At 44.2% G+C, this 144179-nt stretch overlaps 1 pseudogene; it reads left to right on the forward strand.

The window, feature by feature from the left end:
• The first annotated feature begins 33122 nt into the window (after nucleotides 1-33122).
• Nucleotides 33123-33911, forward strand: LOC143799525 (general transcription factor II-I repeat domain-containing protein 2A pseudogene; annotated as a pseudogene).
• Nucleotides 33912-144179: the final 110268 nt, after the last annotated feature.

Below are 144179 nucleotides of genomic sequence, written 5' to 3' on the forward strand. Positions count from 1 at the left end.
TTTATTTTAAGATTCTGTCTCTCACAGTTTAAGTATACCTACGATAAAAATTACAGATCTCTCCATTCTTTGTAGGTGGGACAACTTGCAAAACCGGCAGTGTATCAAATGCTTTTCCCTACTGTATGTGAAACTGGGTTAATGACTGGCTCAGTGAAAAGAAGCAAAGGCTTGGTTATTAATAGAACACACTCAGATCTGATTGCAGTAAACAATGGGGTGCCCAAGGGGTCAGTATTAGACCCTCTTCTTTTTAAATATTTGTTAATGACCTTGTAGAGGATATACGCAGTAAAATGTCAATAATTGCAGATGATTCTAAACTCTGCACGTTAATCAATAAGGATAGTAATAATGTAATATCACAGAGGGATTTATGTCAACTGGAGGTTTGGACTGAGGAATGGTAAGTTCAATGTAGATAAATGAAAGGTCATGCACTTAAGTCGAGAAAAAAATATATAATTATGTAGAACATGGTTAGATACTGTGGGAAAACTGTCAATGAAAATGACTTGGGTGTATGGGTGGGTGACAAACTCAACTTTAGTAACCAGAGCCAGACAGCTGCTATCTAAGCAAATAATATCAAGAGTTGCATTAAGAGGTATGAATGCTCATGACAAGAATATAGTTTTTCCTCTATACAGTACAAGTCACTACTAGTGCAGCAACAGCTTGAATATTGTGTAAAATTATAAGAGACCTGGGATCAGATTTTGGTGGAGGCATGCTTGAACCTGAGCAAAAGCATGCCCAGAAGGATACAGAGAATGTTAAAAGCCAAAGGTGGATATACAAAACACAGACTAAATACGGTAATCAAAATTACAATTTAGGAGCAAAACAGTAAACAGTGGCATGACAAGAATCTGCATAACTAGCTATATGCTAAATAGTTGCAAGTTAATTTGTGTATGAAATAGCCAAGATAATTGTCTATAAAAAGATGGTAGTCTCGCGATCAAAGCAGTAGTGGATGGTGAGATATGGAGCATGAAAGCCAAAAGTTCAGAACAAGAAGGTTTAATCATCATTTCAGATGGTGATTCTTTACTGCAAGAGAAGCGAGATTATGAAACACTTCGGCCACATGATATTCCTATGGTTGTTTACTACAAAAGTTCAAGGAGGGCCTGGATGCCTTGCTTCAAAAAAATATACTATCACTAAATTTTGTGATGAGCAGTTAATCAAAGGAACTAGTCTGTTTTCAGTATGTGGAGTATGGAAGTAATTTTTCCCGTAATATGGGGCACTTAGTATCTGCCTCATGGGGTCTTTGCCTTCCTCTGGATCAATATGTTAGGTTATGGTTAGAACATGATGGACTTGAGTCTTCTTTCATCTTTAAAACTATGAAATTACAAGCCAGGCTTGTCAAACTGATGGATCTGTAGCACTATAGCTACTGGCACATGGAAGTTTGACATGCATGTATTTTTCAGTATAGCTGTGGGTAGGTCAAGTAGTTTAAGCTTTTAATGTTTTCTTATTATCATAACTTCCCTGGAATATAATTACTTTCAGGAAAAAAATAGACATTCTTATCATACCATAAAAACAGAGAAAACCATTATGTGATGTATAAGTAAGACTATGTCGAGAACTGAGATGCAGAATGCACAGATTCTCTCGGGTCATTTAGCCTAAGTGGTCCGTTTTACTTTATGTTTAATCTAGTTTTTCATCCATGTCAGGGAGTGGTCTTTTCTAAATTGTAAGTAAAGGAGACATTGATAAATCGACAAGGCAGTCTAAAGAAAAATGTACAGAGCTTAAGAACTTAAATTGTGGGCTCACTGGAATCTGCTAGTAAAATATACCAATGAGATCGTTAAATACATTTATGTAGAAAAAAAGGACAAAAGCATTATAGAAATAAAAATAAATGATACTATTATTCGTTAACCAGGAAAATTGTATTTACATTATTATATAATATTTTTGACTAACCAATAAATTAAAAATGACTATACATTTCTCATACATACTCACCTAACAGGAGCATTCTATTAGCCTTCCATTGCCTCCTCGAGTCATATCAAGATTCTGCTATTCCTCTTCTAAGAAGGCCACTACAATGACATGGGGAATGCCATGCTAAGCATAGACCAGGCCCTCCGCTGCCTTTCCTGTGCGGTGGAAAATCAGAGGAGGCACAGTTTAGACTTACCAGAGTCATGGAAGTAGGAGGACCGTAACACCGATCAGAGGAAAGGAGGCAGTGGGAGGAAAACGGAAGGCACCAGGTGGAATAATTATATATAAGAAATGTGCCGTCACTTTTCCGGTCCTGGGTGGAGTGTTGCTTTGATCCTTATATACTGTATAATACATTTTGTTTGATAAGTGTTTTTTTTTATACCAAAATTTAGTCTACGCTCAATTATTTACCGTATTTTTCGGACTATAAGACGCACCGGACTATAAGGCGCACCGAGGTTTTAGAGGTGGAAAATAGGGAAAAAAATATTTGAAGCAAAAAAAATGTGGTAAAATATTTAATAACATAAATAACATACTATTATATGTGGTGTTATTATATATAATAGTATGTTATTATGTTGGAAGCTGTGGGACCAGTGTGGTGTCTGTGAAGTACGATATGAAGACGCTGGAGGGTGAGTATAAGGGCTTATTTCCACATGCGAGGCACACGTCCGTATCTCACATGTGGAAACCAAGCTCTGGCGCCGGCACTTTGGAGTGGAGCTGTGCAGCTCCATGTGTTCCTATGCGGCCGCACGCTCCGCTCTGGAGTGCCGGCTCCACAGCTTGGTTTCCACATGCGAGATACGGACGTGTGCCTCGCATGTGGAAATGAGCCCTAAGAATGGGGGCACAGGGCTTATAGTGAAAGCACCACTCCAGCACTGCAAAATAACACTGGAGTGCTGCTTTAAAATCCCATGGGAGAACTATAACTCCCAGCATGTCCTGCAGATCCTATGACATGCTGGGATTTATAGTTCACCAAAGGAGTGGCAGAGTGCTTTATTGTGTTTTGTAAAGACTGACCTCTTAATTGTGGCAGCCAGCCACACTGTGGTGAGGTAAAAGCTGGAGCATCCCATGGCTGCACACACACAGAGCCCTCCCTGTTGTTGTTGCCTTTCCGCAGCGCAGGACATAAGAGGAAGCTGCAGATTCTAGGTGGGAGTCTGAAGGACCTATGTGTTGTGGATTCTGTTGGTGGGCTCCCTCTGGTGGTTACTGCTGGTACTGGGTGACTTTGGTGGGTTGCGGCCTTTGGTTTCCACCTGTCCATCAGAGGCTGGGTGTTTCCTATTTTACCTGGCCTTTCTGTCATTTCCCTTGCCGGCTATCAATGTGTTCAGATGTGCTCTGTTTGGTTCCTGCCTACCTGCTCCCAGATCTTTCAGGATAAGCTAAGTGCTGATTTTCAGTTGTTTGGTTTTTGGTCCAGCTTGCTTAGAATGTCTCTATGCTAGCTGGTTGCTCTAGTGGACTGAGGTTCTCCCCATGTGCCATGAGTTGGCACATGGGTTCTTGTAATCTCAGGATGGTTTTTTTGATTAGGGTTTTTTGCTGACCGCTCAGTCCCCTTTTGTGTCATTCTGCTTTCTAGTTTTTAGCGGGCCTCTATTTGCTAAAGCTATATACATCATCTCTATGTGTGTGCCTTCCTCTCATTTCACCGTCAATACATGTAGGGGGCAACTATACCTTTGGGGTTAATTCCTCTGGAGGCAAGTGAGGTCTTGTTTTCTCTGCAGTACTAGTTAGCTCTTAGGCTGGTGCGTGGCGTCTAGAACCAACGTAGGCACGCTCCCTGGCTATCTCTAGTTGCGTTTGTCAGGCGTAGGGCAGCGGTCAGCCCAGGTTCCATCACCCTAGAGCTCGTCCGATATTTTGTTATACTTTGCTTGTCCTGTGCTATCCCTAGCCATTGGGGATTCATGACTGTATAGCCGGCCCACAAAGTGTTAATTGTTTGGGCTGAAGCAGGAGGAAAAGAAGTGTTCAAGGAAAAATTGTTTTTTTTTTTTTCCTTCAGAGTTTTGCTGCCTAGCCCTTAATTGCTGTCTAGCTGCTTCTTACCTCCTCTTAACCCTTGAATGGCTCTGATCTTAGCTGTTTATCATGGATGTCCAGAGTTTGGCTTCCAGCCTGAGTAATCTCGCGGCAAAGGTTCAAAACATACAGGATTTCGTTGTTCACACTCCCATGTCTGAACCTAGAATTCCTATTCCAGAGTTTTTTTCTGGAGATAGATCTACCTTCCTGAATTTCAGGAACAATTGTAAATTGTTTCTCTCTTTGAAATCTCGCTCCTCTGGAGACCCTGCTCAACAGGTCAAGATTGTTATATCGTTCCTACGGGGCGACCCTCAGAATTGGGCATTTGCATTGGCACCAGGGGATCCTGCGTTGCTCAGTGTGGATGCGTTTTTTCTTGCATGGGATTCCGGAGAATATCGTTTCTGACAGGGGATCCCAGTTTGTGTCTAGATTTTGGCGGACGTTTTGTGCCAAGATGGGCATTGATTTGTCTTTCTCGTCTGCATTCCATCCTCAGACGAATGGCCAGACGGAGCGAACTAATCAGACCTTGGAAACTTATTTGAGGTGTTTTGTTTCTGCTGATCAGGATGACTGGGTTGCTTTTTTGCCACTGGCCGAATTTGCTCTTAATAATCGGGCTAGTTCTGCCACGTTGGTCTCTCCTTTTTTTTGTAATTCGGGGTTTCATCCTCGTTTTTCCTCTGGTCAGGGGGAATCTTCGGATTGTCATGGAGTAGACGTGGTGGTGGACAGGCTACATCAGATTTGGAATCAGGTGGTGGACAATTTGAAGTTATCTCAGGAGAAGACTCAGCAGTTTGCTAATCGCCGTCGCCGCGTGGGTCCCCGACTTCTTGTTGGGGACTTGGTGTGGTTGTCTTCTCGTTTTGTCCCTATGAAGGTCTCTTCTCCTAAGTTCAAGCCTCGGTTCATCGGTCCTTATAGGATCTCGGAGATTCTTAACCCTGTATCTTTTCGTTTGGATCTCCCAGCATCGTTTGCTATTCATAATGTGTTCCATCGGTCGTTGTTGCGGAGGTATGAGGTGCCCGTTGTTCCTTCGGTCGAGCCTCCTGCTCCGGTGCTGGTGGAGGGAGAATTGGAGTATGTTGTTGAAAAGATCTTGGATTCTCGTGTTTCCAGATGCAAACTCCAGTATTTGGTTAAGTGGAAGGGTTATGGTCAGGAGGATAATTCCTGGGTGGTCGCCTCCGATGTTCACGCGACTGATTTGGTCCGCGCCTTCCATAGAGCTCACCCTGATCGCCCTGGGGGTTCTCGTGAGGGTTCGGTGACCCCTCCTCAAGGGGGGGGTACTGTTGTGGATTCTGTTGGTGGGCTCCCTCTGGTGGTTACTGCTGGTACTGGGTGACTTTGGTGGGTTGCGGCCTTTGGTTTCCACCTGTCCATCAGAGGCTGGGTGTTTCCTATTTTACCTGGCCTTTCTGTCATTTCCCTTGCCGGCTATCAATGTGTTCAGATGTGCTCTGTTTGGTTCCTGCCTACCTGCTCCCAGATCTTTCAGGATAAGCTAAGTGCTGATTTTCAGTTGTTTGGTTTTTGGTCCAGCTTGCTTAGAATGTCTCTATGCTAGCTGGTTGCTCTAGTGGACTGAGGTTCTCCCCATGTGCCATGAGTTGGCACATGGGTTCTTGTAATCTCAGGATGGTTTTTTTGATTAGGGTTTTTTGCTGACCGCTCAGTCCCCTTTTGTGTCATTCTGCTTTCTAGTTTTTAGCGGGCCTCTATTTGCTAAAGCTATATACATCATCTCTATGTGTGTGCCTTCCTCTCATTTCACCGTCAATACATGTGGGGGGCAACTATACCTTTGGGGTTAATTCCTCTGGAGGCAAGTGAGGTCTTGTTTTCTCTGCAGTACTAGTTAGCTCTTAGGCTGGTGCGTGGCGTCTAGAACCAACGTAGGCACGCTCCCTGGCTATCTCTAGTTGCGTTTGTCAGGCGTAGGGCAGCGGTCAGCCCAGGTTCCATCACCCTAGAGCTCGTCCGATATTTTGTTATACTTTGCTTGTCCTGTGCTATCCCTAGCCATTGGGGATTCATGACACCTATGATGATATCAGAAGAGGGAGGGCTCTGAGCTGCCATGTGATGCTCCAGCCCGCCCACTTCTGACATCACACAGGTCCTCCTGCACAGCACTCGTCCAGCACAGGCAGGTATGCAGCGATCTCCTGGCCCCTGCTGCTGCCTCCTCCTCCCCCCGGACACACAGATTCTCCCCGGAATCAGTGCTGGGGAAACTGTGTGTCGCTGCTTAAGTGCAGCATTCATTTGCTGCTCCCGGCTCACGGCTCAGCTGATCGGTGGGCGGGGAGCAGCTAATAAATATTCACTGCACTTAATCAGCGGGGCCATGTGCTTTCCCCAGCAGCTGATTCCGGGCAGCGGGGACATCCTGAAGTGGGATAACAGTGCGATCCCACTCGCTGCTGCCCCCCTCCCCACATGCTATATCCGTACTATAAGACGCACCCACACTTTCCTCCCAAATTTGGAGGAAAAAAGTGCGTCTTATAGTCCGAAAAATACGGTACATTTTAATTTGCAAACAGGTAAGCTAATTTAATTTTTCTGTAGTAGATGGAATCAAATATTTTCATATATTTTAATGTACAGCAAAACAATTGTGTGATTCAGTGTTAGCCAGAAAAATCTATGTCATCATAGTACTAATATATTAGAAAATAATTGTTTAAAGTTTTAAAAATACATCACAAAATCGGTTCTTTTCTTCTAGGAACAATGCCACAATTGTTTATGGGCCGAGTTTGGCATTGCAATCCAGCTTCATTTACTTGGATGATGCAGAACTGTAATAGCAGACCCAGCATATGGAAAATAGTGGTATATTTTTTTCCATGTTCTGCTTTTTTACACACAGATGAATGGAAACAGAGAATGAAAATCAAATGAATATTATATAGCACTCTCACTAGAATCCACTGAAATCAATTTTTGCATTGACCCTTCTGAATTTACTCACCTGCATGAGTGTGTTTTTCATAGCTACAAAGCTTTGTTCGCTTGCAGCATTTTTTAAGCAGACAAAACCTGGTCTCTTGGAAGTAAAAACACTACATTTTTAGTGTTATTTTTGGAGCATTTTTAAGCTGCATTTGTTTGTTGCGGAATACAAGTGTGATTTGGATATAGTACATGTTTAATAGCATTAGTTTTATTCACCAAAAAACACATAAAAAATGCTGGGTTTTAAATAAAGGGGTTTTAAATAAAGTTTATGTTCTTGACGCCACCTGTGGTATTCGGTCAGTGGGGACTGACGCTGCTTAAAGGGGTCCTCTGGGGTGATGTTATGGCAGCTAAAATAGTATAACTTCCCACAGGTGAATGTTGTGAATTTGCTTTTTGCTCCCTCTAGTGGTTACTAGTTTTTTGACTCTGGTTTTTCTGTCATTCCTTTTATCCGCACCTGGGTCGTTAGTTAGGGGTGTTGCTATATAAGCTCCCTGGACCTTCAGTTCTAGGCCTGGCAACGTAGTTATCAGAGCTAGTCTGCTGTGCTCTTGTCTACTGATCCTGGTTCCAGTTATATCAGCTAAGTCTGCCTTTTGCTTTTTGCTATTTGTTTTGGTTTGGTATTTTTGTCCAGCTTGTTCCAAATCTATATCCTGACCTTTGCTGGAAGCTCTAGGGGGCTGGTGTTCTCCCCCCGGACCGTTAGACGGTTCGGGGGTTCTTGAATTTCCAGTGTGGATTTTGATAGGGTTTTTGTTGACCATATAAGTTACCTTTCTTTATTCTGCTATCAGTAAGCGGGCCTCTCTGTGCTAAACCTGATTCATTTCTGTGTTTGTCATTTCCTCTTACCTCACCGTCATTATTTGTGGGGGGCTTCTATCCAGCTTTGGGGTCCCCTTCTCTGGAGGCAAGAAAGGTCTTTGTTTTCCTCTACTAGGGGTAGCTAGATTCTCCGGCTGGCGCGTGTCATCTAGAATCAACGTAGGAATGATCCCCGGCTACTTCTAGTGTTGGCGTTAGGAGTAGATATATGGTCAACCCAGTTACCACTGCCCTATGAGCTGGATTTTTGTATTCTGCAGACTTCCACGTTCCTCTGAGACCCTCGCCATTGGGGTCATAACAGTTTGCCAGGCCAGTATTAAATGTTTAATGCATTGCAGAAGAGGGATTATAAGAAAGAAGATTCTGAGTTTTTTTTTTCTTTTTCCCCTTTACCTCAGAGTGGCTATGCTTGCTGCAGACATGAATGTCCAGACCTTGATTACAAGTGTGGACCAGCTGGCTACTCGTGTGCAGGGCATACAAGACTATGTTATCAGAAATCCTAGGTCAGAACCTAAAATACCGATTCCTGAACTGTTTTCCGGAGACAGGTTTAAGTTTAGGAATTTCGTGAATAATTGTAAATTGTTTTTGTCCCTGAGACCCTGTTCATCTGGAGATTCTGCTCAGCAAGTAAAAATTGTTATTTCGTTCTTACGGGGCGACCCTCAGGATTGGGCTTTTTCGCTGGCGCCAGGAGATCCGGCATTGGCTGATCTTGATGCGTTTTTTCTGGCGCTCGGTTTACTTTATGAGGAACCCAATCTTGAGATTCAGGCAGAAAAGGCCTTGCTGGCTATGTCTCAGGGGCAGGACGAGGCTGAAGTGTATTGCCAAAAATTTCGGAAATGGTCCGTGCTGACACATTGGAACGAGTGTGCACTGGCCGCTAATTTTAGAAATGGCCTTTCTGAAGCCATTAAGAATGTTATGGTGGGTTTTCCCATTCCCACAGGTCTGAATGATACTATGGCACTGGCTATTCAAATTGACCGGCGGTTGCGGGAGCGCAAAACCGCAAATTCCCTCATGGTGTTGTCTGAACAGACACCTAATTCGGTGCAATGTGATAGAAAAACCGCAAATTCCCTCATGGTGTTGTCTGAACAGACACCTGATTTAATGCAATGTGATAGAATCCTGACTAGAAATGAGCGGAAAATTCATAGACGCCGGAATGGCTTGTGCTACTACTGTGGTGATTCTACACATATTATCTCAGCATGCTCTAAACGTATAGCTAAGGTTGTTAGTCCTGTCACCGTTGGTAATTTGCAACCTAAATTTATTCTGTCTGTAACTTTGATTTGCTCACTGTCATCTTATCCTGTCATGGCGTTTGTAGATTCAGGTGCTGCCCTGAGTCTCATGGATCTCTCATTTGCTAAGCGCTGTGGTTTTACTCTTGAACCATTAGAAAATCCTATTCCTCTTAGGGGTATTGATGCTACACCATTGGCAGCAAATAAACCACAGTATTGGACACAGGTTACCATGTGCATGACTCCAGAACACCGCGAGGTGATACGTTTCCTGGTTTTACATAAAATGCATGATTTGGTTGTTTTAGGGCTGCCATGGTTACAGACCCATAATCCAGTCCTGGACTGGAAGGCTATGTCAGTCTCAAGTTGGGGCTGTCGTGGTATTCATGGGGATTCCCTGCCTGTGTCTATTGCTTCTTCTACGCCTTCGGAAGTTCCGGAGTATTTGTCTGATTATCAGGATGTCTTCAGTGAGTCTGAGTCCAGTGCACTGCCTCCTCATAGGGACTGTGACTGTGCTATAGATTTGATCCCAGGCAGTAAATTTCCTAAGGGAAGACTGTTTAATCTGTCGGTACCTGAACATACCGCTATGCGTTCATATATCAAGGAGTCTCTGGAGAAAGGACATATTCGTCCGTCTTCTTCCCCTCTTGGTGCGGGATTCTTTTTTGTGGCAAAAAAGGACGGATCTTTGAGACCTTGTATTGATTATCGGCTTTTAAATAAGATCACTGTCAAATTTCAGTATCCTTTACCGCTGTTGTCTGACTTGTTTGCCCGGATTAAGGGTGCCAAGTGGTTCACCAAGATAGACCTTCGTGGTGCGTACAACCTTGTGCGCATTAAGCAAGGTGATGAATGGAAAACCGCATTCAATACGCCCGAAGGTCATTTTGAGTACTTGGTGATGCCTTTTGGGCTCTCCAATGCGCCTTCAGTTTTTCAGTCCTTTATGCATGACATTTTCCGGAAGTATCTGGATAAATTTTTGATTGTTTATCTGGATGATATTTTGGTTTTTTCTGATAATTGGGATTCGCATGTGGAGCAGGTCAGGTTGGTCTTTAAAATTTTGCGTGAAAATTCTTTGTTTGTCAAGGGCTCAAAGTGTCTCTTTGGTGTACAGAAGGTTCCCTTTTTGGGGTTCATTTTTTCCCCTTCTGCTGTGGAGATGGACCCAGTCAAGGTCCGAGCTATTCTTGATTGGACTCAGCCCTCGTCAGTTAAGAGTCTTCAGAAGTTCTTGGGCTTCGCTAACTTCTACCGTCGTTTTATCGCTAATTTTTCTAGCATTGTGAAACCTTTGACGGATATGACCAAGAAGGGCTCCGATGTAGCTAACTGGGCTCCTGCTGCCGTGGAGGCTTTCCAGGAGTTGAAACGCCGGTTTACTTCGGCGCCTGTTTTGTGCCAGCCTGACGTCTCACTTCCCTTTCAGGTTGAGGTGGATGCTTCGGAGATTGGGGCGGGGGCCGTTTTGTCGCAGAGAGGCCCTGGTTGCTCTGTTATGAAACCTTGTGCCTTTTTCTCTAGGAAGTTTTCGCCTGCCGAGCGAAATTATGATGTGGGCAATCGGGAGTTGTTGGCCATGAAATGGGCATTTGAGGAGTGGCGTCATTGGCTCGAGGGTGCTAAGCATCGTGTGGTGGTCTTGACTGATCACAAAAATCTGATGTATCTCGAGTCTGCTAAACGCCTTAATCCGAGACAGGCCCGCTGGTCATTGTTTTTCTCCCGCTTTGATTTTGTTGTCTCGTATTTACCAGGTTCAAAGAATGTGAAGGCCGATGCTCTTTCTAGGAGCTTTGTGCCTGATGCTCCTGGAGTCGCGGATCCTGTTGGTATTCTTAAAGATGGAGTTATCTTGTCAGCTATTTCTCCCGATCTGCGACGTGTGTTGCAGAGATTTCAGGCTGATAGGCCTGAGTCTTGTCCACCTGACAGACTGTTTGTCCCGGATAAGTGGACCAGCAGAGTCATTTCCGAGGTTCATTCCTCGGTGTTGGCAGGTCACCCGGGAATCTTTGGCACCAGAGATCTGGTGGCCAGGTCCTTTTGGTGGCCTTCCTTGTCAAGGGATGTGCGGTCATTTGTGCAGTCCTGTGGGACTTGTGCTCGAGCTAAGCCTTGCTGTTCTCGTGCCAGCGGTTTGCTCTTGCCCTTGCCTGTCCCGAAGAGACCTTGGACACATATCTCCATGGATTTCATTTCTGATCTTCCGCTATCTCAGGGCATGTCCGTTATCTGGGTGATATGTGATCGCTTCTCCAAGATGGTCCATTTGGTTCCTTTGCCTAAGCTGCCTTCCTCTTCCGATCTGGTTCCTGTGTTTTTCCAGAACGTGGTTCGTTTGCACGGCATCCCTGAGAATATTGTGTCAGACAGAGGATCCCAGTTCGTTTCCAGGTTCTGGCGATCCTTTTGTAGTAGGATGGGCATTGATTTGTCGTTTTCGTCTGCTTTCCATCCTCAGACTAATGGACAGACGGAGCGAACCAATCAGACTTTGGAGGCTTATTTGAGGTGTTTTGTCTCTGCTGATCAGGACGATTGGGTGACATTCTTGCCGTTGGCTGAGTTTGCCCTTAATAATCGGGCTAGTTCCGCCACCTTGGTTTCGCCTTTTTTCTGCAACTCTGGTTTCCATCCTCGCTTTTCTTCGGGTCATGTGGAGCCTTCTGACTGTCCTGGGGTGGATTCTGTGGTGGATAGGTTGCAGCAGATCTGGAATCATGTGGTGGACAACTTGAAGTTGTCACAGGAGAAGGCTCAGCGCTTTGCCAACCGCCGCCGCGGTGTGGGTCCCCGACTACGCGTTGGGGATTTGGTATGGCTTTCTTCCCGCTTTGTTCCTATGAAGGTCTCCTCTCCCAAATTTAAACCTCGTTTTATTGGGCCTTACAAGATATTGGAAATCCTTAATCCTGTATCTTTTCGTCTGGATCTTCCTGTGTCGTTTGCTATTCACAATGTATTTCATAGGTCCTTGTTGCGGCGGTACATTGTGCCTGTAGTTCCTTCTGCTGAGCCTCCTGCTCCGGTGTTGGTTGAGGGCGAGTTGGAGTACGTGGTGGAGAAGATCTTGGATTCTCGCCTCTCCAGGCGGAGGCTTCAGTACCTGGTCAAGTGGAAGGGCTATGGTCAGGAGGATAATTCCTGGGTGGTCGCCTCTGATGTTCATGCGGCCGATTTAGTTCGTGCCTTTCATGCCGCTCGTCCTGATCGCCCTGGTGGTCGTGGTGAGGGTTCGGTGACCCCTCACTAAGGGGGGGGTACTGTTGTGAATTTGCTTTTTGCTCCCTCTAGTGGTTACTAGTTTTTTGACTCTGGTTTTTCTGTCATTCCTTTTATCCGCACCTGGGTCGTTAGTTAGGGGTGTTGCTATATAAGCTCCCTGGACCTTCAGTTCTAGGCCTGGCAACGTAGTTATCAGAGCTAGTCTGCTGTGCTCTTGTCTACTGATCCTGGTTCCAGTTATATCAGCTAAGTCTGCCTTTTGCTTTTTGCTATTTGTTTTGGTTTAGTATTTTTGTCCAGCTTGTTCCAAATCTATATCCTGACCTTTGCTGGAAGCTCTAGGGGGCTGGTGTTCTCCCCCCGGACCGTTAGACGGTTCGGGGGTTCTTGAATTTCCAGTGTGGATTTTGATAGGGTTTTTGTTGACCATATAAGTTACCTTTCTTTATTCTGCTATCAGTAAGCGGGCCTCTCTGTGCTAAACCTGATTCATTTCTGTGTTTGTCATTTCCTCTTACCTCACCGTCATTATTTGTGGGGGGCTTCTATCCAGCTTTGGGGTCCCCTTCTCTGGAGGCAAGAAAGGTCTTTGTTTTCCTCTACTAGGGGTAGCTAGATTCTCCGGCTGGCGCGTGTCATCTAGAATCAACGTAGGAATGATCCCCGGCTACTTCTAGTGTTGGCGTTAGGAGTAGATATATGGTCAACCCAGTTACCACTGCCCTATGAGCTGGATTTTTGTATTCTGCAGACTTCCACGTTCCTCTGAGACCCTCGCCATTGGGGTCATAACAGGTGAAGTTGGCTCCCCAGGGCTCCCTTTGTGTAGCTGGAGATGGTGGGTAGTGTATAAAGAAACGGAGGACACAGGTTTGCAGTCTCTTTATCTGGTTTACTGAAGACTTCAGGCAGCCACATTCCAGGGTCCTGGATTACAGGTACAGGCAGGGTCTGGATAGCTTGGAAGCGAGTTCAGAGTCCCCTTTACCAGGTGGAGTTGAAAGCCTTCCTACTAGCGCTGTGGTGTAGTCCCTTGTTGCCTGTGGCTTCTATCAAGGTCCTCACAGTTCTTTCTGTCCTCCATAAAGGTGGGACACTAACCCGTATGACAGGTGGCTTGAGCCCTTTTACAGGGTCTCTATCACGACCCAGGCTCTATGCACCACTGTGTCTCCTGGGTATTAGGGCAGACAGGTGAAATGTAGTTCAAGCTGTCCTTCCGTTTTCTGCTGTGCCTCCTAGAGTCCGACACAACCTTGGTCTTCCGGCTACCGGACTCTGCGCTCTGCAGGGAGGTAGCCCAATCGCAGCTGTCCTCCCCAGTTGTCACTCCCCTGTGCGCTCACTACAAGCTGTTATTCCTTCTGTGTTATCTCTGTCCAGGAGCTGCAGCACCTTCTTGGCTGCACGGCCCCTTCAGTCATTCCTTCTTCTCTGTCTCTCTGACAGGAACTCATCAGCTTTCCCTCCAGACCAGAATATATATATATATATATATATATATATATATATATATATATATATATATATAGGAGCCACCCATAAGCTGGATCTGAGCTCTCCCTTCTGTCCTGGAGTGTGATCATGTTGTATGCTTATGGTTACCTGATAAAGAAGATCTTCCCTCGCTTCCAAGCTCTCTCCCAGTGAGGAAAGCAATGCCACTGTAACAACCAGGACCCTGGGGTGTTACACCTTCATTGAGCAGGGGGTTGGACACGATGACCCTGGAGGTCCCTTGAAACTCTAACATTCTATGATTCTATGATTTCATAGCCTTTGCTGGTACTGTAAAAAGCTTCCTGTTTGCATAAAAAAAAGTTGCCAAAAAATGGTGTAAAAACGCCGCAAGTGAATAAACCCTGAGAGTAAACAGTGAGGAATTATTATACTTGGTGCCTCCCAAAAAGCTTAATTGACAATTGATAACATGCAAAAGTGGGCACTTGCGGTCATATTAAAAATTAATTTTTTTTATGGGCAAAATATATTGCGGCCTTACACATTTTTTATCAATGACTTTTTGAAAATACATTTAATATTTGTATCTATTTATTATGCAGTGGGTAAGTATTTAGACCCCTTTAAATTTTTCACTCTTTGTTTCTTTGTAGCCATTTGGTAAATTCAAAAAAGTTAATTTTTTTCCTCATTAATTTACACTCTGCACCTCATCTTGACTGAAAAAATAGTAGAAATTTTTGCAAATTTATTAAAAAAGAAAAACTGAAATATCACATGGTCATAAGTATTCATACCCTTTGCTCAGACACTCATATTTAAGTAACGTGCTGTCCATTTCCTTGTGATCCTCCTTGAGATGGTTCTAGTCCTTCATTGGAGTCCAGCTATGTTTAATTAAACTGATAGGACTTGATTTGGAAAAGCACACACCTGCCTATATAAGACCTCACAGTGCATGTCAGACCAAATGAGAATCATGAGGTGAAAAAAACTGGTCAAAACAGCTCAGAGACAGAAATGTGGCATGGCATAGATCTGGCCAAGATGGAGTGCAGAGTGTACATTAATGAGAACAAAAAATGAACTTTTTTGAATTTACCAAATGGCTGCAATGAAACAAAGAATGAAACATTTAAAGGGGTCTGAATACTTTCTGTACCCACTGTATGTGCCTATCTATTTTGTCTCAGCACAGCAATTTTAGTAGAACTATATGAAGAAGTCCAGAACAGCAAGTTTTAGTCTAAGGCCGGCATCACACTACCATAGAATATGAGCCAGTGCTATGTGAGATAACATCGCATAACACTCAGACCAGTGTTAAACTATGGGGCAGCTCACATCACCGTTTATTTTCTCGGGAGTATTCAGCGTGTGTATAAATTCACAGCATGATGCGATTGTCACCGAGACTCGGCTAAGACTCGCCAATGTACAGGCATTTTCCCACGCTCCAGAGTTCAGCGCGGGTCAGGCCGGCAGGGAGGACAGCATCAATGACAGTACTGCTAGTCACTGATGCTGCGCCGGCAGCATCTCATTCATTCACCAGTAGTTTGCAGCCAGGGCGGTCGCATCTTAGTGCCGTCCCGGTTGCAAACTGTATTTTCCCCAGATATGGATTACTGCGTGGGGCACAACACTGGACAGCTACGGTATATTGTTGTTTTATTATTTTATGTTTATTACAGGAGAACAAGGGCGTCGCATGGATTAGCTGAATAATAAAGATGGGAAACTGTTTAATATTTTCATTAAAATAATTTATTCTGGCTGTGTCTTTATTTAAACCTGTAACAACTATAGGATTAGCAATGAATAGGTGTCTTATTGAATTAATGAAAATTAAGAGACCACTACAACATTTTCAGTTTGTCTGATATTTCTCTTTATAGGTATATTTTTTGAGTAAAATGTAAATTGTTCTTTTATTCTATAAACTTCTGACAACATGTCTCTGAATTTCCAAGCAATATTTTTTTTTTTTCCTGAAAAGGAGAAATGGTAAATTTTTTTTTTAAAAAAAAACAGTGCTTTCAGACCTCAAATATTGCAAAGAAAACAAGTTCATAATAATTTAGAAACAACAATACTAATGATTTAACTCAGGAAGAGTTCAGAAATCAATATTTTGTGGAATAACCATGATTTGTAATCATAGCTTTCATGCGTCTTGGCATGCTTTCTATTACGAGCAGGAACGAAACAAGAGTGGACCCTCTGGACCGTGGGGGAACTACCCCTGGGCGAGCGGACCTAGATAGGAAACCAACCCCTATACAGGGATCGTTTAGGAGCAAGCCCAGAGGTCTCTTACCCACGGTGGAGTACCAAGAGGGACGGCTCCAGGAAGGAAGACGGGAGAGGCTGGAGGAGAACAAGGCTGAAGGTGTTTTGAAAGGCTGGAAACCGGAGCAGGGAGACGGATGGAAAGAAACAAAGGAACAAAGACAAGGGAAGGAAGGAGCGGGTACTGGAAGGGAAAGGAGGGCAATGGTGAGACTAGACGAGGAACCAAACGGAGTAGGTACACAGCACAGTAGCGGAAGGGGCCAGACGCACAAGCAAAAGCTAATGACAATCAGGCACAGAGGAACAGGTGAAGCAGCCTTTTGTAGCAGGAGCAAGAACAGGATAGGATGAGAGAGACCCCATGACCTCAGGGGGCGGTGGCCGAGAGGCTGTACCTGCGTCCAGGAGGGAAGCTAGAGCGCCTGCATTGAGACAGGACACCAGCCGAGGACCTGGAGACCGGAAGTGCCGGGAAGGCAGAGGAGCGTGCAAACCGGGACGCAGCAGAGGTGGAATGAGAACGCAGGAGAGTGGCGGTTGTACCAGGCGCAACGCTGGAGAGGTGAGAACCGCGCCGCAGGAGAGTGGCGGTTGTAACACTTTCCACTAGTCTTTCACACTGCTTCTAGCACAAAAATGTAAGCAGTTCTTCTTTGTTTGATGGCTTGTGACTATCCATCATCCTTCTTGATTACATTCCAGAGGTTTTCAATATGGTTCAGGTCTGGAGATTGGGCTGCCCATGACAGGGTTTTGATCTAGTGGTTTCTTAATTTTTGCCAGAGCTGTATATGTGTGTGTGCGTTTTGATGAATATTTTGAAAATGTGTAAATGACATAGAGAACTGCTCATGTTAAAATCACATTGCAATCACACTGCATTCAAATGTAAATTGGATGCTAGGTGTGAAAAAAGGGATTGCACTCGCATGACACTCGGACCGATTTATCATATGTTTGGTGTGACTCCGGCCTAAGGGTATGTGCACACGTTGTGGAAAGGTGTGCAGATTTTTCCGCACTGATTTTGGTAAATCCGCGGATTTACTGAGGATTTTTCGCATTTTTTGTGCGGATTCCACCTGCAGTTTTACACCTGCGGATTCCTATTATGGAGCAGGTGTAAACCGCTGCGGAATCCGCACAAAGAATTGACATGCTGCAGAATAAACAACGGAGCGTTTCCGCGTGTTTTTTTTCGCAACATGTGCACTGCGGATTTTGTTTTCCATAGTTTTACATAGTACTGTAAACTCATGGAAAACTGCTGCAAATGCACATCGGCCAATCCGCTGCGGATCCGCAAGGTGTGCACATACCCTTAGTCTAACAGCAGATTAGTTATTGAATGTCCTACTTTGGCCACATGCACACATTCAGTATTTGGTGAGTTTTGTACCCCAGTATTTGTAAGCCAACACCAGGAGTGGGTGAAAAATGCAGAAGTGGTGCAAATGTTTCTATTATGCTTTCCTCTGACCGTTCCACTCCTGGTTTTGGCTTACAAATACTGGGGTAAAAACTCACCAAATAGTCAATGTGTGCATGAGGCCTTTAAGAGATAGTCATGGTAAGTTAATTTAGAAATATAAAAAAGGTCTTGTTTAGTGTTGAGCGATACCGTCCGATACTTGAAAGTATCGGTATCGGAAAGTATCGGCCGATACCGGCAAAGTATCGGATCTAATCCGATACCGATACCCGATACCAATACAAGTCAATGGGACTCAAGTATCGGACGGTATTCCTGATGGTTCCCAGGGTCTGAAGGAGAGGAAACTCTCCTTCAGGCCCTGGGAACCATATAAATGTGTAAAAGAAAGAATTAAAATAAAAAATATCGCTATACTCACCTGTCCGACGCAGCCGGGACTTCAGCGAGGGAACCGGCAGCGTTGTTTGTTTAAAATTCGCGCTATTACTTGGTTACGTGAATTCCCGGCTTGTGATTGGTCAGGTCGGCCATGTTGCCGGGACGCGGACCAATCACAGCAAGCCGTGACGAAATTACGTCACGGCTTGCTGTGATTGGTCCGCGTCCCGGCAACATGGCCGCCCTGACCAATCACAAGCCGTGACGTCACGGGAGGCTGGACACGCGCTCACTTTAAAATTGGCGCGTGTCCAGCCTCCCGTAACGTCACGGCTTGTGATTGGTTGCGCCGCGGTCAACCAATCACAAGCCGGGAGGCTGGACGCGCTCATTTTAAAATGGGCGCGTGTCCAGCCTCCCGTGACGTCACGGCTTGTGATTGGTTGCGCCGCGGTCAACCAATCACAAGCCGGGAGGCTGGACGCGCTCATTTTAAAATGGGCGCGTGTCCAGCCTCCCGTGACGTCACGGCTTGTGATTGGTTGCGCCGCGGTCAACCAATCACAAGCCGGGAGGCTGGACGCGCTCATTTTAAAATGGGCGCGTGTCCAGCCTCCCGTGACGTCACGGCTTGTGATTGGTCAGGGCGGCCATATTGCCGGGACGCGGACCAATCACAGCAAGCCGTGACGTAATTTCGTCACGGCTTGCTGTGATTGGTCCGCGTCCCGGCAACGTGGCCGACCTGACCAATCACAAGCCGGGAATTCACGTAACCAAGTAATAGTGCGAATTTTAAACAAACAACGCTGCCGGTTCCCTCGCTGAAGTCCCGGCTGCGTCGGACAGGTGAGTATAGCGATATTTTTTATTTTAATTCTCTCTTTTACACATTTTAACATTAATGTTGTTGCGATACCCGATACCCGATACCACAAGAGTATCGGAATCCCGGTATCGGAATTCCGATACAGCAAGTATCGGCCGATACCCGATACTTGCAGCATCGGAATGCTCAACACTAGTCTTGTTGCTTATCACTAATGGTATCCACAGTTGTAATAACTAAAAGAATGTATGGAGATTATTAGATCCAAAAAAGTTATCCAGTTGCCCTGGAGAGGTCAGACACGAATTTCATTCCCTCTTTGCAAGTAAAAATTGTCCACAGTTACCTTCCTCTGGACTAAATATGCCATTCCTAGAGAGGTTAATCTTGATGGACATGTCGTTTTACATCTATGTATTGGACCTATGTATTAGACAGCTGTTTATTAAACCAATTCACTTTGATGACAATCGAATCAGGATGTTGTTTAAAAAAGATACACATATCAGCCATGTGATAATGTGTTCTTCAGCCTCAAAGGCCATTGTTTTGTGAACATATATTGGCACTAATACAAAGATGGCGACTTCAATACTTTTTTTTTATAACTTTATAATCATGCTTGCAGTCAACACTCCTGCTTGTATGCACATATAAACATGCAGAAAAATAAACACATATGTCTGAACACAATAGATAAGTGTTAGAGGACACTCCTACTTGTTAATGGGTCAAAGTGTCCTATGTCTGATACATCACAAGCATGCACGAATAGCACTATTTGTGTCCAAGTCTTGCAAACTGAAATTTTATTTCTATGGCTACACCACATAAACCCTAAGCTATGTTTTCTGAAATTGTTTTCATCTAAAAACAATAATCAGCTTGTGAATACCTTTCAGATAAAATTTGTCCTAATATAGACATACAACTTCGCAATAGCTTTCTGAAATATATCCCTCCCTAAAGAATTCTTCTAGCTATTTCCATGGTTCAAGCTTCATCTACGCAACTGGCAGCCAATTTTCTTGCTTTATTTTGTTTATTGGGAATTATGTTTTTTATTAGATAGGACAATTTGGAAGTATGATAGTTAAGTTTTGTTTTGTGTATTTCAGGGTCTCATGATGACTAGCCAGAAGACACCAAGGCAGAAAGCTAAGCCAAGACATTATTATAAGCCAATGTGCACAGATATCATTTTAAGTACTATATGCTGATTACCAACAGATTGTATTGTGCCCAGAGTACATTTTCTATCATGGAAGTAATGATATTGATATGTCATGCAAAATCAGTAAATCCATATACCTTCTGAGCAAATACCATTCTTTTGTACACTTCATTATTTGCTGATATTTATGGTGCCAAAAAACGTTGTGCCGATTTCTTATTAATCAAATGAGTTGAAAACTTTTACGGGGGTGTCTTAATAAACATGTCAAGCTATGATAAATTGTAACAGTTGTTTCTCATAAGAGTAGCTACCTCAGCTAGGGGCTGCCAAAAGATCAAACATCACAGATCATATATTTTTCTTTTCAGCATTTTCTGCTAATAATATTTGCATCATCAGTGATAATGAAAAGCAATTGTGCCCAAGTGTGAATAAAAAGCTACATCACGACTCCGAAAGAACTAGATTTTGTAAAAAGGCTCATTTATGATAGTCTGTCATGATTCTCAATGGCGAGAGAACATAGCCCAGCATATATGAGAACTAGCTCTTGGAAGATGGAAACTATACTGACCATGAACTAAAACCTGCCGCACAACTAGAAGTAGCCGGGTAGCATGCCTACGTTTTTTTTATCCCTAGATGCCCAGCGCCAGCCGGAGAACTAACTAATCCTGGCAGAGGAAAATACAGTCCTGGCTCACCTCTAGAGAAATTTCCCCAAAAGGCAGACAGAGGCCCCCACATATATTGGCGGTGATTTAAGACGAAATGACAAACGTAGTATGAAAATAGGTTTAGCAAAATCGAGGTCCGCTTACTAGATAGCAGAAAGACAGAAAGGGCACTTTCATGGTCAGCTGAAAACCCTATCAAAACACCATCCAGAAATTACTTTAAGACTCTAGCATTAACTCATAACACCAGAGTGGCAATTTCCGATCACAAAAGCTTTCCAGACACAGTAACGAAACAGCGGCTGTGAACTAGAACAAAAAGCAAAAACAAACAAGGACAAAAGTCCAACTTAGCTGAGAGTTGTCTGGTAGCAGGAACATGCACAGAAAGGCTTCTGATTACATTGTTGACCGGCATGAAACTGACAGAGGAGCAAGGTTATATAGCGACTCCCACATCCTGATGGGAGCAGGTGAACAGAGGGGATGATGCACACAAGTTCAATTCCACCAGTGGCCACCGGGGGAGCCCAGAATCCAATTTCACAACAGTACCCCCCCCTCAAGGAGGGGGCACCGAACCCTCACCAGAACCACCAGGGCGATCAGAATGAGCCCTATGAAAGGCACGGACAAGATCGGAGGCATGAACATCAGAGGCAGTGACCCAAGAATTATCCTCCTGACCGTATCCCTTCCATTTGACCAGATACTGGAGTTTCCGTCTGGAAACACGAGAGTCTAAGATCTTTTCCACAACGTACTCCAACTCACCCTCAACCAACACCGGAGCAGGAGGCTCAACGGAAGGCACAACCGGTACCTCATACCTGCGCAATAATGACCGATGAAAAACATTATGAATAGAAAAGGATGCAGGGAGGTCCAAACGGAAGGACACAGGGTTAAGAATCTCCAATATCTTGTACGGGCCGATGAACCGAGGCTTAAACTTAGGAGAAGAGACCCTCATAGGGACAAAACGAGAAGACAACCACACCAAGTCCCCAACACAGAGCCGAGGACCAACACGACGACGGCGGTTGGCAAAAAGCTGAGTCTTCTCCTGGGACAACTTCAAATTGTCCACCACCTGCCCCCAAATCTGATGCAACCTCTCCACCACAGCATCCACTCCAGGACAATCCGAAGATTCCACTTGACCGGAGGAAAATCGAGGATGAAACCCCGAATTACAGAAAAACGGGGACACCAAGGTGGCAGAGCTGGCCCGATTATTGAGGGCGAACTCCGCCAAAGGCAAAAAAGCAACCCAATCATCCTGATCCGCAGACACAAAACACCTCAAATATGTCTCCAAGGTCTGATTAGTCCGCTCGGTCTGGCCATTAGTCTGAGGATGGAAAGCAGACGAAAAAGACAAATCTATGCCCATCCTAGCACAGAATGCCCGCCAAAATCTAGACACGAATTGGGTCCCTCTGTCAGAAACGATATTCTCCGGAATACCATGCAAACGAACAACATTTTGAAAAAACAGAGGAACCAACTCGGAAGAAGAAGGCAACTTAGGCAAGGGAACCAGATGGACCATCTTAGAGAAACGGTCACACACCACCCAGATGACAGACATCTTCTGAGAAACAGGCAGATCCGAAATAAAATCCATCGAGATGTGCATCCAAGGTCTCTTCGGGATAGGCAAGGGTAACAACAATCCACTAGCCCGAGAACAACAAGGCTTGGCCCGAGCACAAACGTCACAAGACTGCACAAAGCCTCGCACATCTCGTGACAGGGAAGGCCACCAGAAGGACCTTGCCACCAAATCCCTGGTACCAAAAATTCCAGGATGACCTGCCAACGCAGAAGAATGAACCTCAGAGATGACTCTACTGGTCCAATCATCAGGAACAAACAGTCTACCAGGTGGGCAATGATCAGGTCTATCCGCCTGAAACTCCTGCAAGGCCCGCCGCAGGTCTGGAGAAATGGCAGACAATATCACTCCATCCTTAAGGATACCTGTGGGCTCAGAATTACCAGGGGAGTCAGGCTCAAAACTCCTAGAAAGGGCATCCGCCTTAACATTCTTAGAACCCGGTAGGTATGACACCACAAAATTAAACCGAGAGAAAAACAACGACCAGCGCGCCTGTCTAGGATTCAGGCGCCTGGCAGACTCAAGGTAAATTAAATTTTTGTGGTCAGTCAATACCACCACCTGATGTCTGGCCCCCTCAAGCCAGTGACGCCACTCCTCAAAAGCCCACTTCATGGCCAAAAGCTCCCGATTCCCAATATCATAATTCCGCTCGGCGGGCGAAAATTTACGGGAAAAAAAAGCACAAGGTCTCATCACGGAGCAGTCGGAACTTCTCTGCGACAACACCGCCCCAGCTCCGATTTCAGAAGCGTCGACCTCAACCTGAAAAGGAAGAGCAACATCAGGCTGACGTAACACTGGGGCGGAAGAAAAGCGGCGCTTAAGCTCCCGAAAGGCCTCCACAGCATCAGGGGACCAATCAGCAACATCAGCACCCTTCTTAGTCAAATCAGTCAATGGTTTAACAACATCAGAAAAACCAGCAATAAATCGGCGATAAAAGTTAGCAAAGCCCAAAAATTTCTGCAGACTCTTAAGAGAAGAGGGTTGCGTCCAATCACAAATAGCCTGAACCTTGACAGGATCCATCTCGATGGAAGAGGGGGAAAAAATGTATCCCAAGAAGGAAATCTTTTGAACCCCAAAAACGCATTTAGAACCCTTCACACACAAGGAATTAGACCGCAAAACCTGAAAAACCCTCCTGACCTGCTGGACATGAGAGTCCCAGTCATCCGAAAAAATCAGAATATCATCCAGATACACAATCATAAATTTATCCAAATAATCGCGGAAAATGTCATGCATAAAGGACTGGAAGACTGAAGGGGCATTTGAAAGACCAAAAGGCATCACCAAATACTCAAAATGGCCCTCGGGCGTATTAAATGCGGTTTTCCACTCATCCCCTTGCTTGATTCGCACCAAATTATACGCCCCACGGAGATCAATCTTAGAGAACCACTTGGCCCCCTTTATACGAGCAAACAAATCAGTAAGCAGTGGTAACGGATATTGATATTTAACCGTGATTTTATTCAAAAGTCGATAATCAATACACGGCCTCAAAGAGCCGTCTTTCTTAGACACAAAGAAAAAACCGGCTCCTAAGGGAGATGACGAAGGACGAATATGTCCCTTTTCCAAGGACTCCTTTATATATTCTCGCATAGCAGCGTGTTCAGGCACAGACAGATTAAATAAACGACCCTTAGGGTATTTACTACCCGGAATCAAGTCTATGGCACAATCGCACTCCCGGTGCGGAGGTAGTGAACCAAGCTTGGGTTCTTCAAAAACGTCACGAAAGTCAGACAAGAATTCAGGAATCTCAGAGGGAATAGATGATGAAATGGAAACCAAAGGTACGTCCCCATGAGTCCCTTTACATCCCCAGCTTAACACAGACATAGCTTTCCAGTCGAGGACTGGGTTATGAGATTGCAGCCATGGCAATCCTAGCACCAAAACATCATGTAGATTATACAGCACCAGAAAGCGAATAATCTCCTGGTGATCCGGATTAACACGCATAGTCACTTGTGTCCAGTATTGTGGTTTATTACTAGCCAATGGGGTGGAGTCAATCCCTTTCAGAGGTATCGGAGCCTCCAATGGCTCCAAATCATACCCACAGCGTTTGGCAAAGGACCAATCCATAAGACTCAAAGCGGCGCCAGAGTCGACATAGGCGTCCGCGGTAATAGATGATAAAGAACAAATCAGGGTCACAGATAGAATAAACTTAGACTGTAAAGTGCTAATTGAAACAGACTTGTCAGGCTTCTTAGTACGCTTAGAGCATGCTGATATAACATGAGTTGAATCACCACAATAGAAGCACAACCCATTTTTTCGTCTAAAATTCTGCCGCTCGCTTCTGGACACAATTCTATCACATTGCATATTTTCTGGCGTTTTCTCAGTAGACACCGCCAAATGGTGCACAGGTTTGCGCTCCCGCAGACGCCTATCGATCTGAATAGCCATCGTCATGGACTCATTCAGACCCGCAGGCACAGGGAACCCCACCATAACATCCTTAATGGCATCAGAGAGACCTTCTCTGAAAATCGCCGCCAGGGCGCACTCATTCCACTGAGTAAGCACAGACCATTTGCGGAATTTTTGGCAGTATATTTCAGCTTCATCTTGCCCCTGAGATAGGGACATCAAGGCCTTTTCCGCCTGGAGCTCTAAATGAGGTTCCTCATAAAGCAACCCCAAGGCCAGAAAAAACGCATCCACATTGAGCAACGCAGGATCCCCTGGTGCCAATGCAAAAGCCCAGTCTTGAGGGTCGCCCCGGAGCAAGGAAATTACAATCCTGACCTGCTGTGCAGGGTCTCCGGCAGAGCGAGACCTCAGGGACAAAAACAATTTGCAATTATTTTTAAAATTTTGAAAGTGAGATCTATTCCCTGAGAAGAATTCGGGCAAAGGAATTCTAGGCTCAGACATAGGTGCATAAACAACAAAATCTTGCAAATTTTGTACTTTCGTGGCAAGATTATTCAAACCTGTAGCTACACTCTGAAGATCCATTTCAAACAGGTGAACACAGAGCCATTCAAGGATTAGAAGGAGAGAAAGAGAGGGAGGCTGCAGTATAGGCAGACTAGCAAGTGATTCAATTATGAGCACACTCAGAACTAGAGGGAAAAAAAAAAAAAAATTGTAGCAGACTTCTTTTTTCTCTCCTTTCTCAGCAGTAATTTAACCCTTTTTGGGCCGGTCAAACTGTCATGATTCTCAATGGCGAGAGAACATAGCCCAGCATATATGAGAACTAGCTCTTGGAAGATGGAAACTATACTGACCATGAACTAAAACCTGCCGCACAACTAGAAGTAGCCGGGTAGCATGCCTACGTTTTTTTTATCCCTAGATGCCCAGCGCCAGCCGGAGAACTAACTAATCCTGGCAGAGGAAAATACAGTCCTGGCTCACCTCTAGAGAAATTTCCCCAAAAGGCAGACAGAGGCCCCCACATATATTGGCGGTGATTTAAGACGAAATGACAAACGTAGTATGAAAATAGGTTTAGCAAAATCGAGGTCCGCTTACTAGATAGCAGAAAGACAGAAAGGGCACTTTCATGGTCAGCTGAAAACCCTATCAAAACACCATCCAGAAATTACTTTAAGACTCTAGCATTAACTCATAACACCAGAGTGGCAATTTCCGATCACAAAAGCTTTCCAGACACAGTAACGAAACAGCAGCTGTGAACTGGAACAAAAAGCAAAAACAAACAAGGACAAAAGTCCAACTTAGCTGAGAGTTGTCTGGTAGCAGGAACATGCACAGAAAGGCTTCTGATTACATTGTTGACCGGCATGAAACTGACAGAGGAGCAAGGTTATATAGCGACTCCCACATCCTGATGGGAGCAGGTGAACAGAGGGGATGATGCACACAAGTTCAATTCCACCAGTGGCCACCGGGGGAGCCCAGAATCCAATTTCACAAAAATAGTCCCAACATAAACTCTCTCTGACCCTGCAGTCTGTTGCTGGGCAGACTTAATCTTTCACCTACATTCTATGCAAATGACGCCAGGGCCGTGGGATACCCAGAATCAGACTGGACAGTTCTATGGGGGAGGTCACGGGGCCATGATCCGTTTCCGTGGCCCTGGCTGTGTAATAAAAAGGAGGATAATTATGTAGTGTTTGGTTGTGACGGCACCCGTGGTTTAGGTCCACTGGGGCTGATGGTGACACAGCAAAGATGGTTCAGCTCCCCATGGGTAGAGCTGGGCCCCAGGTCAAATATATTTGACTGATCAGATGGTGGTGAGCGTTGGGGTGCAGAGAATAAGTGAAGGACACAGATAGGTGCAGTTTTCTTTACCTTTTACTTGAAACTAGATGCAGTCTGGGGTACCAATTACAGATGATGGATTGAGTCCGGCTTGCCTGGAGACTTTCAGGGGATCCACCCTGCCAGGTGCGGTTGCAGACTTTCCTTCTCTGCTCTCTTTTAGGGTCCCCCTGCTGCTTGTAGCTAAGCTGCGGCCCTCTCCTGCCTGACGATTTCTAACCTGCATGGCCGACAGCATGAGCCTATTTCATGGGCACTGTCCTTTTCACTGTCAGCCCCAGGCTCTTGGTCATGCCTTCAGGTGTTCGGTGTGGCCAGGGAACTTGCAGTCCCCTGCCCTCCAGATTCGACCCAGCCAAGGACTCTGCTGTCCCTTTTTATCAGTGCTTTGCTCTGGGGTCAGCTATACACAATATTTATTCCCTTGAGCTCTTGTCTCTGCTCCTGTCACTTCCCTCTCAACAAACGAGCTGCCAAATCTCCTCTCTCACTGTCCTGTCATGGGCTCCGGCTGGCTCCCGTTTCCATGACAACTGCCCCATTTACTCTCTCACCTGACTTCTTTCTGACTCACTAACCCCACCTGCTGGCCAGAATTTATAAGGAAGCTCCCCTTTCTGGCCTAGAGCAGGAATTAACATGTGCGCTGTGTTACCTGGCATTGAGACCTTCCTTCTTGCCTCCAGACTCTGGGGTGCCACATATCTACCTCCTCTTCTGCATATGGTACTCCCCTATTGTGTGTGCTTTTGTCCCTGTCTAGATTTCTTCATTTCTGATCACTGACACTTATAACCGTGGCAGTTATTAGCCAACAAATGACCAAACTGATGAAATCCTTTGTACGGTCTCAAAAAAGTTTATATGTAAACATGATATATATTGATAACAATGTGCAAACTGCAAGTTGTCAGAACTACTGTAATTAAATGGGTGGTCTATCTATATCTAATATCTATCCTTCTACCCTATCCACTTTTGTTATTTTGCTTTTACACAATACCCTATACTTTTTTTATCTAGCTAATCTCTAAATGTGTTTTTTTTCTTTACTTCCTGTGGCAATTCATTTGAGAGTAGCCTCAAACGTGATGTCACAGGAACCGGGGGTTGCGCTCTCTGCAGTGTCCATTGCTCCTCCTGGAATAGGACATCATTTGGGTTTGGCAGCACTGCAGTTACTTACTGGTTTCTTGCATTGCTGACCTCTGAAAACACATTGGATCCTGGGTGACACATGCTTCAGGAGAGATAAGTGCAGCACCGGCACTCTGCTTCTATCTCCTCTGCCACTGTAGCTTCAAACTGAAAGAACAGCTTCTAGCACCGCCCTCAAATGAATAGCCATAAGGAGAAAATAATAGAATCAGTGAGTGACTCTAGTGCCACCCCCTAATTACTATTTGTAAACGGGCTAGAAGCAAGGAGCCGATGCTGCACTCACCACTCCCACATTGTCCATCACCATGGATCCACGATCTTCAGAGAGGACTGCTATCATGATCCGGGTCGGAGTTTGCTATGTTTCTCCTGCTCCGGCCTGGTCATGGTGGGGCTAACTATTTCTGCCTCTCTTTGACTTGGGAGTGGCTATTTCTTGGTGCTCTTGCTGGCAGCTTGTATCAGTGATAGTTTGGGGCTTGCTGGGACTCCTACCTGTGAAACCCCTGTGTTCCTTTTGCCTATGACCTCCCTTACCTGTACCTGACCTGTCTCCGGTACCTGACCTAGATTGACTCTGGTGTGTATCCCCTCCATTTGTGACTCGGCTAAAACTCTGACTTCACCTCCTGTTTTCCGTCTTTGTTACCACACGTCTGTCTGGCTTTTAGACCTTTTGGCTTACTCTGACTTTGTTCTCTGTCTCACGTCTCTGGTACCTTTGCTCCTGGCTGGTTCGGACCCTCGGCTTGTATTTTGACCACGAGTTCTGTTTTCCCCTTTAAACTATACGCTTACCGACTGTTACTGACTTGGCTCATTTTGACCACTCTCTGTCACCACCTGGTGGCGCAGTGCAGCGTGCACTGGGCTGCGGTGCGGCAAGTGTGACCTCTTTTTCTGTCACCCACTCTCCCTCGTGGAGTCTGCACATACCTGCATTGCTGCAGCGTGACAACTGCAATGCAAGATACTAGACAGTAGCCGCAGCACAATATACGCTGCGGGTAGTGAGTGTAGTCCCAGCCACCTGTGACGTCACATTTGAGACTCCTCTCAAATGAAATATCACAGGAAGTACAGAAAAAAAAACACATTTCGGGATTTGATATATATTGAAACATGTACATTATTGTGTAATACAGCAAATTACAAAATTGGTTAGGGTATAAGGATACATATTTAGAAAATTCATTTTAGGTGCTGGACCAACACTTCAACTAGAGTGGACCCAATAAAGTGTGCATCTTTCAACTAGCATCAATCAACTTCATATATTGTTGATCGGTGATCAATATGAGCAGAAACCTGACTGTGTAAGTGTGCCTTTAAAAACATCCAATAAGAAGTTGGAAAAAGACGGATGGAGGTATGATCTGGCAGGACACAGAGTACTATCTTAGGCCTCTTTCAGACGTCAGTGTGTCTGGTACTTGTGGTGACAGTTTTAACGCGAAGAGACACTTACACACGTAGACCCATTCAAGTGATTGGGTCAGTACACATGTCAGTGTGCTTCCACGGACCACGTGTCTGTTGGCAAAATACGCTGACATGTCCATTGTTTAACAGCAGCACAGGCTGCAAAACGTCCAGCACAGGTGCACTTGGATGGCACACGGATGACATCTATGTGTCATCAGTGTGACACAAACCGGCACCTCGGAAGCAGCGGAACAGTTAGCGATATGCTCTATTTATTTATAGCACAGGCTCATGAATACTCCCCTGCTCTCACTGTTATTATCGGCAGCAGGTGTAGGCTCATGGGAGTAGTGTACTCCCATGAATACAGCTGTTTAACAGTCACAACACATGCATGGAGAACCCAACAAACAGGCTCTCCATTTATGTGTTGTGACTATGATACAGCTGCGACACGTGCAGCTGTGGCACCAGACAGCTCATCAGAAACAGCGATCCAGGTATCCGGGTTCCCTCTGCATCTTATTAGGTAAGTGCTTTAGCTTGCCAAATAAGGAGGAACCTGAACATATTCGCTCATCTCTAATCGTAAGGTGAACTCAGTGACTCTTTCTTACAGTCGATGAGGTCACCGCTGCTCATTGATGCTGCGCTCGCAGCAGCTCATTCATCAGTGATTCTCTGTTTATCACCAGACATGGATTACAGCATTGGACAGAATGTCTGACAGATGAGACATATTGTTTTTTTTTTTTTTTTTTGTATTATTACAGGAGACGAGGGCTTCCATGGACTGGGCATTAGTAGAGTATAACTGTGTTTGTTATTTTTAAATAGAAATGGAAACGTGTTTTATTTTTATTTCAAGCAAAAAACTATACTTGTTGTCTGTTTAGTTATACAACTATAGGATTAATAATGGATAGGTGTCTTATAGATGCTTCTCCATTACTAATTCATGGGCTTGATGTCACTAGACAATACAAGGTGACATCAAACCCACAAATATTACCCCATTTGCCACTGCCACACTGCAAATGGGAAGAGCTCGGCCAAGTACTAGAATTGGCGTATCTAATAGATGTGCCTTTTCTGGGTGGCTGCGGGCTGCTATTTTTAGACTGGGGGGCTCAAAATCCATGGCCCCTTACCAGCCTAAGAATACCAGCCCCCAGCTGTCTGCTTTAGCAAAGCTGGTTGTCAAAAATGGGGGGCCCCATGTCGTTTTTTTATTATAATTTATTTAAGTAATAAAAAAAAAACAGCATGGGGACCCCTGCATTCTTGATAACTAGCCTTGCTGAAGCTGACAGCTGAGGGTTGCAGTCTGTCATGTGTGGAGAAAATCAGGCACTGCTTATTACCTGCCCAATACAATCCCAACAGTGAAACATGGTGGTGGCAGCATCATGCTATGGGGGGTGGTTTCAGCTGCAGGAACATGACGAATGGTTGTCATTGAAGGAAACATGAATGCGGTCCAGTGCAGAGATATCCTGGATGAAAACCTCTTGCAGAGTGGACCTCAGACTTGGCCGAAGGTTCACCTTCCAACAAGACTATGACCCAAAGTACACAACTAAAATTATAAAGGAGTGGCTTCAGAACACCTATGTGACCATTCTTGACTGGCCCAGCCAGAGCCATGACCTAAACCCAATTGAGCATCTCTGGAGAGACCTGAAAATGGCTGTCCACCAACGTTCACCATCCAACCTGATGGAACTGGAGAGGATCTGCAAGGAAGAATGGCAGAAGATCTCCAAATCCAGGTGTGAAAAACTTGTTGCATCATTCCCAAGAAGACTTATGGCTGTACTAGCTCAAAAGGGTGCTGCTACTCCAGACCTGGGCAAGATGCAGCCCGTGGGCCGCATCCGGCCCGCTTGATGATTTTTAACGGCCGGCCAGCTAGCTGTTACTCCTGACAGCCGCCCCCGGCACCGCTCGGCCAGCCGCCAGCTGCTTATGAGGAGGGCCGCTGGCAGCTGGAGTGAAGGCCCCGAGCTCATCCACACACTGCGCATTGCAGTTCCTCCAGAGTCCTCCAGGGTCAGGATGTGATTGACACAGCATCAGGAGCCATTGGCTCTCTGCTGTGTCAATCATTCTTGTGACCGGAGGCAGCATTATGCCACCGGTCACAAGAGGCTGAGCTCCGCATCGGCCCTGTACGCCATGTGCATATGTCACGTGCGTACATCACGTGCGAACGTCACGTGCGTACATCACGTGCCTACGTCACTCCAGCGCCGCGCGGGATGTGCTGCGGTGAAGAAAGTTGCTGGCTGGTGGTCTCGTGAGGGTGAGTATCAGCGGTGGTCTCAGTAGTGGTGTATGATCCGGGGGGGGGCAGCCGGGCGCAGCTGACAGTGCAGCACTATATGGGGGCCATAACATTTGTGCAGCACTATATGGGGCCATAATGTTTGTGCAGGACTATATGGGGCCATAACGTTTGTGCAGCACTATATAGGGGCCATAATGTTTGTGCAGCACTATATGGGGGCCATAATGTTTGTGCAGCACTGTATGGGGGCCATAATGTTTGTGCAGCACTATATGGGGCCATAATGTTTGTGCAGCACTATATGGGGCCATAACATTTGTGCAGCACTATATGGGGCCATAACATTTGTGCAGCACTATATGGGGCCATAACGTTTGTGCAGCACTATATAGGGGCCATAATGTTTGTGCAGCACTATATGGGGGCCATAATGTTTGTGCAGCACTATATGGGACCATAATGTTTGTTCAGCACTATATGGGGCCATAATGTTTGTGCAGCACTATATGGGGGCCATAATGTTTGTGCAGCACTATATGGGGCCATAACGTTTGTGCAGCACTATATGGGGCCATAATGTTTGTGCAGCACTATATGGGGCCATAACGTTTGTGCAGCACTATATGGGGGCCATAATGTTTGTGCAGCACTATATGGGGCCATAATGTTTGTGCAGCACTATATGGGGGCCATAATGTTTGTGCAGCACTATATGGGGCCATAATGTTTGTGCAGCACTATATGGCGCAAATGTCTGTATGGGGCATTGCCCATCATATGTATCATGGAACCCGCCAGCTGTAATGCCCCATGCAGATGGCCTTATTATATATAGGGGTACAGCGCAGTCCATATGTCATTGTGTTGTAGGTAGCAAGAAGAGATGAGCTAGTGCTGCTCAGTAAGGGCACACAGAACAAGATGAATGTGATTATTATCTGGTATTGTCGCAATGTGTTTAGTAGTTTTTTAAACTCGCTTATACCTCTGTGGGTAATAATATTTTTAGTGCTGAGCATCCCCTTCTGAAAAAAAGAAACCTTGTAATATTTATTCTATAAATCTGCATTTTCTCCTTCTGCAGAGAATCGTGACTCCCATCAGAAGAATTAGCCAAGCTGTTGTCCCTTAAATATGTCTGCTAAAAAAAGAAAGATTGATGGAGAATGCAGTTTTTAACAAGGAATGGACTTCTAAATATTTATTTACTGAAACCAAAGGCAAAGCTGTGTGCTTAGTTTGTGGAGAGAAAATAGCTGTGTTTAAAGATTATAATTTAAATCGCCATTACGAAACAAAACATGCACACAAATACAAGAACTTGACAGAGGCAGAGCGGGCACGGGCATCTGAAGATTTGCTATCAAAACTGCAAACGCAGAAAGGATTTTTTACAAAGCACCACGCATCCAGGGATGCAGCCATCAGGACAAGCTTTGTAATATCCCACAAAATAGCAAGACACAGTAAGCCATTCTCTGATGGGGAGTTTGTGAAAGAATGTTTGGTGGACTCTGTAGCAATAATTTGTCCTGAGAAAAAAGAAGCGTTTTCAAATGTGCCCCACTCCAGGCGAACCGTAACAAGACGGGTAGAAGACATTGCGGGGAATTTGGAATTTCAGCTTACAAACAAAGTTGATCATTTTATTTTTTTCCCTGGCTCTGGACGAGAGCTGTGATGTCCGTGATACCGCCCAGTTACTTATCTTTGTACGCGGAATAACAAATAACTTTGAGATGACTGAAGAGCTGGTAGCTTTGCGATCATTGAAAGGTACCACGAAAGGGAGTGATTTGTTCACCGAAGTAAATGCATCCGTGGACAATCTGGGCCTAAAATGGAACAAATTAGTAAGTGTTATAACCGATGGATGTCCAAATATGACAGGGAAAAATGTTGGACTTTTGAAGCGGATGCAAGATAAAGTGAATGAAATAAACCCAGAACAGAAATTGATATTTTTGCATTGCATTATACATCAAGAAGTGCTGTGCAAGTCGGTGCTAAAAATCAGCCATGTTGTTGATGTTGTAACTAAGATAGTTAATTTCATCAGGGCAAGAGCACTTAATCACAGACAATTTGTTTGACTGTTGGAGGAGCAAGAAAGTGAACATAGTGACATAGGCTACCACACAGCTGTGAGATGGCTCAGCCTTGGAAAGGTACTTAAAAGAGTATGGGACCTGAGAGCTGAGATTCAGACATTTTGTAAAATGAAAGGCAAAGACATCCCAGAGTTCTCAGATAAGCACTGGATAGCAGATCTGGCCTTTGCCATTGATGTGACTACACTAATGAATGAGCTAAATACAAAGCTGCAAGGCAAAGGCCTCTTTGCACATGAAATGTTCTCCTTGGTGACAGCTTTCATGAGAAAATTGAAGTTTCTTTCAAGCCAATTGAAGATCAATATTCTCACTCACATACCAACACTGAAAGAAGTCACACCATCAGCTGATCACCTCGACAAGTATTCATCCATGTTTGCGGCTTTACATGATGAATTTTTTCAGAAGATTTGAAGACTTCAAAGCAGTTGAGAGTGAAATGCACATGATTTCTTCTCCTTTTACATGCTGTGTGGATAATGCACCCAGTGATATCCAGTTAGAACTCATTGATCTGCAGTCTGACAATCTACTGGCACAGCTTTTTAAATCAGTATCACTGCTGGAGTTTTATTCTTCTCTCAAAGAAGAAAACTTTCCACACATAAGGAGGCATGCTCAGAGAATGTTAGTTCTCTTTGGATCTACCTACGTATGTGAACAAACATTCTCACTGATGAAGTTCAACAAATCCAGATACAGATCCTCTCTCAGTGATGATCACTTGTGTGCTGTTCTTCGCATATCCACCTCAGATATTGGACCTAACTTCACTGAACTTGTTCGGGCCCAAAACAGGCTAGATTACTCTCATTGAAGATTCTCATGTTATTGAAATGTTTCATTTACTGTTCTTTACCAAGTTAAATGGATGTCGGTCTTTAAAAAAAAAAAACTTCTACAACAACAAGTTTTCTACAGTTTTCTACAGTTAACAAGCTCGTTGCAGTTCATCATCTCATCATTAAATAATGATGTAAGTATGTCGTCCATATTTTCTTTGTATTGTAAATCTTTGCATTGTTTAACATACTGTTTGTTTATGAAAAGATAGCATATTATGTATACTAAAGTATTGGGTAAAAATGAGTTAATTATATTAGTCCGGCCCTCTAAAACCATCCCAATTTCTCATGCGGCCCCATGGCTAAATTAATTGCCCACCACTGTGCTACTCAATACTGGCCAGGGTCTGAATACTTATGACCAAGTGATATTTCGGTTTTTCTTTTGTAATACATTTGCAAAAATGTCTACATTTCTGTTTTTTCCAGTCAAGATGAGGTGCAGAGTATACATTAATGAGAAAAAAATCTACTTTTTTTTAATTTACCGAATGGCTGCAATGAAACAAAGAGTGACAAATTTAGAGGAGTCTGAATACTTTCTGTGCCCACTGTATATATATATATATATATATATATATATATATATATATATATATAGCCCAGCTGGGAACGCAGCCTCAGTGACCAGACATAACCTCAATTATGTTCATTCCCCAGTGGTTCTCAACCTGGACAGTCGCATCTTTGCACTGTCCGGGTTGAAAACTATTAATCCCCAGATATGGATTACGGTGTGGGACAGAACGACAGACGGGTATGGTATATTGTTGTTTTTTATTTTAGTTTTATTACAGGAGAATGAGGGCTTCTGTGGAATTAGGCATTAGGTGAGTATAACTGTGTTTGTTATTTTTAAATAAAATGGAAAACTGTGTTTAGTCTTATTTCTAACAAAAAAGGACTTTATTCTGGCTGTGTCTTATTTACCATGTAACTATAGGATTAGTATTGGATAGGTGACTTATAGACATTACTAAGATGTGGGCTTCATGTCACCTGATAATACAAAGGTGACATCAACCCCACAAATATGAAACCCCACTTAACACCGCTACAGAGCAAGTAGGAAGAACTGGACAAAGTGCCAGAATTGGTGCGTCTAATAAATGTGCCTTTTCTGGGCAGCTGCAGGATGCTATTTTTAGGCTGAAGGGACAATATCCATGGCCACTTACCAGCCTGAGAATACCGGCCCCCAGCTGTCTGCTTTAGCAAGGCTGGTTGTCAAAAATGGGGGGCCCCATGCCGATTTTTAAAATTATTTAATAATTAAAAATGTGGCAAGTGGACCCTTCTATTCTTGATAACTAGCCTTGCTGAAGCTGACAGCTGAGGGTTGCAGCCCCCAGCTGTGAGTATTGCATGGCTGGTTATCAAAACTACAGGGGAACCCATGCAGGGTTTTTTTAAAATTATTTATTTAGAGCGCAGGTGCGCTTCGGATAGCGTGGGAACCGTGGCTCTCAGAAGCACTATGCACGTGTTTGCAACGCTGTCACACAGCTTGGGAAACACTGGCTTTTGTGGTGTGTGTGTTCAGCTATATTCGGCGATTTAATCGACAAATTGACAAATATTGCAAATTTGGCGATCGTGAGCCAATCCGAATATTGAAATTTTCGCTCATCTCTGTTTCATAACTACAAGATTATCTTGTTTTTCACAGTGAGAGCTGAGAGCATTATTTTTTCAACTGGCTAACACGGTACCTACCACCTTTTTTTCTTTTAACTATATATTGCAATAAAACAGCATTGAAGTATATCTATGAATTCATGACATGGCAACTATGAGGGACTTCAGCAGGCCCAAGGTAACTTGTCAGCAACCCTTGTTTAATTTTCAGGGTCTTATGTGCAGCAAGAACAGAGCATCCTTAGGACCGCACACCTTAAATGCTGCTGTCATACATTGACAGCGGCATTTAAGAGATTAACAAGTGATTGGAACTTAGCTTCAAATGCTGATGTTACATGCAGATGCTGGCTGTATAATTCAGCTGGGATAGAGAGATGGGAGAAAAAGTGTCTGATAAGTGGAGAAATAAATATTTATTTGATGATATACTTTTCATTTATGCAAAGTTTGTAGAAAGTACAGTTCTCTTTTGAACATATACAAGATTTTTTTATCCCCAAAAATGCTGCATACTCCTCATAATTATGCCGATTTTTATGATTTTTACTCTTTTTCTAGACACATTGCAAGTGGCTAGTAACCCCTTTCCAAGCTTAGACGTATAGGTATAGGTTGCCTCCCTATATGCTGCAGGCTCCGACGCTGAGCCCGCCACTTTTCTGGCTCATGCCAGCTGATTTAATTAGCTGACATGTGCCCTTAACAGCTGAGGGTGGAAGCGCGATCCACCCGTGGCTGTAACATTCTAAATGCCGCAGTCAATCTCCAACAGCGACATTTAACATATGCGTGCTGGAAGTGCATCACTAATCCTGCCCATTGGCACCCATGTCACATGATGGCGGGTCGCCAAAGGGTTGGCATGACAATCCGGGGTCTGCAGGAAACAAATGAAAAATGGAGACCTCCTCTGTGTAGCACAAGTGATGAGATGATCAAAGCTTCTAGTCTCCCATGGAGAGTATTGAAGCAAGTGTAAAGTAAACAAAAATGTTTTTAAAAATTTTAAAAAATATATATACAGCTCTGTCAAAAATTAAGAGACTACCACATCAAAGCTCTGTCATGGGCAGCCCAATCTCCAGACCTGAACTCCATTGAAAACCTCTGGAATGTAATCAAGAGGATGATGTATAGTTACAAGTTACTTTATCTAAAAAACTTTATCTAAAAAACTAATTAAAGCTGCCAAAAAGAAAACAGAGAAGCACATTGCTAAGGAGAGTAAAACTAATCCCAAACTGTTCTTCAACTATATCAATAGTAAAAGAATAAAAACTGAAAATGTAGGCCCCTTAAAAAATAGTGAGGAAAGAATGGTTGTAGATGACGAGGAATGGCTAACATATTAAACATCTTCTTCTCCATGGTATTCACGGTGGAAAATGAAATGCTAGGTGAAATCCCAAGAAACAATGAAAACCCTATATTAAGGGTCACCAATCTAACCCAAGAAGAGGTGCGAAACCGGCTAAATAAGATTAAAATAGATAAATCTCTGGGTCCAGATGGCATACACCCACGAGTACTAAGAGAACTAAGTAATGTAATAGATAAACCATTATTTCTTATTTTTAGGGACTCTATAGCGACGGGGTCTGTTCCGCAGGACTGGCGCATAGCAAATGTGGTGCCAATATTCAAAAAGGGCTCTAAAAGTGAACCTGGAAATTATAGGCCAGTAAGTCTAACCTCTACTGTTGGTCAAATATTTGAAGGGTTTCTGAAGGATGTTATTCTGGATTATCTCAATGAGAATAACTGTTTAACTCCATATCAGCATGGGTTTATGAGAAATCGCTCCTGTCAAACCAATCTAATCAGTTTTTATGAAGAGGTAAGCTATAGGCTGGACCACGGTGAGTCATTGGACGTGGTATATCTCGATTTTTCCAAAGCATTTGATACCGTGCCGCACAAGAGGTTGGTACACAAAATGAGAATGCTTGGTCTGGGGGAAAATGTGTGTAAATGGGTTAGTAACTGGCTTAGTGATAGAAAGCAGAGGGTGGTTATAAATGGTATAGTCTCTAACTGGGTCGCTGTGACCAGTGGGGTACCGCAGGGGTCGGTATTGGGACCTGTTCTCTTCAACATATTCATTAATGATCTGGTAGAAGGTTTACACAGTAAAATATTGATATTTGCACATGATATAAAACTATGTAAAGCAGTTAATACAGGAGAAGATAGTATTCTGCTACAGATGGATCTGGATAAGTTGGAAACTTGGGCTGAAAGGTGGCAGATGCGGTTTAACAATGATAAATGTAAGGTTATACACATGGGAAGAAGGAATCAATATCACCATTACACACTGAACGGGAAACCACTGGGTAAATCTGACAGGGAGAAGGACTTGGGGATCCTAGTTAATGATAAACTTACCTGGAGCAGTCAGTGCCAGGCAGCAGCTGCCAAGGCAAACAGGATCATGGGGTGCATTAAAAGAGGTCTGGATACACATGATGAGAGCATTATACTGCCTCTGTACAAATCCCTAGTTAGACCGCACATGGAGTACTGTGTCCAGTTTTGGGCACCGGTGCTCAGGAAGGATATAATGGAACTAGAGAGAGTACAAAGGAGGGCAACAAAATTAATAAAGGGGATGGGAGAACTACAATACCCAGATAGATTAGCGAAATTAGGATTATTTAGTCTAGAAAAAAGACGACTGAGGGGTGATCTAATAACCATGTATAACTATATAAGGGGACAATACAAATATCTCGCTGAGGATCTGTTTATACCAAGGAAGGTGACGGGCACAAGGGGGCATTCTTTGCGTCTGGAGGAGAGAAGGTTTTTCCACCAACATAGAAGAGGATTCTTTACTGTTAGGGCAGTGAGAATCTGGAATTGCTTGCCTGAGGAGGTGGTGATGGCGAACTCAGTCGAGGGGTTCAAGAGAGGCCTGGATGTCTTCCTGGAGCAGAACAATATTGTATCATACAATTATTAGGTTCTGTAGAAGGACGTAGATCTGGGGATTTATTATGATGGAATATAGGTTGAACTGGATGGACAAATGTCTTTTTTCGGCCTTACTAACTATGTTACTATTTTATTATGTTACTATGTTACAAGCCATAAAACAAAGAAGAACTGCATAAATTCTTGCACCAGGAGCAGTGTGAAGGACTGGTGGAAAGCATGCCAAGAAGCATGAAAGCTGTGATTAAAAATCATGGTTATTTCACAAAATATTGATTTCTGAACTCTTCCTGAGTTAAAACATTAGTATTGTTGTTTCTAAATGATTATGAACTTATTTCTTTGCATTATTTGAGGTCTGGAAGCACTGAGGTTTTTTTTTAATTTTGAAGATTTCTACTTTTCAGAAAAAAAAATACCAAATGTATTGCTTGGAAATTTGGAGACATGTTGTCAGTAGTTTATAGAATATATGAAAAATTTACATTTTACTCAAAAATATGCTTATAAAGAGAAAAATCAGACAAACTGAATATTTTGCAGAGGTGTCTTAATTTTTGCCAGAGCTGTATATATAAAAGTTTATATAAAATCACCCGCCATTCGTCCCATGCAAAATAAAACATTAAAAATAAAAAAAGACCCATGTTTGGTATCTCCTTGTTCAGAAACGCCAGATTTATCAATATATAAAAAGAATTAATCCGATCGGTAAACATCGTAACGAGAAAAAAAATCGAATTAAGAATTACATTCTTTTGGTCTCCGCAACATTGCATTAAAATGTAATCACAGGCAATCAAAAGATCGTATCTACACCAAAATGGTATCAGTAAAAACATCAGCTCGGTACTAACAACATAAGCCCTCACCCAGCCCCAGATCACGAAAAATGGAGACGCTACAGGTCTCCGAAAATGCCAACTTTTTTGGGGGGCAGAAACTTTGGATTTTTTTTTTCACCACATAAATAAAAAAGAACCTATACATGTTTGATATCTATGAACTCATAATGACCTGGAGAATCATAATGTCAGGCCAGTTTTAGCATTTAGTGAACATGGTAAAAGAAACAAAAAACAATTGTGGAATTGCACTTTTTTTTGCATAGTCACTGCTCTTTTAAAAAAAAATGTCCCATTTTCCAGTACACTATATGGCAAAACCAATGCTGTCATTCAAAAGTACAACTCGTCGATGGAAAAATAAAAAGTTATGGCTGGCTCTGAGAAGTAGGGGTCCAAAAAATGGAAACTGAAAAATGGAAAAACCCAAGGTGGTTGAAGGGGTTAATGAACAAGAAGTGTTTTAAACCATTAACAAGAAATTGTCACCATGAAAATACAGTCCAACATGCAGGCACCATGTTATAGAAGGGAGGGAGCAGTGTTTATGGATAGATTGTTTTGTGAGAAAAGATTCAGTGTAACTTGTGTTTCCTTAATTTAAACCACTTTCGGGGCTGTGCCCACGATGCGGGAAGTAAGCGGATCATGTGCAGATGGTACCCGGGGTGGAGAGGAGACTCTCCTCCAGGCCCTGGGAACCATATTTGTGTAAAAAAAAAGAAATAAAATAAAAATATAATGATATACTCACCTCTCAGTTCTGCACGCGGCCGTCCGGTCTCAGGGTTGCTGTGCGAGCGGGACCTGCGGTGACGTCGCGGTCACATGACCGTGACGTCGCGGTCACATGACCGTGACGTCACAAAGGTCCTTCTCGCACAGCATCTTTGGAACCAGACCGCCGCGTGCAGCGCCGAGGAGATCGCAACGTCAGATGGTGAGTATAAACCATTTTTTAAATTATTTTTAACATTACTATTGATGCTGCATATTGCTGCATATGCAGCATCAATAGTATAGGAGTAAAACCCGCAGCGGAAACCGCAAAACAAGCCGCGATAAATCTGCAGGGATAACCGCAGCGGTTTTGCCCTGCAGATTTATCAATTCCGCTGCGGGAGAACCCGCAGAGGACCCGACCTACGTGTGCACATAGCCTCAGGGTGACAGATTCCCTTTAACTATTGTGGTGCACTACATGTGCACTAAATTCCTAACTTAGTTTTGTTAGGACATCTGCCCCTATGTTTGTGAGCATCTGAGGTCATAGGTAATAATGCAGAATAATGCAGAATTGGGCATTTTGTACATTGCACATGGACTGCCCTAAGATCACTTACAGATTTTTGCCATTGTATTTTAGCTAGTGTTTTGATCATAAATTCTGAAACATCTGGTACATATTAACAAATGTGGCATGCATATTAATGAGCACTCAGGTTTATTACAAGTCATTGTGCACTTGGTTTAAATTTCAGGAAATTAGGTTTAATTGAGGAACAGTTTATCTTCATTTACATTCTATTTTCTTAATTTACAGTCTTGATTGGCAACAAGAACTCGGTATTACCTTACGTCTACTTGTTGGTCGGCTGCTGTAGACATCCTTTTGTGGTGGAATTATTCCATCTAATGATAACATAGAACTTCTTGCCTGCATAGTATTTTGCTTGGTAGAGCTGTAGCCGGTGCTCCACAGCTTTAAGGGTGGACAGGTCAAGGTTACCTTCATCTGACACGCAATAACATCCGTCAAATGACATAAGAATACAAAATATGGTATTTTTATTTTAAGCCAATGTACACTTCTAGTACCTTGAGAAATTCTGAATAAAGAGCTCAAAATGATATTGGGCTCAAATTATAAAAATGTGAAATACGAAAAGTACCCCATTACCTAATATTTGCATACTGTATAACAGTTTGTGGTATACAGAGGTAAAAGGTGAGATGCTGATGTAAAAATAGCACCCAGACACTGCAGTGCATGAAAATACCAGTATAAATGGCCAATCCTCTACACCAATATTTGTATCATGGGCATACATTGTGGTGGGAAAGATTTTGAGCCTGTGACGCCCACTACACCCATACTGGTATCCTGCTAATTTCCATGAATACTGAATTACATAGCATTTCCTCTGTAGCAGGAACAGACATACCATTGGTGCAACTGTGCAGTCATACAAGGCCCCCCAAATAAGGGGGTCCACATCCACCTCCAAAGCAGATGCAATTGTGCAGTATGATGAGCTATGGGACTGCAAAGGGTCCATGTGCTGTACGGTACTTGGACAGGGGCCCTCTTCTGTCTGTGTCTGCTTCTTCTCTGCAGCATCATTGCAAGGGAAATCTGCAGGTGCCAATAGCTAGCCCCAGAAAGAAAAGTCAGGGATTTCTAATTACAGAACACCTTACATACAATCACTTCACCATGGGAGAAACTCCAAAAAGGATTCACTACATGGAACAACCCCTTAGACTGCTGATAAGGTAAAGCAAGTTTTCCTGTAATATAATGTACAATAGCATTCTGGTTACAATGAAGTGCTGGAAAGTCTTAAGTTGCAAAGCAAGCCAGGATAACCTCCCTGCAGATGTAACAGCAGCAGTTATTTCCAGACATATGTCTCCACACAAGTCATTTATGCATTCAGGTAAATTAGGGAAAGTGGACTGTCAGTAATCAACATAGAATTTTAAGTCATATTGAAATTAGTTGTTCAATTTCTATGTTCTTTTGTTTTCTTCATTTATTCATTGTAACCGTTGAGCCTTGTTTGAGAGCGCGCACTTGTCTCTTCTACTAAAGTCCTCAAACTTTAACAGCATCCTGACAGCTATTTAATCAAAAGCAGTAAATGTAACTATCTACTAATGCTTTGTGTATTCTCAGACTTTCCAGTGCTATTAGACAGTCCTCAGAGGAGACGTTTTTGTGGCCAGGTCCAAAAAAAATCAGTGCAATGAGAGTTGGTTCTTGCTACTCTGGCTTAGTCACTCAGTGGTGAGCACTATTGGTCTGTAACACCGGGGTTCTGGGAGAAAATCCCACCAACATCAGCAAGGAGTCTGTATGTTCTTCCCGTGTTTGCGTGGGTTTCCTCCGGGTACTCCGTTTTCCTCCCACACTCCCAAGACATACTGAAAGGGAATTTAGATTGTGTACCGCAATGGGGACAGTGATCATAATGTCTGTAAAGCGCAGTGGAATTAATGGCGCTGTATAAGTAAGCTTAACCCCTTAACGACCAGGGGTATTTTTGGTTTTGCATTTTCATTTTTTGCTCTCCTTCTTTCCAGAGCCATAACTTTTTTGATTTTTTGTTCAAAATGGCCATGTGAGGGCTTGTTTTTTGCGGTACGAGTTGCACTTTTGAAGGACATCATTGTATTTTCCATGTTGTGTAATAGAAAACAGGAACAAAATTCCAAGTGCGGTGAAATTGCAAAAAAAAGTGCAATCCCACACTTGTTTTTTGTTTGGATTTTTTACTAGGTTCACTAAATGCTAAAACTGACCAGCCATTATGATTCTCCAGGTCATTACCAGTTCATAGACACCAAATATGTCTAGGTTCTTTTGTAAGTGGTGAAAAAAAATTCCAGAACTTGTAAAAGAAAAAAAAAAAGTTGCCATTTTCCGAGAGCCGTAGCGTCTTAATTTTTCAGGATTTGGGGCCGGGTGAGAGCTTATTTTTTGCATACTGATCTGACATTTTTATTGATACCATTTTAGTTGTAGATATGATCTTTTCATTGCCTGTTGCATTTTATTGCAATGTTGCAACGACCAAAAAACATAATTCTGGCGTTTTGATTTTTTTTTCTCGCTATGCCGTTTACCGATTTGATTAATTATTTTTTTACATTGATAGATTGGGAATTTTGAATGCGGCAATGCCAAATATGTGTAGATTTGATTTTTTTTTACTGTTTTATTTTGAATGGGACAAAAAGAAGGGTGATTGGAACTTAGATTTTTTACATTTTTTTTATATTTTTAAAAAAACATTTCTATAACTTTTTACTTGCTTCAATAGTCTGCATGGGAGACTAGAAGCTGCACTTGGTCAATTGCCTCTGCTACATAGGGCTGTAGTCCTGCTCTATTTAGCAGATATGCTCACTTGCTACTTGCTATGAGCGCCGACCACCAGGCGATGCTCATAGCAATCCAGCAATGACAACAACAGGGGTATCCTACTGACCCCAAGTTGTCATGCCAACCCATTGTCGACCCTCGGTCATGTGACATGGGTGCTGATGGGAGGAGGTAATGAAGCACTTGCTGGGTGTGCATGTTAAATGCCACTGTCAGCGTTTGACAGCATCATTTAACATGTTAACAGCCGCAGGTGAATCGCGATTCCACCCGCGGCTGTTACGGGCACATGTCAGCCGCCTGACCTTTCTGCTCCAAATCGGAGGATGAAACCTACTTTCCAGCTCAGCCTTTGGCCTGAGGACAGGCCGTACACCTCAGAGCTTTGTTGGCCAAGTGTCCTGTGAGTCCCCCACCCAGGCTGGACATTCCATCTCTGACCGCAAAGGTCTCCCCTCCAACATCAGAGACACCTTGCCCAAAATTGGAGGTAATACTCAGCCATCATGTCGCTAGAGGAATGGATTGTGAGAGTGACTCAGGCTAAAAAGGAGGGATCAGGGGGTCCTGTCCTGAAGGAGAGGAGCTTGCCTAACAGATTACTGAAGGCAGAGTGAGGCATTATGATGATGAACAGGGTGTCGGATTTGTCATTGAGGAATGGACCAGACACAAGGTCTACATCAATGCCAGCTCCCTCTAGTAGGGGCCAAGCCTACAGAAAGGAGAACGCCTTCAGTTCCTCCAAGAAGAAGAACAGAGGAGCTGATTCACAATTGCGGACTCCACGATATGGTCTCAGGCACAGGAGGTACCTGTGGATATTCCACCTCCTCGGGAGGCAGACATACCTAAGGCCACCCCATTCTTGGGAATTAGAGTATGGAATGACAAAGAGTAAACTGTTTCAAGTTCCTACAGGCCCTCAAGAGTATGGGACTGTCAGAAATGGTGACCAATCCAGCCATATTATATGTAGTCCAGAGAGCCCATTCGGCCATGTATGTAAAGAGGATGGAAGCCAAGGAAACCTAGGAGTGAACACAGTCTCCTGAGATAAAATAAAAGAGTCGAAGCCTCACCCACGGCTACTGTCCTGCACTGTGCTATTAGTACACAAAGCACTAAAGGTTGGGTTTGTACCCCAAATCAGTAGAGACCAATTGCTAAGGATGTCTATTACCAAATAATGATTGATATGTTTGATATCTTCATAAATTATAATACAATGCAGTTTGTTATGGGCTCACCAAGAAACGTGTAATAATTATAGGGGATAACTCAGGAGGCTCTTTGCATGGAACAAGACAACTACAGGACACAGTTTTATAAGTGGTAAAGTCTATATTATCACATGGTGATTCAAACAGGTGCAGAGAGAAACTCAAGTCCACAACACTTGGTGTAAATATTAAACGCAGCTTAGCAGTCTATAGGAAACTTCAGAGGAAAATGCAACCAAGCAGAAAGTCTATGAATCACAGTTATTCTTGAGGATACTTGACACGAATAAATCCTTGTCTTAGTCCAAACACAGATAGATAAGCTTATAAGGCAGTTCAAATAATATCTTAGCTCAACCAGGGAGGCCTGGTTAATAGTCTCTGGTTTTTGCAGAGCAGCAAATGCTTATGTGTCCAGCAAATGCAGATGGAAGTAAATACGAGCAGCAGATGAAGGAGGATTGCTGGAACTGGTGTATGCAGCAGGAACTCAGAGCAGAGTAGCAGGATCACCACGCAGGTTCACAGGAGCAGGTATATAGCCAGGGAGTAATCAGAGGTCAGGAGCTGGATTCAAGGCAGAATACTCCAGCACAGACTGAAGGCTGGGGTGGAGTTTTATAGCAGGAAGACACAGTTCAAATGAGACCAAAGACGCCATCTTTGAAAAGGTAAATACCCAAGAGAAAGAATAGGAGTACACGTCCAAAATTGTTTTTATAAAAAAGTATATCCATACAAAATTTTTATTGCATCATAAACATCATATACATAGACACAAAACATAATAAATTACACATTGTAGCAGTGAGGGAAAACTGAAGAACAACACTGATAGAAACCGGGGGCCACCCCTGAAAAAGTCCGCGTCTCAAATAAAGTGCCAATAGTGCATATCATGGGGCAGATCAGGCATATTTCTATAAAATATGTGTCAATATTAAGCTCTATATCCTACGTCCCACCATTCAGATCACATCCAATAAAGTGCGCATAGTGCCAAATCTACTTCCCCAAGATCTTACATCATATTGATATTTCCAGCAAAAAGATACCTCGGATTATAATACTATAGTCAAGTACACTAATCAGAAGGTGCTATAGTGGTATCTAAATTAGTACTAATGGGAAACAGGTTCAACGTGAAAACAGATATTAAAACATACAAAAAGACACGTATGCAAGAACAATGATAGAAAACTTTATTAGTACATATAAAAAGTCAGTAAAATATTGTAGCCAATAGTGCTTAGTGAGCCAAAAATAGCAACAAAAGGCGTCACCAACAGGAGGGCAAGATATTAACAAAAATAAATAAATAAACACATAGCAAGACCACAATGGGATGAATAGGAAAAAAGGGATCGTACACAAAGGGTTAGTATAAAATAGTTACCAGAGATAAATATAAATAAGTGTAAATATATACCCCAGTGTTAGGAACCAAAAAATCCTAAATATGTAAACAATGATGGAAATGGATTCTGGACCATGGGTAAGAATAACGGTGCATAGTGTAAAGACTTAGGGGGAAAAAAAAAAAAATAATAATAATTATAATATACCACAAGCCAAGTCCTAGCTACCCAGGTACATAAAACCCAAATGTACAACTAAATCAATCAATGTGGTCAGCATAAATAAGTATGAATGAATCTTACCAGCACATGTGTGGAGACGCCGCAACCCCTATGCGCATTTCGGCAGAGTGCCTTCCCCCTGAGGAAGGCACTCTGCCGAAATGCGCATAGGGGTTGCGGCGTCTCCACACATGTGCTGGTAAGATTCATTCATACTTATTTATGCTGACCACATTGATTGATTTAGTTGTACATTTGGGTTTTATGTACCTGGGTAGCTAGGACTTGGCTTGAGGTATATTATAATTATTATTATTATTTTTTTTATTTTTTTTTTTCCCCCTAAGTCTTTACACTATGCACCGTTATTCTTACCCATGGTCCAGAATCCATTTCCATCATTGTTTACATATTTAGGATTTTTTGGTTCCTAACACTGGGGTATATATTTACACTTATTTATATTTATCTCTGGTAACTATTTTATACTAACCCTTTGTGTACGATCCCTTTTTTCCTATTCATCCCATTGAGGTCTTGCTATGTGTTTATTTATTTATTTTTGTTAATATCTTGCCCTCCTGTTGGTGACGCCTTTTGTTGCTATTTTTGGCTCACTAAGCACTATTGGCTACAATATTTTACTGACTTTTTATATGTACTAATAAAGTTTTCTATCATTGTTCTTGCATACGTGTCTTTTTGTATGTTTTAATTTTCCCCAAGATCTTACCCATATTGCGGACCGCCAGGGGTTGCCACCGGAGCCCCAACGCGCGTTTCGCATCGGCTTCATCAGGGGGCAGTCAGCCCCTGACGAAGCCGACGCGAAATGCGTGTTGGGGCTCCGATGGCAACCCCTGGCGGTCCGCAATATGGGTAAGATCTTGGGGAAGTAGATTTGGCACTATGCGCACTTTATTGGATGTGATCTGAGTGGTGGGACGTAGGATATAGAGCTTAATATTGACACACCTTTTATAGAAATATCCCTGATCTGCCCCATGATATGCACTATTGGCACTTTATTTGAGACGCAGACTTTTTCAGGGGTGGCCCCCGGTTTCTATCAGTGTTGTTCTTCAGTTTTCCCTCACTGCTACAATGTGTAATTTATTATGCTTTGTGTCTATGTATATGATGTTTATGATGCAATAAAATTTGTATGGATATACTTTTTTATAAAAACAATTTTGGACTTGTACTCCTATTCTTTCTCTTGGGTATTTAGCTATGTCATGTGGAGTGTCCTTAGTATTGAAGGATATGCGATCTCTGATTCTGACTATTTGAACACATGGCTACATGCATGTGTATGAGATCGTTTTTTCTTTGGTCCATGCTGGGCTGTATTTATTACATCTTTGAAAAGGGCAGTAATGCACAAAAGGTAAAAAATGTTCAGAGTCCTGACATTACTCCCTCCTTAGAAGCAGCCTCAGGACGATCCTGGACCTGGTTTCTCAGGGAATCTCTGATGAAAACGAGAAATCTTCTGTTGGGAATTGATGTTTTCCACAGGTTCCAAAGAGTCTTCCTCAGGGGGATATCCCTGCCATCTTATAAGATATTGGAGCCGATTCCTGCGAATCCTGGAATCAATAATTTCCTCCACCACAAATTGTTCTTGCCCATCAATCACCACAGGCTGCGAAGGTGGCACAACAAGTCCCTGGAAGGTATTAGGAGATACAGGCTTTAGTAAAGATTCTTGAAAAACTGGGTGTACCTTCATAGTCCTAGGCAGCTTCAGCCGGCAGGCCACAGAGCTCACAATACCGTTGATCTTGAAAGGGCCAATGAATTTCTGTCCAAGTTTTTGTGAAGGAACGTTTAACTTCAGATTCTTAGTTGCTAACCACACGGAATCTCCTACCTTGAACATGGGTGCAGGTTTACGGAATCTATCAGCCGATCTCTTATAACGTTCTTGAGCTGTGGTCAGTAGGGTTGAGCGAAACGGGTCGATCATTTTCAAAAGTCGCCGACTTTTGGCTAAGTCGGCGTCTCATGAAACCCGATCCGACCCCTGTGCTTGTCGGCCATGCGGTACGCGACTTTCGCGCCAAAGTCGCGTTTCAATGACGCGAAAAGCGCCATTTCTCAGCCAATGAAGGTGAACGCAGAGTGTGGGCAGCGTGATGACATAGATCCTGGTCCCCACCATCTTAGAGAAGGGCATTGCAGTGATTGGCTTGCTGTCTGCGGCGTCACAGGGGCTATAAAGGGGCGTTCCCGCCGACCGCCATCTTACTGCTGCTGATCTGAGCTTAGGGAGAGGTTGCTGCCGCTTCGTCAGAAGCAGGGAGAGCGTTAGGCAGGGTCCACTAACCACCAAACCGCTTGTGCTGTAGCGATTTCCACTGTCCAACACCACCTTCGGTGTGCAGGGACTGTGGAAGCTATTTTTTTTTTTTTTCCTCAGCACTGTAGCTCATTGGGCTGCCCTAGAAGGCTCCGTGATAGCTGTATTGCTGTGTGTACGCCACTGTGGAAACCAACTGCTTTTTTCAAAGCACATATCCTCTTGTTCCTTTCTGCACAGCTATCTTTTTTGTTTGTCCACACTTTTTATTTAATTTGTGCATCAGTCCACTCCTATTGCTGCCTGCCATACCTGGCTTAGATTACTGCAGGGAGATAGTAATTGTAGGACAGTCCCTGGTTTTTTTTTTTGTTTTTTTTTTTGTGGGAGATTAAGATTGGCATTTCTGCTACAGTGCCATCCCTGTGTGTGCCATCTCTCACTGAGTGGGCCATAGAAAGCCTATTTATTTTTTCCGTGATTTGTGTTCTAAATTCTACCTCAACACAAAAACACTACATCAATCAGTGGTAGAAAAATATTGGCCTCAGTCAGGGCTTGTGTGCCACTGCTGTGTGTGCTATCTCTTATTCAGTGGGCTATAGAAAGCCTATTTATTTATTTATTTTTTTTCTTATTATTTGGTTTCTAAAGTCTCCCTAAAAAAAAAATTAATAAATAAAAAAACAGTGGGAGAGTAATATTGCCCTTTCAGCTTGTGTGCCAGTCTTGACTCCTGGGTGTGCCACCTCTCTCTCTCATTCAGTGGGCCATAGAAAGGCTATTTATTTTTTTGGTTTTTTTAATATTATTTGGTTTCTAAAGTCTCCCTGAAAATAAAAAAAAAAAAACTTAAAAAAACAGTGGGAGAGTAATATTGCCCTTTCAGCTTGTGCGCCAGTCTTGACTCCTGGGTGTGCCACCTCTCTCTCTCTAATTGTGGGCCATAGAAAGCCTTTTTTTTTGTTTTTTTAAATATTATTGGGTTTCTAAAGTCTCCCTTAAAAAACAAAAAATACATAAAAAAACAGTGGGAGAGTAATATTGCCCTTTCAGCTTGTGTGCCAGTCTTGACTCCTGGGTGTGCCACCTCTCTCTCTCTCTAATTGTGGGCCATAGAAAGTCTATTTATTTTTTTGGTTTTTTTAATATTATTTGGTTTCTAAAGTCTCCCTGAAAATAAAAAAAAAAAAACTTAAAAAAACAGTGGGAGAGTAATATTGCCCTTTCAGCTTGTGCGCCAGTCTTGACTCCTGGGTGTGCCACCTCTCTCTCTCTAATTGTGGGCCATAGAAAGCCTTTTTTTTTTTTTTTTTTTTTTTAATATTATTTGGTTTCTAAAGTCTCCCTTAAAAAACAAAAAATACATAAAAAAACAGTGGGAGAGTAATATTGCCCTTTCAGCTTGTGTGCCAGTCTTGACTCCTGGGTGTGCCACCTCTCTCTCTCTCATTCAGTGGGCCATAGAAAGGCTATTTATTTTTTTGGTTTTTTTAATATTATTTGGTTTCTAAAGTCTCCCTGAAAAAAAAAAAAAACTTAAAAAAACAGTGGGAGAGTAATATTGCCCTTTCAGCTTGTGCGCCAGTCTTGACTCCTGGGTGTGCCACCTCTCTCTCTCTAATTGTGGGCCATAGAAAGCCTTTTTTTTTTTTAATATTATTGGGTTTCTAAAGTCTCCCTTAAAAAACAAAAAATACATAAAAAAACAGTGGGAGAGTAATATTGCCCTTTCAGCTTGTGTGCCAGTCTTGACTCCTGGGTGTGCCACCTCTCTCTCTCTAATTGTGGGCCATAGAAAGGCTATTTATTTTTTTGGTTTTTTTAATATTATTTGGTTTCTAAAGTCTCCCTTAAAAAACAAAAAATACATAAAAAAACAGTGGGAGAGTAATATTGCCCTTTCAGCTTGTGTGCCAGTCTTGACTCCTGGGTGTGCCACCTCTCTCTCTCATTCAGTGGGCCATAGAAAGGCTATTTATTTTTTTGGTTTTTTTAATATTATTTGGTTTCTAAAGTCTCCCTGAAAATAAAAAAAAAAAACTTAAAAAAACAGTGGGAGAGTAATATTGCCCTTTCAGCTTGTGCGCCAGTCTTGACTCCTGGGTGTGCCACCTCTCTCTCTCTAATTGTGGGCCATAGAAAGCCTTTTTTTTTTTGTTTTTTTTTTAATATTATTTGGTTTCTAAAGTCTCCCTGAGAAAAAAAAATAAATAAATTAGGTGGGAGATTAATATTGACATTAGTGCTTGAGTGACAGTCCTGCGTGTGTGTCATCTCTGTGATTTTGTGCCACAGAAAACAGAGTGTGTAACATTGTGCCTGATTTTCCTTGTGGTCTCACCAACCTGTTAAGGGATATTGAAATCATACTGAAGTTATAGCTCACCGTGTAAGTTGTTTGACAGCAACAAATAAAGTTACTTTGGTTAAGATTTTAAAACAATGAGGAAGTCTGGTGCAAGAGGTCGTCGTGGGCGTTCATTGTCAGCTGGTAATGATGGTAGTGGTAGTGGAGCATCAGGTGGTCGTGGGGATAAAAATATTCCACCTAAGTCTGGAGCTGTGGAGCCAGTTTCGTCGTCAGGCTACACAAGGCCTCGAACGCTCTCTTTTCTGGGAGTAGGAAAACCGCTTTTAAAGGCGGAGCAGCAACAGCAAGTTTTGGCTTACATTGCAGACTCAGCCTCTAGCTCTTTTGCCTCCTCTTCCGAAACTGGTAAATGTAAAAGCAGCGCGTCGCTTGTGGATGTTCACGGTCAGGGACAAGTCGCTTCCTTGTCCTCTTCAGCAAAAACTACAACAAGAGAGAAGGATGCAGCAGGCGACACAACGGGTCACTCCATGGAGCTCTTTACACATACCGTCCCTGGCTTAGAAAGTGAAACATTTAACAGGCCATGCCCATTACAAGTATATTCTGACATGGAGTGCACTGATGCACAGCCACAGCCAGAGTACTATGCTGCTCCTTTGACTCAGACCACCACATTGCCCTCTCAGGGTACAGATCCACAATCAGACCCTGATGAGACTATGTTGCCCCGCCACGAACGCTATACCACCGACCGACACAGTGACACAGACGAAGTTGCACACGAGCTCGAAGAGGAGGTAATAGATGACCCAGTTATTGACCCCGATTGGCAGCCATTGGGGGAACAGGGTGCAGGCGGCAGTAGTTCAGAAGCGGAGGTGGAGGAGGGGCCGCAGCAGGCATCAACATCGCAACAGGTTCCATCTGCCGGGCCCGTATCTGGCCCAAAACGCGTGTCAAAGCCAAAACCTGTTGGAGGACAGCGTGGCCATCCGGTTAAAGCTCAGTCTGCAATCCCTGAAAAGGGATCCGAGTCTAGGAAGAGTGCAGTCTGGCATTTTTTTAAACAACATCCAACTGATCAGCGCAAAGTCATCTGTCAAAAATGTTCAACTAGCTTAAGCAGAGGTCAGAATCTGAAAAGTCTAAATACTAGTTGCATGCATAGACACTTAACCACCATGCATTTTCAAGCCTGGACTAACTACCAAACGTCCCTTAAGGTTGTAGCACCCTCGGCCAATGAAGCTAGTCAGCAACGCAACATCCCTTCCGTCACTGTAAGGCCATCATTTTCCGCACCACCGGCAGTATCTGTGCAGGTTTCTTTGCCAGCAAAAAGCAGTCAGGGTCAGGGAACCACCAGTTTTGTAGGAGGAAATATTGCATCTAGGGCACCGGCGGAAACAATACCGTCTCCAACCGTCTCTCAGTCTGCCATGTACACCGGCACACCCGAAAGTTCCACGATCTCCAGCTCTCCAGTCCAGCTCACCCTACATGAGACTCTGGTTAGAAAAAGGAAGTACTTATCCTCGCATCCGCGTACACAGGGTTTTAACGCCCACATAGCTAGACTAATCTCGTTAGAGATGATGCCCTACCGGTTAGTTGAAAGCGAAGCTTTCAAAGCCCTGATGGAGTACGCTGAACCACGATACGAGCTACCCAGTCGACACTTTTTTTCCAGAAAAGCCATCCCAGCCCTGCACCAGCATGTTAAACAGCGCATCGTCCATGCACTCAGGCAATCTGTGAGTACAAAGGTGCACCTGACTACAGATGCATGGACCAGTAGGTATGGCCAGGGACGTTATGTGTCCATCACGGCACACTGGGTGAATGTGGTGGATGCAGGGTCCACAGGCGACATCAATTTAGGGACAGTTGTGCCTAGCCCACGGTCTAGGAAACAGTTGGCTGTAGGCGTTCGCACCCCCTCCTCCTCCTCCTCCTCGTCCTCCTGCAGAAGCTACAGCTCTTCCACAGAACGCAGTCTGCCAACCACTCCATCGGCAGATGACACTGTTGCACACCAGTTGTCCCATTATGGGCCAGCTACTGCCAAGCGTCAGCAGGCTGTATTGGCTATGAAGTGTTTGGGCGACAACAGACACACCGCGGAAGTTCTGTCCGAGTTCTTGCAACAAGAAACGCAGTCGTGGCTGGGCACAGTAGATCTTGAGGCAGGCAAGGTAGTGAGTGATAACGGAAGGAATTTCATGGCTGCCATCTCCCTTTCCCAACTGAAACACATTCCTTGCCTGGCTCACACCTTAAACCTGGTGGTGCAGTGCTTATTGAAAACTTATCCTGGGTTCTCCGACCTGTTCCTCAAAGTGCGTGCACTTTGCTCACATATCCGACGTTCGCCTGTACACGCCAGCCGTATGCAGACCTATCAGCGGTCTTTGAACCTTCCCCAGCATCGCCTCATCATAGACGTTGCAACAAGGTGGAACTCAACACTGCACATGCTTCAGAGACTGTGCGAACAGAGGCGTGCTGTTATTTATTTGTGGGAGGATACACGGGCAGGCAGTAGGATGGCAGACATGGAGTTGTCAGGTGTGCAGTGGTCTAAGATACAAGACATGTGTCAAGTCCTTCAGTGTTTTGAGGAATGCACACGGCTGGTTAGTGCAGACAACGCCGTAATAAGCATGAGCATCCCCCTAATGCGTCTGCTGATGCAAAGTTTGACGCACATAAAGGAGCAGGCGTCTGCACCAGAGGAAGAGGAAAGCCTTGATGACAGTCAGCCATTGTCTGGTCAGGGCAGTGTACAGGACGAGGTAGCGGGCGAAGAGGAGGTGGAGGACGAGGAGGATGATGGGGATGAGTATATTTTTAATGCCGAACCTTTCCCGGGGGCACAGGAAATTGGTTGCGTGTCACGGCCAGGTTCTGGTTTTTTGAGGGACACAAGTGACGTAGATTTGCCTGCAACTGCCCCTCAACCAATCACAACCGGAGATTTGACAACTGGAACTTTGGCCCACATGGCGGATTATGCCTTACGTATCCTAAAAAGGGACACACGCATTACGAAAATGATGAACGATGACGATTACTGGTTGGCCTGCCTCCTTGATCCACGCTATAAAGGCAAATTGCAAAATATTATGCCACATGAGAACTTGGAACTAATATTAGCAACCAAACAATCAACTCTTGTTGACCGTTTGCTTCAGGCATTCCCAGCACACAGCGCACGTGATCGTTCTCACACGAGCTCCAGGGGGCAGCAGACTAGGAGTGTTAGGGGTGCACACATCAGAAGTGGCGTTGGACAGAGGGGTTTTCTGACCAGGTTGTGGAGTGATTTTGCTATGACCGCAGACAGGACAGGTACTGCTGCATCAATTGAAAGTGACAGGAGACAACATTTGTCCAGTATGGTTACTAACTATTTTTCATCCCTTATCGATGTTCTCCCTCAACCGTCATTCCCATTTGATTACTGGGCCTCCAAATTAGACACCTGGCCAGAATTGGCAGAATATGCATTGCAGGAGCTTGCTTGCCCGGCAGCAAGTGTCCTATCAGAAAGAGTATTCAGTGCTGCAGGTTCAATATTAACCGAAAAAAGGACTCGTCTGGCTACCCAAAATGTTGACGATCTAACATTCATTAAAATGAACCACAACTGGATTTCGAAATCTTTTGCCCCACCTTGCCCGGCCGACACCTAGCTTTCCTATGAAAAGCTCTTGCCTGTGAATTACTTTTCTAATGTCTAATTTGCTGCAGCTGATTGTACAGCATACGACATGTTTACACCTCCCTAAATGGCAAAACTCCCCACACGGGGCCGTGGTATCGCGACTTGGCGCAAGCACCCGTGAGACTGCTGTTTGTCTGAAGAGGTGGGTGTGCTCGCTTTTGGTTGACGGCATTGCTACTGGGTCCCTCATAGTACAATGTAGTGTCTCTGGCGGTGCGCACCCAACGTCAGACACACCGTTGTAACATGAGGGGCCCTGGGGCGGTCCCGCCGGCCTCAAGAGAGTTCCCCCCTACCCCAGCTCAAAATGTGCTCTACCACGTGCAAAATTATGTCGCACAGCTCCACCAATCTTTAGTCTATTCGCTGACATCATTCAATGTCTGGCACTGACAATACAAATTTGTAGACATCTATGATGCAATTTAAAGTAGTCTGTGTCTGTGTCCTATATTGGCACCATTAAATAGTTACTGCCAAATTACTATGTCAGAAACTCAGTAGATGAGCCCACCCCTGTACCTAAGTATGCCACCTTTTTTTTTGTTTTGGTTGTTTTGCGAGACATTAACATCTATTTATATTTTGGGAGTACTGGGACAGACACTCCTTGCACTACTCCTCCACTCACCACCAAGCTGCCTGTGTATCCATGTAACCGCTGTAAAACTGCCATGAGCCTATTGTTTGTTATTTTAGGCCTTTGATAGCCTGTCTGCGGTCCCTACTTTAAATACTCCTCCACTCATCACCAGCTGCCTGCCCGTGTATCCATGTAACCGCTGTAAAACTGCCATGAGCCTATTGTTTGTTATTTTAGGCCTTTGATAGCCTGTCTGCGGTCCCTACTTTAAATACTCCTCCACTCACCACCAAGCTGCCTGTGTATCCATGTAACCGCTGTAAAACTGCCATGAGCCTATTGTTTGTTATTTTAGGCCTTTGATAGCCTGTCTGCGGTCCCTACTTTAAATACTCCTCCACTCACCACCAAGCTGCCTGCCCGTGTATCCATGTAACCGCTGTAAAACTGCCATGAGCCTATTGTTTGTTATTTTAGGCCTTCGAAGCCTGTCTGCGGTCCCTCCTTCCACTAGGCCTCCACTGACCAGACCACTGCTGCCCGTGTACCCCTGGAACCAATTTTAAAGTGCCTACAGCCAGCCCATTTTATTGTGTTAGGCCTTCGAAGCCTGTCTGCGGTCCCTCCTTCCACTAGGCCTCCACTGACCAGACCACTGCTGCCCGTGTACCCCTGGAACCAATTTTAAAGTGCCTACAGCCAGCCCATTTTATTGTGTTAGGCCTTCGAAGCCTGTCTGCGGTCCCTCCTTCCACTAGGCCTCCACTGACCAGACCACTGCTGCCCGTGTACCCCTGGAACCAATTTTAAAGTGCCTACAGCCAGCCCATTTTATTGTGTTAGGCCTTCGAAGCCTGTCTGCGGTCCCTCCTTCCAATAGGCCTACACTGACAAAGGTACACCTGACAACAGACACATGGACCTGTAGGCATGGCCACGGAAGGTTACGTGTCCTTTGTGGCTCAATGGGTTAATGTATTGGATGCATGGTCCACACAGGGGACAGCCTGCTAAGTCTGTATGCAGTCCCTAATTCAAGTTGTCCTCAACTGAATAAAGCTGAGCTTCTACCTTCTGGCTCTCATTAAGTGTTTTTTAAAAAACAAAATGGTGGTTCCGGCCTACTAACGGTGTCTGCCCCTGCCTGGTGTTGCCCTCAACTGAATAAAGCTGAGCTTCAACCTTCTGGCTCTCATTAAGTGTTTTTTAAAAAACAAAATGGTGGTTCCGGCCTACTAACGGCTTCTGCCCCTCCCTGGTGTTGCCCTCAACTGAATAAAGCTGAGCTTCTACCTTCCGGCTCTGATTAACTGCTGTTTTTAAACACATTGCTGGTTCCGGCCTACTAACGGTGTCTGCCCCTGCCTGGTGTTGCCCTCAACTGAATAAAGCTGAGCTTCAACCTTCTGGCTCTCATTAAGTGTTTTTTAAAAAACAAAATGGTGGTTCCGGCCTACTAACGGCTTCTGCCCCTCCCTGGTGTTGCCCTCAACTGAATAAAGCTGAGCTTCTACCTTCCGGCTCTGATTAACTGCTGTTTTTAAACACATTGCTGGTTCCGGCCTACTAACGGTGTCTGCCCCTGCCTGGTGTTGCCCTCAACTGAATAAAGCTGAGCTTCAACCTTCTGGCTCTCATTAAGTGTTTTTTAAAAAACAAAATGGTGGTTAGGGCCTACTAACGGCTTCTGCCCCTCCCTGGTGTTGCCCTCAACTGAATAAAGCTGAGCTTCTACCTTCCGGCTCTGATTAACTGCTGTTTTTAAACACATTGCTGGTTCCGGCCTACTAACGGCTTCTGCCCCTCCCTGGTGTTGCCCTCAACTGAATAAAGCTGAGCTTCTACCTTCCGGCTCTGATTAACTGCTGTTTTTAAACACATTGCTGGTTCCGGCCTACTAACGGTGTCTGCCCCTGCCTGGTGTTGCCCTCAACTGAATAAAGCTGAGCTTCAACCTTCTGGCTCTCATTAAGTGTTTTTTAAAAAACAAAATGGTGGTTCCGGCCTACTAACGGTGTCTGCCCCTGCCTGGTGTTGCCCTCAACTGAATAAAGCTGAGCTTCAACCTTCTGGCTCTCATTAAGTGTTTTTTAAAAAACAAAATGGTGGTTAGGGCCTACTAACGGCTTCTGCCCCTCCCTGGTGTTGCCCTCAACTGAATAAAGCTGAGCTTCTACCTTCCGGCTCTGATTAACTGCTGTTTTTAAACACATTGCTGGTTCCGGCCTACTAACGGCTTCTGCCCCTCCCTGGTGTTGCCCTCAACTGAATAAAGCTGAGCTTCTACCTTCCGGCTCTGATTAACTGCTGTTTTTAAACACATTGCTGGTTCCGGCCTACTAACGGTGTCTGCCCCTGCCTGGTGTTGCCCTCAACTGAATAAAGCTGAGCTTCAACCTTCTGGCTCTCATTAAGTGTTTTTTAAAAAACAAAATGGTGGTTCCGGCCTACTAACGGTGTCTGCCCCTGCCTGGTGTTGCCCTCAACTGAATAAAGCTGAGCTTCAACCTTCTGGCTCTCATTAAGTGTTTTTTAAAAAACAAAATGGTGGTTAGGGCCTACTAACGGCTTCTGCCCCTCCCTGGTGTTGCCCTCAACTGAATAAAGCTGAGCTTCTACCTTCCGGCTCTGATTAACTGCTGTTTTTAAACACATTGCTGGTTCCGGCCTACTAACGGTGTCTGCCCCTGCCTGGTGTTGCCCTCAACTGAATAAAGCTGAGCTTCTACCTTCCGGCTCTGATTAACTGCTGTTTTTAAACACATTGCTGGTTCCGGCCTACTAACGGTGTCTGCCCCTGCCTGGTGTTGCCCTCAACTGAATAAAGCTGAGCTTCAACCTTCTGGCTCTCATTAAGTGTTTTTTAAAAAACAAAATGGTGGTTAGGGCCTACTAACGGCTTCTGCCCCTCCCTGGTGTTGCCCTCAACTGAATAAAGCTGAGCTTCTACCTTCCGGCTCTGATTAACTGCTGTTTTTAAACACATTGCTGGTTCCGGCCTACTAACGGCTTCTGCCCCTCCCTGGTGTTGCCCTCAACTGAATAAAGCTGAGCTTCTACCTTCTGGCTCTGATTAACTGCTGTTTTTAAACACATTGCTGGTTCCGGCCTACTAACGGTGTCTGCCCCTGCCTGGTGTTGCCCTCAACTGAATAAAGCTGAGCTTCAACCTTCTGGCTCTCATTAAGTGTTTTTTAAAAAACAAAATGGTGGTTCCGGCCTACTAACGGTGTCTGCCCCTGCCTGGTGTTGCCCTCAACTGAATAAAGCTGAGCTTCAACCTTCTGGCTCTCATTAAGTGTTTTTTAAAAAACAAAATGGTGGTTAGGGCCTACTAACGGCTTCTGCCCCTCCCTGGTGTTGCCCTCAACTGAATAAAGCTGAGCTTCTACCTTCCGGCTCTGATTAACTGCTGTTTTTAAACACATTGCTGGTTCCGGCCTACTAACGGTGTCTGCCCCTGCCTGGTGTTGCCCTCAACTGAATAAAGCTGAGCTTCAACCTTCTGGCTCTCATTAAGTGTTTTTTAAAAAACAAAATGGTGGTTCCGGCCTACTAACGGTGTCTGCCCCTGCCTGGTGTTGCCCTCAACTGAATAAAGCTGAGCTTCAACCTTCTGGCTCTCATTAAGTGTTTTTTAAAAAACAAAATGGTGTTTAGGGCCTACTAACGGTGTCTGCCCCTCCCTGGTGTTGCCCTCAACTGAATAAAGCTGAGCTTCAACCTTCTGGCTCTCATTAAGTGTTTTTTAAAAAACAAAATGGTGGTTAGGGCCTACTAACGGTGTCTGCCCCTCCCTGGTGTTGTCCTCAACTGAATAAAGCTGAGCTTCAACCTTCTGGCTCTCATTAAGTGTTTTTTAAAAAACAAAATGGTGGTTAGGGCCTACTAACGGTGTCTGCCCCTCCCTGGTGTTGCCCTCAACTGAATAAAGCTGAGCTTCAACCTTCTGGCTCTCATTAAGTGTTTTTTAAAAAACAAAATGGTGGTTAGGGCCTACTAACGGCTTCTGCCCCTCCCTGGTGTTGCCCTCAACTGAATAAAGCTGAGCTTCTACCTTCCGGCTCTGATTAACTGCTGTTTTTAAACACATTGCTGGTTCCGGCCTACTAACGGTGTCTGCCCCTGCCTGGTGTTGCCCTCAACTGAATAAAGCTGAGCTTCAACCTTCTGGCTCTCATTAAGTGTTTTTTAAAAAACAAAATGGTGGTTCCGGCCTACTAACGGTGTCTGCCCCTGCCTGGTGTTGCCCTCAACTGAATAAAGCTGAGCTTCAACCTTCTGGCTCTCATTAAGTGTTTTTTAAAAAACAAAATGGTGTTTAGGGCCTACTAACGGTGTCTGCCCCTCCCTGGTGTTGCCCTCAACTGAATAAAGCTGAGCTTCAACCTTCTGGCTCTCATTAAGTGTTTTTTAAAAAACAAAATGGTGGTTAGGGCCTACTAACGGTGTCTGCCCCTCCCTGGTGTTGTCCTCAACTGAACAAAGCTGAGCTTCCACATTCTGGCTTTCGGCCTATACTATCAGATATTAAACTGCATTTGGCCTACTAGTGTGGTTAGGCCCTTGAAACAGTGTCTGCTGCTCTTGGGTTTGCTACTCCACTGAACAAAGCAATGCCGCCTGTTTAGTCCTGTTACCAATTTTGATCTGCATTTAGCCTACTTTATTCTTTGGCCCTATATCTGTTTCCTCATCATCCTGCCCATTGCCCAGCCACTGCTAGATGAGTCTGCTGGTACATTGACCTAGACCACTACATTCCCCTTGTACTCTACACAGCCAGAATCTGACCCTGCTGAAAGTAAGGTTCCCCTTCCCGCATATTATACCACCTTACACAGGGACAAAGAGGAAGGTGCAGATGAAAGTGCAGGTTCCTTCATCAGGTGGGGGGGCATACTCGTTGGCGACGTCACTGGCACAGGGCCACTCAGAGTACGCAAAAGTGTCGCTGCTGGTGGGAGGCGCCCCCGCCATGCAAACACACCGCCGTACTTTGAGGGGCCCTGTGCCAGTGCCAATGCGAACGAGTGGGCCCCCCCTGCTTGCTCAGGATCACAGCACTTGCAACGTTGAAATACTTACCTCTCCCTGCTCCACCGCCATGACGTAGTCCATGTTTCCTGGGCCCACTAAAACCTTGAACCAGCCCTACCCCCACAACTTTTGCCAAATGACCCCCAATTTCCAGTGCCCAACTATTATTATAAAGTTAAAGGGAACCTGTCACCACGTTTTTGGAAGATGGGATAAAAATAGCGTTAAATAGGGGCAGAGGTGGGCGTTACATTAGTGTGTGTGTTATGCGTTTATTACCCACCTAAGTTGCCGAAATAACTTTGCAAAGTCTCCGTTTTCGCCTGTCAATCAGGCTGGTCAGGTCGCATGGGCGTTGTCTTCCCCCAGATTTGGCGTAGTTTTCCGTTGGTGGCGTAGTGGTGTGCGCATGCCCAAAGTCCGGAATCCTCTTCCAGGGGATTTAAAATAGCGCGGTGTTCGTTATTGCATTGGTGATCGGTGGGCGCGGCCATCTTCCTTTGGCCGCGCGTGCGCAGAAGCGGCGCTCTGCTGGCCGCGGCTTCAGGAAAATGGCCGCCGCGATATCCATCTGCGCACGCGCGGCATCCCGCGGCCATTTTCCTGAAGCCGCGGCCAGCAGAGCGCCGCTTCTGCGCACGCGCGGCCAAAGGAAGATGGCCGCGCCCACCGATCACCAATGCAATAACGAACACCGCGCTATTTTAAATCCCCTGGAAGAGGATTCCGGACTTTGGGCATGCGCACACCACTACGCCACCAACGGAAAACTACGCCAAATCTGGGTGAAGACACCACGCCCATGTGACCTGACCAGCCTGATTGACAGGCGAAAACGGAGACTTTGCAAAGTTATTTCGGCAACTTAGGTGGGTAATAAACGCATAACACACACACTAATGTAACGCCCACCTCTGCCCCTATTTAACGCTATTTTTATCCCATCTTCCAAAAACGTGGTGACAGGTTCCCTTTAATTAAGATTGACAAGCTTCAGAAAACAAGAATGGATGTTTTTGGCAGTAAAATGTGCACTGTAGGTGTTTTCCTGGCCTCCACTCACTGCCGGCTATGCTTCCCCATTGACTTGCATTGGGTTTCGTGTTTCGGTCGATCCCCGACTTTTAGCGATAATCGGCCGACTTCACTCGACTCGACTCTGGACTAAATCGGGTTTCACAAAACCAGACTCGATCTTAAAAAAATGAAAGTCGCTCAACCCTAGTGGTCAGAGATTCCTTCAGAACCTCCAGATTTTGTCTCATTGCAGTCAGCCTTTCCTTCACTGCCGGAACCAGAGAATTAATTGGAGACCTAGGTAAAATACACGGATGATAACCCAGATTGGCAAAGAAAGGTGTAAATTTAGTGGAGGCGCTCTGCGAATTATTATATGAAAATTCGGCTAACGGCAGCAACTCCAACCAATCATCCTGGAGATGGCTGACATAGCATCTTAGATATTGTTCCAGCGTCTGGTTGGTACGCTCAGTCTGACCATTTGTCTGGGGATGGTAAGCGGAAGTGCAGCGCCCCAGAGTCCTGGTCGTTGCAGTACTGACGCTCCGCCGCTAAGGGGAGTGATGGTACGTCTGATGGCACTTAAGGAGTTCACCTGACCAGGTATCACAGTCACACTTTACACTTCACATTCTGGCCACCAGGGGGAGCAAATGGTTCTATGCATTAGGCCACTCCTCACAATCTGGTAAAACTGAGGGCTGGATAGGAAGTTAGTCAGAAGCTGACTGGGTTGGAACCAGGCAACATCCTGTGGCAGAGGCCGTTGCAGGGGAAGATTCAGGGGGGTCTCTGTCAGGGGTGGGATCCTGACAGTGGCCTAGCGAACAGAACAGAACGTTATGGAGCCGCGCCTGCACTCGAATGCGGCGGCACCCTAAGAAAGGAAAAGAAGCGAGGTTTATGGTGGAGAAGTGAGAAACGAGATCACAGAAAAAAGGAGATAAAGCCAGTAGGAGTCGTGCTGTAAGATCGAGGCAACATCCTACTGAGGCGCGTAGCCGGTGGCCGGAACGCCGAGGAAGTATTAGGCTCCAAGCAATACTTCAAACAGCGGCAGGACAGTTAATTTTAGGTTTGCTGTCTCACCTAAATCACCTAAGCAGACATAGGGAGCAATTGTGGGAGAGGGGCGACACTAGGGTCCCGGAAGAACTCCAGGCCTACCCGTCATACGGGTGCGTCCTATCCATATCATCTGGGGGACGGAGAAGAACATCAGATAGTTGTGAGAAAAGAACATCAGAGAAAGAACAGAGAAAGAACATCAGAGAAAGAACATCAGATATAGACACAACAGTTGTGAGGACTATCCCGTGGTGCTCAGCAGGGAGGTACTACAACACACAGGCGCTAGAAGGTAGGCATTGATTTCCACCTGCAAAGGAAAGTCTGGATGTGCCATCGGACCACCCAGTCTCAGCCAGCCCTGTTAGCAGTACTCTGGATTGAGGATCCTGAAGCCTTCAGTAAAGAGGTAAAGAGACTGCAACCCTGTGTCCTCGTTATTCATTGTGACCTGCACCACGCACCGTCACCACCTCTTTCATTGGACACCCCTTAGCAGGGTCACGGGCCGGGTCTAGCCACCGTGACAACCCCAGGACTGAGACAGAGAGGCCCGGTACTGAGTACCCCGCTGCCCTGCGTCTGGGGGGCTCCAGAAGAGAGACAGACATTAATATTGAGTGCAGAGCAAAACCCCTTCCAGAATCTTGAAGTGATCTGTACTCCATGGTCAGAGATGATGTCATCCGGAACCCCATGCAACCAAAAGACATTCTGTATAACCAAGTTCACTGTATCTTTAGCTGAGGGGAGGCCGGTACATGGAACAAAATGAGCAGCTTTAGTCAGGCAATCAACTACCACCATGATTGTATTCATGCCCCCCGATGTAGGCAGCTCCACAATAAAGTCCATTGATATAGACCCCCAAGGGCAGGACAGAACAGGTAATGGTTGTAGAAGACCCGTAGGTGCCACATGAGGAGTCTTGTAATGGGCACATACCTCGCAAGAGAGAACATAGTCCTTGGTATCCTTCAGGCAAGCTGGCCACCAGACAAATTGGCTCAGGAACTCTTGTGTCTTCTGTACCCCCCTGTGACCAGCCAACTTGGAGTCATGTACCAACTTGAGGATCTGCAGACGGACAACCTCAGGGACGTAGATACGTCGATCTCTGAACCACATGCCACCCTTAAAGACAAGATTAATATCTACAGGTGGGTTGGCCAGAAATACATCACCATCATAGGCCTCCCTGCACTCCTTCCACAAGTCCTGATCATGGATAACTCCAATGAAATTGGCATCAGATAGAATGGTCTTGGACGGGGCTCCTGGTACGGAATCTGCAGCATGGATTCAGGATAAAGCATCAGCCTTCCCATTACGAGAATTTGGACGGTACGAGATAACAAAGTTAAATTGATTTAAAAATAAGTTCCAATGAGCCTGACAAGGAGAAAGACATCTAGCGGATTTAAGGAACTCTAAATTGCGATGGTCAGTTAGCACTATGATCTGTTGTGCAGCTTCTTGCAGATGATGCCTCCATTCTTTGAAAGCCACAATAATAGCCAGCAATTCCTTGTCTCCCACATCATAATTCTTCTCTGCTGAGGTTAGTCTACGAGAAAAGAAAGCACAAGGATGTAGCAGACCCTTCTCTCCAGTTCTTTGGGAGAGAATAGCTCCCAAAGCATTATCAGAAGCGTCCACCTCCACAATGAATGAAAGTGTTGGATCTGGGTGTATCAACAGCGGTGCTGATGTGAAACAGATCTTAAGCCGATCAAAAGCTTCTTGAGCATGTGATGACCACTTAAGGGGCTTTTCCTTCTTTGTCAAGGAAGTAATGGGACGGACAATATCAGAAAAATTTTGAATGAAGCGTCTGTAGAAATTTGCAAAACCAATAAAACGTTGGACCTCCTTAACGTTCTTGGGTACCGGCCAGTCAAGGATAGCCTGAATCTTACCAGATTCCATGTTCAGCCCCTGGAGAGAGATGATATAACCTAAGAACTGTATCTCAGAATGATGGAACTCGCATTTCTCCAGCTTAATATACAGATGGTTCTCTTTCAGATGTCTTAAAACAGTTTTGACATGTTCTTCATGTTCCTGTAGAGAGTCAGAAAAGATTAGTATAAAGTCCAAATAGATCACCACAAACTGGTCCAACAAATCTCTGAAAATGTCATTAGCAAGGTGTTGAAATGTTGCAGGGGCGTTACAAAGCCCGAAGGGCATCACAAGAGATTCAAAGTGTCCATACCGGCATCTGAATGCTGTCTTCCACTCATCCCCTGGACGAATACGCACCAAATTATAAGCCCCACGAAGATCCAGTTTAGAGAACACCTTAGCATGGCGGACTCTTTCCAGTAATTCGGGAATCAGAGGCAAAGGGTAACGGTTTTGTACGGTTACCTTATTGAGTTCCTGATAGTCAACACAGGGTCTCAGGGTCCCATCCTTCTTTTTTACAAAAAATATAGGTGCCCCTGATGGTGAGGAAGGACGTATGAAGCCTTTGGCCAGATTTTCATCAAAATATACTCCTTTAAGGCTTGAAGCTCAGGTGCCACAAAAGGGTATACATTACCAAAAGGAATAGCTGCCACAGGAAGCAGCTCAATGGGACAGTCATAATGCCTGTGTGGAGGAAGCTGATCTGCATTCTTCTTGTCACAGATGTCAGAGAACTCTTTATATGCTGGAGGTAAAGTAAATACCTGTACATGTGATTACGTAGCCATGGACTCCGGCACAGCTTCTGTTAATGCTGAGTTGCTCCTTGTTGGAAAGGTAATCTCCTTGGTCTCCTGTTGTGGATTCTGTTTGTGGGCTCCCTCTGGTGGTTACTGCTGGTACTGGGTGACTTTGGTGGGTTGCGGCCTTTGGTTTCCACCTGTCCATCAGAGGCTAGGTGTTTCCTATTTTACCTGGCCTTTCTGTCATTCCCTTGCTGGCTATCAATGTATTCAGATGTGCTCTGTTTGGTTCCTGCCTACCTGCTCCCAGATCTTTCAGGATAAGCTAAGTGCTGATTTTCAGTTGTTTGTTTTTTTTGTCCAGCTTGCTTATTATGTCTCTATGCTAGCTGGTAGCTCTAGTGGACTGAGGTTCTCCCCATGTGTCATGAGTTGGCACATGGGTTCTTGTAATCTCAGGATGGTTTTTTTTGATTAGGGTTTTTGCTGACCGCTCAGTCCCCTTTTGTATCTTTCTGCTTTCTAGTTTACAGCGGGCCTCAATTTGCTAAAGCTATATATATCATCTCTATGTGTGTGCCTTCCTCTCATTTCACCGTCAATACATGTGAGGGGGCAACTATATCTTTTGGGGTTCATTCCTCTGGAGGCAAGTGAGGTCTTATTTTCTCTGCAGTACTAGTTAGCTCTTAGGCTGGTGCGTGGCGTCTAGAACCAACGTAGGCACGCTCCCTGGCTATCTCTAGTTGCGTTTGTCAGGCGTAGGGCAGCGGTCAGCCCAGGTTCCATCACCCTAGAGCTCGTCCGTTATTTATTTGCACTTTGCTTGTCCTGTGCTATCCCTAGCCATTGGGGATTCATGACAGTATAGCCGGCCCACAAAGTGTTAATTGTTTGGGCTGAAGCAGGAGAAAAAGAAGTGTTTAAGGGAAATTTTTTTTTTTTTTTCCCTTCAGAGTTTTGCTGCCTAGCCCTTAATTGCTGTCTAGCTGCTTCTTACCTCCTCTTAACCCTTGAATGGCTCTGATCTTAGCTGTTTAACATGGATGTCCAGAGTTTGGCTTCCAGCCTGAGTAATCTCGCGGCAAAAGTTCAAAACATACAGGATTTTGTTGTTCACACTCCCATGTCTGAACCTAGAATTCCTATTCCAGAGTTCTTTTCTGGAGATAGATCTACCTTCCTGAATTTCAGGAACAATTGTAAATTGTTTCTTTCTTTAAAATCTCGCTCCTCTGGAGACCCTGCTCAACAGGTCAAGATTGTAATATCTTTCCTGCGGGGCGACCCTCAGAATTGGGCATTTGCATTGGCACCAGGGGATCCTGCATTGCTCAGTGTGGATGCGTTTTTTCTGGCATTGGGATTGCTCTATGAGGAACCTAACCTGGAGATTCAGGCTGAAAAGGCTTTATTAGCCCTCTCTCAGGGGCATGATGAAGCGGAAATATATTGTCAAAAATTTCGGAAATGGTCGGTGCTTACTCAGTGGAATGAGTGCGCCCTGGCTGCAAACTTCAGAAATGGTCTTTCTGAGGCCATTAAGGATATTATGGTGGGGTTCCCTACGCCTACAGGTCTGAATGAGTCTATGGCTATGGCCATTCAGATTGATCGGCGTTTACGGGAGCGCAAACCCGTGCACCAGTTGGCGGTGTCTTCTGAACAGGCACCTGAGACTATGCAATGTGATAGAATTCAGTCCAGAAGTGAACGGCAAAATTATAGGCGGAAAAATGGATTGTGTTTTTATTGTGGTGATTCAGCTCATGTTATATCAGCATGCTCTAAACGCACAAAAAGGGTTGATAAATCTTTTGCCATTGGTACTCTGCAGCCTAAGTTCATTTTGTCTGTGACTCTGATTTTTTCACTGTCTTCCATTTCCGTCGATGCCTATGTGGATTCGGGCGCTGCCCTGAGTCTTATGGATTGGTCATTTGCTAAACGCTGCGGTTTTAGTCTGGAGCCTCTGGAAGTTCCTATTCCTCTGAAGGGAATTGACTCTACACCATTGGCTATGAATAAACCGCAGTACTGGACACAAGTGACCATGCGCATGACTCCCGTTCATCAGGAGGTGATTCGCTTCCTTGTACTGTATAATTTACATGATGTACTAGTGCTTGGTCTGCCATGGTTACAAACTCATAATCCTGTCCTGGACTGGAAAACAATGTCTGTGTTAAGCTGGGGATGTCAGGGGGTTCATGGTGATGCACCTCCGATTTCAATCGCTTCATCTACTCCTTCTGAGATCCCTGCATTTTTGTCTGACTATAGGGATGTTTTTGAGGAGCCTAAGCTCAATTCGCTCCCTCCTCATAGAGAGTGTGACTGTGCTATAGAATTCATTCCTGGCAGTAAGTTCCCTAAGGGTCGTTTATTTAATCTGTCACTGCCAGAGCATACTGCTATGCGGAATTATATTAAGGAGTCCTTGGAAAAGGGACATATTCGTCCATCTTCGTCCCCTCTGGGAGCAGGGTTTTTTTTCGTGGCAAAAAAAGATGGTTCCCTGAGGCCTTGTATAGATTATCGCCTTCTGAATAAGATTACAGTCAAATATCAGTATCCATTGCCATTATTAACTGATTTGTTTGCTCGCATTAAGGGGGCTAGGTGGTTCACTAAGATAGATCTTCGCGGTGCGTATAATCTGGTGCGGATAAAACAGGGTGATGAGTGGAAAACCGCATTTAATACGCCTGAGGGCCATTTTGAGTATTTGGTAATGCCTTTTGGACTCTCCAATGCTCCGTCAGTCTTTCAGTCCTTTATGCACAATATTTTCCGTGAATATCTGGATAAGTTTATGATTGTGTATTTGGATGATATTTTGGTGTTTTCTGATGACTGGGAGTCTCATGTTCTACAGGTCAGGAAGGTGTTTCAGGTTTTGCGGGCCAATTCTCTGTTTGTGAAGGGCTCAAAGTGTCTCTTCGGGGTCCAGAAGATTTCTTTTTTGGGGTACATTTTTTCTCCTTCTACTATTGAGATGGATCCCGTTAAGGTTCAGGCTATTTGTGACTGGACACAACCTACATCTGTTAAGAGCCTTCAGAAGTTCTTGGGGTTTGCTAATTTTTATCGTCGGTTCATTGCTAATTTTTCCAGTATTGTTAAACCTTTGACTGATTTGACTAAAAAGGGTGCTGATGTTACTGATTGGTCTCCTGCGGCCGTGGAGGCCTTTCGGGACACTGGGCCTGCTGGTATCCTTAGGGATGGGGTAATATTGTCCGCCGTATCCCCAGACCTGCGACGCGCATTGCAGGAGTTTCAGGTGGATAAACCGGATCGATGTCCACCAGAAAGACTGTTTGTTCCGGATGATTGGACCAGTAGAGTCATCTCCGAGGTCCATTCTTCTGTGTTGGCTGGTCATCCTGGAATATTTGGTACAAGAGATTTGGTGGCCAGGTCTTTTTGGTGGCCTTCCTTGTCTAGGGATGTGCGTACCTTTGTGCAGTCTTGTGAAGTGTGTGCTCGAGCTAAGCCTTGCTGTTCACGGGCTAGTGGGTTGTTGTTATCTTTGCCCATCCCGAAGAGGCCTTGGACGCACATTTCCATGGATTTTATTTCTGATCTCCCGGTTTCACAGAAAATGTCCGTTATCTGGGTTGTGTGTGACCGCTTTTCTAAGATGGTTAATTTGGTGCCCTTGCCTAAGTTACCCTCCTCCTCTGAGTTGGTTCCTTTGTTTTTTCAGAACGTGGTTCGTTTGCATGGGATTCCGGAGAATATCGTTTCTGACAGGGGATCCCAGTTTGTGTCTAGATTTTGGCGGACGTTTTGTGCCAAGATGGGCATTGATTTGTCTTTTTCGTCTGCATTCCATCCTCAGACGAATGGCCAGACGGAGCGAATTAATCAGACCTTGGAAACTTATTTGAGGTGTTTTGTTTCTGCTGATCAAGATGACTGGGTTGCTTTTTTGCCACTGGCCGAATTTGCTCTTAATAATCGGGCTAGTTCTGCCACGTTGGTCTCTCCTTTTTTTTGTAATTCGGGGTTTCATCCTCGTTTTTCCTCTGGTCAGGTGGAGTCTTCGGATTGTCCTGGAGTGGACGTGGTGGTGGACAGGCTACATCAGATTTGGAATCAGGTGGTGGACAATTTGAAGTTATCTCAGGAGAAGACTCAGCAGTTTGCTAATCGCCGTCGCCGCGTGGGTCCCCGACTTCTTGTTGGGGATTTGGTGTGGTTGTCTTCTCGTTTTGTCCCTATGAAGGTCTCTTCTCCTAAGTTCAAGCCTCGGTTCATCGGTCCTTATAGGATCTCGGAGATTCTTAACCCGGTATCTTTTCGTTTGGATCTCCCAGCATCGTTTGCTATTCATAATGTGTTCCATCGGTCGTTGTTGCGGAGGTATGAGGTGCCCGTTGTTCCTTCGGTTGAGCCTCCTGCTCTGGTGCTGGTGGAGGGAGAATTGGAGTATGTTGTTGAGAAGATCTTGGATTCTCGTGTTTCCAGACGCAAACTCCAGTATTTGGTTAAGTGGAAGGGTTATGGTCAGGAGGATAATTCCTGGGTGGTCGCCTCCGATGTTCATGCGACTGATTTGGTCCGCGCCTTCCATAGAGCTCACCCTGATCGCCCTGGGGGTTCTCGTGAGGGTTCGGTGACCCCTCCTCAAGGGGGGGGTACTGTTGTGGATTCTGTTTGTGGGCTCCCTCTGGTGGTTACTGCTGGTACTGGGTGACTTTGGTGGGTTGCGGCCTTTGGTTTCCACCTGTCCATCAGAGGCTGGGTGTTTCCTATTTTACCTGGCCTTTCTGTCATTCCCTTGCCGGCTATCAATGTATTCAGATGTGCTCTGTTTGGTTCCTGCCTACCTGCTCCCAGATCTTTCAGGATAAGCTAAGTGCTGATTTTCAGTTGTTTGGTTTTTTTGTCCAGCTTGCTTATTATGTCTCTATGCTAGCTGGTAGCTCTAGTGGACTGAGGTTCTCCCCATGTGCCATGAGTTGGCACATGGGTTCTTGTAATCTCAGGATGGTTTTTTTTGATTAGGGTTTTTTGCTGACTGCTCAGTCCCCTTTTGTATCTTTCTGCTTTCTAGTTTACAGCGGGCCTCAATTTGCTAAAGCTATATATATCATCTCTATGTGTGTGCCTTCCTCTCATTTCACCGTCAATACATGTGAGGGGGCAACTATATCTTTTGGGGTTCATTCCTCTGGAGGCAAGTGAGGTCTTATTTTCTCTGCAGTACTAGTTAGCTCTTAGGCTGGTGCGTGGCGTCTAGAACCAACGTAGGCACGCTCCCTGGCTATCTCTAGTTGCGTTTGTCAGGCGTAGGGCAGCGGTCAGCCCAGGTTCCATCACCCTAGAGCTCGTCCGTTATTTATTTGCACTTTGCTTGTCCTGTGCTATCCCTAGCCATTGGGGATTCATGACAGTCTCCCAGTTGATAATTGGGTTCTGAGAACGCAAGCAAGGAATGCCTACAATCACAGGAAAATGAGAAGAAGAAATTAGCAAGAAAGAAAGTTGCTCCTGATGATTAGGCTCCAACACAATTTCAAGGGGTACGGTCTCCTGATCCACAGGCCCAGAGATTAAAGGTGACCCATCCACTGGTTCCATGGTAATTGGAGAGGCTCTTTGCTGAATTTCAATACCATGTTCCTTGGCAAATGCGATATCCATGAAATTGCCACCTGCACCAGAGTCAATCATAGCTGCACTGGAAATCCACTGTCCTGAACTCGGATCTTAATAGGGAGAGAACAGTGAGAGTTAATTTCCTTCAGCTCCTTGGGGGGTGAAGTCATAGAAAGTGAATGGAATACAGCGTTGAAAGGCAGGCTACATTCAGAGATGTCAGATTCATCATCACAGTTGTCATACTCCCCTACTGCTGCTAGCACCTTGTTAGGCCATCTAGGACACTTAGGACAATTGATCAAGAAGTGGTCAGACTGGCTGCAGTAGAAACATAGACTTTCACGAAGGCGATGCTCCCGGCGCTCATTGATTTCGTGCCTCTGAACGGAATCAATTTGCATGGGCACCTCCTATACCTCCCGAGAGGTTTTACCTGCAGGCTCTTTGGAAGGAAGGGAAAAGTTAGAAATACAGTTATAAGCAGCAAATTTCTCCTGCCTACGCTCAGTAAGGCGAATATCTATGCCCACACAATGCTGTATAAATGTCTTTAGCTCTTGGGGTGACTCAGAGCAAGCTAGTTCATCTTTTATAATACTAGACCGACCCCTTTTAAAAATAGGCAATTGTGCATAACTGTCCCAATTGGTATCTACCGCTAATCTCCTGAATTCAGTGGCATACTCAATAACAGAACGTTTAGCCTGGCGTAAAGACAACAAAGCAGATTCAGTGGTTGCACAGCGATTAGGGTCATCAAACATTAATGCCATAGCGGCCAAGAAATCATCCAAGTTATTTATCCGTGGGTCACGAGACTCAATCATCGGATTCGCCCAGGCGAGCGCTCGTGAGGTCAGTAGCATTATTACACACAATACTTTGGATCTATCAGTAGGAAAACGGTCAGCATGCACATCAAAATATAGCATACATTGATTTACAAAGCCACGAAATTTGTCGCGATCACCATTAAATCTGAATGGGGGCAACTTAGGTGGGCTAGCTGGTGGCGGTTGCCCAGAGGATAAAGTCACTTGTGCAGCTATTTGCGTGGTTATGTCCTGAAAAGCCCATCCATACTGGGACTCTATGCCAGCAAGTTTGTTTTCCTGGGCTGCCATGCAGTTGCTTAAGTCCTGAAAAGTTTGTCCAAACATTAGTTGATTGTGTTCAAAGCTTCCAAACTTCTTTTGCAGACCTTCCATATCTTTCTGCAGTGATCTAATTATGGAAAACACCTGCTCTAGTCTGCTTTCTGCAGTCATTGTTCCAGCAGTCTCCTTTTTTTATGGCTAGAGTATCCTGCAATAATTATAGGGAATAACTCAGGAGACTCTTTGCGTGGAACAAGACAACTACAGGACACAGTTTTATAAGTGGTAAAGTCTATATTATCACACGATGATTCAAACAGGTGCAGAGAGAAACTCAAGTCCACAACACTTGGTGTAAATAATAAATGCAGCTTAGCAGTCTATAGGAAACTTCAGAGGAAAATGCAATCAAGCAGAAAGTCTATAAAGCACAGTTATTCTTGAGGATACTTGACACGATTAAATCCTTGTCTTAGTCCAAACACAGATAGATAAGCTTATAAGGCAGTTCAAATAATATCTTAGCTCAACCAGGGAGGCCTGGTTAATAGTCTCAGGTTTTTGCAGAGCAGCAAACGCTTAGATGTCCAGCAAATGCAGATGGAAGTAAATACGAGCAGCAGATGAAGGAGGATTACTGGAACTGATGTATGCAGTAGGAACTCAGAGCAGTGTAGCAGGATCACCACACAGGTTCACAGGAGCAGGTATATAGCCAGCGAGTAATCAGAGGTCAGGAGCTGGATGCAAGGCAGAATACTCTAGCACAGACTGAAGGCTGGGGTGGAGTTTTATAGCAGGAAGACACAGTTCACATGAGACCAAAGACACCATCTTGGAAAAGGGCAGTAATGCACAAAAGGTAAAAAATGTTCAGAGTCCTGACAAAACGTTGCATTACTAAGCTGTAAGGCTGGCCATACATATTAGATGACTGTCAACCGAATAATAGTAATAATTTTCTTTTAAATTGATTATTAATAAACTCTGTATTTTTACCTCCATTCTGGTTGGAATCACTTCTTGTCTGGTGGCAATGGCACCACAGCAGACACCTTGTTGATGTATCGTCTCTTGATTATCTATCAGCACACCATTCACACCAGGCTGAAACATCCTTTTGAGAATATTTAATGTTAATCAATTACACTTTTGCTTCTTTTGAAAATTGCATATTGAATTTTGTGTATTTCTACAACCAGAAAAGCTTACAAAGAGATGAATGTTAAGATGCTCCAGTCATTTGGCTGAAAAGTAAACACGCCTCATAGATTTTCATCTGGGATCCACAATGTGAAGGAAATGGTTTAAGGCCAAATGCAGGGTGAGGAGACTGTCTACATGTGGTTTGTGTTGGATTTGTGGCTCCATTCATACAGTCAGACAGTCATTGCAGTGTCTGTCCTCTATTACCATATTCCTTCTTAATCAGACTATTATCATAAACAATGTAATATGAAGGCCCTGAGGTGACACAATATTACAAGCCAGACAGTAAGATATCTCTAATCTTGCTATATGCCAGTGCTGTATAACAGAACACTCAGAGTCAATAATCATCACAGTTATAGTGTTCCAAACAAAAACTAGTGCATTGCTTTGTTCCTTAACTGAAAAGAAAAAATTTCTGAAAACTTACATTTTAATCATCATAGAGACGTAGACTAAAATAATTCCAAAGAAAATATATACCATCATGAGATAAATTTTTATCTTAAGCAGTGAGAAATCTATCGATCAAGTCGAGCTGGGAAAAGCCATTCAATGGGCCTTTCTACCCTCGCCCGGACTCTTCTCTTAGTAATAATGACCCAGTCAGGATTACATGCTGCGGTTGTTTCAAGCAAAAAAAAAAGAATGATAGATTTCCCTTTGGAAGACAACATGCTGGCTATCGGCAGCCATTACTAGAGGGAACTAAAAAGCTTACTGCATACCGAGAAATAAAGGGGTTCTACAGGATTCTAACATTGACCACCTAACATTTATCTGAATGAGTACTTTGCAATACTTAGGTTCCATTGTAATAACACTGCAAGAATCATTGCCTGGATTCCTCAAAAATTACACTTAAAGGGAGACTTTCATGTCCCCCAACTCAGCAGCATGCTTATGTGTATTACTAAATTCCCACCAGCCCATTCTAAAGTTAGTCACTTAAATTGATGTTTTAAAAAAGAATTTATAAGCTCAGTTTTTCTTATGTTAAATAGGGCTTTGACTAGTCAATGGGGCGTTAGTTTCCCCAGACTAGATGGCCCTCTTTGCATGTTGTCATGTCCCTAAGGGGTTGATGACATGATTTTCAAGAGTCGACATCATCACCAGCTACCTGCAAATCTTATGTGGTTCTATTTGGCAACTTCATTGTGCTTATGATGCTGGGTGCACGCTTCCCAGCTTCGGAGGCGCACTGCGCATGACCAAAAGTGCACAAGATGTACGCGAGCTGTCATCTGCACTTCTAGTCATGCACAGAGCACCTTGGAAGCCGGGAAGCGATGAGTTTGAGTCTTGCAAATCACGTTATCACTCCCACAGGGGCGTGCTAATATGTAAAGAGGGCAGATTAGTCTAAGAAAACTAACGCCCCATTAACTTGTCAAAAGCCTAATTAACATAAGAAAAATGGAGCTTTTATATACTTTTTCAAACATGGATTTACGTGACTAATATTATAAAAGGCTGGTGAGGCAGGGAATTTAGTAATGCATATGTGAATTCTGCTCAATTGGAGGGCATGGGGGACCTGACAGGTTCCCTTTAATTAATTGTAATCAGCCAAGGAACCTTTCTAATATATAGGGATAGCATATGTGTAATATAAAGGAAAGTCTGGTGCACCAACTTGAAAACTCTCTTTGAAGATGCTCTCTCTTCCATTAGATAAAGAGGATCTCCAGACATCCCTTTATTAACAAGATTTACCTTCAGAGGTTGTAAAAAATATATGTGGAACAACCCCATAACATTCATAAAGCTAGTTAAATGAAAATGAAACATAAAATAGATGAATGATACAAGTCACTGCAGCTTCTTTGAAGAAATACAAAAGTAAAAACATTTTCCACAAAAAGAAAAATAGAATATCATTGTTAATCTTTATGGGGGAAAATGAATATTATAAACTTTAGGGTTATTTTAATGTAATTTTTAGCAGCTGTTGTAGTCTTTTCAAAATTAGTGTATCTCATGAGTTGTGAGGTATCTTGGTTTATAATAAAATAGGTCAGGAATCCTTCATGTTATACGTTCCGGAAATTAAAATTATGTATGATTCAATGTACTTCAATCTATTAAATTAATTGGATATGAAAATGTAAGCACACTAGACTTCTTATACCTTAAAAATTTCAAACAAGCATGCCAATGCTCTCATTTAATGTGCTCATTTATCTCACACCTAATATATTTGCCTAGATATACATTATACTTTAGTGTATCATTAGAGAATACTATGAAGCAATATCTTTTATATTTAGTTATGCCTACGTATATCTTTTATATTTAAAAGGGTTATCTGTTTAAAAAATATAGCAAAAGGGCGCCACCTCTTCTCTGCTGCTCTTGGTCTAAGGGGTTAAGGGTATTTTTGTATTGAGTGCCATGTTGTAGGCCACACAATGTTCCCTAAAGAATTTAAATAGGCAAACAGCTACTTCAGAGAGATAGAGGACAGGAACTATAGTGTAAACTATTGGACATAGCAATTCAAAAGTCAATATAAACCCTTTAAGATCATAGTCACATGGCTTAGAATAAGAAGTCAAACCAGAAAGTCCATTTGCGATTATGCGTTTGGAGTTGTTTGTCTCTGATCGGTACAAAGCAAGAGAACTGGTTTAGTTGGGTGAAAGGCCACTGACAAGCAGTCTAAGAGGTAATATTTCTACTTTTGGCTTTTGCCTGTAACATCTATTGCCATTCCCCAGCTCTCTGCATACAGGAATGCCTACATGCTCACCGCCTCGGCAGTAGCAGCATCCTTACGCTCCCACCTCCCTCCTTCCCCTGTGCATGCCACACAGGCTTCCAGTGGCACTTGCAATGATATCCCCAGCCAATTGCTGGGAGGCATCTTGTATAAAAAGCTCCTCCCCAAGAGGAAGGTGCCTTGATAACCCCTATAGTTACTTAGTGGTAGTTTGTATGTGCAACTGTATGTTGCCAGGTCCCTCATCCTTAGCCTATTATAGTTATTCCCCATCCAGTTTTGTCCCTTTAGTCTAGTGTAGTGTGTATGTGATCCTGAAGCTGCTCCAGCGAACCTGAATCCTGAAGCCACGTCGGCTGTACCTGAACCTTTTTCCTAGACCTGTGTGTCTGAGTATGAACCAATCTCGGGATTGGTTCATACTCAGACACACAGGTCTAGGAAAAAGGTTCAGGTACAGCCGACGTGGCTTCAGGATTCAGGTTCGCTGGAGCAGCTTCAGGATCACATACACACTACACTAGACTAAAGGGACAAAACTGGATGGGGAATAACTATAATAGGCTAAGGATGAGGGACCTGGCAACATACAGTTGCACATACAAACTACCACTAAGTAACTACGTCCACGTTGAACCTGTCTTATTTACAGACTATGAATACCCGGTTGGATGACCTGACCATGGCTGCTTCTTCTGCTCCAGCTCAAGTTTCACCAGCTATGGCTGAGTCTACTCTGCCTGCAAGCTATGCTCCGGGAGTTAATCTTCATTTATCAGCTTCACCATGATTCAACGGAGACTCCAAGCAGTACTGTGGATTCTTGAACCAATGCACTTTGCACTATAAACTTTTGACCCATTGGTTTCTGTCTGATTGGGCAAAAGTGGGACTCCTGATGTACCACCTTGATTGAGAGACCATAGCATGGCTCAACCCCTTGTGGGAGAGATAGGACCCTCTGATCACGGATCTACAGGCCTGCCTGGTTGTCTTCCTAAAAGTCTTTGATGAGCCTAATCATGTAGCCACCACTGCATCTTCCCTTCTCAGACTGTTTTACGGAAATCTGTCAGTAAGTCAATATGCCATCCAGTCCGCACCGTGTCTTCCAATCGAGGTTGGAATGATGAAGCATTGGTAGCCACATTCTTAAAGGGATTATCCTGAAGGATCAAGGACAAATTGGCTAGTCGTGACATCCCTGCTACTCTGGACAAATTGATTTTGCTTGCAATCTGGCTCAACCTGAGGTTCCAGGAGCCGAACAGAGAGCTGACATGTGAGAGGAAATCATTGCGTTTGGCTCTGTCTTTCCAGAGACTACTTGTTCCCCTTTTCCCAAGATTGCTATCTACTCAGCCCTTGCAGGTCGATCGTGTAAGGCTGGTGGTGCAGCAGCCGGAATGTGATCATGATAAGGGAGTGTGCTTCTTCTGCGGTAGCATGGAACATTTCATTCCTTGCTGTCCAGAGAGGTCTGAAAAATTCCAAAACTAGGACCAGAAGGTGAAGCTTCCCTGGGTGAGAGTTGAAATACTTCCCCAATGACTCTGAACATGTCCGTGTCCTGTGGAAGTATCCAGTTCATCGAGACTCTTGTTCAGCGAGAAATTTACTGCAGCAGGCCATAGTAGATTGGTACCAGATTCCAGTCTGAAACCTCTAGCATCATCTGTAGAAGCAAAGGACCCATCCAAAGTCGTTCAAGTTGTCACAGAATAAGTAGAGCTCCAGATAGGAGCATTGTATAAGTAGAAAATTGCCTGCATTAGACCTTAGTCTACTATAATTGTTGTTCCCTTATTCAGTTTCGTCCCTTTAGTCTTGTGTAGTGTGTATATGATCCTGAAGCCGCTCCGGAAGAACCTGAACCCTGAAGCCGCGTCGGCAGTACCTGAACCATTTTCCAAGACCTGTGTGTCTGAACAAGAACCAACCCCTGAAGTCCACGTTGTCCATAATGTCTGTCAGTCTCCGAATCCTTCCTGTCTGTGACTCAACTCCTGTCCAGAGAACCAGAACACCAGCTGACTGTCGGCGACAGAGCAATCTTCAATGATCAAGCCTGAGTGAGGAGCTCTCTGGGTGCGGTGGTGCTTCTGCTGAGTTCATTATCCTGGTGCCTTTATTCTGCTGTATGGTGCTTTGCAGCAGAGAAAGCTAAGTGTTTATTTCCTCTTCCCTTTTGTGTTTGTCACTATCCCCCATGTAGTAAGATATGCAGTGGTGAGGCAAGCGCCCCTCGTCGGCCAGTGCACTAGCCAGGGCAGAGTTAGGTGGCAGTTAGGGATGAGGTATCCTGCCGGTGGTGGGGGAAGGACCCATTTAGAGCATTAGCAGAGTGCAGGGACAGGCTCAGGCTTGAGCTCAGGGACGTCCCTTCCTTCATTTCACTATTGGTAGGGCCTTCCTCCCCCTTTTTCCATCCCGTTGTTGGTGTGTTGCGCTGTCTGCTTACCGACCCCCCCATAGGGGTCGCTTTGTATACCTTAACATATATCCTCAATTGATCCATGAGGGTTCACTTGAGCACATGAAGGTTCACACACATATACAGTATTTGATCCCTTCCTGATTTTGTAAGTTTGCCCACTGACAAAGACATGAACAGTCTATAATTTTAGGGGTAGGTTAATTTTAACATTGAGAGATACAATATCCAAAATAAAATCCAGAAAATCACATTGTATAAATTATACACTGCTCAAAAAAATAAAGGGAAGACCAAAATCCCACATCCTAGATATCACTGAATGAAATATTCCAGTTGTAAATCCTTATTCATTACATAGTGGAATGTGTTTAGAACAATAAAACCTAAAAATTATCAATGTAAATCACAACTAATATCCCATGGAGGTCTGGAGTTGGAATGATGCTCAAAATTAAAGTGGAAAATGAAGTTACAGGCTGATCCAACTTTGGTAAAAATGCCTCAAGACAAGGAAATGATGCTCAATAGTGTGTGGCCTCCATGTGCCTGAATAACCTCCCTACAATGCCTGGACATGCTTCTGATGAGGCGGCGGATGGTCTCCTGAGGGTTCTCCTCCAAGACCTGGACTAAAGCATCTGCCAACTTCTGGACAGTCTGTGGTGCAACATGACGCTGGTGGATGGTTTGAGACATGATGTCGCAGATGTGTTCAATCGGATACAGGTCTGGGGAACGGCAAGCCAGTCCATAGCTTCAATGCCTTCATCTTGCAGGAACTGCTGACACACTCCAGCCACATGAGGTCTGGAATTGTCCTGCATTAGGAGGAACCCAGGGCCAACCGCACCAGCATATGGTCTCACAAGAGGTCTGAGGATCTCATCTCGGTACCTAATGGCACTCAGGCTACCTCTGGCGAGCACATGGAGGGCTGTGCGGCCCTCCAAAGAAATGCCACCCCACACCATTACTGAGCCACTGCCAAACCGGTCATGCTGAAGGATGTTGCAGGCAGCAGATCGCTCTCCACAGCATCTCCAGACTCTGTCACGTCTGTCACATGTGCTCAGTGTGAACATGCTTTCATCTGTGAAGAGCACAGGGTGCCAGTGGCAAATTTGCCAATCCTGTTGTTTTGTGGCAAATGCCAAGAGTCCTGCACGGTGTTGGACTGTCAGCACAACCCCCATCTGTGGACTTCTCATGGAGTTGGTTTATAACCGTTTGTGCAGACACATGCACATTTGTGGTCTGCTGGAGGTCATTCTGCAGGGCTCTGGCAGTGCTCCTCCTATTCCTCCTTGCACAAAGGCTGAGGTAGCAGTCCTGCTGCTGGGTTGTTGCCCTCCTACGGCCCCCTCCACATCTCCTGGTGTACTGGCATGTCTCCTGGTAGTGCCTCCAGTCTCTGAACAATACACTGACAGACAGCAAACCTTCTTGCCAAAGCTCACATTGATGTGCCATCCTGGATGAGCTGCACTACCTGAGCCACTTGTGTGCGTTGTAGAGTCGGTCTCATACTACCATGAGTGTGAAAGCACAACCAACATTCAAAAGTGACCAAAACATCAGCCAGAAAGCATTGGTACTGAGATGTGGTCTGGTGTTCCCCACCTGCAGAACCACTCCTTTATTGAGTGTGTCTTGATAATTGCCAATAATTTCCACCTGTTGTCTATTCCATTTACCCAACAGCATGTGAAATTGATTGTCAAACAGTGTTGCTTCCTAAGTGGACAGTTTGGTTTCACAGAAGCTTGATTTACTTGGAGTTATATTCTGTTGTTTAAGTGTTCCCTTTATTTTTTTGAGCAGTGTATAAATTTATTTGCATTTTGCAGAGAGAAATAAGTATTTGATCCTCTGCCAACCATTAACAGTTTTGGCTCCTACAGACCAGTTAGACACTCCTAATCAACTCCTTACCTGCATTAAAGACAGCTGTCTTATATAGTCACCTTTATAAAAGACTCCTGTCCACAGACTCAATTAATCAGTCAGACTCTAAGCTCTACACATGGGCAAGACCAAAGAGCTTTACAAGGATGTCAACGACAAGATCATAGACCTGCACAAAGCTGGAATGGGCTACAAAACTATAAGTAAGACGCTGGGTGAGAAGGAGACAACTGTTGGTCAAAAAGTAAGAAAATAGAAGAAATACAAAATGACTATCAATCGACATCGAACTGGGGCTCCATGCAAAATCTCACCTCATGGGGTATCCTTCATCATGATGAAGGTGAGAGATCAGCCTAAAACTATGGGGGAACTTGTTAATGTTCTCAAGGCAGTTGGGACCACAGTCACCTAGAAAACCATTGGTAACACATTATGCTCTAAAGGTTTAAAATCCTGCAGTGCCAGCAAAGTCCCCCTGCTCAAGAAGGCACAGGCCCATCTGAAGTATGCCAGTGAACATCTGGATGATTCTGTGAGTGATTGGGAGAAAGTGCTGTGGTCAGATGAGACAAAAATTGAGGTCTTTGGCATTAACTCAACTCGCCATATTTGGAGGAAGAGAAATGCTGCCTATGACCCAAAGAACACCATCCCCTCTGTCAAGCATGAAGGTGGAAACACTACGTTTTGAGGGTGTTTCTCTGCTAAGGGCAGAGGACTAATTCACCACATCATTGGGACAATGGATGGAGCCATGTACCCTAAAATCCTGAGTGACAACCTCCTTGCCTCCGCCAGGACATTAAAAATTGGTCATGGCTGGGTCTTCCAGCAAGACAATGACCCAAAACATACAGCCAAGGTAACAAAGGAGTGGCTCAAAAAGAAGCACATTAAGGTCATGGAGTGGCCTAGCCAGTCTCCAGACCGTAATCTCATAGAAAACTTATGGAGGGAGTTGAAGCTTCGAGTTGGCAAACAGCAGCCTCAAAATCTTAATGATTTAGAGATGATCTGCAAAGAGGAGAGGATCAAAAATCCTCCAGACATGTGCGTAAACCTCATCATCAACTACAAAAAGCGTCTGACTATTGTGCTTGTCAACAATTTGCCACCAAGTAATAAGTCTTCTTTGCTAAAGGGTTCAAATGCTTATTTCTCACTGCAAAATGCAAATAAATGTATTTAATTTATGCAATGTGATTTTCTGGATTTTATTTTTTATATTCTACCACTCAATGTTAAAATTAACTTGCCCCTAAAGTTATAGACTGTTCATCTCTTTGTCAGTGGGTAAACTTACAAAATCAGCAAGGGATCGAATACTTATTTCCCTCACTGTATATATGGCCTGTAAATCACCCTTTTCAAACTACATATATCTATAACTCTTTAGCCTAAAATGACATATATGGATGCCAGCACTGGGAGTGTGTGAGAGGCTCAGGAGTTAATCTCCCTCCACATGGGGTAGATGCTAGCTATGTTACACAGCCACCATCTGTCTGCAACAGTAGTGCCCGAAGCTGAGCTCTAAACTTTGATGTTAACCTTTTGGATGCTGTTGTCAATCTCTGCCAGTCTCTGGCACTAATGGTTTACCATGGCATCCAAGGTTAGCTTTTGCACAGCCGAGAGAGTTGGGCATGCATCTGTTGTGTTGTGTAACCTATTCCTAGTGCTTTCTATGAAGAGAGAATGAACAAACAGATATGATAAGAAGGGTCCCTGCATTAGGAGTTCAGACAGGTGCAGAAGTAAGTCTCATTATTACATCTAAATTGAGAGGCGCTATGGGTCTGACAAAAAGAACATGATAGTCAGAAAGGGCCCTGGGAAAAATTAAGAGGTTAGTGTGAGAATCAAACCCATTAAATCAGACATAAACTGCCAGCACAGTCCATCATACAATTGTTACATACTGTATATAGTAAATGCAATATAATTGTTACATGCTGTATGTTCAAAAAAATGTCTAAAAAGAAAAGATTCCTAAAAATAATAATTAATTTACCAGAAATCCAGAGCTCAGTAAATATCCTTAATAAAGTAATGGCTTGTTGTGACAGTATAGCTGAAGATCTTTTTGAATGCAATGACAATTTCATTAAGTCAGTTTATACCAGCAGTCTATTAAACCATGCGTCATATCTCTTCATGCAAACAGTTCAAACACATGTTGAACATCCCTCATTTATCCTGAGGTGTCCTTTCTATTTCAGTACATATCCTACAAGACTGGCATTGTGAATCAGGAATGTTTATGACAATTTGCAAAATTCCTCAAAGATTCCTATGGTGCTACTTGTGTGTTAATGGCAGAGTATTGCACCCAAGGGTCAACATTTATAGACAAATCAATGTTTATTATGTTTACTGAAAGTCTATAATGTTCAGTAGACAACCAAGTTATGTTTTTGAGGTTTGATTTCATATGCCATAAAGCTATACAAATAGCAGTCTGTCTTCAGATTTTCTCTGGAGGTTAAGACTTAAGTTGGCACTTGAGGATTCAAGTGATGATATGGAGAAAATTCAGAAAATTAATGGCTAACCTAATGCTTAAGCAGGAATATTGGATACATTCCTTGAAAGAAACAAGGTAAAATAAATTTTGTGTTTAAGATGATCGTTCAGATGATGGGTACTGATGATGAACGTACTGCAGAATTAACCATGGACACAGAATGGAAATAATGGAACTAATGCAAAAGGATACATTGCATCCTGTTACAGTGATTGGCGAAAGTATTCACGCCCTTGGATTTTTAACTATTTTGTTACATTAGTACCTGTGTTTAAAAATTTTTGTAATCCACTTGGCGTGAAATGCATCAGCACTAAATAGTCTAAGTTGATGAAGTGAGAAAAATATAGGCATAAATTAAATTTATCAGTTTTGCTAAATTAAATTTTCACTGCACAATCGGTAACAAGAAGGAAGAATTGGAAGCATTTAAAGAGACCAGGATGGATGAACACAGAACTTAATCACTTGTTAAAAAGGAAAAAAGAACTGTATATTAAATTGAAAGAGGGGGGCATATCTAAAGAAGAATACAATGCTGTTTGCAAGGAATGCAGCGCAAGTGATTAGTGTTGAGCATTCCGATACTGCAAATATCGGGTATCGGCCGATATTCGCTGTATCGGAATTCCGATACCGAGTTCCGATATTTTTGTGATATCGGAAATCGGAATCGGAAGTTCCTATAAGATCCCAGACGTGTGCGGTGCGTATGGTTCCCAGGGTCTGGAGGAGAGGAGACTCTCCTTCAGGCCCTGGGATTCATATTCATGTAAAAAATAAAGAATAAAAATAAAAAATATGGATATACTCACCCCTCCGACAGACCCTGGACCTCAGCGGTGCAACGGGCAGCCTCCATTCCTAAGAATGCAGTGAGTGTAGGACCTGCGATGACGTCGCGGCTTGTGATTGGTCACGTGAGCGGTCACATGAGCGGTCACGCGACCAATCACAAGCCGCGACGTCATCGAAGGTCCTTCACTCTGCATTCTTAGGAACGGAGGCAGACGCTTGCAGCGGTGACAGCCAGGGCTCGCCCGAGGGTGAGTATATCCATATTTTTTCCTCTCCTTCAGACCCTGGGAACCATCCAGGATCACTTCCGATATTTGTGTCCCATTGACTTGTATTGGTATCGGGTATCGATATCGGCGATATCCGATATTTTTTGGATATCGGCCGATCCAATCCGATACCGATACTTTCAAATATCGGAAGGTATCGCTCAACACTACAAGTGATAGAAGAGCTAAAGCCTGTAATGAAGTGAGGCTTGCAAGGGAGACCAGTAGCAGGAAAAAGGATTTTGGGGTATGTCAAGAGCAAAAGAAAAGTCAAAGATGCTATAGGATTTTTACAGGATGAAAAGAGTGAAAGGGTCAAAAATTATGTTGAAAAGGCCGAACTTTTAAATTCCTATTTTGCATGTGTTCTCTAAGAAAGCAAATGTAACATCAACTGATCTTCACTGCGCCATTGAAGGAATAAAAGAATCCACACTATCTATAAACATAGAGAAAGTGAGGGAACACTTAGCTAATTTAAATTAACAAATCTCCTGGTCCAGATCAATTACATCTCAGGGTACTGAAAGAGTTAACAGAGGAAATTACAGAACCACTAGCAGAATCTTTGAGAAATCCTGGGGAACAAGAGGAGTCCTAGAAAATTGGAGAAGGGCAAGTGTTGTCCCTATCTTCAAAAAATGAAAGAACATGGAGCCAAGAAATTGCAGGCCAGTGAGTCTTACTTCTATACCAGGAAAGATCTTTGAAAAATGATTAAACAGCATGTATGCAAGTACTTGGATAAGAATGCGGTAATTAACTACAGCCAGCATAGGTTTGTAGCAAACAAGTCATGCCAGACTAATCTAATTTCCTTCTGTGATGGAATCACTGACTGCGTGGATCAGGAAAAAGCGGTAGATATAGTATATTTTGACATCAGCAAAGCATTTCATAAAGTATCTCACTACTATACTATCCTTATTGAAAAAAATGGCCAAGTATGGGATTAACGAGGCTACGGGTATGTGGATTCATAACTGGCTCACTAATCGTACTCAAAGAGTGGTAATAAATGCTTGCATATCCAATTGAAAGAGTGTTTCAAGTGGGGTCCTGGCCCCAGTGTTGTTCAACATTTTTATACATTATCTAGATAAAGGAATTGAAGGTAAAATAATCAAATTTGCAGACGATGCAAAGCTAGGAGGGATTGCTAACACTAGAGAAGACAGTGAAATGATTCAGAAGGATCTAGATAAGCTTGAACAAAGGACAGCCACTAATAGAATGGTATTTAACAGAGAGAAATGCAGGATTCTACACCTGGGCAAGAAAAACAAAAATACATCTACAGAATCGGAGGAATAGAACTAAGCAACAGCATGTGTGAAAAAGACTTTGGTATACTAATAGACCACAGACTGCACATGAGTCAAAAGTGTGTTGCAGCAGCAAAAAAGGTAAACACAGTTCTAGGATATATTAAGAGAAGCATAGATTCTTGATAACATGAAGCAATTATCCCCTCTATGTATCCTTGGTCAGGCTTCATCTGGAATGCTGTGACCAGTTCTGGGCACCACATTTTGAAAAAGACATTGAAAAACTGGAGCAAGTTTAGAGAAGAGCAACTAGGATGGTGAGCGGACTGCAAAGTGATTCATACAAGGAACAGTTAAAGGATCTGGGAATCTTTACCTTGTAATAAAAGAAGGCTAAGAGGATACTAAATATCTTTCCACAAATATCTGAAGGGATGTTACAGTGTAGAGGGATTATCCTTATTCTCATTTGCATATGGAAACATGAGAAGCAATGGAATGAAACAGAAAGGGAGAAGAGACAAATTAGATATTAGAAAAAACTTTTTGACAGTGAGGGTAATCAATGAGTGGAACATGCTGCCAGGAGAGGTGGTGAGTTCTCCTTCAGAGGCAGGGCAGACATCTGTCTGACATGGTTTAATGAATCCTGCATTGCATTGAGCAGGGGTAGGACATGATGACTTCTGAGGTCCCTTCCAACTCTAACATTCTATGATTTTATGATTCTATGAGATTTGGATTGTAAAAGAAAATCCCAATTTCTGATGATTACCTGGATTACCATCAAATCCATGATTATCAAATGGTAAGAGCATGGTACCACAACAAACCTGCCAAGAGAGGGCCGCCCAGCCGCCCACCAAAACTCTCAACCTGGGTAAGAACACCATCAAGCAGAGAAGGCAGCACAGAGACCAAAGGTAACCATGAAGGAGCTGCAAAGCTCCCAAGCAGAAAATGGAATATCTGTCCATATGACCACAATAAGCCATACACTCCATAGAGGTGGCCTTCATGGAACACTGGGCAGAAAAAAAGCCTTTACTTACAAAAAAAAATTGTAAGGCTCATTTTGAGTTTGCCAAAAGACACGTGAGAGACTCCCTAAATGTATGGAAGAAGGTGCTGTGGTCAGATGAGACCAAAATTGAAATTAAAAAAGATGTGGAGCAATCAGTTTTTCACACAGGATTTGGATTTCATTTTCCCTTAATAATAAAGACCTTCATTTAGAAACTGCATTTTGTGTTTACTTGTATTATCTTTGTCTAATATTTAAATTTGTTTGGTGATATGAAACATTTACGTGTGACACACATGCAAAATAGGAAATCAGGAAGGGTGCAAACACTTTTTCACACACTCCAGGGTGTTTCATCCAGCAGAAGCAGCTAACCTCAAGGGTCTAAGCCATTAATCCAGATTTTTGGACATGGCAGGACAGGTCCAGCCTGTGCAGACAGGACAGCCACCTGGGACAGGTTCAGACACACAGGTCTCGTGTTACAGTTCAGGTACCGATACGGTCACAGGGTACAAATGCCGCAAATGCAGTTTCAGGATACAGACACCACTGAAGCGGTCACAGGAATCAAGGACAACGTATACTGGACTAACAGGACACAGGATATGGGAATATTTGTAACAGACTAGGGGTGGGGGACCTGGCAACATACAGTTGTATACTCCAAACCGCTTAACTATAGGGTTGGCTCAGGCACACTCCTATTGGGGAGTGTGCCTTTTATAGAAGATGTCTCCCAGCTATTTGCTAGGAGACATCTTGCAGGTGTTAACATTAAGCAAATACCTCCAGATAGCTCGGGGGCATTATAGGATGTGTGTACACTGCCCCTTTAAAAGCTGGAGAGGGAGCGCACTAACATACTAGGCGTGTAGCTGGACCACAGTGCGGCACGCACAGGAGGAGGAGGAGACAGCTTCTGGGAACGTTGCAGCGGCCAGGGTGGTGAGTAAGCTAGCGTCCCTGCATGGTGATAAGAGGGGAACCATGCAGTGGCACCGGCAGACACTACAATCACATTATCATTTACAACTAAAATCCAGGTCTGCTCAATCTCCATCTCAATGATTCCCTCCTGTTTGCCGAAGAAGTAGCATATGAAGTTTATGGCACCATTTACACATATCTTGAATGATCTCAGAATCCATATCCTCTACCACGACATTGTGAGAAGCCAACAAGGCAACTTTTAGTTATTCTCCTATTTAACTCCTTCACCCAGAATCCCGGTTTCACCTTCCTGACCAGGCCAATTTCTTCACTTTTGACCACTGTCAGTTTATGAGGTCAGAACACTTGAATCCCACTGATTCTTACATTGTTTTTTCATGAAAAATTGTACTTCGTGATAGTGGTAAAATGTATTTGATATGACACATTTAGTTGTGAAAAAACTGGAAATTTGGTGAAAATTTTGAATATTTGGTAATTTTCAATTTTTTATGCCCTTAAATCAGAGAGCCATGCAACATAAAATACAGTAGTTAATGAATAACATTTCCCACATGTCTGCTTTACATCAGTGCAATTTAATTTTTTTTTGGGGGGGAAGTTATAAAGGTTAAAAGTTGACCAGCGATTTCTCATTTTTACAACAAAATTTACAAAATTATTTTTTTAAGGACCACATCATATTTGAAGTGACTTTGAGGAGCCTATGTGACAGAAAATACCCAAAAGTGACACTATTCTAAAAACTGCACCCCTCAAGGTGCTCAAAACCACATTCAATAAGTTTATTAACCCTTCAGGTGCTTCACAGATTAAATGGAATTAATGGAATGTGGAAGGAAAAACTAAACATTTAACTTTTTTCACAAAAATTTTCTGTAGACCCACCTTTTTATTTCTTTCACAAGGGTAACAGGAGAAAATGGACCATATATTTGTTTTTGCAATTTCTCCTGAGCATGACGATACCCCATATGTGGGTGCACGGTAGGGCTTGGAAGGAAAAGAGCTATTTGACTTTTTGAATGTAAAATTTCCTGGCATAATTAGCGGACAACATGTCGTGTGTGGAGAGCCCCTCATGTACCTGTACAGTGGAAGAACCCCAAAATTGACATCATTTTGGAAATTAGACCCCTCAGAGAACTTATCTAGATGTGTGGTGAGCACCTTGAAACCTCAGGTGCTTCATAGACGTTTATAACACTGAGCTGTAAAAATGAAAAAAAATCACGTTTTTCCCACAAAAACGCTTTTTTAGCTTCAAATTTTGCATATTCATAAGGGTAACAGGAGAAATTGCACCATACAATTTGTTGTGCAATTTCACCTGACTGAGTATGCCGTTACACAAAATGTGGACAAAAACTACTCTATTGGCGCACGGCAGGGTTTGGAAGGGAAGTAGCGCCATTTAACTTTTTGAATGAAAAATTTGCTGGAATAATTAGCGGACGCCATGTCACGTTTGGAGAGCCCCTGATGTGCTTAAAAAGTGAAAATCCCCCATAAATGACAACATTTTGGAAACTAGACCCCTCGGGTAACTTAATTAGATGTGTGGTGGGCACTTTGACACCCCAGGTGCGTCACAAAAGTTTATAACGTTGAGCTGTTAAAATAAAAAAAATCATATTTTCCCCACAGAATTTTTTTTTAGACCCAAATTTTGCAGTTTCACAGGGGTAACAAGAAAATGGACCCCAAAATTTGTTGTGCAATTTCTCATGAGTACGCCAATACCCCATATGTGGTCAAAAACAACTTTTAAGCACAGATTTTGTTGCACTGGTTTGAAGGTGCCATGTCACATTGGCAGAGACCCTGAGGTGCCAGAACAGCAGAACCCACAATAAGTACACCATTTTACAAACTACACCTCTCAATGAATTCATCTGTTGGTGCACTAATCATATTAAAACCACAGGTAAGTAACACAATTTTATTCCATTTGGCAGTAAAGAAAAATAATTTACACTTTTACCACCAAGATTGTGTTTTAGCCCCAAATTTTACATTTTCACACTGGGAAATGGGTAAAAAGGGAACAAACATTTGTCCCGCAATTTCTGCTGAATGTAGGAATACATACATATGGCTGAAAAAGCAAAAAAAAAAAAGAGACAAGCCAGCTCACCGCTAAATTAGAGTAGTCCAGTGTGCATAGAACCACAATCTTCAGATGCAAGAATAATGGAGAAAAAGGGGGAAGTTCCAGCTCCTGGGTTAAAATCTTCTTTATTAAGATATTTAACAATTCATGTCAAAATCAGCATAGTGGCCAAATATCATACGGCTATAAATTTCAAACAAACCCAGCATTCTTTGTCAAAGCCTGATCAGAAAGTTTATCCAGCAATCCTATATATCCAGACCCACCAAGAGGAACAGGATATTAGGATATATGATTAGAATAATTAATTAAAAACACAGATATGACTAGCACAAAAAAAAGAAAAAGAAAAAAAAACACAACAAGCATAAACATATGGAATGTATCAATAATGATACATATTTTCTTTATGTAGATTGAGACCATCTGTAAATCTGGAATTAAGATTAAAAATCCAAAAAGCTTCTCTGGTTAGTAAGTCTTTTAATGTCACCACCCACTGCCAGCTTGTTAACCTTTTCAATGACAAAAATCTGAGACAATGAAACCTGTATTTGGTGACTCTGTACAAAATGTTTAGCAACAGACACATTGAGGTTAGAATTCCATGCATTGGTAATATCATTAAGGTGTTCATTATTGTGAACCTCCATTTGGGGAACAGTACAACCAACATAAAGGTACTGACATAAATGACATGTTATTCCATGAGTGCATTGTAATGCATGTGTGCAAGTTTTGCATCTACAGTATTGGCCCCGCATTTATAAAACCCTTTACACTCAAGCCATGTTTTCTTTCTGTCAGAAATGTTACTAACAAAATAGGAAAAATAATAATATCCAAAGTTGGCGCTTTTTTAACCGCTATGTGACATCCACTGTGTAGCAAAGTGGCCAAAATATTGTCTTCATATAGAACGGCCAAATATTTATTAATAATAGAAATATGTGAAGGTAAACTGGAAATGGTGTTGCAAAGACAAAACTGATTTCAAAGGCTTAGATTACGTTTTAGAAAGACATGCTCTGTCATATTTTATAAAATCAGTGCAATGCGTTTTCATCTACTTAACATCCAGTGAGGATAACCACGATCACTTAGTCTGATATATGAATTTTCAATATCACTTGCAGAGATAAAAGGGTCACTATAATTCCTCATAATTCTAGCAAACTCAACTACAGGTAAAGCACTAGAAACATGCTTGGGGTGGCTACTTGTAGCATTTAAAATAGTGTTGCCTGATGAAGGCTTGCCATAGAAAGAAGTGGAAATGATTTGCAATGGAGTACCCAGTAATTGCAAATTTTAAAAATAAATAACTGATGAATGATGTGAAACTGTAAGATTTAAATTAAATGAATTAGAATTAATATAATCAACTTAGTGTGGCACGACAGACACATCTCCCCTCCAAATGAGGAGCATGTCATCAATATATCTTCCATATCTCATGATGTGAGATATGTACAGAATGTATAAAATAAATGCTCCCAATAAGCCACAACCAAACTGGCTCAAGAAGGGGAGTATTTAGCCCCCCATGGAAACTCCTCTATGCTGTATATATTATATTTTATCAAATACAAAAAAAGTTGTGTATCATCAGGAACAAAGTCATTTGAATTACCATTTTTTGCAAAACATCTATATGAGGGCTGAACTTGTCCAAATGAAAGATTAATGCTTCAATGTTGAGGTATGGAGGTGTACAGGGAAACAATGTCACAACTAATCGATGCCATTCTCTTTGGATATTTGTTCAAGAATATCACACGAATGTCTAATGTGTCCCAGAGTTCTCTGTGCTAAAGGCTGCAAAAGGCAATCAAGCCACTCACCTAAATGTTAATTGATGGAACCAATACCAGTGATAATTGGTCTCATAGCTGGAGGGTTGAAGCTCTTGTGCACATTGGGAAGTGTATGTAATGTAGGCATAATAGGATGTTCAAAAGTGAGATAATCTACCTTTTTCTGGCATTCTGTACATGCAAAAGAATAGGAAATCAGGAAGGGGGCAAACACTTTTTCACATAACTGTATGCTGGTCGGGATTAGAGATGAGCGAATATTTCAATGTTTGGTTCGGGTTACAATCGCCAAAATTGCAATATTTGCCGATTTATTCAACGAATATTTACCGAACATAACCAAACGCCTTTCAAGTCAATGGGAAGCAAGAACAAATGCATGCACAACACCTTCAAACAGCCCCAAAAGCTCTGAAAACACATCAAATTAGGGGCAGACACCAGGAAAGTGGCCTCAATTCACCCACGATACAAATTGTAGCATGGCACAGCAGCAGTCAGCCATGCATGAGGTATTGGGGTCTGGAACAGCATTTACAGCTTTCAATTGAATGACAAAGTAAGACGAGGAGGATAAGGGATCGATGTAGGCTTGCTGTGCTGGGTACCCTGATACTACATGCAACAGCTTAATGTGCATTCATGCTCAGCCACACTCAAGTGGCACAAATATAAGATTCATAGACTACTATTGTCAGAAAAATATAAGGATAGTAGTAACACAGGAAATTGACTCCAAGACAAGTGGAGACCTGAAGGTCTCGGTGGCCTACTGCACCAGGCAGCACACATGAAGAAGACCCAACCAGGAGTGTTCACATTTCAAAAAAGTGGCATCAATTTCACCACAGTAGAAATAGTATAATAGGGACCGACAGGTCTTCCACTACACCCAACCCAGCAGATGGACAATTGGACACCCAACCAGGAGTGTTCATATTTTCAAAAATTAAGGCCTGAAACCACTGAAGTGACATCAATTTCACAAGAGTAGATATAATATCATAAGAACCATCACGTCTTCCACTGCCTACCTACCCAGCAGACGTTGACCCAATCAGGGGGTCTTCAAATTAAAAAAATGAGAGAATAAATAGTTTAATAGGGACTGACACGTCTTCCACTAGAGCCAACCGAGACCAACCATGACTGTTCACATTTCCACAAGATTGTGTTAACATCTGCAGCAGCAACAGCAGGAACAGAAGCCACACTAAAGATATCACAGAGTACAGTTATACAAGATTAATGCAGCACATTAAAAAATGCAATATCGCCTAGTCTGTACAGTCTATGAATGGGGTGCAAAAGTCCTTGGAGATCCATGACTTGTTCCTCGTGATGAAAGTTAGGTGGTCTACACTTTCAGGGGACAGCCAACTGCACTTATCCATCGGGACACCACCAGCAGGGCTGAAGACATGGTCCGAGAGAACGCTGGCTCCCGGGCATGATAAAACCTCCAAGGTGTGCGAGGCCAGCTCAGGCCATTGATCCATTTTTGAAGACCAAAATGTGAAAGGGTCCAAACCCACCTTGATGGTATTGATGGCATTGATATTCAGTTCTAGATACTCCTTGTGATGGTGTGATATGCTATGTGAGTATCATTTTTGTGTATATTTCTATTTTACTGATTATCATGGTGTTACTGTATCTTGTAGGATGAGTTGTTATTTGCCATCTGATATTCTCCCCACAGTTCTGTATTGTTATCTCTCCACAGGGTCAGTGAATAATGTTGTTTGCTAATATGCTAATGACATGTTGACCTAGCTTGTTGAAACAATGAGCCCCTGAGACCTTCCCCCTCCTGGCCTGTGAATGAGGAGGGAGACTTAAAATATCAGGGAGGTGAGACACAGAGATCAGTCTTGTGTGGAACCTTGGTGTGAAGAGCATATCAGAGAGAAAGAAGGGAATATGGACTGTTATCCTCTGTGCTGGATTGTTGGACTTTTGTTCTGTAACTGAACTGCATTCGTGTTCTGGAATATTTAATCCTTTGTGTGATGGATCGCATATATGGACCTTTCGTGTTTTGCCTAAATAAAGGTCTTGGAATTGTTCACTATTCTCTTGCTCTGTTGATTGTGTGATACCGGAGAAGGAACCCGCGACAACTGGTGGCAAGCAGCGGGATCAGCAGAGCATAACCTAATGGAGAACCACACACAGAGTGAGTACAGAAATTGGACTGTATCCAGTTTACAGGACAGAGCCATAGACCTGGGCCTGAACTACCAGGGACTGACTAATGAGGCCTTAATCGATCTACTGGTGGGTGCTAGCCAGACCACCTACTCCCATATGTCTGAAGGACGAGCACTGGAGACGAGGACCCCCACCCCAAAAAGCCAGTGGGTGGTGTGGAACGAAGAAGAGATGGCGGTTCTGGACCCAGGCGTCTCTCAGGAGTAGGAGGAGGCTGCCCGCCGGGCACAGCGGAGACAAGAAGCAATGGAGCTTGAAAGAGGGAGTAACGCAATGTGGAATGTAAACTTAACGATCCGGGAGCCTGTACGGATCACCCGGACAGAGTTTAAGCCATTTTATGAGGCTTCAGGAGATGTGGAGGGGTTCATCAAGGACTTTGAGCAGCAGTGTGCTGTGTTGGAGGTGCCCCACTCTGGCTGGATGCATTTGTTAGTGGGACTCCTGAACGGTAGCCTGGCGGAGGCTTACCGAACCATTGACTCACAGCGGAATCGGGATTATAACATTGTAAAGCAGACTATCCTGGATTACCATGCTATCACCACAGACTCATATAGGGCCAAGTTCCGAGACCTCCCATGCACTACGGGGGGATCGTTTAGGATGTATGCACATTAGATGTCCCAGGCATGTCGGAGATGGCTGGAAGCAGAAAATGCCTTTACTGTGGAAGATGTTATACAGGCGTTCTTTATAGAACAATTTCTTGCCAAGTGCCCCGCAGAGGTCTGGGAATGGGTCCGGGAGCGCACGCCATGCAACATGGATAGAGCTGCAGCCCTGGCTGATGAAGCCCTTATTATCCGAACGCAATGGAGGAGGCTTCTGGACAATGAACCCCGGCCTTCGACCATGCCCCGTCCCCCTCTGATTATATCTGCCCCTCCACCCAGCCGCAGGCCAATGACAATCACAGCTCACAATCCTGGGCCCCAACAGTTCCGACCACGACCTGGGGGTATCACAGAGAGGAAATGTTACGGGTGTGGGCAACCTGGACATTTGCAGTATGGCTGTCCCTCAAGGATTCGGAGGGAGCCCCACGCAGCCCCACCTCATCCAGTGCATCTTGTGCACTCCACCCTGCCTGAGGAAGAGGAACCACCACCCCCACCAGAGTGGATCACCGACCACGGCACCATAGAGACCCCTCCTGGAGTGTACGGACTCCGGCCTTTGTCCATCAGAAATACACAGCAACGGCATTGCCACCTGCAGGATGTCTTAATTGATGGATACAAAGTGTCGAGATTTAGAGACACAGGGGCATTCCTGACTATCACTGACCCCCGTGTGGTTCGACCCGAGGCAATTCACCAGGGCCCGGGAATTCCCATTGTCCTGGCGGGGGTGTCCGCAAATATATACAGAGAGCTTTGGTACATTTGGATTTTGGTTTTGGAGAAAAACTGTGTTGGATTGGCGTTATGGGAGGACTTCCTGCAGATATCCTCCTTGGAAATGACATTGGGGAGTTGCAAAGTCATTTTGTGGGAGCAGAAGGTCCGTGGGCCTCTCCTTCTTCTGAAAGAACAATTGGAGGGAGATATTGCAGATACCATAATGCCCATCATTCCCTACGTTCTAGAGTTCAGAGACTGTCTCGCCCAGCTAGCTACCTTGGCTAATGAACATCAGCGAACAGCCCAGTCCAGTCAAAAAGCCTGGTATGACCATAAAGCCAGGACCCGGGAATTATATATATGTATATTTATGAATATAAGTGCTCATGATTATTGCAACCCCTGCCACTGTACAAGGAACTATAAACAGTGGAGCAAAGTGGACTAAAGTGAGCAGGCCAGAGGTCTGTGTAGACCTAATGGTGTGCTCACTTATTATGAGGGGGGAGAGGTTGTGATGGTGTGATATGCTATGTGGGTATCAATTTTGTGTATATTTCTATTTTACTGATTATCATGGTGTTACTGTAACTTGTAGGATGAGTTGTTATTTGCCATCTGATATTCTCCCCACAGTTCTGCATTGTTATTTCTCCACAGGGTCAGTGAATAATGTTGTTTGCTAATATGCTAATGACATGTTGACCTAGCTTGTTGAAACAATGAGCCCCTGAGACCTTCCCCCTCCTAGCCTTTGAATGAGGAGGGAGACTTAAAATATCAGGGAGGTGAGACACAGAGATCAGTCTTGTGTGGAACCTTGGTGTGAAGAGCATATCAGAGAGAAAGAAGGGAATATGGACTGTTATCCTCTGTGCTGGATTGTTGGACTTTTATTCTGTAACTGAACTGCATTCGTGTTCTGGAATATTTATTCCTTTGTGTGATGGATCATATATATGGACCTTTCGTGTTTTGCCTAAATAAAGGTCTTGGAATTGTTCACTATTCTCTTGCTCTGTTGATTGTGTGATACCGGAGAAGGAACCCGTGACACTCCTGCACCATCCTCTCCATTCGTTTACCACATGTCAGACTTTGACTCTGTTGTGCTGGTGCACAAGCTGGTCTAAAAAAAGTTTCAAAGGATTCACAGAAATTTCTTCTTCTACTTACACTTCTGCTGTTGCTGCTAAAGTTTTGGTGTTGACGATTTGACGTGCCAGTGGTTGGAAGTCTAGAGCTGCAATGCGCACTGTGTGCCTCACTGCTGTCTTGGGTAAAACCTTTCTTAAGGTTGTGTAAAAGTGTGTTTCGATACTCCAGCATTCGTGGGTCCCTTTCCAAGTCAGGAAGCCTCTGTCAAAATTTGGTCTTATAATGTGGATCTAACAGACAAGCAACCCAGTAGTCAGCAGTATTCCTAATCATAATTATACAGGGATCATGTTGCAGATAGTGCAGCAAGAAGGCACTCATATGTCAGGCTTTTCCAAGCCCTTGCTGTGTTGGTGGCTGGGTAACACTAATGCTTGTTTCCTCTGTCCCCTCCTGCCAACCATGAGCAACAGAGAGGGGATGATTATCCTCTTCATCTCCTGACAGTTGCTTGCCCATAACCTCTTCCTCCTCCATTTGTTCTTCGGATCTTGCACCTTCACTAACAGTTTGTCCATTATCACCAGCTCCCCTCAACTGCAGTAATAAACCCTTCCTTGGCACTCGCTTGTGTGACAACAGTCTGGAACTGTGAGACAATGTTATCCTTTCCTTATCCTCCTCTGCTTCCTCCTCTTACTCTGGGACCACCACCTCCTCCCACAGGCTATTCAAAGTCTGCTTCAGATTATAGATGACTGGAATAGTGATGTTGATGATGGCAGCATCAGCGATAACCATCTTAGTAGCCATTTCGAAACTCTGCAGAAGGCTGCAGAGGTCATTTAATGGTGTTCACTCAGTAATATGCGCCATGTCCATACTGTGTTGGTCTAGGCTATAAAGCATGACATACTGCATCTGGGATCATTGCTGCTGCCAAAGTCACTGCAACATGTGTAGAGTCTAATTCCACCGTATAGGCACATTGCATATCAACCTGTTATCTGGCATGGACAAAGACCTCTGTATCGATTCAAGTCAATGATCTGAGCAGTGTGAACGGCAGAAGTGAGAACACAGCTTCCGTGCTTTCTGCAGCAGCTCACCCAAGCCAATATAGTGGTGGAGAAAACACTGTACCACCAGGTTGAGAATGTGAGCCATGCAATGCATGTGTGTGCATACATTGGCGTGGGGCCACCACCAGGTTGGCACCATTATCATACGTGACCTTCCCTGGATGCAGGTTCAGTGGAGACAGTCATTGCTCAAACTCAGCCTGGAGAACTGTCCACAACTTTTCAGCTGTATGACAGCGATCTCCAAGGCATATCAATTTTAACACTGCCTGATTGCGGAAAGCCCTGGCTGCGCAGTATGGAGGTGGTGGGGATTAGCTCTGCACTGTTGGAACACGTGTCTCATTAAGGCAGAGGTTGAGGATGCAGGTGGAGGCCCTAGATGAGGTTTTTGTTTATTCTGCCTCCCAAAAATCAGAATAGAAAGTGATCAAGAGGTGTCATGAGTCCGAAAATGGTACCAATAAAAACATCAATTTGTCCCGCAAAAAAACAATCCATTACATGACTCTGTCTGCCGAAATAAGGACAAATTATAGCTCTCAAAATATGGGGATGCAAAAAACTAATTTTTGAAAACAAAAAGAGGTCTGTAAGGCCGGAGTCACACTAGCGTATGGCATCCGATGCGAGAGCATCGGATGCAATATGCTATTGACCCTCAGCTACTGCTCTGGTGTGAGCAGGAGCCAAGTTTCATGCTACAGTGCTCCAAGCCCCTCGCACAGAAAGGATCAGAGCACAGCTGTGGAGGAGGGGGATAAAGTAATTTCTCCATCTCCACTGCTGCCGGCGTCAGCGTATATCGCACCGCACTCGGGTAATCTCTGAGTGCTGTGCATTGTCACTCGCACCCATAAGCTTATATGGGTATGAATGAGCCGAGACTCGACAGACATTCCAATTCGGCATGAGAAAATAAATGCAGATGTGATCTGCCCCATAGATTAACCCCTTAACCCCCAAGGGTGGTTTGCACGTTAATGACCAGGACAATTTTTACAATTCTGACCACTGTCCATTTATGAGGTTATAACTCTGGAATGCTTATCAGATCCTGATAATTCTGACATTGTTTTCTCAAGACAAATTGTACTTCATGATAGTGGTAACATTTCTTTGATATTACCTGCATTTATTTGTGAAAAAAAACATAAATTTGACAAAAATTTAGAAAATGTTGCAATTTTCCAAATTTGAGTTTTTATGCCCTTAAATCACAGAGATATGTCACACAAAATACTTAATAAGTAACATTTCCCACATGTCTACTTTACATCAGCACAATTGTGGAACCAATTTTTTTTTTTTGTTAGGGAGTTATAAGGGTTAAAAGTTGACCAGCAATTTCTCATTTTTATAACACCATTTTTTTAGGGACCACATCACATTTGAAGTCACTTTGAGAGGTCTATATGATAGAAAATACCCAAGTGTGACACCATTCTAAATACTGCACCCCTCAAGGTGCTCAAAACCACATTCAAGAAGTTTATATTAACCCTTCAGGTGTTTCACAGGAACTTTTGGAATGTTTAAAAAAAATGAACATTTAACTTTTTTCACAAAAATGATATTTCGCCCTCAATTTTTTATTTTCCCAAGGGTAACAGAAGAAATTGGACCCCAAAAGTTGAGGTGCAATTTGTCCTGAGTACGCTGATACCCCATATGTGGGAGTAAACCACTGTTTGGGCGCATGGCAGAGCTCGGAAGGGAAGGAGCGCCATTTGACTTTTCAATGCAAAATTGACTGGAATTGAGGTGGAACGCCATGTGGCGTTTGGAGAACCCTTGATGTGCCTAAACATTGAAACCCCCACAAGTGACACCATTTTGAAAAGTAGACCCCTTAAGGAACTTATCTAGATGTGTGGTGAGCACTTTGAACTATCAAGTGCTTCACAGAAGTTTATAATGTAAAGTCATAAAAATAAAAAATCATATTTTTTCAGAAAAATGATCTTTTCGACCCCAATTTTTTTTATTTTCCCAAAGGAAACAGAAGAAATTGGACCCCAAAAATTGTTGTTCAATTTGTCCTGAGTATGCTGATACCCAATATGTGTGGGTAACCACTGTTTGGATGCATGGCAGAGCTCAGAAGGGAAGGAGCGCTTTTTGGAATGCAGACAGATGGATTGGTTTGCAGGCGTCATGTTGCATTTGCAGAGCCCTTGATGTACCTAAACAGTAGAAACCCCCACAAGTGACACCATACTGGAAACTAGACCCCCAATGAGCTTATCTAGATGTGTTGTGAGAACTTTGAATTCCCAAGTGTTTCACTACAATTTATAATGCAGAGCCGTAAAAATAAAAAATCCTTTTTTTTCCACAAAAATTATTTTTTAGCCCCTGGTTTTGTATTTTCCCAAGGGTTAACAGGAGAAATTGGACCACAAAAGTTGTTGTCCAATTTGTCCTGAGTACGCCGATACCCCATATGTGGGGGGAACCAAAGTTTGAGCGCATGGCAGAGCTTGGAAGGGAAGGAGCGCCATTTGGAATGCAGACTTAGATGGAATGGTCTGAAGGCATCACATTGCAATTGCAGAGCCCCTGATGTACCTAAACAGTAGAAACCCCCCACAAGTGACCCCATATTGGAAATTAGACCCACCAAGGAAATTATCTAGATGTGTTATGAGAATTTTTAGCCCCCAAGTGTTTCACTACGTTTTATAACTCAGAGCCGTAAAAATAAAAAATCCTTTTTTTTCACAAAAATTATTTTTTAGCCCCCAGTTTTGTATTTTTCCAAAAGTAACAGGAGAAATTGGACCCCAAAAGTTGTTATCCAATTTGTCCTGAGTACGCTGATACCTCACATGTTGGGGTAAACCCCTGTTTGGGTGCACAGGAGAGCTCGGAAGGGAAGGAGCACTGTTTTACTTTTTCAAAGCAGAATTGGCTGGAATTGAGATCAGACGACATGTCGCGCTCGGAGAGCCCCTGATGTGCCCAAACAGTGGAAAACCCCCAATTCTAACTGAAACCCTAACCCAAACACACCCCTAACCTTAATCCCAACCCTAACCACACCCCTAACCTGGACATGTCCCTAACCCTAATCCCAACACACCCCTAACCCCAACACACCCCTAACCCCAACACACCCCTAATCCTAATCCCAATCATAACCCTAACCACACCCCTAACCCTAATCCCAACCCTAATCTCAACCGTAAATGTAATCCAAACCCTAACTTTAGCCCTAAACCTAACCATAACTTTATCCCCAACCCTAACCCTAACTTTAGCCTCTACTTTAATCCTAACTTTAGCCCCAACCCTAACCCTAACCCTAACTTTAGCCCCAACCAAAACCCTAACTTTAGCCCTAACCCTAACCTTAGCCACAACCCTAACTCTAACTTTAGCCCCAACTCTAACTCTAACTTTAGCCGTAACCCTAAATTTAGTCCCAACCCTAACCCTAACTTTAGCCCCAACTCTAACCCTAACTTTAGCCCCTAACCTAACCCTTATTTTAGCCCCAACCCTAATCCTAACTGTAGCCCCAACCCTTACTTTAGCCCCAAACCTAACCATAACTTTAGCCCCAACCCTAACCCTAACTTTAGCCCCAACCCTAACCATAACTTTAGCCCCAAGCCTAACTTTAGCCCCAAACCTAACCCTAACTTTAGCCCCAACCCTAAATTTAGCCCCAACCCTAACTTTAGCCCCAACCCTAACCCTAACTTTAGCCCCTACTTTAACCCTAACTTTAGCCCCAACCCTAACCCTAACTGTAGCCCCAACCCTAACTGTAGCCTCAACCCTATCTGTAGCCCTAACCCTAACTTTAGCCCAACACTAACCCTAACTTTAGCCCCAACCCTAACCCTAACTGTAGCCCCAACCCTAACTTTAGCCCCAACCTTAAGCCTAACTTTAGCCCCAACCCTAACCCTAACTGTAGCCGCAACCCTAGCTGTAGCCCCAACCCTAACTGTAGCCCTAACCCTAACTTTAGCCCCAACCCTAACCGTAACTTTAGCCCCAACCCTAACTGTAGCACTAACCCTAACTTTAGCCCCAACCATAACCCTAACCCTAATGGGAAAATGGAAATAAATACATTTTTTTATTTTATTATTTTTCCCTAACTAAGGGGGTGATGAAGGGGGGTTTGATTTACTTTTATAGGGTTTTTTTAGCGGATTTTTATGATTGTCAGCTGTCACACACTAAAAGACGCTTTTTATTGCAAAAAACAGTTTTTGCATCTCCACATTTTGAAAGCTATAATTTTTTCTTATTTTGGTCCACAAAGTCATGTGAGGTCTTGTTTTTTGAGGGATGAGTTGACGTTTTTATTGCCACCATTTTCGGGCACGTGACATTTTTTGATCGCTTTTCATTCCAATTTTTGTGAGGCAGAATGACCAAAAAACAGCTATTCATGAATTTTTTTTGGGGGGGAAGGGGCGTTTATATCATTCCACATTTGGTAAAATTGATAAAGCAGTTTTATTTTTCAGGTCAGTACGATTGCAGCAATACCTCATTTATATTATTTTTCTATGTTTTGGCGCTTTTATACGATAAAAACTATTTTATATAAAAAATAATTATTTTTGCATCGCTTTATTCTGAGGACTATAACTTTTATACTTTTTTGCTGATGATGCTGTATGGCAGCTCATGTTTTGTGGAACAAGATGATGTTTTCAGCGGTACCATGGTTATTTATATCTGTCTTTTTGATCGCGTGTTATTCCACTTTTTGTTTGACGTTATGATTATAAAGCGTTGTTTTTTGCCTCTTTTTTTTACCATGTTCACTAAAGGGGTTAACTAGTGGGACAGATATTTAGGTCAGATCGTTACGGACACAGCGATACTGAATATGTGTACTTTTATTGTTTTTTTTTTATTTAGATAAAGAAATGTACCATATGTAACCGAGTATAAGCCGACCCGAGTATAAGCCGAGACCCCTAATTTTGCCACAAAAAACTGGGAAAACTTATTGACTCGAGTATAAGCCTAGGGTGGAAAATGCAGCAGCTACCGGTAGATGTCAAAACTAAAAATAGATACCAATAAAAGTAAAATTAATTGAGACATCAGTTGGATAAGTGTTTTTGAATATCCATATTGAGTCAGGAGCCCCATATAATGCTCCATACAGTTAAAGATGGCCCCCATAAGATGCTCCATACAAAAGACGCCCCATATAATACTCCATAAAGTTCATGATGGGCACCATAAAATGTTCCATATTAAAATACGCCCCATATAATGCTGCACAAAGGTTAATGATGGCCCCATAAGATGCTCCATAAAGACATTTTCCCCATACAATGCTGCACAAATGCTGATTATGACCCCATAAGATGCTCCATAGAAATATTTCCCCCATATAACACTACACATGACCCCATAAGATGATTCATAGAGATATTTGCCCCATATAACGCTGTACATGGCCCCATAAGATGATCCATAGAGATATTTGCCCCGTATAATGCTGCACATGGCCCCATAAGATGCTCTATAGAGATATTTGCCCCATATAATGCTGCACATGGCCCCATAAGATGCTCCATAGAGATATTTGCCCTGTATAATGCTGCATATGGCCCCATAAGATGCTCCATAGAGATATTTGCACCATATGCTGTTGCTGCAATTTAAAAAAAAAAATCACATACTCACCTCTCGTCGCTCAGGCCCCCGGCACTTGCTATACTCACCTTTCCCGTTCCACCGCTGTGCGCCGCTGTCTCTTCTGTGTCCTCTGCACTGACTGTTCAGGCAGAGGGTGGCGCGCACACTAATCGCGTCATCGCGCCCTCTGACCTGAGCGTCACTGCAGAGGACGCAGAAGACGGAGCGGCGCTCAGCAATGGAACGGAGGACAGGTGAATATAGGTCACTGCACCCGCCATACTCACCTGCTCCTGGAGCTGTCCCTGGACATCCCAGGTTCTCCGGGCACCGGCAGCTTCTTCCAGTATTGAGTGGTCACATGGTACCGCTCATTACAGTAATCAATATGCGGCTCCACCCCTATGGCAGTGGAGTGGAGGCCATATTCATTACTGTAAAGAGCAGTACCATGTGACAGCTTAATACAGGAAGAAGCTGTCAGCGCCCAGAGAACCAGAGACATCCAGGGACCGCGCCAGGAGCAGGTGAGTATTATTGGACAGCTGCCGCTTCCCCTGCCGACCCCTGGGAATGACTCGAGTATAAGCCAAGGGGCAAATTCAGCCTAAAAAAATGGGCTGACATTCTTGGCTTATACTCAAGTATATACGGTATTTATTGGAACAATAATTTTTTTTTCTTTATTTAGGATTTTTTTTTTTTTACACATGTAAATATTTTTTTCTATTTTATAACATTGCCCCAGGAAGGACATCACAGTATAGCATCAGATCGCTGATCTGACACTTTGCAATACACTGTGTCAGATCAGCGATCTGACAGGCACTGCAGGGAGGCTTGCCGGTTCCTGCTCTGAGCAGGCGCTTGCAAGCCACCTCCCTGCAGGACCCGGAAGGAGACCCGCAGTCATTTTGGATCCGGGGCCTGCCGAGAGAAGATGCTCGGTACAACGCGATCACATCGAGTTGTACCAAGGGTCTCAGGGAAGCACGCAGGGAGCCACCTCCCTGTGCGATGCTTCCCTATGCCACCGGAATGCTGCTTTCATGTTTGATCGAAGTGTTTCAGGGGTTAATGTGCTGGGAGCGGTCCGTGACCGCTCCTGGCACATAGTGCCAGATGTCAGCTGTAATAATCAGCTGACACCCGGCGGCAATCGGCCGTGCTCCTCCCGTGAGAACGGCCGATTGCCTTTGACGTACTATCCCGTCCCTGCGAATTAAGTCCCAGGTCACCTCGACGAGTAGTATGTCCAATGGGATTAAGGGGTTAACACTGGGCTGAGTGCTATGCAATGTTTTATGGTGCGTTTTCTCTTGTTACTCTTCTGAAAATGCAACATTTGGGGCTATATAAACTTCTGTGAAGCACTCGGGGGTTCAAGGTGCTCACCATACATCTAGATACATTCCTTGAGGAGTCTAGTTTCCAAAATGAAATCAGAAGTGGGGGGCTTTCACTGTTTAGGCACATCAATGACTCTCCAAATGTGACATGGCATCCCCTAATTATTTAAGCCAATTTTGCATTCAAAAAGTCAAATGGTGCTCCTTCCCTTCCGAGCCATGCTGTGCGTCGATACAGTAGTTTTCCTCCACATGTGGGATATCAACATACTACATACTAAGGAGAAATTGCACAACATTTTTTGTGATTCATTTTATCCTGTTACCATTGTGAAAATAAAAAAAATAGGGCTACAAGAAGAATTTTGTGGAAAAAAATTGATTTATGCATTTTTATAGCTCATTGTTAATTTCTTAGAACACCTTTTGGCTTAAGGCAGTCATCAAACATCTAGATAGGTTCATTGAGGTTTCTAGTCTCCAATATGGGGTCACTTGTGGATGGTTTACAATGTTTAAGCACATGAAGGGCTCTTCAAACGTGACATAGCATTCGCTAATGATTCCAGCTAACTGTGCATTCAAAAAGTCAAGCGGTGCTCCTTCCCTTCCATGGCCTGCTGTGAGCCCAAACAGTAGTTTTTCCCCACATATAGGGTATTGGCATGCTCAGGAGTAGGGTTGAGCAACTTTTGCTTTTTTAGGATTGAGTCGGGTTTCGTGAAACCCGACTGTCTCGAAAGTCGGATCGTGTGAAATCGGCCGATTATTGTGAAAAGTCGGGGGGCCGACCGAAACACGAAACCCAATGCAAGTCAATGGGGATTGATTTTTTTCTCTCTCTCTCTCTCTCTCTCTCTCTCTGTCCCTGCAAAATTTGTGTTTCACTGTGGGAATCGCTATATCCCAAACGTTAAGATGGCGGTTTTACCCCTTGTGACGCCGCACAAAGCAAGCCGGAACCCATGTCATCACGCTGCACACACTCCTTCATTGGCTGAAAAAATGGCGGGGAAAGCGTCATACGAAACATGACTTTGGCGTGAAAATCGCCGACCGTGTGGCCGATCCCACGCTAATGTGGCGCCCCTAGGGGTATTTGCCACAAAAATAGTTATTGACACCAAATACAAATATTAAAATAGCAAGACTGCATTAGCATCTCCGGCCAGAAGGGGGAGCTCCAGAGACTCCCCTTGATCTATTCTGGTCTGAGAAAAGGACTGGCAGTTGGGTTGAGGAGTTGAAAGTGAGAGGTCGTATAACTGAACTCCTAACAGCCCTATGACGGATTATAGGCCCGTGATACCCATAGTAGAAAAAGGACATTGTGAGAACCGGGTAGCAATAACCTCTACCCAGAATAGGCGCAGAGACGGATACCGGATCCGTGGCTATATTCATTATATAAAATACAGCAACCGGAAAGAAGTGAGGTGATATCAGCTTCACCAGGGTAAGACGCAGCAACAGACACAGAGTTCAGCGGTACTCCCAGAGGGGGTAAGCCGACAAAAAAAGGACTCGGGTTGTCCGTCGAACCAGAGCACAGAAGAGACCGATTGGGTCGGCAGCCAGTTCACAAACAGCAGCAGGGCCATACAGAAACTGCGCATAATAAGAGGTGGAAATCCTGACAGGGTCAAAGTAATTCAGAGTTCTTAAACAGACTCCGGTGACAGTATTGGTTGCAAATCCCTTTTTGTTGAAGTAAACTGGTTAAACGTTTCAGCGCCTCAGTCTTTCATTTGGACAATAGCCATCGATCCAGGATCGGGTCATCATCACAGCTGAGAGGACCTGCTGCTGATCAAGTAAGTGTCTGTTCCTTCATGATATCCCTTACATTGTGCATCGCCTGAGGCCACAGCACCGGGTCAAGCCACTAGTGACATCCCCCTCAAGAGACGGACCTCATTGATCTGGTGCTGGGTACCTCGGTCTCCCGGGCGTCACAACTGGCGTCACGAACAGGATTGGGCCAGCCCATACACCGGGTATTGTGTGCCGTAATTGGAGTCTGAAACTGTGAAAATTTGGATGAAAAATCTTGGAGATTGACTTTGTTAAAGAAAATCCCGTTCCCCATTGAAAACTATTGAAAGTGACTTTTCTCCATTGGTTATAATGGGGTAAAAATGGCCGTCATCCCCTGATGTGATCATCTCATACCCGTTAGGCACAAAACTGTTAATCGAGCTACGTCATTACCCAAGCCCCAGTCTAACTGAAAAACTTCAAAATCCACCATCACAGAGCGTGCGGCAGTTAGAGGCAGCAGGGGGCGTGTCATTGTCATCCTGCTGCACAGAGGAACGAATCTACATTATCTAGATGGAAGCTGGGACCGGAGGGGTCTGGATTAACTAAGGGGGTACAGTATGTCGCAGCACGGAGACGCCGCAGCACCCGGCGACGCTAATGCAGCTGAAAGACAGAGTGTCGATAGAGAGCCTGGCAGCGCAGCAGTGCAAGGAGTGGTGCCCATCATGCCGGTGTTGATGCCATATACCCCGAGTGGCCCGTGGCTTCCAATGTATGAAGGTGAACCTAATACCCTTGACGGTTTCAGGGAAAAGATGCTGGCTCATTTTGATATGTTCCCCGTGGGTGAAGCTCAGCGTGTTAGTCTCCTGATGATGCAGTTAAGTGGCCATGCTAAGCGAGAAGTCACAGCATGGGCAACTGATCTAAAAGGTACTGTTGAACGCATATTTGCTGGATTAAAAGCTACATTTGAAACCACTGCCAGCAGCAAAGCTAAAGTACGATTCTTTTATTGCAAACAAAAGGCTAATGAGGGCATGAGAGATTTTGCCTTAAACCTGCAGGAAGCCCTTAAATCACTTATACTGGCTGAACCCATTTTTAACACAGGAGCCGATAAACTGCTAAAAGATCAATTTATTGAGGGACTCTACACCCCTTCTCACCGGGGGCATGTGAGCATGCTTGTTTTTAAGAACCCTGAATTGACATTTGCCCAATTAAAGGAGAGCGCTATACGTCTCCAGCTGGCAGAGGCACCTCAGGATCAGGATCTCACACAACCCATGGCAGATGCACTTCAGCAACGGGGAATGCCAGTGACATCAGCTACGTCCGGTGCCAGTGCTAAGTCCCTGGGGCCCATTACTAATGAGGCTCTTCAGCAAAAGCTTGACTCTTTAACTGATGTTGTTGCTTCAATGGCTAAAACCATGCAGGAGATGAGAGAACCCAAGATGGAGTTGGTAAACCATAGAGAGGATGTTCCATGGATGAGGTCCCGGAGATACCCGACATGGAGAGGACGACCCCGTGACCGCTACCAACCGGATGGACAGCCCATTTGCCGCCGTTGCCAGCAGCCAGGCCACTTTGCACGAAATTGTGATTTAAATGGGAATCCCCTGGGAATGCGGGCCGCTTCGCAGGAATGAATTTTCAAGGCCCAACACCCTGGCACAACAGGTACATCGGAGGACGACCCATCATCCCTATCGTGCTGGACGGAATTCCCCTCAACGCTTTGCTGGATACAGGTTCCCAGATTTCATATATACCATATATCCTTTATAAGAGGTACTGGGCTGAGGTAGATATTGATAAAGGACCCTCTGATGTTGAACTAGATATATGGGCCAGTAATGGTAAGTTGGTACCAAAACTAGGATTCAGGGAGATGACCATAAAGATTGGTAAAGCAGAATTGAAGAAACAGGGTATAATTGTCGTTGATGTTGACTGACAGAACTGTGAACCAACTGTATTGATAGGAATGAATGTGTTAGAGAACTGCTTTTCCGAAGTTATTTTACCTTATCTTACAACAAATTGCTAAAACTGCCCGATCCTGCCAGCAGAGAGTTCTCCGGAGGGAAATAAAAGTATTAATGTTAAGGCAACAGATAGAAGTTGCAGGTGGAGAAATCGGCAGTGTGAGGGTGAGTGATCCAACGTCTATTGTAATTCCACCAAAAACAGAAATGCTGGTATGGTGTAGAGCGGCCATTGGTACTAAAGGACGAGACTATCAAGCCTTAATAGAACCAGCGAACACCGACAGCAGGCCCACTATACTCACGGCATGAGGGGTGGTCGAGGTACACCGGGGACGGGTGCCGGTACGACTTTTGAACTGTGGAGAGGAAGAGGTCACTTTGCCAAGGTACGCTACAGTGGCAAAGTTATATACTGTTGACAACAATGCCATCACAACCGTTGAGCCCTTAGAATCGACCTGTCAGGTGGAAAATAACGGCTCGGATGGAAAATTGGAGGATTGGTGCCAACAGCTAGACGTAGGTGTAGATTCAACACCTACCCATCAAAGACAAGGGGTGTATAGATTAGTGACGGAATATGAACAGGTCTTCAGTAAACACCCATTGGACTTCGGACGGATAGAAGGGGTGGAACATACAATCCCCACCGGTGACCATCCCCCGATAAAAGAAAGATATAGACCCATACCGCCCGCTCACTATCAATGCGCGAAGGACATGCTGAGAGAGATGAAACAGGCTGGGGTAATAAGAGATAGTTGTAGCCCTTGGGTGGCCCCTCTGGTGATTGTCAAAAAAAAGGACGGAACCATGAGAATGTGCGTAGACTACCGGCGGATTAATAACATCACCCATAAAGACGCCTATCCCTTGCCTAGGATAGAAGAGTCCTTGACTGCTTTGAAATCTGCTAATTATTTTTCCACCTTAGACTTAACAAGCGGGTATTGGCAAGTCCCTGTGGCTGAGAGAGATAAAGAAAAAACGGCATTCACCACACCAATGGGTCTAAGCGAATTTAATCGCATGCTGTTCGGACGCGATGCAATGCATCCGGTACTTTCCAGCGACTGATGGAATGTTGCCTCGGACACAAGAACTTTGAGATCGTCCTCCTGTACCTAGATGATGTGATCGTCTACTCAAAGACTTACGAACAGCACTTAACAGACCTGGCAGAGGTGTTCGAAGCCTTATCCAAGTATGGTATGAAAATCAAACCATCCAAATGTCACCTTCTCAAGCCAAAGGTACAATACTTAGGGCACATCGTGAGTTCAGAGGGAGTAGCACCGGATCCCGAGAAAATAACTGCCATAAGGGATTGGCCAAGACCTACCAACGCAAAAGAAGTGAGGCAATTCTTGGGATTCGTGGGTTACTATTGTAGATTTATAAAAGGATTTACCAAATTGGCAGCGCCCTTGCAAGATGCTTTGATAGGGCAGACGAAGAAACCTTCAAACCGAAACCCGCCTTTTCAGTGGAACGACGAAAGAGAAGACTCCTTTGAACAACTAAAGAAGGCACTAACCGGAGAAGAAGTTCTGGCGTACCCGGATTACCATCAACCTTTCATCCTCTACACCGATGCCAGTAATGTGGGATTGGGAGCGGTGCTGTCACAAAAGCAAGAAGGTCGGGAGAAAGTCATCGCCTTTGCAAGTAGAAAACTCCGGCCTACTGAAAGAAATTCTGAAAATTATAGCTCCTTCAAATTGGAGCTACTGGCAGTAGTTTGGGCTGTGACTGAACGTTTCAAACACTATTTGACCGGTGCAGAATTTATTGTCTATACTGACAACAATCCATTGACCCACCTAGACACGGCTAAATTAGGTGCGTTAGAACAGCGATGGATAGCCCGGTTATCTAATTACAACTTCGTGATCAAGTATCGAGCAGGTCGCACTTGAGAGATGTAGAAGAAGAAACGGGGGAGCTTGAAGAAATTGAACTACCAGCCTTTCATCAGCCCAAGGTAAAACATCGTCAGTCAAATACCTATCAGAAACAACAAGAAGTGAATGTTAATCCGTTAGCACACCATAGATGGGCTGACACCCAAGATAGCAATCCGGCTGTCAAGTTGTGAAGAAACTATTGACTGAGCAAAGTGCATATCCCGATGAGGATGCCCCAGAAGGGACGCATCAACTCTGGAAAGAGAGAGGCAAAATGTTCCTGTATCAAGGGAAACTCTGTCGAAGATACACCAATCCGAAAACACATGAATTGGTTTGGCAGATTATCGTGCCTAAACAAGATGTGAGGATGGTCCTCGAGGCTTACCACAATGGTGCTGGTTACTTTGGTTGGAAAAAGCTAGAAGTACTTCTGAGAGAAAGATTTTATTGGGTCGGGATGAGAAAATCAATCGAACAGTGGTGTAGAAACTGTGGCCCGTGCAACCTCAGAAGGAACGATCAAAAGAGCCAAAGAGCACCACTGCAGCCCATAATCACCAAACAACCACTTGAACTGGTAGCCATGGACCACGTGAAGTTGACACCGAGCCGGTCCGGTTACATCTATGCCTTGACCATCGTGGATCATTATTCGCGCTTCTTGGTAGTAGTACCTGTAAAAGATCTGACTGCAAAAACAGCAGCCAAAGCGTTCCAAACGTACTTTTGTAGACCCCATGGATATCCGGAACAGGTTCTCACTGACCAGGGTACAGCCTTTGAATCAGAGATCTTCAGAGAATTCTGTAATATGTATGGTTGCAAAAAGATCTGGACGACAGCCTATCATCCGCAAACAAACGGCTTATGTGAGAAGATGAACCATATTGTGATAGACCTACTAAATACTTTACCTGAAACGGAAAGGAATCAATGGCTAGAGAAATTGCCTGACTTGGTGGATCTGTATAATCATGTCCCGGGGAGCTCTACCAACTGCACCCCAGCTTATCTTATGCGTGCAAGACCCGGCCAATTGCCAATCGATCTAGAAATGGGAATTCTGAAACCAGACGCAGAAGTTCAAGACTCCAATTGGGATGTCGTACGGCAAAAGCAGTATCGCCAAGTGCAAGAGAGTGTGGAAAGAAGCCTCCAGCAAACCAGAGAAAGACAAGAGCGAACTTTCAACCAGAATGCTCTAGCAACTCCATTAAGACCGGGTGACCAAGTACTCAAGAGGAATCGTCGAACCAATAAACTGGATAATCAATGGGAAGCCGTACCCTACACAGTTTTACCAACAAGAATGGATAATCCTAAAATGTGTCTCATTAGCAAAAACGGAGGTCTAACATCTGTACTAGTGTCAAGAGACAATCTTAAATTATGTCCGGAAACGTTGAAAGAGCCAGAAGTTGTCCAGCCAGAATCAGAAGTTATTCAACCTATACAGGTTCAACCAGTAAAGGAAAAAGAGGAGGAAATGTATCACACCTGTATAGGAGACTTTCCCAAAACCCTACTAACATACCATGGTGCAGTAGTGGTTCCCATGGTGGCCTTTTATCCAACACCGAATCCAATATTAGAAGTCCCAAGACAGGAAGAGGTTGACCCCGTACTACAAGAGGTTCCAGGTCAGGAAGAACAGATTCCTGATCAGAGTGATCCCATTCACGGTGGACTTGCCAACCCCTTAGTGGTGGAATTATCTTTAGCAGAGAGGGCAGATGCTATATCCGCAGTAGACAGAAGTACACCACATAAAGAGACACCGCTATTACGTAGATCCCAGCGTAGTACCCAGGGTCAATTACCGGCCAGGTATGCGGATTACCAACTATAAGACTATAGTCATTGTTATCGTTCTGTAACGTTTAAGCCCAGTACCTACAGAGACTTACCTGTATGAACTTTTTGCATATTCTTGAACTTTTTATCAGCCCAGAAACACTAAATCAAAGCTCCGGAAAGACTGCTTTGTGAACTTTGCTTCCTAGTACCTTCAAGGATAGAACTGTATTAATGGACGCTATTTGAAGTGACTTTTTACAGAATTCCATTTTTTTTTTGTTTCTTTCAGTGGTTTTTGTAACTTTTCATTTTTAAGACTCTGTACATATCAATTGTTATTTCAAAATGTTATCATCCCACAGTCCCGGAGTACTGTTCTTAACTAAGGGGGAATGTGGCGCCCCTAGGGGTATTTGCCACAAAAATAGTTATTGACACCAAATACAAATATTAAAATAGCAAGACTGCATTACCATCTCCGGCCAGAAGGGGGAGCTCCAGAGACTCCCCTTGATCTATTCTGGTCTGAGAAAAGGACTGGCAGTTGGGTTGAGGAGTTAAAAGTGAGAGGTCGTATAACTGAACTCCTAACAGCCCTATGACGGATTATAGGCCCGTGATACCCATAGTAGGAAAAGAGGAATAGAGAAAAAGGACATTGTGAGAACCGGGTAGCAATAACCTCTACCCAGAATAGGCGCAGAGACGGATACCGGATCCGTGGCTATATTCATTATATATAATACAGCAACCGGAAAGAAGTGAGGTGATATCAGCTTCACCAGGGTAAGACGCAGCAACAGACACAGAGTTCAGCGGTACTCCCAGAGGGGGTAAGCCGACAAAAAAAGGACTCGGGTTGTCCGTCGAACCAGAGCACAGAAGAGACCGATTGGGTCGGCTGCCAGTTCACAAACAGCAGCAGGGCCATACAGAAACTGCGCATAATAAGAGGTGGAAATCCTGACAGGGTCAAAGTAATTCAGAGTTCTTAAACAGACTCCGGTGACAGTATTGGTTGCAAATCCCTTTTTGTTGAAGTAAACTGGTTAAACGTTTCAGCGCCTCAGTCTTTCATTTGGACAATAGCCATCGATCCAGGATCGGGGTCATCATCACAGCTGAGAGGACCTGCTGCTGATCAAGTAAGTGTCTGTTCCTTCATGATATCCCTTACATTGTGCATCGTCTGAGGCCACAGCACCGGGTCAAGCCACTAGTGACATCCCCCTCAAGAGACAGACCTCATTGATCTGGTGCTGGGTACCTCGGTCTCCCGGGCGTCACAGCAGGGTCGGGTCGGGTTTCATGAAACCCGACTTTGCCAAAAGTCGGCGACTTTTGAAAATGACCGATCCGTTTCGCTCATCCCTACTCAGGAGAAATTTCACAACACAATTTCTTCTGTTACATTCATGAAAATATTAAAAATTGGATATAAACTAAAATTTTTGTGAAAAAAAGTTAAATGTTCATTTTTTTCATTCCACATTCCACATTCCTTCCAATTCTTGTGAAGCACCTGAAGGGTTAATAAACTTCTTGAATGTTGTTTTGAGTACTTTGAAGGGTGTAGTTTTTAGAATGGCATCACTTTGGGGTATTTTCTGTTATATAGGCCCTTTAAACTTAATTCAAATGTGATGTGGTCCTTAAAAAAATTGTTTTGTAAATTTTGTTGGAAAAATGAGAAAATGCCCGTTGACTTTTAACCCTCATAACTAGAGATGAGCGAACATCATCGGCTACTTCCTTTTTTGGCACACTGTAGTACTTACCAAAGAAGCTGCATCGGAAACCTGGATACCTGTAGCTGCAGCTGCATGTGTCACGGCTATGTGACAGTCACAACACACGAATGGAGAGACTGTGTATTGTGACTGTCACACATCCGCGACAAATGCAGCTGCGGCGTCGAACAGCTGATTATCGGGAGATATGTTAGACAGGTAAAAGGAGTTCACAGGGAGACAGTGAGCACATGATGGATGAGTTGTGAGTAGTGTTGAGCATTCCGATACTGCAAATATCGGGTATAGGCCGATATTCGCTGTATCGGAATTCTGATACCGAGTTCCGATATTTTTGTGATATCGGAAATCGGAATCGGAAGTTCCTATAAGTTCCCAGGCGTGTGCGGTGCATATGGTTCCAAGGGACTGGAGGAGAGGAGACTCTCCTTCAGGCCCTGGGATCCATATTCATGTAAAAAATAAAGAATAAAAACAAAAAATATGGATATACTCACCCCTCCGACGGACCCTGGACCTCAGCGGTGCAACCAGCAGCCTCCGTTCCTAAGAATGCAGTGAGTGTAGGACCTGCGATGACGTCGCGGCTTGTGATTGGTCGCATGACCGCTCATGTGACCGCTCACGTGACCGCGACGTCATCGAAGGTCCTTCACTCTGCATTCTTAGGAACGGAGGCAGACGCTTGCAGCGGTGACAGCCAGGGCTCGTCCGAGGGTGAGTATATCCATATTTTTTCCTCTCCTTCAGACCCTGGGAACCATCCAGGATCACTTCCAATATTTGTGTCCCATTGACTTGTATTGGTATCGGGTATCGGTATCGGCGATATCCGATATTTTTTGGATATCGGCCGATCCAATCCGATACCGATACTTTCAAATATCGGAAGGTATCGCTCAACACTAGTTGTGAGTATAGGGGAAAATCACTACATGACCGCACTGTGATTGAAAATAAATCTATATACAAAAACACTGATATTACTATATGGGGACCATATAGTGGTAGATACCAGTCCTGCAGACCATATAAGAGATCACAGTACAGTTATAAATGGTGACTTACAAATGACGTTCTTTCTAATGGAGTTGTTCATTTACTTTTCCAGCATTTTCCATCTCGACCAGACCAACATGACAACGTCTCCAGCCTGGACTTGTCTGCAGAGATTACAACAAGAACACATCTGACTTCTCACATTTCCTGCACCGTCCATATATATGCCCAACCTGTGCAAACTACTCACTCTGCTATTACCCCAATACCGAGTCACTGCTGCCTTATGTGTCCTACAGCACCTGCTGTGTGGTACAATAACAGTGCTCCTCTTACCGCCCCACAAAATACTGCCACCACTGTGCCCCTTATATAGTAATAATGCCACCTTTGTGCTCTCTAGATATTAAAATTCTCCCCTAAAAAATATTAATACTCTGTGCTAGTGCCCTCCACATTTTGTCCCTAAAAAGTAATAATACCCCATATGCAACTTTGATGGTCACAATACTCTGAGTGCCCCTATAACAATAATGCTTAAGTACACACTTAACATTTAATAATGCCGAGCCGACTAAGCCCCCATGTACAGTAACAATGGCCCCAATATCACAGATTCGAGCAGACGGTCATGTGACAACTCTTTCGGCTTCTCTCAATCTTCTTGTATTGAGAGAAACCAAACCTTTCTCGTCGACAGACGCATATAGCAAATGTGGTCGCATGACCACCTGATAATGCCAGTGATATTGGGGGCTCATGCAGCAGGCACTCCCTGTCATGATTTGGCAGTGCAGTCACATAAAGTACCTGCAGACATTTATTTCAAGCCGTTATTAACTTTATAATAATAAGCTTATTATTAAATTATTAATGCACCACTCCAGGTGGATTTTATTTTTTCACCGCTGGAGTGGTGCTGTAAGAGTAAGTCTTTTTCCCCAGTCATATACCATACCTCCCAACTTTTGAAGATGGGAAAGAGGGACAAAGTTTGCGGCGCGCGAAGCGCGCCGCGTGGCAAATTTTAGGCCACGCCTCTGACCACACCCATTCATAATTAGTCACACCCATATCCACGTCCCAACCACACCCATTTAGCACTGCCGATCACACTGTTTCATATACAATAGTTATAAACAAAAAAATATGGCCACACAGTGCTCCATACTGTATAATGACCACACATGATGCCCCATACTGTATAATGGCCACACATGATGCTCCATACTGTATAATGAACACACATGACGCTCCATACTGTATAATGACCGCATGCATACTGTATAATGGCCGCACATGATGCTCCATACTGTATAATGACCGCACATGATGCTCCATACTGTTTAATGACTGCACATGATGCTCCATACTGTATAATGACTGCACATGATGCTCCATACTGTATAATGGCCGCACATGATGCTCCATACTGTATAATGACCGCACATGATGCTCCATACTGTATAATGACCGCAGATAATGCTCCATACTGTATGCTGGCTGCACATGATGCTTCATACTGTATAATGACCGCACATGATGCTGCATACTGTATAATGACTGCACATGATGCTCCATACTGTATAATGACTGCACATGATGCTCCATACTGTATAATGACCGCACATGATGCTCCATACTGTATAATGACCGCACATGATGCTCCATACTGTATGCTGGCTGCACATGATGCTGCATACTGTATAATGACCGCACATGATGCTCCATACTGTATAATGGCCACAGTTCTCCATACTGTATAATGACATACAGGCACGCAGCTAACACACACGCTCACACACACGCAGCACACACACAGCTCACACACGCACGCAGCTCACACACATGCAGCATCACACACACAGTATCACACATACACACGCAGCATCACAAACGCAGCTCACAAACACATGCAGCTTTGACACAAATGCATCACACACGCAGCCATCACACACACACACAGCCATCACACACACACGCAGTCATCACACACACACGCAGTCATCACACACACGCAGCCATCACACACACACACGCAGCCTTCACACACACACACGCAGCCATCACACACACACATGCAGCCATCACACACACACATGCAGCCATCACACACACACACGCAGCCATCACACACACACACGCAGCCATCACACACACACACCCAGCCATCACACACACACCCAGCCATCACACACACACCCAGCCATCACACACACACCCAGCCATCACACACACACCCAGCCATCACACACACCAGATACCTCATACACACATGACACACACACAAATGCAGCATCACACACACACAATGACACACACATGCAGCATCAGACACACACACACATCTCACACACACACACACACAGACAATCTCCTCTGTGTTGCAGGGGCGGCTGATCTGTCCATGTGCAGCTCTTCAGTTTCTCCGGCTGCTCACAGCTCTGCACTGTCCCGGCACCTCCCCCGTCTCTCCTTCTCTGCCGGGATAGCAGCTAAGAGCAGGAGAAGCCGGAGCTCCGTGCACACACAGGAGGAAGTGAGTCGCTGACCTCTCATCTTGATCGCTGCTGGCTCTCTGCCTCAGCGTGGCAGCGCAGCGCCGCACACACAGGGGGCGGGGGCGGGATCAGTCGGGAGGAGACCCAGCATGTATAAGAAAAAAAAAACAGCCACAAACCTAAGCTACTCAGGTGCCGCCCCCTGCATTGTCCCCGCCCTAGGCACGTAGTGCGGGACATTAGTGTCCCGCCCGGGATCCCGGGGCTGACTGTCAAAATCAGGACAGTCCCGCGGGATCCGGGACAGTTGTGAGGTATGCATATACTCATCCTCTGATGTATTCACCGTTTTTTGACATAGCTCCAGTCCCAGAGCTCAAACTTTTGAGCGCAGCTTCTGACTGGCCCAAAGTTAGAAGCTACATCACAAGCGCTCAATGTAAGTCTATGAAAGACAAAAAGGCAAAAACTAGGTCAGAAAGAGGCAAGAAAGTGTCTCTCATAGACTTACATTGATTAGAGACCTCTGCGCCGCTCCATGAAACACAGGAGCAACAGATTTTAAGGCACAACTCCAGCGGTGAAATAAAAAAAATGCTGGAGTGGTGCTTTAAAGGGAATCTGTCACCCTCCGTGACGTATATGATTTATTAATATGGACATACAGGTAATAAAAATGTTACACTAGTCCTACCTGTATGCCTCATATTAATGGTCTTGTTGTGGAGAAATGTTATATTCTTTCTTTATGTTAATGATTTCTTCCAGTCTCCGAGGCGTGCGGTGCTGTAAAAAATCCCTGCCTCCTCTCCTCATTATAATACTACCCACCTCCCATCAGCATCAGTTACGGCCCAGGAATCCTGCATCTGCGCCCTGCACTCTCTCAGAAATACATACGTCATCCTCCCTTCTATGGGCACTGCATTCAGGGATCTTCTGCTCAGGCGACTTCCGCTCCAGTGACCTCCGATGTGCACACATGCTGGAGGTCACAGTCACTCGCCTGCGCAGAAGATCCATGAATGCAGTGCCCATAGAAGGGAGTATGAGGTATGTATGTCTGAGGAAGTGCAGGGCACAGGCGCTGGATTCCAGGGCCGTAACTGATGCTGATGAGAGGGGGATATTATTACGATGAAATCACGAGGCAGGGATTTCTTCCGTGCCCCCGAGCGTGGAAAAAGTCATTAATTATCATAAGTAAAGAATATAACATTTCTCATCAACAAGACTGCTAATATGAGGCATACAGGTAGGACTAGTGTAACATTTCTATTACCTGTATGCCCATATTAATAGGTCATACACATCCCAGGGGGGTGACAGATTCCCTTTAAATGTGATGCAGCTCATGATTACTATTCTGGGGCTTGTTACACTAATACTCGTAAAAGACCCAGCTGGTAAGTATCAAAAGCCCCCTACCTCTCCATCTCCAGCACCCCAGACAGCAACTATTACATGTAATCTAATATATAAAGCTGAATGTGTGTGTGTGTGTGTGTGTGTGTGTGTATGTGTGTATGTCCGGGATTGGCATCTGCTCCGTCGCAGCTACAGCCACAAAATTTTGCACAGTCACACGTCTGGACCCTGAGAGCGTCATAGGCTATGTTGTGAGGCGAAATTTTAACCCTGCGCGTTCCATTTCACCAAACAATTTTGCCCCTATCTACATAATGGGGAAAAAGTGAAAGGAAAAGTGTTGGAGGCAAATTGACAGCTGCCAGATGTGAACAAGGGGGACTTAAAGAGTGAGAGTGATTGCGCCAAAGAGAATATACCGTACAGTTGCTATGGTGGGGCCCCGACATGGGATTCTCACCACACACGGGGATATGAACACACACACAAAATGCGCCACACACTACCACGTGCTTGAACACATATCACCCTCAGCACACATTTCACCACACATACACCAACCTCGCCACATAAAAGTCGAAACACAAAAGTCGCCGCTCAAAACTCGCCACACGCAAAACTCACCACAAGCAAAACTAGGCTCACGCAAAACTCGCCACACGTGCAAAACTCACCTCATGGAAAACTCACCACACGCAAAACTTGCACACGTGGAAAAATTGCCACATGCACAAAAGTTGCAACACATGCAAAAGTTGCCTCACACAAAACTTGCACATACTCAAAACGCACCACATATAAAACTCGCCATGCGCAAAACTCGGCATGCGCAAAACTTGCTGCACACAACTTGCTACACTAACCTGTCACATGCAACTCGACACACAAAAAGTTGCTACACGCATGTCGCCACACAAAACTCATCTCACAAAAGTCGCTTGTCGCCACACGCAACTCAACACACACAACTTGACACATGAAACTCGCCCTAAAACACACACAAGTCTGGTATTATCCTTCAAAAATAGAAATCTGATTAATAAGCAGACAAACTACAAGAGCAACAACTGTACCATATAGGAAATACGGCAGCTGTCAGTCACATGACCTGTCTATTATGTGTATGTGTGAGCTAATATATACTGCCAGGGGGAGGGCTTCCTGTTGGCTGGGGATTTATCAGGCTGCCAATTTAGCTTACAAATACTGAGGTAAAAATACTGAGCAAATAAGGTGTGAACGAGGTCTAATACAGGAGGAGATGACACACAGATATATACTATATACAGGAAGAGATGACACACAGGTATATACTTTATACAGGGGAGATGACACACACATATATACTATATACAGGGGAGATGACACACAGGTATATATTATATAGAGGAGGAGATGACATACAGGTATATACTCTATACAGGAGGAGATGACACACACATATATACTATATACAGGGGAGATGACACACAGGTATACACTATATACAGGAGGAGATGACACACAGGTATATACTATATACAGGAGGAGATGACACACAGGTATATACTATATACAGGGGAGATGACACACCTATATACTATATACAGGAGGAGACGACACACAGATATATACTATATACAGGAGCAGATGACACATAGGTATATACTATATACAGGAGGAGATGAAACACAGATATATACTATATACAGGAGGAGATGACATACAGGTACATACTATATACAGGAGGAGATGACACACAGGTATATACTATATACAGGAGGAGATGACACATGTATATATATACTGTATATATAATTGTCTAAGGGTTTAATTGTCTGTCTGTCCTGGAAATCCCACGTCTCTGATTGGTCGAGGCTGCCAGGCCTCGACCAATCAGCGATGGGCACAGTCTCTGATTGGTCGAGGCCAGCCGGCCTCGACCAATCAGCGATGGGCATTGTCCTCCACTGCTGTCAAGTGCCGCCATTGTGTTGTCTGTCTAAGGGTCTAATTGTCTGTCTGTCTCGGAAATCCAGCCTTGCTGATTGGTCGAGGCCAGCCGGCCTCGACCAATCAGCGACGGGCACAGTCTGCCGCGAATTCTGGAATCATCATTGTCCTCCACTGCTGTCAAGTGCCGACATTGTGTAGGGTGTGTGCCTGCGTCTCCCTGTATGGGCGGCATCTCCCTGTGTTTCTATCTTAGAATGGGTCGTAAATAAAAATACGCCAATGAGGATGACAGAAAAGCAGCAGCAGCAAGAAAAAGACAACATCGGGAACAGGAGACACCACAACAAACTGCCGCCAGACAAGCCCAGGATGTGGAATCTCACAGACAATGTCGCCAACAGGAGACACCACAACAAACTGCTGCTAGACAAGCTCAGGATGCGGAATCTCACAGAGACCGTCGCCAACCGGAGACACCACAACAAACTGTTGTACGACAGGAACAACATGATCGCCAAATTCATAAAAAACGAATGCTCTACCAAGTAAGGCACATCCAGGAAAATATTCAACAACTTGCACAGACAATGAAAGTACAATCCATGAACACTACTGTGGGAATATGAATGCAGTTTGCTCTAAATGCGACTCTCTGAATTTCATTGATGAAAAACCATCTGACAATCAGTTTACTCAATGCTGCCAAAAAGGAAAAGTTATGCTACCGAGACCTAACTACTCGATCTGTTTGAGCAGTTAATGAAAGGAATGCGTCATCACAAGTCCTGCGCACCTGCGCGGAAAGGACCTGCCGTGACGTCACGGTCATGTGACCTCAACACGGTCATGTGACCGCGACGTCATCACAGGTCCTGCGCGACAAGGACCTGCCATGACGTCACGGTCATGTGACCGCGACGTCATCACGTGACTGCGACGTAATCACACCCTGGGACCGGAAGCTGACACCTGCACCCCACACAGGCGACAGAGCTACAACGCGCCTGCGGAAGGTGAGTATATGTTTATTTTTTATTTTTCTAACCTGTGTCATACATGGCTGGGCAATATACTATGTAGCTGGGCAATATACTACGTGGCTCTGTGCTGTATACTACGTCACTGGGCAACATACTACGTCACTGGGCAATATACTACGTAACTGGCCAATATACTACGTCACTGGGCAATATACTACGTGGCTGGGCAATATACTACATGGGCTGTGCAATATATTATGTGGCTCTGTGCTGCATACTACGTCACTGGGCAATATACTACGTCACTGGGCAATATACTATGTAACTGGCCAATATACTACGTAACTGGGCAATATACTATGTGGCTCTGTGCTGTATACTACGTCACTGGGCAATATACTACATGGCTGGGCAATATACTGCGTGGGCTGTGCAATATACTACGTGGACATACATATTCTAGAAGACCCGATGCGTTATCTAGTTATCTAGCATACTATATACAGGAGGAGATGACATACAGGTATATACTATATAAAAGAGGAGATGACACATAGGTATATAGAGGAGGAGATGACATACAGCAGGTATATACTATATACAGGGGAGATGACATACAGGTATATACTATATACAGGAGATGACATACAGGTATATACTATATATAGGAGAAGATGGCATACAGGTATATAGTATATACAGAAGAGATGACATACAGGTATATACTATATACAGGAGGAGATTACATACAGCAGGTATATACTATTTACAGGGGAGATGACATACAGGTATATACTATATACAGGAGATGACATACAGGTGTATACTATATATAAGGGAGACGACAAACATGTATATACTGAGGGGAAAATAAGAGGTGTGAGGTGAAAATGAGGGGTGTGAGGTGAAAATGGAAAGGTGTGAGTGCAAAATGAGAGGAGTGAGGGAAAATAGTGGAGTGATCGGAAAATGACAGATGTGAGGTCGAAATGACAAGTGTTAGGGGGGAATGAGAGGAGTGAGGGGGAAATGAGAGGAGTGAGGGGGAAAATAAGAGGAGTGAGGTGGAAAATGAGAGGTGTAAGGGAGAAAATGAGAGATGTGAGGGGGAAAATGAGAGGCGTGATGGGAAAATAAGAGAAGTAAGGTGCTATAACTAACCACAGATATTTACTATGCCCAGGCAACGCCAGGCTCTTCAGCTAGTACAGTACATATAATCTCCTAACAAAACAGTATAATAATCAGCCCCCCAATGCCCTGTCACACCTCCTCAGCTCTCACAATACCCTCATCCTGTCACATTCACCCCCAATGCCCTGTCCTCCCTCCCCCACAATACCCCCATCCTCTCACATTCACCCTCCAGTGACCATGACATGCCACAAGCTCCTCAGGTCAGTATAGCCTGCACTGTACAGTGCAGGGGGGAGAATCTGCAACTGGCCACTGTGCTAGTAGCATGCAGGATCTCTGTCAGGCAGGGGAGTAGGCATTTTGCTGCTCTAGTCCTGTTTTGTGTTCTGCTTCATCACAAAAGTGACAGTGACTCCCGGTGGGCCCCTTCATGTGACGGGACCCAGGGCGACGGCCCCCTCTACCCCCCCCCCCCACTAGCTGCGCTACTGATTGTAGTTCAGGCTCTTTTCTAGAATTAGATATGTCCTATTAATAGACCCTGCCCTCAAAATAATGAGGAAATGTTCCTGGAAAAGAGCAGACATTTTTGTAAACCTGGAAGTCCGTTTAAAGCCTTTTTAAAGAGTGATAAACTTGCTGATTAGTCTACTATGGGCAATTTATCCTTGTTTCTTCGAATGCCTATAACAGCAGAACATTCTGACAATATCCAGTAATAGTTTTACAAAGTTCATTTCTTCCTTTATATTTCTGTTCCCACTTTATTTGAATGCATTGCTCCTCCTGACTTCATCCTATTTTTGTGTGCTAGCCATTTCCTTTTATATTGCTTCAGTCAAGAAAAATATTCATATTTAAGATTCACTAAAACCAATTTAAAGGTATGGTCACAACTTTCATGGTGCGTGACATTTTAATTGACATCCAATATGCATTGGGCTATGGAGAGCAGAAACTGTCTCTGTATCGTTGAAGAAGCTGGAATAAGTGGTGTAATTTCTTGAAATGTAATTTATTTCCCAGTGATGTTATACTAAACATAATGATCACATTTGTTACATTAATTTGCCACGTAGATTAGGGCTGCATAATGTCCTCCATTTACGTGCATTAATAACATACCCACACACAACAATCTTTGTCTTACAGAATGACATATGGTTGGAACGTCTTAGATCTTAAAAACCAACATATAAAACTGAATTTTAAAAAGTACTTTCTTACGGCTAAATTCCATCGCATGCACAAGCGGAAAAGTCATTTTTTAACTGGTAGCACTGAAAGTCCAGTAACGTAAGAGCTTTCAGAATGCAAATGATAGATGTTGGTTTTACAGGGGATATTGAACTACAGCAAAGAATGTTGTCGTTTCTAAAAGTTAAATAAATGGGTTTTTTTCATTTCTGCATGGATTAAACCTTCTGTGCTGAACAGTTTGCAATACGCAAATGTAAGTTTTTTTCTGCAAGTAGAAAAAGTCACCATTTCAATGATTTCAAGTGATGCATACAGTACACCACAGATGTACGGCATATACAGAATGTGAAAGAAATAATATTAAAAAAAAGAAGAGAAGTTTGAAATGACAAAATTGTTGGTAAAAGAAAGATATGCCACATACATGGTATTGAATATACAGTATAACCATTAACTGTCTGGCTGAGGTATTCTCAGAGAGATATTGTTCATTGTGCCCCCTGTAGACCGACAGGATGGAGGGGTGCCAAATTATTGGTGATAAAAGTAAAGACAGTCATACGTGTCTCTATGGTCAATTGTGCTCATCTCTCAATGGAGGTAAGACCTCATCGAATACATGGACGCAACTAACCGCGAAAGTACTTTGTAACAGCCCTAGTTGCTGCCCAGTATCAACAGCTAAGCATGAGCCTTACCAAAAGGAGGATGCAAGAACAGATAGGAAGTGGGTAAAACAGGGGGTGAGCCAGACACACATAGCAGTTAAAGAACGAGAGATATTGGCTGGGAGGTGGGAGATATTGGCCAGGGGGGAGGCAGCGAGAGGTTTTTGGAAAAGGGGGGGAGAGGACATGGCCTCACAGAAAACAGCCAAAATTCAACTGTTTATTCAACCCAAAAGGGCTGTATGTTCTGAGTTTATATATCCATCTCATTCCCCTTTGGAGAAGGATTTTGTCCCTGTTGTCCCCTCTTTATGATAGTCTCACAATGTGTATGCCCATAAACTTAAGGCAGGAGGTGTCTCCCCCATGCAGACCTTTGACATGTTGGCGACAGATGTGTCCCGTTTATAATTGATGTCCCCTAAATGCTCCCCCACCCACCTTCGGAACTCCTACCTTGTTTTGCCAATGTATTGTTTCCTGCAAGTGTCTTTGTTAATAATGCCCTTGTTCATACAGTTCATAAACCCCTTTATTGTGAACGGGAGCTATGATATTAGTCTAGTTCATTAACCACATGCCGCAGAAAAAAACAACTATGTTCAAATAAACCAACTGGCACTTCAAATACTATAAAACAACAGGTAGTAAAATTTGTGGTAAACAATTGACCAAACAAAGAGATCCATATAAAAACACTTACGGTAATTATTTGTTGAAATCTAATATATAAAGCTGAATGTGTGTATGTGTGTATGTGTGTATGTCCGGGATTGGCATCTGAACCGTCGCAGCTACAGCCACAAAATTTTGCACAGTCACACGTCTGGACCCCGAGAGCGTCATAGGCTATGTTGTGAGGTGAAATTTTAACCCCGCGCTTTCCAATTCACCAAACAATTTTGCCCCTATCTACATAATGGGGAAAAAGTGAAAGGAAAAGTGTTGGAGGCGTCGCAGCTACAGGCACAAAATTTTGCACAGTCACACGTCTGGACCCCGAGATCGTCAAAGCTATGTTGTGAGGTGAAATTTTAACCCCGCGCTTTCCAATTCACCAAACAATTTTGCCCCTATCTACATAATGGGGAAAAAATGAAAGGAAAAGTGTTGGAGGCAAATTAAAAGCTGCCAGATGTGAACAAGGGGGACTTAAAGAATGAGAGCGATGGCGCCAAAGAGTATATACTGTACAGTTGCTAAGGTGGGGCCCCGACATGGGATTTCACCACACATTTCACCACACATACACCAACCTCGCCATATAAAAGTCGAAACACAAAAGTCGCCGCTCAAAACTCGCCACGCGCAAAACTCTCCACATGCAAAACTCGCCACACGTGCAAAACTCACCTCATGGAAAACTCGCCACACGCAAAACTTGCACACGTGGAAAAATTGCCACATGCACAAAAGTTGCAACACATGCAAAAGTTGCCTCACACAAAACTTGCACATACTCAAAAGGCACCACACATAAAACTCGCCACGCGCAAAACTCGCCATGCGCAAAACTTGCTGCACACAACTTGCTACACTAACCTGTCACATGCAACGCGACACACAAAAAGTTGCTACACGCATGTCGCCACACAAAACTCATCTCACAAAAGTTGCTACATGCATGTCGCCACACGCAACTCAACACACACAACCTGACACATGAAACTCGCCCTAAAACACACACAAGTCTGGTATTATCCTTCAAAAATAAAAATCTGATTAATAAGCAGACAAATTACAAGAGCAACAAATGTACCATATAGGAATCCGGCAGCTGTCAGTCACATGACCAGTCTATTATGTGTATGTGTGAGCTAATATATACTGCCAGGGGGTGGGCTTACTGTTGGCTGGGGATTTATCAGGCTGCCAATTTAGCTTACAAATACTGAGGTAAAAATACTGACCAAATAACGTGTGAATGAGGTCTAATACAGGAGGAGATGACATACAGATATATACTATATACAGGAGGAGATAACACACAGGTATATACTATTTACAGGGGAGATGACACACAGGTATATACTATATAAAGGAGGAGATGACACACAGATATATACTATATACAGGAGAGATGACACACAGGTATATACTATATAGAGGAGGAGATGACATACAGGTACATACTACATACAGGAGGAGATGACATACAGGTATATACTATATACAGGAGGAGATGACACACAGGTATATACTATATACAGGAGCAGATTACCTACAGGTATATAGTATATACAGGAGGAGATGACATACAGGTATATGCTATGTATAGGAGGAGATGACATACAGGTATATACTATATACAGGAGGAGATGACACACAGATATATACTATATATAGGTGAGATGACACACAGGTATATACTATATACAGGAGGAGATTACATACAGGTATATACTATACGTAGGAGGAGATGACATACAGGTATATACTATATACAGGGGAGATGACACACAGCAGGTATATACTATATACAGGGGAGATGACATACAGGTATATACTATATACAGGAGATGACATACAAGTGTATACTATATATAAGGGAGATGACAAACATGTATATACTGAGGTGAAAATGAGAGGTGTGAGGTGAAAATGAAAAGGTGTGAGTGCAAAATGAGAGGAGTGAGGGAAAATAGTGGAGTGATCGGAAAATGACAGATGTGAGGTCGAAATGACAAGTGTTAAGGGGGAATGAGAGGAGTGAGGGGGAAAATAAGAGGAGTGAGGGGGAAAATGAGAGGTGTGAGGGAGAAAATGAGAGATGTGAGGGGGAAAATGAAAGATGTGATGGGGAAAATGAGAGGCATGATGGGAAAATAAGAGAAGTGAGGTGCTATAACTAACCACAGATATTTACTATGCCCAGACAACGCCGGGCTCTTCAGCTAGTATTACATAAAAATTGAAATTATTAAAAGACACAGATCAATAATACACAAAATATCCAGTAGGGGGAACTCCCTTGGAAGAAGTTCAGGGCGAAACGCGAGTCGGAGAGAGGAGATTGCCCGGGCCACCCACCATCACTTTCACCATCACTGTGGTTCCAGAGTTAAGGTAATGCAGCTCTTCATTGCTTACATTTATGCTGCTAGCGGGGCTTTCCTTTTGGCCTTTTCAATATCTGCAAGGGGAATATCTGTGTAGGGATGCTAAAGGCACTCATTTACTTTACTTTATTTACCCCTTGGCCACAGGTTTATACTATAGTTGACTACATGGTGTCCTGGTCCTTGCACAGCCAATTTTATTTTTACAACGCTATTGAAGTATGATTTATTCTGATATCTGAGTCCAATATTTGTACTGTGCACTTTAGGAGATTTTATTTGGTTCAGGGTCCTATGTGTGAATTTTTAATTACCTTTTCTCTACTATATGGCTTGAGTTGTTTTGGAGTTCCCTCTACTGGCTATTTTGTGTATTATTGATCTGTGTCTTTTAATAATTTCTATTTTTATGTAATATTTTAATAAATAATTATTTTATATGGATCTCTTTGTTTGGCCAGTTGTTTACCACAAATTTGGCTACCTGTTGATTCACATGCCACAGTAGTCTAAGACATCTTCACTATCCTCACTTTGGTGTCAACTAAGAGCAAGTCAAGAGGATAATATCCTCTCAGCTTAATTCTGTAGTTTATGTTATTTGTTATGTTATTATTGTGACATAACTTGTTTCCACAGCAGCAATTTACATGCAGGCAGTACATTTTCTGCATTCAGGTCCCAGTAGTAAACATAAGTCTCATCAACTGGATGGTCAAGCATCCACAATAAATCTTCAATCTTTTTCTATACTCTGCATTGGGGTTATAGAAACAATGAGGTAGCCTCAGGGTGGATACCCATAATACAGACAACAAAATCTATGAGGAATTAACATTTCACTTATCTTTGCTTCCACAGTCAAATGATCCTGGAGAACCGATGCTGGGAAATCGCCTCTACACTGAGATGTAGAGGCGAGATGACAGAGACTAAGTTGTTAATGTAATGCTTTATGTTAATGCTTTACTGCAGTTCTGTGGCCGGGATTAATCGTTGCTTTTACAGCCGTTTTTTATCAAGTTTTTTGTGTTTTACTCCTTTTTGGGTTTGCACCCAATTCATTATTCTATTTGCACTTTTTTTAAAGTCTATTTGATGAGTACTATTTATTTAGTTTTCCACTTGGTGGGCGAGTTTAACAGTTCCTGATGTTTTTGCCCGATACATCATTTGCGACTTTTTAAAAAGTTGGAAAAAATGGCACAACGCCACTCCAGTTCCAACCTAATGTATTTTTGAGCACAGTTTTAAACAAGAAAAAAGAACATTTATGACTGCGCCAAATTCATGAATCGTGTGCCATTTTGAAGAATTCAGCACCAAAAACAGCAACTAATACCACAAAGGGAAGTGAAGGGCCATAGACTTTCTCTTTAGACTACACATCACTTTGTGCACTCACTCAGTAGCTGAGTTATTCTGCCTGATGAGCTGGGCTTTCTGAATGATCGGTGGGGTCTCAAGATCAGGACCCTGACAGATATGTTGGAGAATGTTAGGTAGTGTCCTCCAGCCTGACACCATGTTTGGATTATTAGGGTATGTGCACACGCTGCGGATTTTGCTTCGGATCCACAGAGGTTGTGACGCTGCGGATTCGCAGCTGTTTTCCATGAGTTTACAGTATCATGTAAACCTATGGAAAACAAAATCCGCAGTGCACATGCTGCAGAAAAAAACGCGTGGAAACGCTGCATTGTTTATTCGGCAGCATGTCAATTCTTTGTGCGGATTCCGCAGCGGTTTACACCTGCTCCTCAATAGGAATCCACAGGTGTAAATCCACAGGTGTAAATCCACAGGTGGAATCCACACAAAAACTGCGGTAAATCCGTGGTAATTCTGCAGTAAATCCGCAGGCAATCCGCAGTGCGGTTTACCTGCGGATTTACAAAAACAGGTGCGGAAGAATCCGCAGGGGTTCCATGTACGTGTGCACATACCCTTACTGTTTTCCAAGATTCTGTTCTAACTCCACTATTCATCCTGATTTTGATTGGCCTGATTTGTCTTTTGATTTAATATTTGGTTCCAACCCATCTGTTGGCACAATTTTGGCACATATTGTGGTTATAATATGTAATATAATGATTAATAGTAAAGTTAGTAACCATGGTGGACATTATTATTTTAAGTTTTAGCCAGTGCAGATAATTGGCCCACAATGTGCCTAATTTAACCTTGAACATCTTTTTCTACTAATGTTGGCAAATTTTACATTAATTAATGAACGTCTAGATTAAGTTTCTTGATTGCCTCCACTCTTGTTATAATTTTGATAACTTAATCATTGCTACAAGGCAATCAAGGTCAATTACAATGGCTAGTGAAGCTATTGCACTGGGTGTGGTAGGGAATAAAAACCTCCATCTGTTTTTAAGCTTTAGCTTTTAAACTTCAAAATCAAATGCATAGTTTATTACTATTGTGTTTGGTCTCCATGTCATTTATTTATTAAGCAATATACAGCAACCCTGCAATGGTATTCCTGAGCAGCTACTGAAAAGCTAAAGCCTTTAATTTTTGTGTGGGAGAGATTCGGGTGCAGCCCTTTCATCCTACCTCTGAGAAGCAATGTGTTTAATTAATCACAGCTGATTTTTGCCTGAGACTATCAAACATTTTCCATTCTCTTTTCCTATCTGGAACTTCACAAGGTAGCCTCACACTTGGCCATGGTTCCAGTTCACATTTCATTTGCAGGTCTGGCTTTCATCTATCTGGTATGTAGATTTCACTGAGCTGTCTCAGTGATGCTTCCTGCTCAGATAATTTAGTGTCAAGCAGATATACGTGGCGCGGAGCATTATATAAGTGTTTCCATTTAAGAACCAATAAATGCTAACAACATATTTAGTAAATATTGCTTCATATTATACCTATAAGGCTACGGTCACACTATCAGTATTTGGTCAGTATTTCACATCAGTATTTGTAAACCAAAACTAGGAGTGGGAGAAAAAAATCAGAAGTGTTGGATATGCTTCTATTATACTTTTTCTCTGATTGTTCCTCACCTGTTTTGGCTTACAAATACTGATGTAAAATACTGACCAAATACTGATAGTGTGACCGTAGCCTTAAAGCAATAGTACAGAGCTAGTCAACTTTTATCCTAATGATGAGTCCCCCATGTTTTACTAGTACTGCCGCTCTGACCATGGATCTGAACATTTGCAGTCAATCCTCAGTCTCAGCAGTAGGAACATAGCGGCAATCCTGTGTATAAAGCTCTATTCCAGGGCTGGGACAAGACCTTATGCAAATTAAGACAATGTTGCCCTTCCCCGATGAGTCCCAAAGCAAAGTAATGGGTCACAGACTAACGTAACAGGACCTCACCCCACCCTTCCCCCGATGAGTCCGGTCAGGGCTGCCACCAGGAATTCAGGGGCCCATACTGGCAACATTTTTGGGACCCCCTTGAGACTCTGCCCATGCTCCACCCCAGCTCCACCTCCACCCCTTGAAACTTCCACAGTTTCACCACCCTCTTTTGGAAAAACTCCACTTCTGCACAACATCGTCACCAATCACACACTAACAGTTCCCATGAAAGACCAGATCACATACATTGCCAGCAGCTTTTGTTTTGGCCAAAAGATTTTTTAAACCGCCATTGTGACAAGGTGGACTCTTTTGGCCGGGTCCTGCTCTACTCTAACCTATTAAACATTTCTGAAATTATCCAATACTCTTTTTAGGTATATTTTATTTCTTTTTCTTTAAGGGAATGAGTCACATATATTTTTTAAATTGACCAATAATAACACATACAAGGAACAAATACTGTCACGCCATGACCAGATCACATATTACCACCACATAGTGACTGAATAATACCACATACAAGTATCAAATACCATCACCCCATGACCGGATCACATATTACCACCACATAGTGACCAAATTATACCACATACAAGGAACAAATACTGCTACACCATGACCAGATTACATATTACCACCACACAGTGACCAAATAATACCACATACCACATACAATCTCTGCGTGGATTATTTTGGATAGCATTTTATACTGACCGCACAGATCCCTTGCTGTCTTCTGACTATTTAGTGTTAGCGGGCCTCATTTGCTAAAAACCTGTTTTCATTTCTACGTTTGTGTTTTCCCCTTAACTCACCGTTATTATTTGTGGGGGGCTGTCTAAAACTTTGGGGTGATTTCTCTGAGGCAAGTGAGGCTTGCTTTCTCTCTAGGGGTAGCTAGTTTCTCAGGCTGTGACGAGGCGTCTAGGATTTTAGGTAACGCTCCACGGCTGCCTATAGTGTGTATTGATAGAATCAGGGTTGCGGTCAGTATAGCTCCCACATCCCCAGAGCTTGTCCTAAGGATTTCTGTTACTTAGCAGGTCAGTTTGCGATCCTTGCCACCAGGATCAAAACAGTACAGCAGGCCATAAAAGAGTTAATGCATCGCAAAAGAGGGATAAGAGAGATCCTGAGTTCATTTTTTTTTCCTCTGCAGTGTGTCTAGCCTCTCTCCTCCCCTTAATCTCTGGGTGGTTCAGAATTCAGCTGCAGACATGGACATTCAGAGTCTGTCCTCTAGTCTGGATCATCTCACTGCAAGGGTACAAGGTATCCAGGATTATGTAGTTCACAGTCCTATGTCAGAGCCTAAAATACCAATTCCTGAGTTATTCTCTGGAGATAGAGCTAGGTTTTTGAATTTCAAAAATAATTGTAAATTATTCCTTTCTCTGAGACCTCGTTCCTCTGTTGACCCTGTTCAGCAAGTTAAAATTATTATTTCTTTGTTACGTGGTGACCCTCAAGATTGGGCATTCTCTCTGCCGCCAGGAGATCCTGCATTACTAAATGTGGATGCGTTTTTTCTGGCGCTTGGATTGCTTTATGAGGAACCTAATCTAATAGACCAGGCAGAAAAGGTTTTGCTGGCTCTCTCTCAGGGTCTGGATGAAGCAGAGGTTTACTGTCAGAAGTTTAGGAAATGGTCTGTGCTCACTCAGTGGAATGAGTGTGCCCTGGCAGCAATTTTCAGAAAAGGTCTTTCTGAAGCCGTTAAGGATGTTATGGTGGGGTTCCCCACGCCTGCGGGTCTGAATGAGTCAATGTCATTGGCAATTCAGATTGATCGGCGTTTGCGGGAGCGCAAACCTGTGCACTATCTGGTGGTATTTTCTGAGCAGAAGCCTGAGTCTATGCAATGTGACCATCCTCCACTTTTTCTCCAACTTCTACACTATGTCAGATAAAGAAAAAAGCGACATAGCTCCGCCCTGCACAGTAACAAGATCCCACCCTCAATTCATCATTGCTGTCCCCCACCTTCAATACAGCATCATTTGCTGTTCCCCACCCCCCAGTCTCAATTCATAATCATTTGCTCTGCCCCCCCCCAATACAGCATAATTTGCTCTCCTCCACCTCCAATCCATTATTTTTTCCTCTCCCCCAATTCATTATTATTTTCTGTCATCCACCCTCAATTCAACATTATTTGCTCTCCTCACCTACAATTCATCATTTGCTGTCCCCCATCCCCATGCTTTGTCACCATTATTGCAAGTTTCTCTGTTGCTACAGTAGCAAATATGTGGCCTGGTGTTAGTGAGCCTATTTTTTTACTAAAAGCAGGTAGTCCACTTATAAAAATGATATCTTTTATTTCAGTTGAATGAAAAGAAAATTCTGCAGCTCATCCAGACATCTCTGACCGCCCTTAATCACAGAGATCTTTATGACTAAGATTGGCCAGCAATGCCTGAAAAGCATCAGAAATGTCTGTAAGAGCTGACAGAACTGTTTTTTATAGATCTGAAATAAAGCATATTGTTTTTGTATGTAGAAGTACCTGACTTTTCTCCAAAAAAGATTCCATGTATGTCGGGGAGTTCATTCCTTTTCACTTTGCATTCTCTTCGGAGGTTGTAGGTAGGGTTGAGCGACTTTTACTCTTTTAAGATCGAGTCGGGTTTCGCGAAACCCGACTTTGTCAAAAGTCGGATCGAGTGAAATCGTCCGATTATCGCGAAAAGTCGGGGATCGACCGAAACACGAAACCCAATGTAAGTCAATGGGGAATCAAAGTCGGCAGTGAGTGGAGGACAGGAAAACACCAACAGTGCCCATTTTAATGTCAAAAACATCAATTCGTGTCACTTAAGCTTGTGAATCTTAACCCCTTCACCCCCGGAGCTTTTTCCGTTTTTCCATTTTCGTTTTTCGCTACCCTCCTTCCCAGAGCCATAACTTTTTTATTTTTCCGTCAATTTGGCCATGTGAGGGCTTATTTTTTGCGGGACGAGTTGTACTTTTGAACGACATCATTGGTTTTAGCATGTCGTGTACTAGAAAACGGGAAAAAAATTCCAAGTGCAGTGAAATTGCAAAAAAAGTGCAATCCCACACTTGTTTTTTGCTTGCCTATTTTGCTAGGTTCACTAAATGCTAAAACTGACCTGCCATTATGATTCTCCAGGTCACTACGAGTTTATAGACACCTAACATGACTAGGTTATTTTTCACCTAAGTGGTGAAAAAAAATTCCAAACTTTGCAAAAAACAAAACAAAACAAAATTGCGCCATTTTCCGATACTCGTAGCGTCTCCATTTTTCGTGATCTGGGGTCAGGTGAGGGCTTATTTTTTGCGTGCCGAGCTGGCGTTTTTAATGATAGCATTTTGGTGTAGATACGTTCTTTTGATCGCCCGTTATTGCATTTTAATGCAATGTCGTGGCGACCAAAAAAACGTAAATCTGGCGTTTCGAATTTTTTTCTCATTACGCCATTTAGCGATCAGGTTAATGCTTTTTTTTTATTGATAGATCGGGCGATTCTGAACGCGGCGATACCAAATATGTGTAGGTTGGGTTTTTTTTTTATTGATTTATTTTGATTGGGGCGAAAGGGGGGTGATTTAAACTTTTATATTTTTTTTATTTTTTTCACATTTTTAAAAACTTTTTTTTTTTACTTTTGCCATGCTTCTATAGCCTCCATGGGAGGCTAGAAGCAGGCACAGCCCGATCGGCTCTGCTATGCAGCAGTGATCATAAGATCGCTGCTACACAGCAGATTTGCAGGTGTGCTGTGAGCGCCGACCACAGGGGGGCGCTCACAGCCACCGGCAATCAGTAACCATAGAGGTCTCAAGGACCTCTATGGTTACCTTCCTGACACATCGCCGACCCCCGATCATGTGACGGGGGTCGGCGATGCGCTCATATCCGGCCGCACGGCCGGATGCGGTAGTTAAATGCCGCTGTCTGAGTTTGACAGCGGCATTTAACTAGTTAATAGCGGCGGGTGATCACGATTTCACCCGCCGCTATTGCGCGCACATGTCAGCTGTAAAAAACAGCTGACATGTCGCGACTTTGATGTGCGCTCACCGCCGGAGCGCACATCAAAGCGGGGGTCCCGACATGTGACGTACTATACCGTCACATGTCGGGAAGGGGTTAATTTGCCTTATAATAATAGTTAGGCATTGAAAATTGGGGGTCATTTGGCTAAAGTTGTGGGGAGGGGGGAGGGCTGGCTCAAGTTTTTTGTGGGCCCAGGAAACACGGACTACGTCACGGCAGTGGAGCCGGGAGAGGTAAGTATTAAAACTTTGCAAGTGCTGTGATCCCGAGCAAGCAGGGGGGCCCACTTGTTTGCATTGGCACTGGCACAGGGCCCCTCAAAGTATGGCGGTGTGTTTGATGGCGGGGGCGCCTCCCACCGGCAGAGACACTTTTGCGTACTATGAGGGGCCCTGTGCCAGTGATGTCGCCAATGAGTATGCTCCCCCACCTGATGAAGGAACCTGCACTTTCATCTGCACCTTCCTCTTTGTCCCCGTGTAAGGTGGTATAGTATGCGGGAAGGGGAACCTGACTTTCAGCAGGGTCAGATTCTGGCTGTGTAGAGTGCAAGGGGAATGTAGTGGTCTGGGTCAATGTACCAGCAGACTCATCTAGTAGTGGCTGGGTAATGGGCAGGATGAGGAGGAAACAGAGATATAGTCCCAAAGAATAAAGTAGGCTAAATGCAGTTCAAAATTGGTAACAGGAGTAAACAGGCGGCACTGCTTTGTTCATTGGAGGAGAACACCAAGCAGCGGCAGACACCGTTAGTAGGCCCAACCAAACAAGTAGGCCAAATGCAGTTTAAAATTTCCTATAGGCCGAAAGCCTGAAGACTGAAGCTCAGCTTTGTTCAGTGGAGGAGACAAGCAAGGAGCGGCAGACACCGTTAGTAGGGCCCAACCAAACTAGTAGGCCAAATGCCATTTAATATCTGATATAGGCCGAAAGCCTGAAGATTAAAGCTCAGCTTTGTTCAGTGGAGGAGACAAGTAAGGAGCAGCAGACACCGTTAGTAGGCCCAACCAAACAAGTAGGCCAAATGCCGTTTAAAATTTCCTATAGGCCGAAAGCCTGAAGATTGAAGCTCAGCTTTGTTCAGTGGAGGAGACAAGCAAGGAGCAGCAGACACCGTTACTAGGGCCCAACCAAACAAGTAGGCCAAATGCAGTTTAAAATTTCCTATAGGCCGAAAGCCTGAAGATTGAAGCTCAGCTTTGTTCAGTGGAGGAGACAAGCAAGGAGCGGCAGACACCGTTACTAGGGCCCAACCAAACAAGTAGGCCAAATGCAGTTTAATATTTGATATAGGCTGAAAAATGAAGCTCAGCTTTGTTCAGTGGAGCAGAACACCAAGCAGCGGCAGACACGGTTAGTAGGCCCAACCAAACAAGTAGGCCAAATGCAGTTTAATATCTGACATCGGATGAAAACTGAGGCTCAGCTTTGTTGAGTGGAGGACAACTGTAATGGGAGGCAGACACAGTTAGTAGGCATAAATAAGAAAGTAGGCAAAATGCAGTTCAAAATTGGTTAGTGGAGTATACAGGCGGCATAGCTTTGTTCAGCAAAGGACAACTGTAATAAGTGGCTCAGACAGACAGAGTAGGCCTACAATTAAAAAAGGTGGCTAATTGCAGTTCAAAATTTGAAATAGGAGTACACAGTCGGCATAGCGTGGTTCAGCGGAGGAGGACAAGTGTAATTAGTGGCTCTGACACACTGAGTAGGCGTAAAATAAAAAAGGACGATATATGCAGTTCACAATTGGTAAGAGGAGTACACAGGCGGCCTTGCTGGGTTCAGCGGTGGAGGACAACTGTTGTGAGAGTCTGACACAGTTACAAGGACAAAATAAATAAGTAGGCTAAATGCTGTTCTACATTGGTAAGAGGAGTACACAGGCGGCCTAGCTTGTTTCAGGGGGGACAGTTGTAATGTGTGGCGCCGACAGACAGACAGACAGAGGCCTAACCTAAAAAAAAGGTGTCTAAATGCAGTTCAAAACTGCTAGCAGGACTAACCAGGCGGCCTAGCTTGTTTCGGGGGGGGGACAGTTGTAATGTGTGGGGCCGATAGACAGACAGACAGACAGACAGAGGCCTAACCTAAAAAAGGTGTCTAAATGCAGTTCAAAACTGCTAGCAGGACTAAGCAGGCGGCCTAGCTTGTCTCAGCGTGGGAGGACAACTGTTATGAGAGGCTGACACAGTTACTAGGCACAAATAAGTAAGTAGGCTACATGCAGTTCACAATTGGTAACAGGAGTACAGAGGTGGCATAGCTTTGTTCAGCAGAGGTCAACTGTTAGAAGTGGCTGACACAGTTAGTAGGCCAAAATACTAAAGTGGGCTAAATGTCAGCCAAGGAATTGGTCATAAATAAACTGGTGGCATAGCGAGGTACAGGGGTGGGCTCCTCTGCAGAGTTGCAGACAGGGGTAGTTGGCGCAAAGTATTAAGGGGTCTAAATGGAGGCCAGAGCCCCTGTATATTTTTACTATCATCGATCATTGCAACAAATTTGTTATTGCAGTGCCATTTAAGGATTTAACAGCACAGAGTACACTGTGGTGGGGCAGGGAGAGGTAAGTTTTGCAAGTGGTAGAGCACAGTTCGAGCTGGGGGGAACACTCTCTCGTGGGCGGCAGTACTGGCCTAGGGCCCCTCATATTACGACGGTGTGTCTGACGTTGGTTGTGCACCACCACCATCAGAGACACTTCATTGTACTATGAGGGACCCTGTGCCAGTGCCGTGGCCTAAGAGTGGGCACACCCACCTGTCCAGGCAAACGGCACTCGCACGTGTACTTGCGCCACGTTGTGACCACGGCCCTGTGGGGGGAGTCAGCCCATTTAGGGAGGTATACAAATGGCCTATGTTCGACATTCGGCACCTGCAAATGGCGGAATTGTAGCAGTCAGTAAGAGGAGGCCAAAAGCAAGACATTTTTCTGGCAAGCTACGTGTCAGCAGGGGAAGGTGGGGCAAAATAATTTGAAATCCATGATTGGTTCATTTTAATGAAGGTTAGATCATCAACATTTCGGGGAGCCAGACGTGCCCTTTTTTCGGTCAGTATTGAACCTGCAGCACTGAAGACTCTTTCTGAGAGCACACTAGCAGCTGGGCAAGCGAGCTCCTGTAATGCATATTCTGCCAATTCGGGCCCGGTGTCTAGTTTAGATGCCCAGTAATCAAAGGGGAATGACCTTTGAGGGAGAACATCGATTATGGCGGAAAAATAGTTGGTAACCATACTGGACAAATGCTGTCTCCTGTCACTTTGAATCGATGCAGCAGTACCTGCAGTGTCTGCAGTCATTGCCAAATCACTCCACAACCTGGTGAGAAATCCCCTCTCTCCAATGCCACTTCGGCTTTGTGCACCTCTAGCACCTCTGCCATGTTGCCCCCTACAGCTCGTGTGAGAACCATCAGCGCCATGTGTGCTGGGAATGCCTGAACCAAACGGTCTACAAGAGTTGCTTGTTTGGTAGCTAATATTTGCTCAAGGTTCTCATGTGGCATGATATTTTGTAATTTGCCTTTGTATCGTGGATCCAGGAGGCAGGCCAAGCAGTAATCGTCATCGGTCATCATTTTGATAATGTGTGGGTCCCGTTTTAGGATACGCAAGGCATACTCTGCCATGTGGGCCAAAGTTCCAGGTGTCAATTCACTGCTTGTGCTGGGTTGAGGAGCACTTTCTTGAAAATCTACCTCACTTGTGGCCCGCAAAAACCCTGTACCTGACCTTGCAATGCATTCAGTTTCTATTGCCCCCTGAGAAGCATCTGCAGCGCCCCAGAGTCCTGGTCATTGCAGTACTGACGCTCCGCCACTAAGGGGAGTGATGGTACGTCTGATGGCACTTAAGGAGTTCACCTGACCAGGTATCACAGTCACACATTACACTTCACACTCTGGCCTCCAGGGGGAGCAAAGGGTTCTATGTATTAGGCCACTCCTCACAATCTGGTAAAACTGGGGGTTGGATAGGAAGTCAGAGAGAAGCTGACTGGGTTTTGCCCAGGCAACATCCTGTGGCAGAGGGTGTTGCGGGGAAGATTCAGGGGGGGCCTCTGTCAGGGGTGGGATCCTGACAGTGGCCTAGCGAAAAGGACAGAACGTTATGGAGCCACGCCTGCACCCGTTGCGGTGGCATCCTAAGAAAGGACATGAAGGGAGGTTTATTGTGGAGAAGTGAGAAACGAGATCACAGCACAAAGGAGAATAGAACCAGTAGGAGTCGTGCCTTAAGATCGTGGCAACATCCTACTGAGGCACGTAGCCGTGGCCGGAACGCCAAGGAAGTATTGGGCTCCAAGCATTACTTCAAACAGCGGCAGGACAGTTAATTATAGGTTGGCTGTCTCACCTAAATCACCTAAGCAGACATAGGAGGCAATTGTGGGAGAGGGGCGTCTCTAGGGTCCCAGAATAACTCCAGGCCTACCTGTCATACGGGTGCGTCCTAGCCAAATCATCTGGGGGACGGAGAAGAACATCAGAACAGAAATGAGAGTTGTGAGAAAGAACATCAGAAACAGACACAACAGTTGTGAGGACTATCCCGTGGCGCTCAGCAGGGAGGTACTACAACACACAGGCGCTAGAAGGTAGGCACTGATTTCCACCTGCAAAGGGAACTCTGGATGTGCCTTCGGACCGGCCGGTCTCAGCCAGCCCTGTTAGCAGTGCTCTGGATTGCGGATCCTGAAGCCTTTAGTAAAGAGGTAAAGAGACTGCAACCCTGTGTCCTCGTTATTCAGCGCACCTTGCACCACGCACCATCATCACACCTTTCATTGGACGCCCCTTAGCAGGGTCACGGACTGGGTCTAGCCACCGTGACAACCCCAGGACTGAGACAGAGAGGCCCGGTACCGAGTACCCCGCGGCCCTGCGTTTGGGGGCGCTCCACATCCTCCTCCCATAAATATTCAGCCCAATCATCCTCCTCCTCCTCCTCCTCTTCATCCGCCACCTCATCCCAGAGACTTCCCTGACCAGACAATGGCTGACTGTCATCAAGGCTTCCCTCCTCCTCGGCCGCAGATGCCTGCTCCTTGATGTGCCTGCCCGTGTATGTGTATCCTCCCACAAATTAATTACAGCACGCCTCTGTTCGTACAACCTCTGAACCATGTGCAGTGTGGAGTTCCACCTTGTTGCAACGTCGATTATTAGGCGGTGCTGGGGAAGATTCAGCGATCGCTGATGGTTCTGCATACGGCTGGAGTGTACGGGCGACCGGCGGATGTGGAAGCAAAGTCTGCACACCTTCAGGAGCAGGGCTGGTAAATCAGGGTAATTCTTGAGGAAGCACTGCACCACAAGGTTCAAGGTGTGAGCTAGGCAAGGTATGTGTTTCATTTCGGAAAGGGCTATGGCAGCCATAAAATTCCTTCCGTTATCACTGACTACCTTGCCTGCCTCAAGATGTACACTGCCCAGCCATGACTGAGTTTCTTGCTGCAAGTACTCGGCCAGTACTTCCGTGGAGTGTCTGTTGTCGCCCAAACACTTCATTTGCAGCACAGCCTGCTGACGCTTACCACTAGCTGTTCCATAATGGGACACCACGGGTGCAACACTGGCAGCTGCGGATGGAGTGTTCGTGCGACTGAGCTCTGTGGACGAGCTTTTGCTTCTGGAGGAGGAGGAGGAGGTGCAAACGCCTACAGCCAACTGTTTCCTAGACTAGGGCTAGGCAGAACTGTGCCACTATGGCTGTCCCCTGTGGACCCTGCATCCACCACATTAACCCAGTGTGCTGTGATGGACACGTAACGTCCCTGGCCATGCCTACTGGTCCATGCATCAGTTGTGAGGTGCGCCTTTCTACTGACCGATTGCCTCAGTGCATGGGCAATGCGTTCTTTGACATGTTGGTGGAGTGCTGGAATGGCTTTTCTCGCAAAGAAGTGTCAACTGAGTAGGTCATAGCATGGTACTGCGTAGGCCATCAGGGCTTTGAAAGCTTCGCTTTCAACCAACCGGTAGGGCATCATCTCTAACGAGATTAGTCGAACAATATAGCCATTCAAACCCTGTGTACGTGTACGTGGATGAGAGGGAGAGTACTTTCTTTTCCTATCGAGAGTCTCTTGTAGGCTGAGTTGGACTGGAGAGCTGCATATGGTGGAACTAGCGGGGGTGGTGGTGACATGGCAGATTGAGAGAGGCTTGGTGATGGTATTCTTGATGTGGGCATACCTACAGTGTTTCCAACCAAGAACCTTGTGATTCCCTGACTGCTTTGGCCTTGCGACAATACCTTCACATTTGTTACTGGTGGTGTCATAACCGGTGGGCTTCCAGTGAGGGAAGCAATGTTGCGTTGCTGACTAACTTCAATTTGAGCATTTAAATCAACGGTACGGAAAGTTTGGTAGTTAGTCCATGCTTCCAAGTGCCTGCTGGTTAGATGTCTACGCATGCACGTTGTATTTAAACTTTGTAGATTCTTCCCTCTGCTAAAGGTCTTGGAGAATTTCTTACATATAACTTTTGGACTGATCATTCGGATCTTGGTTAAAAAATTGCCACACTGCACTCATCCTACTATGGAATACATTTTCAGGCTTTGCACGCCGTGCTACTGTCACCAGATTGCAACGCTGTCCTACACCTGTTGTGGTTTTTGACACACGTTTTGGGCCTGATGCGGGCCTGCCAGATGAAAGCTGTTGCGATGTTGATGCCTGCTGCGGCTCATCCTCCTCCGCTTCAGAGCTACTGCCAGTGGCACCCTGTTCCCCTAATGGCTGCCAATCGGGGTCAACAACTGGGTCATCTATCAGCTCCTCTTCAATGTGCACCTTCCTCTGTGTCACCGTGTAAGGTGCTATAGTGTTCGGGACGGGGCACCATAGTCTCATCAGGGTCAGATTCTGGCTGAGTACACTGCGAGGGCAATGTTGTGATCTGAGTCAATGGAACAGCATAATAATCTAGCTGTGGCCATGCATCTGTGCATTCCATGTCCGATTCATCTTGTAATGGGCTGTGAACTATTTCCCTTTCTAACCCTGTATGTGTAAAGAGCTCCATGGAGTAAACTGTAGTGTCTATAAATATAATAAATAATCGAATATCTGCGCTGGAATTCTTAGTTTCCCCCCTACATGAAAGAGTGTTGGCGAAAATGACTGGACAGAACTACAAAATGCTTGAAAATAGTCACACTGTACGAAACGTAAAATTGAAGAGAATATTGGATAGACTTCTTCTAATTACGCCACCAGTAAACCAAAAACCACAATGTAGCAAAGTCTTCCCCAGAAGTAAAGAGGTTTAGTTTACCTTATGCAGTATAGACTGTGGTGTGGAGACTTCGGCTGATTAGTCCTTATGCATGGCGAAAGTTCAACTTTAGTAGAGCTTGTTTGTTACCTTCTGGTAAGCGTACTGCGGGTGCTGCCCCGGCCGGCGGCAAAAACACCCTGTGCTCGCTTCCTGGATTGGATGAATGAGCGCTGCCGGATCGAGCCGCTAGGTTCTCTGTCTATGCAGGACCTTACGTGACGTCACGGTCACGTGATTATTCACATGACTAGCTACGGATAGCGCAATAGACCACTTCCTACGCGTTTCGGAATAGAAGCGTATGCCTTCATCAGGGATCATAATAATCTAGCTGTGGCTGTGCATCAGTGCACTCCATGTCCAATTCATCTTGTAATGGGCAGTTAACAATTTCTCTTTCTAACCCAGGCACGGTATGTGTAAAGAGCTCCATGGAGTAAACTGTAGTGTCGCCTGCCGCATCCTTCACTTTTGCTTTGGGTGAAGGACACAAGGAAGCGACTTGTTCCTGACCATGAGCATCCACTGACGACTCGCTGCTTTTAAATTTGGAACTTTCGGAAGAGGAGGCGAAAGAGCTAGAGGTTGAGTCAGCAAGGAAAGCCAAAACTTTTTCCTGCTGCTCCGGCTTTAAAAGCGGTTTTCCTACTCCCAGAAAAGGGAGCCTTCGAGGCCTTGTGTAGCCAGACGATGACGCTGGCTCAACAACTTGAGCCATAGGTGCTATTTTGCTTTTCCCACTACCACCAGATGCTCCACCACCACCACCACCACCATCATTACCAGCTGGCAATGACAGCCCATGGCCACGACCTCTTCCACCAGACTTCCTCATTCTTAGGAAAATGTAACCAAACTAACAACCGTTATATGGTACTGTAAAAAAAGGTAGAAGGTGTATGTAAACTTATTGTGAATTTAAATCTCCCTTTCTATATGTGTGGGGGACTGCTGCAAAATTCAGGCCCACTGTATTACACTACACAGTATGAGTGGCAGAAAGTGGCTGGCAGACATGCCACAAACAGGACTGACGCAGATGCACTCAGTGGCAATATAAATCTCACTTTTTATGTGTGGGAGAATGCAGAAAAAAATCATGCCCACTGTATTACACTACACAGTTTGAGTGGCAGAAAGTGGCTGGCAGATATGCCACAAACAGGACTGACGCAGATGCACTCAGTGGCAATATAAATCTCCCTTTTTATGTGTGGGAGACAGCAGAAAAATCAGGCCCACTGTATTACACTACACAGTTTGAGTGGCAGAAAGTAGCTGGCAGATATACCTCAAACAGGACTGACGCAGATGCACTCAGTGGCAATATAAATCTCCCTTTTTATGTGTGGGTGAATGCAGAAAAAAATCAGGCCCACTGTATTACACTACACAGTTTGAGTGGCAGATAGTGGCTGGCAGATATGCCACAAACAGGACTGACGCAGATGCACTCAGTGGCAATATAAATCTCCCTTTTTATGTGTGGGAGAATGCAGAAAAAAATCAGGCCCACTGTATTACACTACACAGTTTGTGTGGCAGAAAGTGGCTGGCAGATATGCCACAAAAAGGACTGACGCAAATGCACTCAGTGGCAATATAAATCTCCCTATTTATGTGTGGGAGAATGCAGAAAAAAATCAGGCCCACTGTATTACACTACACAGTTTGAGTGGCAGAAAGTGGCTGGCAGATATGCCACAAACAGGACTGACACAGTTGCACTCAGTGGCAATATAAATCTCCCTTTTTATGTGTGGGAGAATGCAGAAAAAAATCAGGCTCACTGTATTACACTACACAGTTTGAGTGGCAGAAAGTGGCTGGCAGATATACCACAAACAGGACTGAAGCAGATGCACTCAGTGGCAATAAAAATCTCCCTTTTTATGTGTGGGAGAATGGAGAAAAAAATCAGGCCCACTGTATTACTCTACACAGTTTGAGTGGCAGAAAGTGGCTGGCAGATATGCCACAAACAGGACTGACACAGTTGCACTCAGTGGCAATATGAATCTCCCTTTTTATGTGTGGGAGAATGCAGAAAAAAATCAGGCTCACTGCATTACACTACACAGTTTGAGTGGCAGAAAGTGGCTGGCAGATATGCCACAAACAGGACTGACACAGTTGCACTCAGTGGCAATATAAATCTCCCTATTTATGTGTGGGAGAATGCAGAAAAAAATCAGGCCCACTGTATTACACTACACAGTTTGAGTGGCAGAAAGTGGCTGGCAGATATGCCACAAACAGGACTGACACATTTGCACTCAGTGGCAATATAAATCTCCCTTTTTATGTGTGGGAGAATGCAGAAAAAAATCAGGCTCACTGTATTACACTACACAGTTTGAGTGGCAGAAAGTGCCTGGCAGATATACCACAAACAGGACTGAAGCAGATGCACTCAGTGGCAATAAAAATCTCCCTTTTTATGTGTGGGAGAATGGAGAAAAAAATCAGGCCCACTGTATTACTCTACACAGTTTGAGTGGCAGAAAGTGGCTGGCAGATATGCCACAAACAGGACTGACGCAGATGCACTCAGTGGCAATATAAATCTCCCTTTTTATGTGTGGGAGAA

This window comes from Ranitomeya variabilis, chromosome 1 (genome assembly GCF_051348905.1).
Source record: "Ranitomeya variabilis isolate aRanVar5 chromosome 1, aRanVar5.hap1, whole genome shotgun sequence".
Classification (NCBI taxonomy): domain Eukaryota; kingdom Metazoa; phylum Chordata; class Amphibia; order Anura; family Dendrobatidae; genus Ranitomeya; species Ranitomeya variabilis.